Source organism: Megascapheus bottae, chromosome 7 (assembly GCF_031878675.1).
Source record: "Megascapheus bottae isolate mThoBot1 chromosome 7, mThoBot2.hap1, whole genome shotgun sequence".
Classification (NCBI taxonomy): Eukaryota; Metazoa; Chordata; class Mammalia; order Rodentia; family Geomyidae; genus Megascapheus; species Megascapheus bottae.
In genome coordinates this window covers 51,258,266-51,374,541 of record NC_143515.1, presented here as the reverse complement: position 1 = coordinate 51,374,541, position 116,276 = coordinate 51,258,266, and the positions used below count along the sequence as shown (strand labels likewise).

At 41.3% G+C, this 116,276-nt stretch overlaps 2 protein-coding genes across 5 annotated transcripts in view; both read left to right on the top strand.

Moving 5' to 3' along the window:
• The first annotated feature begins 32,232 nt into the window (after positions 1-32,232).
• Ppp1r21 (protein phosphatase 1 regulatory subunit 21) lies at positions 32,233-95,438 on the top strand. 3 transcript variants are annotated; one of them, XM_090336977.1, is made up of 22 exons: positions 32,233-32,330; positions 45,149-45,217; positions 50,897-51,043; positions 52,808-52,906; positions 53,600-53,764; positions 53,945-54,003; positions 56,548-56,642; positions 60,219-60,271; positions 61,201-61,350; positions 63,256-63,357; positions 63,447-63,535; positions 66,335-66,471; positions 68,458-68,550; positions 70,002-70,129; positions 73,348-73,500; positions 76,017-76,109; positions 78,672-78,917; positions 83,915-83,947; positions 85,350-85,466; positions 91,304-91,402; positions 92,395-92,523; positions 94,740-95,438. In XM_090336977.1, the coding sequence occupies exons 1-22, from the start codon at positions 32,274-32,276 to the stop codon at positions 94,767-94,769; spliced, it is 2,343 nt and encodes a 780-aa protein (XP_090193103.1). In that variant the 5' UTR covers positions 32,233-32,273; the 3' UTR covers positions 94,770-95,438. The 3 variants fall into 3 exon arrangements, with proteins under 3 accessions (XP_090193103.1, XP_090193101.1, XP_090193102.1); XM_090336975.1 differs by having other exon boundaries at positions 32,239-32,330; positions 92,395-92,532; XM_090336976.1 differs by lacking the exons at positions 91,304-91,402; positions 92,395-92,523; positions 94,740-95,438 and adding an exon at positions 88,216-88,325 and having other exon boundaries at positions 32,239-32,330.
• An 8,721-nt stretch (positions 95,439-104,159) lies between these two features.
• Positions 104,160-116,276, top strand: part of Ston1 (stonin 1) — a 43,859-nt gene continuing 31,742 nt past the window's right edge. The window contains exon 1 of one of the 2 annotated variants that reach the window (XM_090336970.1): positions 104,160-104,232. The gene's annotated coding sequence lies outside the window, so the exon portion shown is untranslated. Of the gene's footprint in view, positions 104,233-106,019; positions 106,474-116,276 lie in introns of those variants that run through there. The other variant, XM_090336972.1, reaches the window with a different exon arrangement.

Genomic DNA, 116,276 nt, shown 5'->3' with positions numbered 1-116,276 from the left:
CTTTAGTGCCAGGGCTGGCTTTGAACCATGATCCTCAGATCAGCCTGCTGAGTAGCTAGAATTACAGGCACGAGTCACCGCATCTGGCGGAAAGTTAAACTTTTACTGATGGCGGAAAGTTAAACTTTTACTGAGTGTTTTCCCCTTAAGGTGACTATCCTTAAGCTATGAGTCCTGAATCTGTGCCTTAACAAGCAAGTTTTACTGCCTCTAGGGACAAAAAAATTGAGGCACAGAGCATGTTTGGTTAGTCAAGGCATGTTCATGAAGCTCTTAACTAGATGTGTCCACCATGGTGTCAGGTCTTGGCCATTTGTCAGTGAACAGATGAAAGTGTCGGCCCTCATGGCACTTACTTTCTAATGAGAAGATAACAGTAAGAGCCAGAAATGATATTAGAAGTGACAGATGCTAGGCAGGGAAGTAAGGTTTTAAAGAGAAAGTATAATTGAGACCATAGTTGTTACTTTAGAAAGCTGGGTATAGAAATGTACCTGGGGTAGTCTTCCCAAATGGAGACCAGGGAAGACAAGAGGAGGAACAGTGGCTAACACAAGTGAGCGCTGGTGAACAGGACAGGTTGTGTTAAGGAGAGACTTGACAAGAAATCTGTAGCATATAGGTTCAAGAACCGTATTGTGTCATGCAAGGGACTTAGGCACTATGGGAAGACGGAAAGCAGGATTGGACAGGAATGAAACCAAATTAAATTTCAAAGGATCACTGAGATTTGGAGATTGCTAACAGCAATTTGTATGTGTGCCCCCCTCCCCCCTTTTTTCTTTTACAAAAAAATATTCTCTCCATTTCCTGGAGTTCACATCAATAAATAAATCTTATATGATCAGTCCTACTTTTTTTTTAGATGAGGTGATATGTTGCCCATTAGGGCCTCAAACTTCAAGGGGAAGTGTCCCCTTCCTGCTTGGTAATGAGAGTTCATGCCTGCAATCTACTTAAGAGGCTAAGACCCAAAGAGTCAAGGTTCAGAGGCAACCTGGGAAGAAAGGTCTGCAAGACCCCATTATGAACCAACTGGCAAAAGGCAGAACTGGAAACATTGCTAAAGATGTAGACTACCAGCGGAGGCCCTAAGTTCAAAACCACACTGTTGCCAAAAAAATAAAAAAACTCCTCCTATCTCAGCCTATGTACTAAATGCTGAAAGCAGATCCGTTGTTTTGTTTTTTGATTTTTGAGTATTGTTATAAAGATGATGTACAGAGAGGTTACAGTTTCAATAGTCATTGGGGACAATGTCATGCCTTCCCGCACTTTCAGTTTTTTGCTTCCATCTCCATCCACAGGTTGTATATTTCATCTTCAACATAGTGTTAGGTGAATACCATTGCTGCATTTGTAAATACGGGTTCTTAGTCAAATACTTTTTTTTGGGGGGGGGGGGGGCCTTGAACTTGGCCTGGGCACTGTCTGTGAGCTCTTCAGCTCAAGACTACTGCCCTACCCTTGAGCCAAACCCCACTTCCTGTTTTCTAGAGGTTAATTGGAGATAAGAGTCTCAGGTCCTTTTGTGCCTGGGCTGGCTGTGAACCTGGATCCTCAGATCTCAGCCTCCTGAGTAGCTATGATTACAGGTGTGAGCCACCACACCTGGCTAGTCAAATACTTTTGACAGAATAATATATGCTAGACATCTGACAAGGTTACCTTTGAAAATACTTCCAAGAAGAAGACAAAAGGAGGAGGAGGAGGAGGAAGAGAAGGAGGAGAAGGAGAAGGAGAAGGAGGAGAAGGAGGAGAAGCCGATTAAAGAAGAAAATATATCCTGAGCATGTATTACTTTTTTTTTCTTTTTTTCTTTTTCTTTTTTTTTTTTTTTTTGGTCATGGGGCTTGAACTCTGGGCCTGGGTGTTGTCCCTGAGCTCTTCAGCTCAAGGTTACCACCCTACCCCTATGCCACAATGCTACTTCTTGTTTTCTAGAGATTAATTGAGATAAGAGTCTCAGGTCCAGAGGCCGGGAGTTTGGCCTAGTGGTTAAAGTGCTTGCCTAGCATGCACGAAGACCCGGGTTCGATTCCTCGGTACCACATATGTAGAAAAAAAGCTGGAAGTGGTGCTGAGGCTCAAGTGGTAGAGCTCTAGCCTTGAGAAAGTCCAAGGACAGTGCTCAGGCCCTGAGCTCAAGCCCAGGACTGGCAAAAAAAAAAAAAAAAAAAAGAGTCTCAGGTCCCTTTGTGTCCAAGCTAGCTTTGAACCTTGATCCTCAGATCTCAGCCTCCTGAGTAATTAGGATTACAGGAGTGAGCCACCGACCCGGCTTGGCATGACTTTTTTTTTTAACAAGTTGTTTTAAGAGTGAGTGCTTAACTATTCTCATTTAGAGAATGATCAATTTCTTTAAGTAATCATTCTCATGATTATGCTCAGAGTACTGAATTTCTAATAGGTAAAATAAATAAGAAATGGAATCTTAATCAAGTTATAGTATTTACAATTTTATAACACCGGGCCTTGGTTTATTTAAGGCTTCATTTAAAGTTGGGGGTTTAGGCCGGGAGTTTGGCCTAGTGGTAGAGTGCCTGCCTAGCATGCATGAAGGCCTGAGTTCAATTTCTTGGTACCACATAGAAAAAGCCAGAAGTGGTGCTGTGGCTCAAGGTAGAGCTCTAGCCTTGAGAAAGTCCAAGGACAGTGCTCAGGCCCTGAGCTCAAGCCCAGGACTGGCAAAAAAAAAAAAGTTGAGGATTTAGTGTAGTGGTAGAGGGTTTGCCTAACTATGCATGAACTCCCCATTACCCCCAACTAGGGGGAAAAGTAATTGAAAAGAAATCCCATTCACTATATAATTCTTAAAGAAAATCATATATTATTTTACTTTTTCTTGAATGAAAGTGTATGATAATTCAGATTTATTTGATTCTGTATAAATACTCTTTCCCCAAGAAGTGTATGGTTGGCTTTGATTCACTTTAATAATGCTGGTGATTATTCAAAGGAGAAATGACAAGTTCAACTACTTGGAGCTAGCTTTTGGGGAGATGCAGTGTGTTTCAGCTGATACCCTGCAGGTCCTTATGGGTAGAAGTAAAAGCAGGATCATATATAATTTACTAGTTCTCTCTTGAATTGCTTTCTAGTAGAACTACAGAAAGAAATTTACTCTCATGTTTCCCATGGGGGCTTGCCTTTGTTATAGTTCTACTACAAGCTTTATATGGAATTGGAGCTTTTGAAACAGTATTAATTGGAAGCAATTATCCAATTATACCAGCTGTGACTGAGCTGTATACTGAATATTTACCAAGAAAAGAAAGCATTTAACAGATGATTTAATCAAGCAGCCGGCCACAATGAGTGCAAGCTACACTGCAATTGTGTAGTGGATGTCTTCTATGGCTGGTATATTCCAGAGTCCACAAAAAGTCAGCCTGGGCTCAGTCTTTCACAGCAGTACACATGTGTGATGTCAATTTCAAAAATAATCAAAGAGCTTCTGTTTATTTTCAAAAAGGTGTGAGATTTCTCCAACTACTTGATTTTTAAAAGTAGCTATGCTTTCAAGTATAATCGTTCTTTTTTCTTTTTCTTTTTTCTTCTCTTTTGATGCCTCCTGTAGGTGCCCAGAGTCTTATTATAAGGCTCTCCTTGAAATGGAAATGCTTTGGAACCACGTTAGGTACTTTTCAGATAAGCAGCAAGAAGAACCTGCCTTGTGTGAAATTCCACTCTGCAAGCAATGGTGAGATAATGAGCTGTGAGACAGTCATTTTCTGCTTGTGATCTGTTCTATTCAGCCTGTCAAATGCTGACCAGTGTCCTAGGGGGGTGGGGGAGAAGCTTTGCCTGAGCTAGCACTGACTAAATGAATCTGAGGATAATCCATATGCTGTCAAGGAACACTTATGGACAGAAATCTACTACAACACCAGCAATAATACTAGCTTTACAAGAAATCAGGAGAATGTTCATTACAATGTGTTGACTCTGTATTAGACAAGCAACACAAAGGAATCAAAACACACGCTGCTACCAATTCTTGAGTCATCTTATTGTTGCTATCTTGACAGAGATGCCATTCCTTCATGTGCTATGATGTCACCTTTGTCCAATCATAACCTTCCTTATGAGAGTAGAGGATAACTCTGGGAACGATCAGTGGCAGCAGCCAGCAATGCAGCAGTCACTAGGCAACAAGAAATAGGCTCCAGTGGAAGAGAATTTTAAAACATTTAACCCACACGCTGTGATGTCTGGGTTTCTTGTTGCTGAACAGGTGTTAATCTCTGGACAAAAGTCTCCTAGGAATAATGAACTTCCTTCTGGAATAGAAGGCATTCAAAAGTTTCACAGCCCCCTTTCCCACAAAGGTCACAGTGTGACATGAGGATCTCTGTATTTTAGAATTGTTACTCAATTACTCTCCATCAGCTAAGCCATCACACGAGTGTGCATTCTTCACAAGGTCAGGGGGCGAGGTGGACTGAAGTTGTTGAATTCACCAGGCCCTCTGGCAGAGTCTACAGAAGGTGTCTTTAACTCATTGCCCCACTGGAACACACATTTGTAATTTGTCTGCTTAGAACAGGTACTTACTCTTTTGTACAAAGGTGCTCATGAGAGTGTGTGAGGTAGCTGTCAGGGATGACATGTCATTAATTGATTGAGAATGGGTTCTCCTAAGCATATGACTCAGGCTAGCCACAAACTGAAATCCTCCTGGGCTTAGCCTGAGTAGCTAACATCTTGGGCATGTGCCATCATACCTGGTGTGGTTCTTCATTTTTCACTCAATAGCATTTTTTTCTGCAAGATTACTGAGGGGTTTACCACAGGGTTTTATGCCCCCAGCTGTAGACTGGTGTTTTCCACTAGAATTCAGAATCCCCTCATCAAGAGGGTTTGGGATAGGATTTCTTTTAGCCTTTCTCTCATGGAACTAAACATTGTTTTGTGTGTTGTTGTTATGAATTCAAAAGACCTGATAGGCTTATACTACTTTCTGTCCCTTAATAAGTTACCCAGAGTAATGATTCTCCTCAAGAGAAACCTTTGTTTTTATCCAGTTCATAAGCCAATTAGCAACACTGTACAGTGAATTCCTAGTGGATAGTGGTCACCATGTGTGCCTGGCATAAAATGAGCACACTCATCTCTTGCATGAATTAATCAATTTTCAAATTAATAAATGGTATTCACTTGAAGGAGATCCAAGAGAAAGTTATACAACATGTTACAGTTGTCAGAAACCTTAAGATTATCTAGCGTAATGTTCATTTTGCAGTTGAAGAAACTCAAATCCAAAGAACTAGATTTATCCATCTAGTGAAATGGGTAACCAAGTTTCCCAATAAATCAGGCAATGTGGAGACTAATTTAGACTGTAAGCAGCTAGAGATCGAAGGTCATTTCCATGAGCTGTGCTATATATGCCTTATCTAGTATTTAATTTCAATTAGTGTGAAAAATGGAACTAATTCAGATCCACTGCAGAAATAAGATCTATGCTGCTGGGTGTGGTAGTGGCTCACACCTGTAACTCTAGCTACTCCAGAGGCTGAGATCTGAGGATCTCTGAAGCCAGCCAGGCAGACAAATCTAGATCCTATCTCCAATTAACCACTGAAAAGTTGTAAGTGGAGGTGTCGATCCAATGGTAAATCACTAGCTATGAGCAGAAAAAGCCAAGCAAATGTTCTGAGGCCTGAAGTTCAAGCACCTATACTAGAACAAAAAATAAAATAAAAAAGTTTAAAGCAAATAAAAAAATATATCCTTGTTAAATAAATGTTTGAAAAGGTAAAAAAAGATACAATGTCACATTTTCTTTTCTTTTTTTTCTTTATGGGTCATGGGGCTTGAACTGGTCCCTGAGCTCTTCAGCTCAAGGCTACCACCCTACCCTTGAGCCAAGCCCCGCTTCCCATTTTCTAGAGGTTAATTGGAGATGAGAGTCTCAGGTCCTTTTGTGCCTGGGCTGGCTTTGAACTTTGATCCTCAGATCTCAGCCTCCTGTGTAGCTAGGATTTCAGGCATGAGCCATTGCACCCAGCCACTGTCACATTTTCTGATCACAGTAAAATAACACAAGAAAATGCAGCATTCACTGGAAATATGTAGCTCATTGATAGAGGGCTTGCCTAGGGATGGGTTAAATCTCCATCTCCACAAAAACAAAACAACAGCAATAACAACAACAACAAAAAAATACCCAGCGAACAACTTTCGCATTCATCAAATTAAAGTACTTGGAAAATTCATACGAATTCATCAAAGAGGAAATTAAAATTCAGATTATAGACAATGTAGACAGGAATGAAGACTCAGGAAAATTCACCAAGTTGAATACTTTTACCACTGACCAGAGAAACGTAATTGATGAAGAAGGTAGAACCACAAAATGAAATGAAATAGAAAGTAGGAACAGAAGGATAAAGGAAGGACTTAATTTAGTTTTCTTAAATAGGCTTAATAAATAGCACAGTAAGTTACTAGATAAAGGAGAAGGAGAAATGTGTCACAAGTATCTTTGTGAAATAAGAGAGAAGCCAGAAGCTAAAAAGGTATAATGTCTGGCATACAAGTGTTCTTATGAGGACACAGATGATTTTATGCTATAAAACTGAACATTGAGACAAAATGAGTAATGTAATAAAAAAAAGTGAACATACAAATAGCCCCCTAGTCATGCCCCTGCTTATCTCCTTCCCTAGCAAAACAGCACTCCAAATTATTCCAGTTCCAGGGACAAAGAGTTTCTTTCATGTTTCAATGTTTTTTTTTTAAAGACAGGGAGAAAGGAGAGGAGAGTTTATTGAGGAGGAGAAGCCATAAAACCCCTGCTACAATAAGTTAAAAAAAATCCTAAACACTTCCAGGACAATCTTTTTTCATAAAACAAAACAAAACAAAAATAACTGACAACCATTTGTGGGGCTTTGACTTGGCACTGGCTGGGGATAGCAGGTGCACACACTGCTGCAGTGTTCTGGGGGGATGTCTGTCAGTTCGTTGTCCACATTTAACGGTGAAATTCCATCTTAAGGAATCTGTCCCCCAAAAGCAATAGGATAAGTGTGAAAAAGGGTACAATATTGATAAATTATATTGATTATAATGAAGTATCATGAAATTCACAGTAGACATTTATAGTAAAGTATTAAGATATAGAAAAATATTGACATCTTCAAAGTTCATGATCTATGAAACAAAAGATTGTAGAACAACACTGCAGCATTGATGTGTTTATTTTGTATCATTTTAACAAATACAATTATATATGTGATTATTTACAGAATAACAGGGTCAGGAGTTTAGCTTAGTGGTAGAGTGCTTGCTTAGCATGCCTGAAGACCCGGGTTCGATTCGTTGGTGCCACATACATAGAAAAAAAAAAGCCAGAAATGGTACTGTGGCCCAAGCAGTAACACTCTAGCCTTGAGAAAGCCCAAGGACAGCGCCCAGGCAAAAAAAAAAAAGAATAACAAATAAGTTGTTGGAACATTAACATTTCAGGTGTGAGATTAATCAAGAAGGTACTTTATGTAAGTTTTATTGTTTGGATTTTTATCCTGAGTATGAGGTAAACCTAAGACTATTTTGTAAATACACATGTAGGCAGAAGAATAGGCAGGGAGATAGAAAAATAAGTAAATGAGTATTTAGCTCAATAAGTAGGGCTATTAAAGTTTTTCCTATTCTTACCCTTTGATATTACATATAATTTTAGATTTTATTCATTTCCTCATATCACACCAATATCATTTACTTTCTCTTCCTTTTTTTCTTTTCTTTCTTTCTTTTTTCTGCTGTTGCAGCTTGAATTCAGAGCTTCCAATATTAGGGAGGTTCTCTGCCACTTGAGCTATTCTTGAAGTTTTGGGGGGTTTAGGTTATTTTTTTTAGACAGGTTCTTGTTGGCTTTGTTTTTTTTGTTTTTTTGTTTTTTTTTCCTGCCAGTCCTGGGGCTTGACCTCAGGGCCTAAGTACTGTGGTCATTCCATACTACAACACACTATACTACTGAAAAGGACTCATTAACCCATGTTTGTTGTTTACTTGCTCCATGTCAACACACTTGTAAACAGAAGGAAATATTACCAAAACAACATGGAGCCAGGTACAGGTGGCTCACACCTGAAATGCTAGCTAGTAAGGAAGCTGAGGAGTGAGAATCACAGTTTGAAGCCAGCACGGGCAGACCAATTTGTGAGACTATTATTTTCAGTTAATCAGCAGTCTCTGAATCATCAGCCAGATTCTTTTTTCTGTTTCTATGAAAACATGGTCAAAGAACAAGAAATGTTGTTGATGTTATTATCATTATTGTTGTACATCCTTGGTACATACATTCATAGTTGTACATTTTTTGTGCATTACATACACTAATCACATTCTTAATATAAACTATTACAAGAGCAATTGCTAGGTTAAGGAATCTGAATATTTTATTTAAAAAAAAACAAACAAACTTGGAAGTTGTCAGATTGCCCTCTGGAGGGATTTTGAGAGTAAAGAAAAAAAAATTCAAGTGTAGAGTTATTTTTATTATCTTCGAATATCTCTGGATTTTTCCCAGTCCCAAGAGTTTCTCTTGGCTTTAGTTCAAGGAGAATTTCTGCAATGTTTAAAATGAAAACATATTTCAATCTCAGGAACTTTTTCTAGGGCACAGTTGACTGGAAGAAATGGAAGGGATGCAGAGCACACAGTCTAGAAGCAGCTGTGAGTGATTCTTCAGCCCAGAAGAGCTTGGCTCAGAACAGAACAGATTCTTCTTTGAGCATCATGGAGAATCACCAGCCAGAATATATGTGGTCCATAAACATCTTCTAGGTATGATGCTATGCTGGCCTGGGGAACACATTGCCCAGCACATCCCACTGCACTGATTACTTCAGAGTGGTGACCTATCTCTACCACCATGCCCAGACTATTGGCCCTCCAAAGAAGGGAACTTGTTGGCTTTATCTTACATCCCTGGCACACAGCACAAGAAATACTGTAGGTGAAATAAATGTTGTTTGTTGGGTTTGGGGTTTTTTTGGTCAGTCGTGGGGCTTGAACTCTGGGCCTGGGCATTGTCTCTGAGTTCTTCAGCTCAACGCTACTGCCCTATCCCTTAAGCCACAGCCCCACTTCCCATTTTCTAGTGATTAATTGGAGATGAGAGTCTCCCATCCTGGACTGACTTTGAACCTCGATCCTCAGATCTCAGCCTCTTGAGTAGCTAGAATTATAGGCATGAGCCACCACACCTGGCTGAAACACATGTTTTGAAATGGAACAGATCTTCCCTAGGAGAACTCCAGAAAAGTTGGCACTAACTTCAAAATTAGTTTGTATGCACTGGAATGACTAATGAGAAACAAATGAGAAACAAAACCACCACCATCTTGGTTTCTTACCCTACAGATGCAGGTGGTATTTTGGGGTATTGAGCCCCTATCCTTCTCCATTTGTCTCCAGTTTTGTTCGCTCCCAGGATTTAGTCAGAACAGACCATCGTGAGTTGGCTTCCCTCTGCTCCCTTTCATGGAGTAGTGGCCAAAAGTAAAGCCCACAGACCCTGAGCCAAGCACCCTTGAAGAGTGTCTCTACCTCCCTTTAGACAACATGTTGAATCTGCATGTGGGGCTTCAGTAGATCCCAAACATTGCAGGTGGGTGGAACACTGAGGTAGAAGTCCACACTGACCCAGTGTCTCTTCATCCCTGCTTCTTCACTACACCCTGACTGAAGACAGCAGTGCATCTCGCTAAAACATTATTACACTTCCAGACTTGCTTTGAGGATAGGGCTAAAGACAGAGAGTGTTCTGGGGTGGGTTTTTAGGAATGTTTATTTCTAAAGGAGGTTTATTCATCTAAAGATAGATTTCTCTACCAGATGGATTCGCTCTTCTGCCTCCTTCCATTTTTCTTTTTCCTATCTAGAGTACTTCTTGTAGTCATAAACTTAGAGCATAGACATCAATGCTAGCAATGATAAAATAGAAAAGATAGGCTACTTGGGCAAACCCTTTAGAGACTGCCTATTCCAAATTTGTATTGTTTGTAAGAAAACAAATGCTTACTTTGCTTAAGTTATTGTTGCTTGAGGCCCAAAGTAGTGGCCCAAAGTAATTACAATGTTTTTCTTTTCTTTTGCCAACTGTCCTTTGGCTTTTCTCAAGGGTAGCACACTACCACTTGAGCCACAGCACTCCTTCTGGCTTTTTCTATGTGGTACTGAGGGATCAAAACCAGGTCCTCATGTATGCTAGGCAAGCACTCTACCACTAGGCCAAATTCCTGGCTCATTACAATGGTTTTCTATGGGATAAAAGGCATAGTACTCTGGGTTTTCAGGCACCAGGGGAAGGTTGTATTTTTGGTTATTGTTTGATGCCACACAGAATGAATGAAAGCACTACATGTATTTAATAGACAAGGGCCTAATATGTCCTGTCCCAGATGTTCATGAAGATTTGGGATAATGACAGTGAACTGTTCCTTGACAAATTTAGCTTTGATGAAAAACTGAAAATCCTGTACTCTGGGACTTTATTAGGATTTGTTCATCATTCACCTTGTTTCATTACTACTGGCAACACTAGCTATATACAGTGTAACACAATGCCTCAGCCCAGGTGTATAGCTGTCCTTTCCATGGTGAATGCATGACTTGTACAGTATTTGACTGGTTCCTGGTGTTTCCTGACATAGTTGGGCCCAAGCATTTCTATAGTGAAATACATTTTACTTATTTCTCCCTTGCATCTTTCCAGGAAAGACACATAGGTGATTCTGATTCAAGAAAGTATATATAGGTAAGAATGTAAATGTCAACTCTGAGTCCTATATAGTTCCTCCATAAATTTCGAGGGAGAGGACATTGGTCTTAATAGTGTTGATGATCCTGATACAGATGAATACACAGTCAGCCCTTTGTCTATTTTATGGCCTTTTTGCTGGGAGGCAGAAAGGACTGACAGTAGATCTAACTTTGAAGCAAAGAAGGCATGTTTTACACTGATATGTGGCAAGGCTACATTTTGGCATATACACACAGCAGGTACCTCATCTACAATAGCATTTGAGAGCTGATTCTCTGTGAAAGACTTAAGCACCAGATTCTACCATTAACACATCCTGCACAGCACAGCACAGCTCCACTCCAGGACACGGGCAGGCTAGAACTTTGTGGATATGAGACTTCTGAAAGGGAAGGAGAAGGTGGAAAAAGAGCAGAGGAGAAACTAAGCTGGCCATCTGGGGTGAGGGAAGTTGTGCCATGGGAAACAGCGTGTCTAAGGCCATGGGAAGACCTTCAGCCTGCAATGCCAACCTCGCCTTTCACCTTGGTCAGCCTGCCAGAGGGACAGAATCAACTACATCTCGCTCTCCTTAATTGGAGCAGATAATTGGTTAGTTGGCTGTGTGCACAGGAAATGTGTTCAGATGGACTTGGCACCATGGGATAGGAAGAACAAGGACCACCTGACCTCATCTTGTGCCAATGAAGGGGACACAAAGCTGCTGTGTCTCCCCTGGAGCCTGGCTGGGGCAGCACAGGGGGAGAGGGAGCCATGTGCAAGCCCACAGGCAGGAACTTCAGCCACAGAACTGGTAAGACAGTTGAGCAGGTGATGGCTAGAATCTCCTGGGGCCAGGCCTTGGGAAGAATTGCTTCCTTATTTTAGACACTGACTTTACCTCTCCATGTCTGTTTCTTCACCTGTAGAATAATTGAGGATAACACCATTGCTTGAAGGTCTATGTCTTCTTACCATTGATCTGTATAGGGATCAGATATGAATGGTGAGCCATCTTGGCAGGCTGAGGAAGGTTTCCCCTTCTCTGGTTGGGAAATATGGCCAGCCAATCCTCTGGCTCAGCCCTTTGCCCCAGCTTATTGCCCAACTTGTTTCAGAGATGCTCTGGAAGGGACTGTTACCATAGCAACAGACACCAACTTATGCAGAGGTGTCACTCTCTGAACAAAACATTCACCTGATATCCAACCCCATGACTGTTGGAAGCACTTTTAAAGCTCCTTTTTTGGAACCACAGTCCTTTGAAAACTGTGTTGTTCACTGTGCTCTGATCCAGGAAGGAAATAAGGGTCAGTTAGCACACGTGCACAAGAGCACACACGATGGGGATAGTAGAACATGATGGAGATGCAGCTGTGATCTGGTCCTCCACTCCTTTGATTTTCTTAGTTGATCTCTAGTTGTTAGTCATTGACCTAGATTGTGTCTGTATTCTTCAAGTTATCCTTTTGGTCCAGATTCATTTAAACCTCATAAAATGATTGTTCACTGGTTACAACTGTAACCAGTGTAATCTCCAACTGTAATCCGCAATCCTGTCTCATGATACCCTTCCCTAACAAAGAAAAATAGAGATAGATAGGGGACTAACTATCCATAATTTTGAACCTCTAACATGGGTGCATTCACAGGACTCAGGATTGGTTTTTGTCTTAAAGCTATGTTGTATGGTGGTTTGGGCCTGAGCACTGTCCTTAGGCTTTCTCAGGGCTAGAGCTCTACCACTTGAGCCACATCACTACTTCCAGCTTTTTATATGCGTGTGGTACTGAGGAATAGAACGTGGGTCTTTGTGTGTGCTGGGAGCTCTGGCGTGGTTCCTATATTAAAATTCTATTTTTATGTGATATTGGATTTGTTCTCATTCCCAAACAGGCAGAAAAAGTCATAGAAACTAGAGAAAAATGGCAAATCAAGGAATCTCATCTCCCACTCAAACAGGCAACAGAGCAGGCAATGAAAAATCTAGAGGATACTTAGATGAATAAAATCTATACATCCTGGGGTGGGGGAAGAAAAACCCAGAGTACAGTCCACAAAATGCTCTTTAAATGCTACTGGTAAACATGATGAATGAAAAGATTGAGAGCCCAACAGAGCTATATTGAATGTGATGAGGCTAATCAAAGATTGATAGAGGAATTCATGGAATCCACAAACAGAAAGCTGAATGAATTCCAATGGAAAAAGAGTCCAATGAAAGTATAGCCACACAGCTAAAGGAGGTAAAAGAGTCCATATATGATCTAAAACAAGAGGGCAAAGCCATCAAAAATGACCAATGAGAAGGAACAGAGATTTAAAAAAAAGTTGAAAGTATAAGGGAGCTAAAAAAAAAAAAGAATGGAAGAAAGACAACCTCTTCAACAAATGATGCTGGCAGAATTGTTTAAGTACCTGTAGAAAACCAAAATTAGATCCTTACATGTCACTCTGCACCAGAATCAATTCCAAATGACATAAAAGCAGATACCCTGAAAATATTACAGGAAGAAATAGGAAAAACACTAGGGCTCCTTGGTACAGGCCAAAACTTTCTTAATAAAGACCCAGAAACACAACAAATCAAAGGAAGATTGGAAGATTGGACAAATGGGACTGCATTAAACTGCAGAGCTTCTACATAGCAAAGGACATAACTAACAAGATAAATAGAAAGCCCACAGAATAGGAAAAGATCTTTACTAACCATAAAATAGGCAAGGGCCTCATGTCTAAAATACATTTGGAATTCAAAAGATTAAATCTCCCCCAAAACAAACCCTCAAAGAAACAACCATTCCATTAAAAGGTGGGGTAAAAACTTAAAGAGAGGGCCGGGAGTTTGGCCTAGTGGTAGAGTGCTTGCCTAGCATGCACGAAGACCTGGGTTCAATTCCTTGGTACCATATACATAGAAAAAATGCCAGAAGTGGTACTGTGACTCAAGTGGTAGAGCTCTAGCTTTGAGAAAACCCAAGGACAAAACCCAGGCCCTGAGCCCAAGCCCAGGTCTGGCAAAAAAAATGTAGAGACTTCTCTGCAGAGGAAATAAGAATAGCCAATACACACATGAAGAAATGTTCAACATCTCTGGCCATAAAAGAAATGTAAATCAAAACAAATTTGAGGGCTGAGAGTGTGGCCCCAGGTTTGATTCCTTGGTACCACATACACAGAAAAAACTGGAAGTGGCACTGTGGTTCAAGTGGCAAAGTGCTAGCCTTGAGCAAAAAGTGTCCAAGGACAGTGCCCAGGCTCTCAGTTCAAGCCCCAGGACTAGGGGAAAAAACAAAAACAAAACAAAAAAACAACTTAGAGATTCCACCTCACCCCCAATTAGATTGGCCATTATCAAGAAATCTAATAACAACAGATACTGATGGGGATGTGGCTAGAAGGGAACACTACTACACTGTTAGTGGGAATGTAAACTTGTTCAACCACTCTGGAAAGCAGTAACGGAGGTTCCTCAAATGACTAAACATAGAGCTCCCCTATGACCCAGCAATCCCACTTATGGGCATTTACCGAAATGTCCAGAAACAAGGACATACTAAACTTACCAGCACAACCATGTTCATTGCAGCACTGTTTATCATAACTAAGATATGGAACCAACCCAGATGCCCCTCAGTACATGAATGGATCAAGAAGATGTGGTATTTATAGACAATGGAATTCTGTGCTGCCATCAGAAAGAATGCTATCACCACATTTGTTAGAAAATGGAAAGACTGGCTACTTGAAGTAGCCAGGCTAAAAGAAACGTGGTGAGGGGGGAGCGGGAGGGTGTTTGGCCTAATGGTAGAATGCTTACCTGGCATTCAAACTAGGTTTGATTTTTCAGAACCACATACATAGAAAAAGCCGGAAGTGGTATTGTGGCTCAAGTGGTATAGCTCTAGCCTTGAGAAAGCTCAAGAACAGGGCTCAGGCTCTGAGTTCAAGCCCCAGGACTGGCCAAAAAAAAAAAAAAAAAAAAGGAAAAGAAAAAGAAACATAGACCCCATAGTTTCCCTCATTTATAATAATCAGTATGCATCTAGGATTTTCCTAGCAGAGGATCACAATAGTTTCATAGCTATATACATATGGCTATATAGGATGATGCTAAGTGAAACAAACTCCAGGATATGGAACCAAGAGGTGTTTCTTTGTAGTGGTTATTTTTTAATGTACTATTTTAATGTACTTTTTCTTTCATTTTTTTCCCCTTATGGTTTATCCCCTGTTGTCATTGTATCTGATTTTGGTACCTGGTAATATATATACATATATATATATATATATATTTTTTTTTTTCCTTGTGGGTCATGGGGCTTGAACTTGGTCTGGGCGTTGTCCTTGAGCTCTTCAGCTCAAGGCTACTACCCTACCCTTGAGCCAAGCCCTATTTCCCGTTTTCTAGAGGTTAACTGGAGATAAGAGTCCCATGTCCCATGTCCTTTTGTGCCCCAGCTGGCTTTGAACCTTGATCCTCAGTCTTCTGAGTAGCTAGGATTAAAGGCAAGAGCCACCACACCTGGCTTGTTTATTTGAATTAGAAAGAGAAGGGGAAGAAGATGATGAGACAGAGGACAAAGGTCACAAGACACTATGTTGGAAATGAACTTTACAACTTGTGGGGGGAGGGAAAGTGGGAGATGAACATGGTAGGAAACAATGTTTGAGAAGAAATGTACTCACTACCTTATGTATATAACTGTAACATCAACAACAATACAATTAGGGAAAAAAAACCAAAAGAGCGCCCATGTGATGAGATAGCCGGTCCTTTTGGAAGATGAATTCTTATTCTCTCCTGGTTTAGAAATTTTTCAGGATGGTTGTTTCCTTATTTAGGATAGAGTCTTTATGGGAATTTATATAAGAGTTTTCCCTTTCCTGGTGGCTCACGCTTCTATAATCCTAGTTACACAGGAAGCTGAGATCTGAGGATCCTGGTTCAAAGCCGGTCCAGGCAGGAAAGTCCTTGAGACTTTAATCTCCAATTGATCACCAGGAAAAAAAAAAAAGATGGAACTGAAGCTGTGGTTCAAGTGTAGAAAACTAGTCATGAATAAGAAAAGCTCAGGTGCCAAGGTCAAGCCCCAGGAATGGCACATACACAGATACACACACACACACACACACACACACACACACACACACACACAGAAGCCTGGGAATTTTGGATCCTCCTACATCAAGCCTCTTGAGTACTAGGATTACAGTTTTGCCTTACCACATCTGGCTAGAGCATGGTTTTAGATTCCCACCTGACCTTCAAGGTGCTTTAACCCCAGCTCACATGGGGTTGAACACATATGTACTGCTTGCAAGATTCTCTCTGCATGAAAAGACTAAGAGAGTAAAGGGACTAAGCTTATATGATCCTGGCTTGACTCTATTTCCTTGATTATTAACAGAGTAATTGAGGCATTTTATAAACTGTTCTTCAAGGACAGTTTAGGGAAATTATCTAAGCTTACAGAGTACATGTGTGTAACTGACATTATTATTATTATTTTATTATGTTGCTTTTAGCTCAAGATTCATTTTTCATAACCTAGCAGTTATGCAAAGGTCATTTTCTTTGAGCAAAATCTTTTGGCTTAGAGCTGTCTAGTAATATTGCCATTCATTATATTTCAATGTATAAATGCATTTATATATCTCATTAAACTTGTTCATCATGCATAGCTTTATGTAAATTACAGATGCTGTAATCTCAAAAGCTAAATTGAATAGATTGGCAAAATTTATTTTGCAAATAAACTGTAAAAAAAAAACCCATCAACTTTCTCCTAAGATAAAAATGAATTGGGGAGTTGCCTGTCATTGTTATGACTAGCTTGATTCTGATTTATTAATCAGTAATTCCAGGATTACTGATTTCTTGCTGGGCTTCAATGAGAATATGAGATTTTGATAGCTAATGTAAAAGTAGTTATGAAGAAATTTATATCCTCCAATGCAAATATTCTTATGAAGACACATATACTTCTGACCCTTAGAGTCCATCTGTGGTCGAAAGTGCAGGATACCGTCTTGGGGTCCCGAGCCTATAAATAGACTTGTCCTTTTTGCTTTTGGAGTGGGAGTCATCTGAATATAGTCATATTCTCCAGGGCCCCAGAGTCTAGCATCGCAGATCCTCAACTCCCTCTGGGGAAACAAAACTTAGAGGTACGAAAAATTACCCAGGACTACATTTGAGGAAGTCATAACTGTCTTCCATGGTATGGCTGGACTTTGGACTGACTGTGTGATCTAGCTGGAAAATTCTATAGTGCTCTGGCTAAACGACAGTGGAAGAGATCACTGTCTTGGTGCTGGAAGATAAGAGAAGATATTCACGAATGGGAAGCACTTCAAAGAGCATAAAACGTCAACGCCACTCAGGAGACAAGGACCATAAGGATGATGCCAGAGGTTTTATGGACCTGGAAAACTATGTTTTAGGGAGACCCTGCACAGCTTAGATGAGATACATGTGAACTCCATATGTGCTGTGCGAGTCACCAAGTACCAAGTCCTTCTCCTCTCACTGTGCACACCTCCCCTGAGGGCCCTCCAGGCTTCTTGGAAGTTTTCAATGTTACAGACAACTCTAGTCGGGAGAGTTTCTAACCGCAAGCAGGAGAGAAAGTCCAGTTTGCTGCTGTGCCATCTACTCCGGTATCTGACTCCTTGCTCTCTTGTTCTGATCTAATGTTTCAGCAACTTGGAAATGAGAGCCTGGTCTAAGGATGGGTTCTGTTCTGTCATTTGTAGGATAAAATGAACCAAACCATGGCTAACCAATGTGGGAGCTATTTCTCCACAAAGTTAAAATATGTACTCAGCAAGAAACACCCTCTGACCTGGACAGAGTGAAGAAAGTTTGCATATAGACACAAATGCAAACATTTCCTAGGCTAACAGATCCTTCTCAGCTGCCCTACAGGGCATCTCCATTGAAGCTTTCTTGAGTATCTTGATTTGTCATCTAAAGAGACTTTAGATTGGAAGACTAGCAGAGTAGTAGTTTTGTTTTGGTTAGTTTTTTTTGGCTACACTGGGGTTTGAATTCAGAGCCTCAGTAGCTAGCCAAGTGTTCTACTACTTGAGCCATAACCTCCATAGCTTTTGGTTTTCTGATAGGGTCTTCTGCTTTTGCCTAGGGCCAGCCCTCTTGTACACCCAGCCCTGAAGGAGGGTTTTTAAGAGTTAGGCTAACAGGGTTGTTTTTTTTTTTTAAATATTATTATTTGTGGCAGTGTTTGTTTTTGCTTTTTTTTTTATCTTTTGTGGGGGACAAAGCACAGAAAGGGAAGGAGGATGCACAAATGTAATCACAGGGATCAGCATACATTAGGTAGAAAGTGATCTCTGAAACTTGTGGGCAGAGGTGGGAAGGGGCGATCAAGAGAAGAGCTGACATTGTCCAAAGAAATGTACTCACTACCTGTCTAATGAAATGGTAACTCCTCTGTACAACACCTTAATAATAACAGATTAATGTAATTTTGAAGGCTTACATCTTGTTAGCTTCTCGGTGAACTAATTAAGCCTGTGTGGAAATGGTCCTTGTGTTCCAAATGTACCTGTAAAGGGCAGCCCTGGTCCCGGTACCAAGGCCTTCAGCCTCACCACCATGTCTGCTTGAGATTGTGGCTTTCCAGCCTTACCTTCACTGATTCCTAATCTTCAGTTATTTTTAATACTGTGACTCTAATTGCACACTTTCCCACAATCCCTTTAGTGGTTCTCCATAGCTGCAGTCTGAGTCCTGCCTCTTTTCTGTGGGGGCCCCAGCTCAGCCCTGTCGCTTCTGCCTGTCATTGGTTTGCTGGTCACACACCCCATTGGTTTTTTCCCCCTGTATATAAAATGAGTACTTACCAGTATCACATGCTGTGCCCCATGCCAGACTGCCTGAAAAGTATCACTTCTCAATCAGCTTGCCATAGCTACACTTTCTTGGTCTGTCTCCCCACTACACTCAGCCTTATTACAGCAGGTATTTATATTATTAAGATGCTCAGTCACCCTCCACTAGAATCCCCCTCTCTGAGGGCAGGAATTTCACAGTTTTTACGGCCCAGCAGGATGCCTGGCATGCCCCTGACACCCCAGCCCCCCTGTATCTGTGAAGAGGCACATGAATGCATCCATGAATGATAATTAGGATTTACTTCTCATGCCTTTTCTCACCTGGACCCTTACTTAGCCCTGCTGGGATAACGGGTGAGATGAGGAGGGGCTGGCTTAGTGGAGGTGGCAGTGGCATCGAGTGTGGAAAACAAAAGGGGGTCTTGCATGCCAGGGCTCTGAGCAAATAGATTACTGTTCATTTCTGTCACATGCCTCCCACTCTCTCCTTAGTCACACTCATTGTACTTCCTAAATGTGCATGCCACAGAATTCCAGAGTCAGCTTTCACATGAGAAAAAAGGCCACTGGTTAGACACGAGGGCCTTCCAGAAGGTTCCTTTTTCTCAGATCCTTTCTTCATCCTGATGCCAGCTTCCTCAGGGTCGTCTTGCACAACCCCTGTGGTAATGAAGGCTGTGAGGCGGTTTTTCAGTTGCTCATGGGGTGTTAGGGAAATGGTTTCTGTAACTGCTGGGGAGTCAGGAGTATAAGGTGATGTCTTGTTGTCCGGACCTTGAAGAAAGGCTCATGGGTCCAAGGTGGATTCTGAGAAGAGGCCCTCAGCTGGGGTGTAAGGCTGGGGAGGGTTTGGCCGTGCTGGCCGCATCATGTGAGCATCGTGTGGCCTTTACAGGACAGGCCACACTGAGGAGCTTTGGGGGCATGGGGAACAGCATGCAGGATGGCTGAAGAAGCAGGAAAGGGCCTTCCTGGAATGTAACCATGACAGTTATGAAGCAGGAACGGTAGCCAGTAGCCGCTGGGAACCCAGCACGTGGCCAGAGGAACTGGAGAGGCAGCAGGGGGGCTTACAGAGCACAGGCAGGGTCAGGGAACCCCTTTCTTCTTTGGGGGATCATCTCACTCCTGAGGCCAGCTCCACCCTGTGCTCCCTCCCCCCACTCCCTAACCCACGCAGGACAAAGAAGGAACTTCGCCCGGCTTTCCTACCCAGCCATCAAGTGAGGAAAAAGGGTCCACACCCTAACCCAGCCTCCAGGGAGTACAGAATGTCCCAACACATCCTGGAGAAAGATTTAGTCATCTTCCAGTTACCCATTTACCTTACCTGTTCTGTTCAAACAGGCTGTTTCCTCCAAAAGACTCAGTATTAATGGAATGAGGTCACCAGAGACGTGCCTAAACAATGGCAACCACTGGCCAAGGCGTGCCAAAAGTAACCAATTACTCTTACAGGATAACTCTGATTTTTCTCCTTCCTGGGGCCGCCTAGAAGCATGGTCGGGGAGGGCGCGCCCCCTGGTGGTCGAAGGAGGTCATGCCTGACAGAGAGAAAAGCTGGCAAGTAACTGGGTGCACAATTCTGAGTGGGCGGTTTAAGTGGGGTGCATTTATTTGAGGTTATTTGTCAGTAAGTATCTGGTGATTTAAGTATGATATAAAAGTGACTGTTGTGCTCTATTTATAATGATAGGCTTGAGGTGTGTGAATTTCTAATATGACGTTAAGCCAAGGGCAGGAAAAAAATAAAATGAGAGAGCGGGTCTGATAGAAGGAGCACAAATCTAAGTTTCCATTTCATCTCTACTTTGTGTATTGTAGTGTTGTGTGTGTGTGTGTACTGAAGACAGTAAATTTGTATTAGGAAAAATTTCAAATGTACACAAAAGCAGAGCCAGAACTGTACGGCCCAGGAACCATCCAGGTTCCAAATATCAAGATTCTGTTTGAACTGCTTCCCTGCATTTTGAAATTGTATCATTGAGCATCATGTTGCTTTGCAGTAAATAGCGGATTATACACCTCTGAAAACATCAGGCATTTTCATATTAAGTTAAGTAAGCCAGACTCAAAGGAACATAGGCTCAGTGGTTTCCCTCATTTGTCATAATCAGTAGAAACCTTGGGCTCTCCTAGCAGAGATTTACAATAGAACAAAATCAAGATACATAAGGCCATATAGAATGACACTAAATGAAAGGACCTCCAGGATATAGAAACAAAAGCCATACAATGAGTGATTGTTGTCCTTAATGTACTATGTTATCTCTCATCTCTTTTGCTGTCCCTTGGTTATCTCATATTGTTACAGTATTTCACCTTGTTATCTGATATATTGGATATATGTGTATTTGGTTATTCGAAATCCAATAGGGAAGGGAGGAAAACAAGACGAGGGGCAGGGATGGGGGGAGGGAAATGGGGACATAAGGAAGGGTATCAAAGTATATGAGGTAATGCACCTTCTATCTGGTGAATATAATGTAACCCTTCTATCAATTACAATAAAAATATATGGAAAAAGAATAAACAGATTGACAATAATTCAAAAATAGTCCCTTACATTTAGGGCAATTGTTTTTATTTTCCACCAAAGTACTATAAAAAAATCAGTAGGAGAAAGAATAATGTTTTAAATGGTGCTGGTTCAGCTAGTATTCCCATGCAAAGAGAGAAGCTGGACCTTTTTCAAGCATTTCCTATGATCACAATGAAAAGATTCCTAATTCTCTGGAGTCATCTAAATGCCTATCTGGTTTACCTTTAGACTTTGCTTAAAAAGATTTACAGTTGTTTGTGAAGCTCAGAAGTCCACACATTGTGTTTGGCTGTCTTTATCTCTCTCTCTCCCTTGCAATGCACTTATCTTTACAATGAAATGCACAACATATTGCTGGTTCAACGTTGACAAATTAATACACCTCTAACCCAAACCCTTACAAAGAAAGTAACTTTTCAGCTCACTTCCGGAAAACTTCCTCACACTCTTGCTTGACTTTTACACTCAAGGTTGGTGATCTACCACTTGAACCACACCTTCACTTCTGCTTTTCTTTGTGCTGGTAAATTAGAGGTAAGAATCTCACTCATTTTTCTGCCTATGCTGGCTTTGAACCATGACTCTCAGATCTCCACCTCTTGAGTAGCTAGGATTACAGGCATGAGCCACAGGCAACTTAATTTCTAATTTCTTTTATCATGGATGAGTTTTGCCTGTTTTAGAGTTCCAAATAAAATGGAAAATTGTGGCGTGAGCATTTTTGTATGTGGTTTTTTTATGCTCAGCATGATGTTCTTGAATTTGGCCATGTTGTTTTTCCTTTTTTTAAAAAAAAAATTTATTGCTGAGTCGGATCTGCCGTCTGCATATTTCACAGTTAGCTTGTGCATACTCCTGCGCCGGCCATCTGGATTGTTTCCAGTTGGGTCTATTATGAATAAATCTGCTCTGGGTATTTTTTAATAAAACTTTTTTTGGTGGACATATGGTTTCATTTCTCTTGCTTACCCTTTCTCAGGAGAATAAGCGGGCACAGTGTGTATATGTTCATTTTACTCTGTAAGGAAACCTTAAGTCTCTTCTCATCCAAAGCAAGCTTTGCCCTCCCACTTTTGCAGCTGTGCAATCATTTGATGTTCTGATTCCCCTGTCCATATCTTGTAGTGTCACTTATCTCTCTAATCCCTGAGTTTTCTCTACATTGGAACATGGATCTAAAGCCTGCATGAGACCCAGGTGAAGCACTTTGGCAGAACTGATTGAAAGGGTGGGTGTCATTCCTCCTGTACCTCACTGGAAAGCATTTCAGTGGCACAGTTGCTGTTGATTCCTCTGTGCCCCTTACTCAATGGTCTCAGCTGATGTGGCCTTGAATCAATTTTTCTGCGAGGAATTACGAAACAGTGGTCTTAAAAGCAAACAAACCCCAGACTCTAACATCCCTCCCGACTCTGTTCAGAACACAATTTCTCATTGCTACATAGGAAATGCTGGAAGATAGTTGTCTTTAATTGCTAGTAAACATTTCTTGTTTTCTTTTCCTTTTGCCAGTCCTGGGGCTTGAACTCAGGGCCTGAGCACTGTCCTTGGGCTTTCTTCTGGGTAGCGCTCTACCACTTGCGCCACAGCACCACTTCCAGCTTTTCTCTGTATGTAGTACTGAGGAATTGAGTCATGTATGCTAGGCAAGCACTGTACCACTAAGCCAAACTCTCAGCCTGCTAGTAAACATTTTAAAGTAGGCTCATTGATTGTTTGAACATTTCTAAAAATTGAAGAGAAGAAAAGCTCTCACAATAACATATTATTCAAAATGTCAATAGAAGGCCTTCTTCATCTTGCCTTAAGATATCAAAACTGAACAACTCACCCAGCAATTCCTGCTACGCAAGAGGCCGAGGCAGGAAGATCCAAGTTCTAAGGCAACCCTGGACTACATAGTTATGCTTTAATCTCAAGATGGTTAAAAAAAAAGAGCTAGGGATATTAGCCTACTGGTAGAGTACTTTTCCAGCAACTCCCTGTGTATAATCCCTAGTACCACAGTATCTATTTCTAAGGAAACCACCATTAAGGAAAAACTGATTGTTTATACTCTCAAATTACTCAAATTTACATGTACCATACATACAGTAGTTCCAAATTGAAACTGCACAAATTAGGCTACCTTACTGTCACAAAATTATATTGGATACATTAATACATTTCACTGAAAGCCAGATCTTATTCCATGCTCTTTAGCTTGAATAGTAGGAATGCTCAATGCATTTTTCCCACACTATCCAGAAGACATGTCACCTTCAACAAATCTGAAAGTTTTACTACGTGTATTGGATGCCTTTTGGCCTGGAAAAAATTACCATAACTCTTACCTTGCTTTTTTTTTTTGCTGTGGGGGGGGACCATTTGCTTTTGGGGAGACAGATTTTCACAAAATTAAGGACAGGAACACATTCAGCAGGTCATATAGTGATTTAAACCCAGCTTCATAGTGTGGGACTGAGAGTGTCTTTCCATCAGCTGAGCTGGGTAATGCCTTCGCAGGAATCTAACATTAAAAGAAAAATAAGCAGAAAAAAATACCAAAGAAAATAAGGGCTGGCAGTGGGCTATCGTGATTGTTAGGAAAATGGAGAAAAAGGGAGAAAAGAGGCCAGACTCGATCACTTGAACACTTGCTGCTTTGGGGGAAATAAAGATAAATTAGATCCAGACTCTATGAGGCCAGAAGGGGTCCAGAGGATGTGATTTCTGAGACGTGCTCTGCATAGCTGTTTATGATCTTCGTTGGGCAATATACAAAGAACATCTTAAAGTTGTTGGCAACACTCAAGCTTACCTTCCCTATACACGTGGCAACTCTTATCACTGGCTATGTGGTATGTGGGGGAAGGAGGAGAAAATTGGTAGCATTTTCCTATTCCCTTGGTGCAAATGTCCCCACCATAGCCCAGTTCAAACTATGTTTATGATGTGATAAATGTAAAATTACAAAAAACTGCACAATGCATCATTATATAGTATCTCCACCATACTGATGTCACAAACATAAATAACTAAACATAACATAAATAAATAATGGTTAAATATAAAAAAGTGATACATTTTGAGTATTTCTTAGCTTTTCAATAAAAACTAATTGTGCATTTATGGAATTCAATTTAAATTATATATTTTTAAAATGTAATATATATATAATATATTATATATAATCTATCTATATCTATCTATCTATCTATATATATATGGTGGTGCAGGAGATTGAACTCAGGGCCTCCTACATGCTAGGAGATGCTCTATCACTCTAGTTCCTTTTTGACTTGATTATTTTTGAGGTAGGCTCTCACTTTATTATGTCTTGGGGACAGTCCTTGTGTTTTTCTGTATCACTGGGGATGCATCCAGTCATTATGGTTCCTCTGTAGCTTGGGTGACAGGCAAATGCCACCTCTTCAGCCATTGGTTGAAACAGAGTCTCAAGAACTATTTGTCCACAATTTGCCTCTAAACAGAAATCCCATGATCTCTGTCTCTCAAGTAGCTAGGATTGCAGGCTTGAGCCACCACACCCAGCTTATACCATTTAAGTTTTAGTGATAGCTATATTTAACCAGTGGCTTACACAATCCTTGAAAATTTAAATTCGCTCTCACAAGCCAATATGAGCCTGCTCCAGTGCACCACTGCTCACACTCATTACCATACTGTAGTATACCCTTGGAATGCACACATGTGACTGGAAATTTGCACTGATGTGGCTGACATCACACTATGATGCTATGAGCCACAAGTGTGTAATGGCCTGAGGACACAAGAAAAGACAGGAGCATTATGTGTTATTTCCTCATCTCAATTAAAGTTATTTCCTCTTACTAGTGTAAAAAAGTACCCCAAACTTACTGATTTAAAACAACACCAATTGATTATTTTACAGCTCTGACGACAGTAATTAAACAGGATTCTTATTGGGTTGGGTTGCAATTAATATGTCAGTAGCACTGTGCTCTTTCTGGAGACTGCAGGGAGGATCCTTTTCCTTCATCTACCAGCTTCTTGAGGCTACCCACATTCCTTGGCCTGTGGCATCCTTTCTCCACCTCCAGAGTTAGCAATATTGGAGAGCCCTTTTCACACTGCCCTCTCCGATTCTTCCTTTAGACAATGGATTAGCAATGTTGATTCCATTTGTAACTTTCATTTCCCTTTGCCAAGTAACCTGATAACACCGACAGGCTCTAGAGACTAGGAGGTGGACTTTGGGGAGACATACCTCTGGCTCTGTTCAATGTGCCCTGGGAAAGCTTCTGGAGGAGGTGTGTGCTTAGAGCCTTGAAGGCACAATGAGGAGAGTGAAAGCATGTATTACTTGGCTAGGAAAAGGCCCTAGGCTAGGAGAGCGTGGCCAAAGACTACCAGCAACGAGCAACAGCATCCAGGAATAGCTGGCTAGGGTTGGGGTTGAACTCTGTTAAGCCATCCTGAGCAAGTAAGAACAGTGTTTCTAAATTGCCTATCTATTTTTCTTTTCGAGGCAAATATAACCTCCTAAATCCACCTACAAGTTTTCCTAAACTTGTTTCTAAAGAATGGAGAATTTGAGCTGGATGGCAATGGCTCATGCTTACAATCCTAGCTATGTAGAAGAATGAGATCAGAAGACCATGGTGCAAAACTGCCCTGATAGGAAAGTCCATGAGACTTTGATCTCCACTTAATTCAAAATAAAATGGAGCTGTGGTTCAAATGGTAAAGTGCCAGCCTTGAGTAAAAAAGCTAAGGGATGGTGCCCAAGCCTTGAGTTCAAGCCCCAGCATAAATACAATTTAAGTAATTAAGAGAATCTATTTTTCTAAGAACACAGAATTGGAGAAACAAATTAAGGGCAGAGAGGAAGTGAAGGCTGATGGATTGTTCTAATAATGCTTTCCTCCCTCCATGTGGTCCTTTGAGTTGTTGTGCCTTTTGCTGAGGTATTATCTATTGTCCATCTCCTGAATTAGGGCTGGCTGTGTGATTTCTTGATCATTTGGAAAAGGCATTAGTGATGCTGAACCCTAAGGCTTTGCCATCATTTCATTTCTGGAATCCCACCAACTCTTACGTGAAGTAGGAAGACTGTAGGAACCAGATTGTGTATAGGATTTTTCAAACTATGGCAAGTGAAATAAGAAGACTGGATCTAAGTAACATTACATCGTTCACATAGCCATCTTGGTGCCTTGTCGCATGGAGGGGGCTTTCCACCCAGCTCCAAAAGGCCATTCATGGAATTACAGATGTTCTGCTGCTTAGCCCAGGGAGCTTTTGCTACATATAATACTTGTCCTTGACTATCTGCCTATATGGACTCTTTCCCTATATGAAAACCGTCGCTGGTCCCTGAGCTACTTCCCTAGCTGGAAAGTTCTGCTTGTACCCGAATATTTCCCTTACAAGGTCCGCTACTGTTGGAATTGGGTTTCTACCCCCAACATGTGGGTTTTGTTTTTAAAAGCTTTGTGCTAGCTCAATTCTGAGCTGCAGTTCTTGGAGATCAGCGTCCACCTGCAGTCACCAGCTTTTCAATAATGACTCCCAATTCAACCTTTCAAAGAGAGGCTTCTCTGTTTCTCAAGACTGAATTCTCATACAAGGAATTTGGATTCCATTCTATGTGCTGTGGGGAATCAAGAGGGTTTAGAGAGAAATTGTAATATAAAGAACCACTCTGGTGTGGTGTGGAGAAAAGATAGTAGTAGTTGGACCAGAAGGGAAGCTGGGGGAGGAGAGATTGATAATCTCATATGGACAGATTTGGGTTCTCTAAGGGATGGGGTGAGAAGGAAGAGGAAAAAAAACCCGAAACAGAAACCAATCTTCTTCTTCCTTGAAATTCAAGGCTATGGAATTCATGTGGCAAATCAATTATTTTTTTTCCCCATTTCTGTGCCTTGTACATGTTTTTCTCTGAAGGATCTGACAGGCGAAAGACCCCATGGGGCTCACCGAAGGATTATTTCCCTTGTAGTCTCCAGAAGGGAGCCAAGGCCTTGGGAGAGAGAAAAGGTAGAGGCCTGAGGAGAGAGCACAGAGGAAAGAGATGAAAGAAAGACCAGAGGGAGACTCCCAACGGGAACCCCTTTACAATGACCTCCACATGGGTAGAAATTAAAGGGTAAGGAGGGTATATGATATAGTTAGACTTCTGGTGGCTGAGAATACTCACAGCCCTCGGCAGGCTGCAGGCACACTCAGGAATTCACCTGGACATGGCTTGTTTCCCAGGCATCACTGAGAAGTAAGGATTGGGTGAAATGCAGGTCTGCTAAGGATATTGCTGTTTAGTTGTGGGCATAAAGGCAAATACAACACATAGAAAAAGCCAGAAGTGGTTCTGTGGCTCAAGTGGCAAAGTGCTAGAAAAGCCCTAGGACAGTGCTCGGGCCCTGAGTTCAAGCCCCAGGACTGGCAAAAAAGAAAAAAAAAGGCTAAATATAACAGACAACTAACAATTTAAGGGCATGAGTGTTAATCACGGTCTGGATTTTTTTTTAAATGCTAAAGGACATCAGGAAAAGTCTTCCCAGAGAATGGGGGGAAGGTGAGCTTTGGGGAGAGTTTGTAGAGGTGGTGGAGAATTGTCAGACATACTTCAGCACATCTACCCCTAACTTAGGACTCCTCACTTCTGAACTTTACAGTTAAATAGCAAAGAGTGTTTCTGCACAGGACCACTTAATGTGACTTGGAGAAATGCAGTCTGCAGTAGAGGTGGAGGATGTGGCTTCTTGTTTTGATTTAGCCAGTATCTGCCATGTGACTTTGGACCCTAGTGCTAGTTCTCATCTGTCTCCTGTCTGTTGAAACGGAGATAGGCAAAGCATTGGGGGACAGCCAGAGGAAGAAGTTGCCAAACGTCAAGTATAGAATTGCTATTTTTTAGAAGGCCTCCTCAAAGTTGCAAATCATCAGGTTCTCTACAGACCTCATGGAGCACTCAAACCTGAATGTTGCTGCTCAAGAGAAAATCATGGGAAAAAACAGTTCTTTTCTGCCCTGCCCTCTTTCCCCTTCTTTTCATTTCATGGAAAAATGCTACACAGCTTCTTACTGGATTAAAAATTAAAATAAATGGCCTGGTGTTGTAAAGCTCTAGCCTAGCATGCTTAAGGCCCTATGTTTGATCCGCAGCACAAAGGAACAAACACAAAATGCACAAGAACAGAGATATAATGAGACCCATCAGGTCCCTTCATTCATCTTTTTCTGCTATGGTCTGAATGTGCCCAGAAGTTTACATGTTGGAGATTTAATCTCCAAATTTATATGTTAATGATTTTTAGAGGTGAAGGTTGGGGGAGGCAATTGGGAACAAATGAAGTTAAGAGGATGAGGTTCTGTGATGTCATTAGTGGCTTTGTATGAGGGATTAAGAGGCACAAGCTAGCATGGTGATCATATATGCCTTCTGTACCATTCGATAGGTGCTTGGCCCTTATCAGCTAGCTATTTAGCAGATATCAGCCTGGCTCTAAGACTTCCCACACCCCAGAACATGCAGTCTTTATAAATGACCCACTCATTGCATTCCGTTGTACTAACAGAAAGCAAAGACATTTACCAGTATCTACTCACAACTGAAAACTCTTTCCCATTATCTCCAATCAAGTATGGTGACAGGCTAGCCATAGGGATTGTGAAAGTGGGCCTGAAGATCTTGATCTACTTATTTTAGGTCAGTGGTCTTAGAGTATCACTGTGGTAAGTGCTGCACACATCAACCTGCCCCGAAGTAGAAGGGATAATTCTCATTTTGTGGAGAATGCATAGAGACAGCTTTGAAGTTGGAAAGAAGTCCTTGATTTTCAGATGTGTGCAAACATGGGAAAGACATCACTCAAAGTATCTCCAATACTGTCAGTAATCAGATGGCCTTTGTCTTCTGTATGGCCAAGGGAAGTTCTGCATGGTTTTGATAGTTCTCATTACCATAGATAGCTTGTATTAGGATAACATTGTTGCAACCACTGTATTGGCAATAACATTATTTCTGAGGAAAATACAAAGTTAGTGTGTGCGTATATGTGTATCTGTGCTGGTACAGATTCTTGAACCCAGGGCCTTAGTGCTGTCCCTCAGTTTTTTTCACTCAATTCAGTCTATCACTTAAGCCACATCTCTACTTCCAGCTTGATAATTGGAACAAAAACCTGGAAGTAGAAGCATGTCTTTGAAATTTGATTTGATCCTCAGATCTCAGCCACCTGAGTAGCTAGGATTACAGGAATGGGCCTCTGGTAACCGACTAAGAGTCACTGGTCACAGCCACCTGACCAATATATACTGGTCTAATCTATGCTCTGTGGACAGATTAGACATGAGTATATATTAGTTTATAGCTTGAACGAGAAGCTATAAACCTATGCCTGAACAAAGCTTATGCTACACTGATATTCTCTTTTTCTTTTGTTTTCCTTCTTTCTTTTTCTTATTTGACAGTGTTGGGGTTTGAACTCAGGAACTTAAAGTTGTCAGGAAGGCACTCTGCCTCTTGAACAATACCCTCAGCTCTTTTGTTCTTTATTTATTTGGTAGTAATGGTTCATGCTTGCTGGGGAAGTCATAACTTAGTCTAACCTTCAGCCCTTTTTGCTCTAACCTTTTTCAGAGAGGGTCTTGCATTTTTTGTCCAAGAAACCTGGATAGAAATCCTCCTACTTATGCTTCCACATAGCTGGGGTTGCAGGCACGAACCACCATGACTAATTTATTGGTTGAGGTGTGTTTTGATAACATTTTTGCCTCTACCTCCCAAATGCTAGGATTATAGATGTGTATACCCCTGTCCCTAGTGTACATCTTTTCAAGGGAGTATGTGGTACCAGTCTTTTTTTCAATGTATTTGCCAGAAGAGATTAATCTTTTCAATGGAAAATAAATCTCTAAATTCAGTAAAAGGAACTTAACATAGGCTCCCTGGTTAAAGTTGAACATTCTTTCTTTGGAATGTTATTTTTGGAATGACATTAAAAATAATTTTTAAAATTCCATTCTTTAACAAACAAACAAACTATTCTGAAATTTGGGTTAGCAGAACTTGGCAATTAGCAAATTGATATTTTTTAGTTCATAATTCTCTGATAGATTTTAATGACCTCAATGAATACAGTGTGTTCTTCACTATACAGTTCTTGGCTTACTCATAGGAAAACTGAAAGCCAGAATAACACAAATAGGTTATTTTTTTTATCATGGAAAATGTTACTCATTCTAGTTACCAATATAACATCCCTTCACTTAATCCCTAAATAATGTGAATGCTTTGTCATATTTACCTAAAAATGAAGAAAATAAATACATTTGTTTCTTCCTGCTCTTTTCTCAATAAGGACAACCACTATCCAGTTGAAGTATAGCCTTTTTAGTTTCTGTATGTGGACAATAAGAATGTTACTTTTTGGAGGGGGGGGTGTCGGTCATGGGACTTAAATTCTGGGCCTGGGGGTTGTCCCTGAGCTTTTCAGCTCAAGCCTACTGCTCTACCCTTTGAGCCACAGCACCACTTCCGGTTTTCTGGTGATTAATTGGAGATAAAGAGTCTCACAGACTTTTTTAGTGTCAGGGTTGGCTTTGAACTCCAATCCTCAGATCTCTGCCTCCTGAGTAGCTAGTGTGAACCCCTGCAACCCTTTTTCTTTCTTTTTAAAAAATTAGTCATGGGGCTTGAACTCTGTCTAGGTTCTATCCCTGAGCTTCTTTGTGCTCAAGGAAAATGCTTTGCCACTTAAGCACAGCCCCGCTTCCAGCATTTTCTGAGTAGTTTATTGGAGATAAACAGTTTAATTGACGTTCCTGCCTAGGCTGGCTTCCATTCACCACCCTCAGATATCAGCCTCCAGAGCAGCTGGGATTTCAGGCATGAGCCTCGAGTACCTGGCTAAGAATGTTCCTTTTTAACCTTTGAAACTTGTCTGTGTTATAACACTCGGCAGTTTGAGTTTTACATTTAACCTAATGTTCCTCTATGTTGGTATTTAAAAATACGTGCAGTCATATACTGACCTAGGATCATTAGTTTTAACTGCGATATCATAATTTAGGGTGAACGCATCCTCTCTCAACAATCATTTCGATGCCGTGAAATGCAATGTCTGTAATAATAATACAGTGTATATATATATATATATATAAATGGATGAATGGAAGCAGCTTTTAATTGAAGCAAAAGCATCATAAAGCATCTCAGGCCGAGCAGTTTTTGCTTCAGTTCTCCTGAAAATGTGTTTTCAACTGTTGTTCATGTCCACCATAGCTATATGCCTGGCAAGAACGATGAACCGAGATGTCCACAAGCCTTTTGCTCAAATCAACTGAAGAAGGCTGTGACCTGAGGGTGCGGGGGGTAGGGGGCGGGGGGAGGGGGGACGGGGGCTGTGCCCGGGGTGGGGGGGGGAGGGGGGACGGGGGCTGCGCCCGGGGTGGGGGGGCGCGGGGTGTGGACTCCTGATGGACACAAAGAGCTCTCAACGTCAGAGCCCTAAAGACGGGGAAGGTCCGCGAGTCTGCAGGGCAGAGCCCACGCCGCACGTGCCTACCCGGGGCCGAGAACCACCCGGCGGCAGGCGGAGGCCTCCCCGCTCGGGAAAGCCAAGCGGTTGCCATGACAACCACCGGGTCAGGTTGGCCAGGATTCCGGAGACGCTTCTTGGAATGTCTCTTCTTCCGGTCCTCGATGCTTCGCCACCGAGGTCTCTCTCCTCGGGCTCCGCCCACTCCGTAGGCCCTCCCCATTCTCGGTCTCAACTGACCGCCCCTTTCTCCGTTCCAGGTCGCCATCTTGACGCATGGTCCAAGATGGCGTCCCTAGGTTCCCAGAAGCAGAGCCCAGACGCGCTTGAGGCTGCGCGCGTGCGCGGGTTTGGGCGGGCGGGGGAGGGGGAAAGGGCGCGACGTGACGTCATGACGTTTCCCCGCCCTCCCGTCTTGCCCCGCCCCTCCGAGGCCCATTCCACCTTCCTCCCACCCCGGGAACCCGGAAGTGGAGGAGGAGGCGCGGCGGCGGTGGCCAGGCTGCAGACGCTGGCCGAGCCAAACCCGGGAGCGCGTCGGGGGTTGGGGGCGGGGGGCGGGGCTGAGCGGCCTGGGCAGCCGGGCCTGGACGGGGCGGGGGAGGCCATGGCCTCGGCAGAGTTGCAGGGGAAGTACCAGAAGCTGGCTCAGGAGTACTCAAAGGTATCCACCGTGGGCGGGGACGGAGGGGGACCCTGGCCCTGCGGCCTCGGGTTGCCTTGGCAGCGGACTCGTCGGGTCGTGGGGGAACTCCTGGGGGAGCATGCGAGCGCGCCCCTCCTCTCCCCTACTCCTCCTCCGTCCACCATTTCCATGCCTCCACCTGCAGCTCCCCGGAGATGGGGTAGGGCGGTGTCTGGTCCGCGTGCATTTCTGCAGTTGGGGAGCTGGAGTTTGAGCCTCCCTCTCATTGGACTGGCGGGCTGGGGCTTGGACTGGGATGCTGCGTGAATCCAGGCTTTTGCCTAGGGTGCTGGCCAGGAGGGGCAGGGAGAGAGGTGGGGCCCCCGCTAACCCTCCAGGTTTCCCCAGGTTGACCAGCTCAGGAGGTGAGGAAGGTCCGCCTGGCTCCCTCCTGCGGGGATGGTTAGAGGAGAGTTATCTACTCCCACCCAGATCCTTTTTGGAGAGTCAGTGGTGTCTTTCCTGTAAACTGCCCCAGTAGGGATGGGTGGTTACGAATGTATTATTCCAGGATTCGGGCGATTTGGCAAGATATTGTCTGGAATGATTTTTGACAGCATGAATGCTGGGGCTAGGTCCTTTTCCCCCTGTGGTCCTTCCTTCACGTGCAATAGGGCCGAGCATCCAGGAGGTGCTTCATACATGCTGTATTAAACAAAATAGGGACCTGCTCTTTTGTCGTTGTGTTCACATTGGCGTTGTGTTCACAGCACCAGCCTTTCTTGCACATGGGTGGTGCAGTTTCTAGGTTGGGTGTTTCTGCCTTATGTTTATTCTGATGAAGTTATTAAAGTCGACTGTGACATCTTTGGAAGTTGATTCACCAGTCTAAGCTTAGTTTTCAATGAGCTTTACAATTTAAAGAGTTTGAAGCACTCCCCCCCCCTTAAGATTTCATTCAACAAGGTGAAATGATTTTCTTTTAATTAAAAAAAAACTATTCTTTTTTTTTTTGTGTGTTCTGGAAACCAAACCCAGGACATAATGGTGCTTTATTACTAAATGCAGCCCACATGCAAAAAAAATGTGTGTTTTTTTTTTTAAATAAAGCGTGCGAGCAAAGATACACTCGTGTCTTCCACCATCCACTAGAGATAAGACACTTATTCCAGTGGTGGTACCGTGGGCAAAACTGTTGCACTTTCATTTGAGATAATCTTAAAATCCTGTGGCATAATGTCAGTGGGAGCAAATTTTCACCCTTTGTATAGGCGAACTTCTTTATTTGAAAAAGTCAGAAGTTTAGAGCAAGTCCATATGATAAAGTAGGGGGAGGTGCTGGATGGCAGTGTTCAAATTTGTTTCTGCTATCTTTGATTGAAAGTGTTTTATGCATATAAAGTAACAAAAGTGGTGGGGTGCCAGTGGCTTCATGTCTGTAAGCTACTAGTTACTCTGGAAGGCTGACATCTGAGGATTGTGGTTTGAAGCCAGCCTGGGCAGATAAATCTGGAAGACTTATCTCTAGTTAATTAGCAACAGGCCAAAAGTGGAACTGTGACTCTTGTAAAGCACCAGCCTTGAGTAGAGGAAAAAAAAAAAAGCACAAGGCCCTGAGTTCAAATTCAGTATCAGCATTCAAAAAAACCAAACAACAACATCAACAACAACAACAACAAAATAAAGTGATGGGACTGTTACTCTTCTCTGGTGAGTAGGTGACCTCATGAGGCAATTTCAAATGAAAAAAGGGGTTCCGTAATGTTCAAAGCATTGGTTGTCCTGCTGAAATAATGGTATAGTCCCACAAAGTAATAAACTTTGAAAGATTTTGTTCTATTGGATATATAAGCGTCTTCAAGAGACACTTGATATGTGCTCCCTGTGAGCTGTCTGCCAGGGTCCCAGGCAGTGTTCCCACTGCAGAAGTCCAACATGAAGTTATGCTGCAGGATGACAGGTGTAGTTCAAGGGAAGCAAGAAGAGAGGTCATCTGGCAAGGGTAGATGTTAGTTAGGTTAGGGAACAGAAAAGTGGGAAAGGAAGAGGAGAGTTTGGTAGTTTTCTAGGCAAGGGGAGCAGCCTATGTTTGCCTGCATGAAAGCTACTTAAGAAACATACATGGCAGGGGTGGTGAAATGGGCTTGGAGAGGTCATTTGAATGAGAACAGGAAGGGTTGTGGATGTCAAATAAGGGTGAAATTTTCCCTGTGTAGTCCAGTCTGGCCTGAGACATGGTGATCTACCTCTGCCTCCAGAGTGATGGAGTTCCAGTGGCCCCAAGTTTACCTTTTCAGTATTAGAAAATGATCAAAAGGTTTTCATTGGGGGAGTGACATTACTTTTGGAATGGAAATTGTAACTATGTGGAAGACAGAGTGAAATAGACAGGAGGAAAGAAAGCCAGACAGTAGCATGCTGGAATGGTTTGAGGGAGAATAATACGGGATAAAAGAAGTTAGTGAATTTAGGATGAGGAGGAGTGGCTAGGTTTAGAAATTATGATCAACAATACTTTTTGGCTTCCCTCTCTCTGTTTTTCCCTTCTCTTTTGTATGCCTCCTTTATTTATTTTTTTATTGTCTGGATAATGTACAGAGGGGTTACAGTTACATTGTCAGGTAGTAGATGCCTTACTTCTCGTACATTGATACCCCTTGTCATGTTTCCCTCCCTCCACTTGTGCTTCCTTTATGTATAGCACTTAACTTAGGAAGATTCAAAGAATGTATGAAGTTCTCCTCAGGTTTCATTTATTATGGTCTTGGTGAGTGAGGGAAGACTGCGTTATCCATGAGTTTTCTGAGGTCACTGACTGTTAAAGGCTGAAGGAAGGAAATTTCTTTTGGAGAAGGGATCTATTCATGGTTAGATGTGGTCGTAGAATTTAGGGTTGATTTGATTACCATGTTAGTTTTAAATGATGCTAGGGGTAATTGCTGAACATTTCTAATGGAGATGAATTGTCTAAAAGTGAGGGCAGAGGCTGACACTTTCAGGTAATGCTCTGAAACATGAACTTTGACAGTTAGGGTAGAGATGCGGAAACACCCATGAGAAAGATGTGCCTGGAGGAAGAGCTATTAAAGGACTGTGGTAGTGGGTCTCACAAACTTAGAGTCATCTCTTCAGTCCAGCCGGCTGTTCCTCGTTCTTTTTTTTTTTTTTTCCAGTCCTGGGCTTGAGCTCAGGGCCTGAGCCCTGTCCTTGGACTTTCTCAAGGCTAGAGCTCTACCACTTGAGCCTCAGCACCATTTCTGGCTTTTTTTTCTATGTATGTGGTACCGAGGAATCGAACCCAGGTCTTCATGCATGCTAGGCAAACACTCTACCATTTGGCCAAACTCCCCGCCCCCTATTCCTTGTTCTTTTAATTGCAATGTGGAAGAAATATCAGAACTCAGAAAACAGAGATTTTATGTGAGCCGAGTTTATGTGGGAGGCTGAGATTGGGAGGATGGTGGTTCTAGGCTACCCTAGGCAGAAACATCAAGAGAGATTCCATCTCCATGGGAGAAGCTGGGTTTGTGGCATATGCATGTCAGCCTCACCTCAGTGATACCTGCGAGAAGCCTCAAAGAAGGGGCCTGTGTAGGAAGAGAAGTCCTGTCTCAAAAAAGGGCTGGAGACATGGCTTAGCAGTGAAGTCCTATCTAAAAAGTGCAGACAGAACTGTTCAAATCTCAGTCAGTTAAAAAAAAAAGTCATGTGTGTACTCCCTATTCATCTTAGTGCTCAGCAATTTCTAGACAAGATCTATGTCCTTTTCCCTTTTTATTACCTCCCCTGGGGCAGAAATTGTGGCTGATACTGAAATCTAGTTACATTTTTTTTTTTTTGCCTTATTTAGAATGCAAAGAAAAAAAGTTTCCTGTCTGTAGAAGGAAGCCTACATATCAGGAGAAAAGCCGGCTTGGTCCTAAACCCAAGGAATTTGCAGAACTTTCTCATCCTTCTTTAGTACAAATCTCAGCTTGTACTCCAGGAAAGGATCCTTCCTTCCTAACGAATTGTAGTCATAATCTTTCCTACTGAGCAGTGTATGAAAACCAAAACACTGTGATCTGAGGAGCTTCCATAACAGAGACTAAGCAGTTGTTAGATAAAGACCAAACTATGGAGGCCAAAGCAGATGAGAGTCATGAGTTGCTAAAACACAGTGTTATGGAAAGATTAGTAAAAATGGAGAATAAGAGGACCAGGATTTTGGCCTAGTGGTAGAGTGCTTGCTGGCATACATGCAGCCCAGGGTTTGATTCCTCAGTACCACATATACAGAAAAAGCTGGAAGTGGTGCTGTGGCTCAGGGGGTAGAGGGCTACTCTTGAGAAAGCTCAAGGACAGTGCTCAGGCCCTGAGTTCAAGCCCTAAGACTGGGTGTGGGGGGGAGGGGAGTGGAGAATAAGATGTTAGTGGTTAGGCAACTAAATCATTTGTTTTTTGGAGGCGGGGAGGTTGGTCATGGGCCTTGAACCCTGGGACTGGGCAGTCCCTAAGCTCTTCAGCACAAGGCTTACCACCCTACCCCTTGAGCCACAATCCCACTTCCCGTTTTCTGGTGGTTAATTGGAGATAAGAGACTCTGGGACTTTAGTGCCCGGGCTGGCTTTGAATCATGACTCTCAGATCTCAGCCTCCTGAGTAGTTAGGATTACAGGCGTGAGCCACTGTGCCTGGCTAGTAGAAGGTTTTTTTTTTTTTTTTTTTTTTTTTTTTTTTTTTTAAATATCAGGTTCAAGGGCTGAGTGCCAATGGCTCAGGCCTGGGATCCTAGCTACTCAGAAGGTCTGAGGATCATAGTTTGAAGGCAGTCTGGGCAGGAAAGTTCCTGAGACTCTTAGCTCCAATTAACCACCAGAAAACCAGAAGTGGAGCTGTGGGCTCAGGTAATAGAATGTCAGCTGTGGGAGGAAAGCTGAGAGATAGCATTCAGGCCCTGAATTCAAGTCCCACGGCTGGAGAATTCCTCCATCCCAGACAAATCAGATTCAGTAGTCTGGAAAGGAAGAAGATGTGTAGAGGCTGGTTTTAAAAGTCAATGGATAGAGATGCAAGGCATCACTCCAACACCTGAGGGAAACCTAACCAGGGCCTTAGTTACTTCATTATAGTTTAATACTTGCTGTTTCTTCCTTCGTTCACTTTACTGTCAATGATCTGTAAGTACTCAGTTCTGGCTCATTTGATTTTAGCTTGCCTTCTTTGTAGAAATGCTCTTCTCTGGCACCATGTGTGTAAGCATAGTTCAAGGTCTTCCTGGTGTTTGTGTTATCTTGGGTCAGTGCTTCTCAAAGTGTGGGCCCCAGCCCCCATAATCAACCATGTCTGAGAATGAGTTAGACTTGTAGACTCCTAAGTCCACACTCAACCTGGACCTTACAGAAAATTAGTAGCAGGGCCCAGCTGTTGTAACAAATTGTTCTGTGTGCTGTCTTAGGATGCTTTGTGTTGCTACAACAAAATTCCCAAGAGCACTAACTTAGAAGAAGAAAAGATCTTTAGTTTTGCAGGCTATATGCATAGTGTAACCTTAGTGAAGCCCGACTCAATGTGCCTTAATTACTCATGGTCTATGAGTGGCAATGGTGGGGACGCAGCAGGAGCAAGCACTTGATCACATATGGAGCTAGGAGTAGAGGACAGGCAGTCATGTGGTATCACAGCACAGGGCCTCAGTGGCTTAAGGACTTCCAATAAAGAATTACGTTCCCCTCCCCGACCCCCCCCCCCCCAGTTGTCTGTTCTGGTTTGAACTTAGAGCCTTGCTTTTGCTAGAAGGCACTCTGCCACTGAGTCAGTACCCCCAGTTCGTGTGTGTGTGCTTTATTTGTGTCTGCTTTCTATTGTGGTGTGTACCTGGATTGAGATCTTCCTGTTTTTCCTTCCCGCCATAGCTGGGATGGCAGTTGCATGCCACCATACCCACCTTCTTCCACTGAGATGGAGTTTCTCTTGACTTTTCTGCCTGGACTGGTCTGGAACCATGCTCTTTTCAATCTCAGCCTAGGATTACTGGTAGGAACCACTACACCCTGTAGAGTCCTTCCTCCTAAAGGTACATAGTACCTCCAGTATGACCATGTAGGGACCAAGATTTTACATTGGGAGACACTTAACATCTAAATCATAGCATGTGCCAAAGTTGAGTAGTATCAACGAAGCAGCTTTTGCTCAGGTATGGACAGTCTCTTTAAAGTTCTAGGAGGCTGTGAAATACATTGGGGAAGCCAAATACCTATTTTTCTCTAACAGTTTACTTTGCAATGTGTGCTTCTTTTTAGTTATGATGATGATTGCCTTCGGGAACTCTTTCTTAGACTTACACTCTTAGTATAGAGCTACTTCTATAGGGAAAGGGTCAGTTGTGTTCCCTTGTGTTTGCTCTTCAAATAGTGAGTGGACTGTGGTTTGTCAGTCACTCAGGAGTGGGCTGGATAAAAATAGAATACCAGCTTTTTTTTTTTTTTTTTTTAAACCTGGTATTCTCTATGTAGGATTCACTATGCAAGTTGGATCGGCAAATATAGCTTTAGGTTCAGTGTTGTCTGATGGAACTTTCTGTAAGTATGAAAAATATTCTTTCTCTGGGCTGTCCAGCAAGGCAACCATGTTTTGTAATTAAACACTGAAAAGGAAGTTAATGTGGCTGTGGAACTGGATTTTAGATTTTATTTACAGTTAAATAATTTAAATAGACACAGTTGGCTATTGTCTCCCCTGTTGGATAGTGCTTGCTTAGACTCTAGATCAGTGAGTGCATCACAGATGTTAATGTCTGCATGACTCATGGGAAGATCTTGTTACACTGCAGATTCTGGTTTAGTAGGTCTGGAGTGGAGTCTGTGATCGTGCTCCCAACTGCTGCTTTTGAAGCACTCTGAAGACCACCCTTTGAGTAGCAAGGCCCTGGGGAGACAGGAGAGAGGCTGTTCATCTTCTGCAGTCCAACTGACTTGCACACAGGTCCCTGAGAGTTAGGGATTGGAGATTTGTCCTAGTAAGTTTCCCTACATGGCAACAGGAATAGGAGAAAGGGTTCCATTTGAGAGAAATCTGAGAGGAAGTTCTTCCTGCAACAGTTACAAAATGACCCGTCACTAGTACACAGTGAGTAATCTAGCGGGTAACTTAAATTAATGTAAATAACCTGCCTATCGGGAAAGCAGTGGGCATGATTCCCTAACCCCTTCTCTGCAGTAGGCAGAGTGCACAGGTGATACTCTTAGCACCTTTGACTACTTCAAATAATGGAACTGAGGGAATTTGAGGAACCATCCAGGGCACACTGAAGTAGTTTGAGTCTGCAGATAGCTTCAGTATTCCGAAGCTTTAAATTGGGTTTGGTGAATTGGTTGTTACACACATGTCTTTGTTGTGAAGAAAAGTTGCACGCATAAAGGCTTTTTTAAAAGAGTTGTAAAACATGTTATAGTGTCAACATGTTCTGCATGAAAACAGCCATGTAAGAATGGTTCTGGGCTGGGAGTTTGGCCTAGTGGTAGAGTGCTTGTCTAGCATGCACAAAGACCTGGGTTCGATTCCTTGGTACCACATACATAGAAAAAAGCCGGAAGTGGTGCTGAGGCTCAAGAGGTAGAGCTTTAGCTTTGAGAAAGTCCAAGGACAGTGCTCAGGCCCTGAGCTCAAGCCCAGGGCTGGCAAAAAAAAAAGAATGATGCTGACATAGAAGGTGGTTGAAGGTTAGCTGAGAAATTGCATAATTTCTCTTTTTCCACAAAGTCTTTTAACAGTTTGTGATTAAAGGTCATAAATCTCCAGATCTTGGGCCAATTATCCTGTCAGAGTTTGTCCAAGCAGCATGTGAGACTCTGTGTCTACAGACGTGGCTGTGTGAGTGGCTGGCTGAGGCTGGTTCATTCCAGAACCACACAGAGCAGGTGGCGCCTGGGTTATTGGAGCGTTAGACTCAGAGCTTTTGAGAATTGTTTTTCTAGTTGAATCACTTGGAGAACAGTCTTAGAAAAAGACTGGGAAATGATAACAGTGTCTTGCAGTTGTATAATGCATTATGTTTAAAACTCCTCATATATAGTACTTAAATGGATTGTATAGATAAAACTGTATTGCACTCTTTCTGTATCCACAGCATTGATTTTTCATCATAAGCAGGAAATTAAGGAAATAGCATTTTCTATAACATGAACAACAGTTTAAGATGGCAGCTAGGAGATGAGTGTAGTAATCATACACAAATTAGTAAATGTGAAATTTACAGCTTTTGAGATTGAGCAGGTTAGTGAGAGTTGGCTTGCTTCCAGTAAGTGCCAGAGGAAATGAGAAGCCAAACACAGGTGGGCATGGTTAAGAAAAGTTATTGAGGAAGAACAGGTAGAATTTGGTTGACAGAAGGGCTGTGCTTTCAAAGTAAAGGTGAAGCTAGCCTGAAGATTATAAGACAACAACAACAAGAAATGAGGTTTAAAACAAAAGACCATCAGAGTTGGAATTCCGCAGTCCCTCTACCCAGTGGAGCAGAGTGAGAGGCTGTGAGCAGCAGCTGTGCAGCTTTCAGGAGGGTATTGCTGTCTAGTCCAGACCTCAGATTAGATACTCACGTCAGTATGCCTGAGAGTGTCCTAGCACTGGTGCCTACCTGGAGATCTTTAACTGGATCTGCCTTGGCCCACCTGTTACATGCTGGAGAGAGGAAGGAGGTTGTTAGAGCAGCACACTGAACACCGAGGTGGCTGTACTTGACTGGCCTCTGGGTCAGTGCTGCAGCAGGAATGTTGGTGGTGCTGCCCAGGCCACTGGGAGGTGGCAGGTGCCACAGAGGGCGGTTCAGGGTGCTGTCCTTTCTTAAAATAAGTAACGGAAACACAGATAGGCATTCCTACAAGAGCAGTGGTATCTGCTAAATAGTTTGAAGTCATATTTGACTTGTTAAACAAACAATATAAATTTTTATAATCATTATAAACAGTTATTTCTTATCAGATATAAACAATTCTTTTGAAAGTTTCTTTCCCTTCCCACTCCCTCTTTTCCTCCCTCCTCCCTCCTCCCTCCTCCCCCTCTCCCTCTCCCTGTCTCTGTCTCTCTCTGTCTCTCTCTGTCTCTGTCTCTGTCTCTCTCTGTCTCTCTCTCTCTCTCTCTCTCTCTCTCTCTCTCTCTCTCTCGTGCCAGTATACTCGAGCCTGAACTCCAGCCTTGCGCTCTTGCCTGGCTCTCTGTACTGCCAAGGCTAGTGCCCTATCATTGGAGCCACAACCACTTACCCCTTTTGCTTTTTAACAAAATGGTCTAGTCATTTGGTTTTATATATCCTTAAATGCCTTTTAAAATGCAAAGTGAGTTTTTTTTTAATTACTGTGGTCTGAGGTCTGTTCTTACAGGAACTAATCAGTTTAGTAGCTGGACATACCAAACATACTAGATCAGGTAGGACAGGGGTGTGAAATGACACTGCTCTCCTTTGGCTATGTGAGCTTGAAAATACTACTTCTGCCTTTGAGGTAACATTATCCATGAGTTCATAGATATTGCTTAAAAAGTAGAATAGTACATGGTGTATATTGTACCGGTACTTTTTTGAACTGCAGAGCAGAGGTCAGCAATCTTTCTCTGTAAAGAGCCAAATAGTAAGCAGTTCAGCCTTGAGGATGTGTGGTTTCTGTCTTGGCCACTCCCTTCTTCTGTTGTACAATAACAGAGATGTTAGAGTAGGGCAGTGGTCCAGCAAACTTCAAAATGGATTGCAGGCCAACTGGCTCTCAGACTCTATAGTTTGCCAACACCTTTTCTAGAGAATTTGGTGTCTGTGCTTTTTTTAAAAGCAGGAAATGCTTCCATTTCTCATTATCTTTTTTTATTTTTATTTTGTACATCGTGGGGCTTGAACTCTGGGCCTGAGCACTTTCCTTGAGCTCTTCAGCTCAAGGCTGGTGCACTGTCACTTGAGCCACAGCGCCACTTCCAGTTTTCTGGCAGTTAATTGGAGATGTGAGTCTCACAGACTGCATGCCCAGGCTGGTATTGAACTGCAATCCTCAGATCTCAACCTCCTAAATAGCTAGGATTATAGGTGTGAGCCACCAGCACCTGGCTCTCATTATCTTTTTTTTTTTTTTGATTGGGCATGGGGCTTGAACTCTGGGCCTTGGTATTGTCCCTGAGCTATTCAGCTCAAGGCTACTGCCTTACCCCTGGAGCCACAGCACCACTTCTGGTTTTCTGGCAGTTAATTGGAGATAAGAGTCTCACCGACTTTGGTGCCTGGGGCTGGCTTTGAACCTCGATCCTTAGATCTCAGCCTCCTGAGTAGCTAGGATTACAGGTGTGAGCCATCTCATTATCTTTCAATGTCTTATTTTCTACTTGAAATGATAAGCTCTTTAAAAACAAGCACCACATCTTTATTCCCGTATCATTTATAACAAGACTTCAAACCAGGCAAACTGTAATAAAATATGTACCTCATGTTGTTGTGAGGCTATTCCATTTGTGGAACACCATGTAGTTTAGTAAATGCTCTGATGTAGGTCTCTTATCTGGTTCTCAAAACAGGCTCAGAAGAAGGAAGGTCCATGTATTCACCAGTACTGTTGATCAGGTAGCTGAGCAGGAAAGGGTCAGTGAATTTCTCAAGTTTATATTGTGTACAGCAAAGCAAAGATTTGGATCTGGTTTCTGTTGTAGCAATGATCTGTGATCTTTAACTTTCCCAAAGTAGAAGATATTCATCTTTCATTCTTATAATCATAAATTTTATTTTGTGTTTACCGCTCAACTGTACTTGGGATAGAGTCAGTTCTCTGTTCTCTGAAGCCTAATCTGAGCTATGCAGAATTACAAAGAGATTTTTTTTCCCCCCTTTAGACAATGCCTCACTGTGTAGCCCAGACTCTGGACTATGTAGCTATGTAGTTCAAGGTGGCCAGACGTGGCCTCACACTTGAAATCCTTCTGCATCATTTCTTGTTTTTTTTTTGTTGTTGTTGTTTGTTTTTTGTTTTTTTTTTGCCAGTCCTGGGCTTTAGCTCAGGGCCTGAGCACTGTCCTTGGACTTTCTCAAGGTTAGAGCTCTACCACTTGAGCCTCAGCACCACTTCCAGCTTTTTTCTATATATGTGGTACCGAGGAATCGAACCTGGATCTTCGTGCATGCTAGGCAAGCACTCTACCACTAGGCCAAACTCCCGGCCCCATGCATCATTTCTTAAACACTGGAATTACAGCCATGTGTGACCTACACTGGACAAAACTGATTTTTTTTATTTGTTAAAGCTAGGTAGGTAAAATTGTCCCATTCTTTCATTTTTCCAGAGAAGAAAAATCTGGTCATTTTTGGTGTTCACTAAACCCTCGGATTATTAGCTGCGTGAGCTTATATGTGTGCTTTGCTGGGAATATTTTCTGTTTACTGTAGAAGTAGTTTTTATCTTCCAAAACTGCCAGGGGTGGTTATACAGATGTAGATATAAGTACTTTATTTAGAATAACATTTTACATCAGCTTATAATACTTAATGATGGAAAGAAGCTCAAGGTTTCCTTCTAAGGCTTTCCCCATCTCACCAGCCCACTGCTTTTCTCTCTAGCATGGCTTGTGATATAGTAGTCAGTGTTGTCTAGCTGGCATAGTAATAATGAAGTCAAAAGTTCAGAATATGAATTCAGCATTTCCACCTCCCTTTTCTGTGCCTGTATCCTCATTTCTAAAATAGAGGTAATTAGAACATGGTACCGAGGTAGGACAGTGAAGATTAGACAAAGTAACACCTGAAAAGTACTTGGGATGATGTAATGATCAGTGTATAGTGGTAATTCAAGTGTAAGTGGATATTAAAATTATTTTGCAAATTGAACTTGCTTTTTAATTGCTGCATACATTGCTGCTGTTGCTGGCTGATAATAATTGCCTACCATTCCTAAGGCCACTGTCTGTGATAACATTTTCATGACTAATATTAGCTACAGTGTCCCACTGGGTTTGTTGATGCCCTACATTTAGATTTTCTGTGTAATTATTATCCCATGGTAGTCTTATTTGTATGATTTTACAAATGGATAATATGCCAGAATTTCAAGGAAAATGGTCTATTAACTATTTTGTTACTTATTGTACTGCTTATTATTTAGGGATATGACTTAGTTTCATATGAGGAATGATGCATAGAAGTTGGAGACACGTTTTTTTCTTTCTTTTTCATTTTCTTTTTTTTGTGGGTCATGGGACTTGAACTCTGGGCCTGGGCATTGTTCCTGAGCTCTTCAGCTCAAGGTTACTATCCTACCACTGGAGCCACAGTCCCACTTCCCATTTTCTAGTGGTTAATTGGAGATAAGAGTCTCATTATCTTTGGTACTCAGGCTGGCTTTGAACCTCTATCCTCAGATCTCAGCCTCCTGAGTAGCTAGGATTACAGACATAAGCCACTGTGCCTGACCAATGGTTTTTCTTTTCTTTTATTATTTATTTTTTAAAATTATTTTTTGGAACTGAGCCTCCCTTTGTAGCCCCAAACTAGCCTTCTACTTTCTGTGTAGCTCAGGCTGGCCTTGAACTCAGTCTCACTGCTTTGGCATCTTGAGTACTGGAATTATAGATGTGTGCCACCATGTCTGGTTATCCCAGTTTTGCCATTGGTGAGTTTCATGTTGGGGAACTCAGCCTGTGTGTCTTTACTTATAAAATGGTGAACTATAATAACTATTTCCCTCTTTGGGACAAATATTTTGTTTATATCTATGTGTTTATATTATATGCACAAATGCATATGAGAAAATATCTAGTTACCTAAATATAGTGATTCCTCTAAAGTAATTTGTAAGTGATATTCTGGTTACAGTGGATTGTTTTATATTAAAAATAATTATTGTTCTCCATGTTTTCAGCTTCGGGCTCAGAATCAAGTCCTAAAAAAAGGTGTTGTGGATGAACAGGCAAATTCTGCTGCTTTAAAGGTATGCAATCTGGTCTTTGTGTCATGAAGGTTGTTTAGCCATGTTTGCCATGTTTGCTCAAAGCAGAGAAGTCAGCTGGGTTTCAGGGTGAAAGTCCCACTTCTTGATTCACCAGAACTAGGGGATGCTATTACTGCATCCTTTGTTGTTAACTATTTTATTACCTTAGTTATGAACATTCCTTAACTAAAAGCTACTAAAAACTATTATTTGACTTGAATGCATTTCTTCTGTACCTCAAAGCCTTTATGTAGCTCAGTGCATCTGAATGAATGGAGCTTTGTATCTGTGGTCATCTCTAGACAGCAGTTGAGAAAGCTAGAGTACATTCATATTTGTGTCCTTGGCTCTCAGCAAATGGGTCCTAATAAATTGGAATATGGAAATCACCTCGTCCATTAATCTTGCCTTTAGTTGTGCTATTTAGTAGTAATAACTCTTTCAGTTAGAGCACTGAGGCATTAATAAATATTGCTTAGTGATACCTGTTTTTTTTTTTGGCCAGTCCTGGGGATTGAACTCAGGGCCTGGACAACTGTCCCTGAGCTTTTTTTGCTCAGGGCTAGCACTCTACCACTTGAGCCACAGCATCACTTCCAGCTTTTTCTGTTTATGTAGTACTGAGAAATCCAACCCAGGTCTTCACGCATGCTAGGCAAGCGCTCTACCACTAAGCCACATTCTTAGTGATACCTTTTCTTTGTGTGTGTGTTCTGACTCTGGAGCTTGAAGTTGGGGTCTGGATATTGTCCCCAAGCTCTTTTGCTCTAAGCTAGTGCTCTACCACTTAAGCCATAGCTTCTCTTCTGGCTTTTTGTGGTTATTTGGAGGTGAGAGTGGATAGGACTATTCTTGCCTGAGTTGGTTTCCAATGGCAATTCTCAGATCTCAGCCTCCAGAGTAGCTAGGATTACAGACATGAGCCATCAGCATCCAACTACTTAGTTATGCTTTTAAGTAGATAAATTAAATCCAGGATATAGATTTCTTTTTGGCCAAGTATCAGTAAAATGTACTGTTTCCCTCTCTCCATTTGTTCTCTATTTCTCTTCTTGTTAGACATATGGGATTAAGATTTTTTTTTTCTCTAGTGTCTTTCTGGAGAAGCTCTTCAACCACTGGTGTATCCCGGTGGCACACTCCGGTAGCTCTGACCCTGATACATGTCCTTTTACTTGCTGTGTGCCAGGCTTTTTCACAGTAGCTCCGGAGGTGATAACATTATCATTCCCTTTGCAGAATTGTGAGAGGAATTAGGATAGAATTCTTCTGAAGTGACTGATTAGCTGGTAGAGTTGGAGTTTCAGTCAACTGGTGATAAATTATGACAATGAAAAGAAATTTCTTTTTTTTTATTAATTCTTTACAGTAGTCATTATAATTATAGTACCACTGACAATTCTTTCAGTGAGGGTATTATGTTACTATAGAAGTAACTTTCTGGGAAGTAACTCTTCAGTGATTTCACTTTCTTTAATTTGAAGTGTGTGATTGGACCAAAGTTTACATTTGAATTTAAAGTGAACCATAAGAACTTAATAAACAAACAACAGAGAAAAAAATATGCCTACTTAACAGGAGTACATTTTTCTGTTCTTTATCCCTGTTATCACCATTCAGATAATGTCAATGTAATGACACTAGCTGTGGATTTAGGTTGTTTTGTCATAACTAAAACATTGGTTTATTAAACATTTCATCTCTTAGCTTTTTAGCTTAGTTTTTTTTTTTACTTTATTGTTTTGTCTTTTTTTTTTTTTTTTTAGCCAGTCCTAGGCTTGAACCCAGGGCCTGAGCATTGTCCTTGGGCCACAGCATCACTTCCAGCTCTTTTCTATGTATGTGGTACCAAGGAATCGAACCCGGGTCTTCGTGCATGCTTGGCAAGCACTCTACCACTAGGCCACACTCCCGGCCCCTGTTTTGTCTTTTTCAGTACTGAGGATTGAACCCAGGGTCTCATACTTGCTAAGCAAGTGCATTACCACTGAACTTTATCACATTTCTAGTTCACCCTGTCTCTGTCTCTCTCTCTCTCTCTCTGTCTCTGTCTTTGTCTCTGTCTCTCTCTCTAGAGAGAGAGTAGTGAAATTTGAACTCTGGGCCTGGGTTCTGTCCCTGAGCTCTTCAGCTCAAATCTAGTACTCTCTACCCCTTGAGACAAAGTACCACTTCTGGCTTTTTCTATATATGTGGTACCAGGGGCTTTGTGCTTGCTAGGCAAGCACTCTACCACTAGTCCACACTCCTGACCTAAAAGTAGTTCTTAAACATATAGAAGTCGGCTGGGAGTTTGACCTAGTGGTAGAGTGCTTACCTAGCACGCATGAAGGCCTGGGTTTGATTCTTAAGTACCACATACATAGAAATAAAAAGTCGGAAATGGTGCTGTGGCTCAAGTGGTAAAGCTCTAGCCTTGAGAAAACCCAAGGAGAGTGCTCAGGCCCTGAGTTCAAGCCCCAGGACTGGCAAAAAAAAAATGCAAGCATATAGTAGTATATGGCCATCTTATCTCCTTGTCAGTGAAAACAGAGTCATCAGGATGTCACAGAAAAATAGAATAGTATTTTCTAAGTATTTATCTTTTGTTTTATTATTTATCTTTTAAAAATGTTATGAAACTCAGTATTTCTCTTTTAACTTTTCCATTTCTTAACCCATTGTGGTATTAACAGTACAAAATATCAGAAAGTATTCAGATTCTACATTTTTAAAAAATTCATCCAGGCCGGGAGTTTGGCCTAGGCAAGCACTCTTCCACTAGTCCACACTCCTGACCTAAAAGTATTCTTAAACATATAGAAGTTGGCTGGGAGTTTGGCCTAGTGGTAGAGTGCTTGCCTACCATGCATGAAGACTAGGGTTTGATTCCTTGGTACCACATACATAGAAAAAAGCTGGAAGTGGTGCTGAGACTCAAGTGATAGAGCTCTAGCCTTAAGAAAGTCCAAGGACAGTGTTCGGGCCCTCAGCTTAGCCTGAGACTGGCAAAAAAATAAATAAATAAATAATTATCGTCTAGTTTTAAAGTGAATTGGTGAATAAGAGCATCTGATTTTTTTTCTTTTTTTCAGCCAGCCCTGGGGTTTGTACTCAGGGCTTGAGCACTGTCCTTGGGCTTTTTTTCTCAAGGCTTGAGCTCTACCACTTGAGCCACAGCACCATTTTTGGCTTTTTTCTTTTTTCCTGTGTATGTAGTACTGAGGAATTGAATCTGGGTCTTTCCTCATGCTAGGCAAGCATTTTTACCAGTAGGCCAAATGCCCAGCCTGAAAATATTTTTTGTGTTAGGATGATATTGGTTTTTATCTTTGACATATCAGAATAGTTAAAGTGAAGATAAACATTGAAAAGACTTCATTTTGAGCTGGGGATCTAGCTCAGTGATAGAATACTAGTCTAATATGCATGAAGTCCTTAGTTTGGTTAGGTTTCGCAGGGGCTGGGCAGTGGGGAGATTTTTTTTTTTCCTTTTTTTTTTTCTATTTTTTTTATTGTAATTAGTAAAAGGGTTACATGATATTTGCCAGATAGAAGGTGCATTAATTCACATACATTGATACCCTTTCACATGTCTTGGTACCCATTTCCCTCCCCCCCCCACATCCCCTACCCGTCTTGGTTTTCCCCCCTTCCCTATCAAATTTCAAATATCCAAATACAAATAAATTCAATATATCAGATAACAAAGTGAGATACTATACCAATATGAGATAACCAAGGGACAGCAAAGGAGATGAGAGACAAATAGTACATTAAGGACAACAATCATTCACTATATGGCTTTTGTTTCAATATCCTGGAGGTCCTTTCAATTAGCTTCACATTATATGGCCTTATGTATCCAGATTTTGCTCTATTGCAGATCTCTGCTAGTAGAGCCCAAGGTTTCTACTGATTATGACGAATGAGGGAAACCATTGAGCCTAAGTTCCTTTGAGTCTGGCTTACTTCACTTAATATGATTTTTTCTGTCTTTCCATTTCCTAACAAATGGGGCGATGTCATTCTTTCTGACAGCAGCATAGAATTCCATTGTATACAAATACCACAACTTGTTGATCCACTCATCAACTGAGGGACCTCTAGGTTGGTTCCATATCTTTGCTATGGTGAATAGTGCTGCAATGAACATTGTTGTGCTAGTGGATTTAGTATGTCCTTGTTTCTGGGTGGTTGGGTAAATGCCAGGTAGTGGAATTGCTGGGTCATAGGGGAGTTCTATGTTTAGCCTTTTGAGGCACTGCCACACTGCTTTCCATAGTGGTTGAAAGAGTTTGCACTCCAGTGGGGAGATTTTGTTGAGGCTATTTTTTTTGCCCCTGTCAGGGCTTGAACTCAAAACCTGAGCACTATCCTTGAGCTTTCTCAAGGCTGGAGCTCTGCCACTTGAGACATAGTACCATTTCTGGCCTTTTCTATGTATGTGATGCCGAGGAATCGAACCCAGGTCTTCGTGCATGGTAGGCAAGCATTCTTATCAGTAGGCCAAACTCCTGGCCAGCTATTTTTCTTTTCTTTTTTTTTTTTTTTTTTTAAAGAGGGATAGCAAGATGCTCCACTGCAGATGAATGGATACAAAAAATGTGGTACATATATACAATGGAATTCTACATAACCACCAGACAAGATAAAGTGGGAAGTGGATGAAACTAGAGCAAATCATGTTGAGTGAGATAAGCCAAGATCAAAGGAACAAAAGGCACATGGTCTCCTTGATATATGGATATTAGATCCAAACAGTACAAAATCGATGATTCAATATTCGGGTACTCAAGGTCATTGACATGATATTGGAGATATAAATATAACTACATAGACATAAAAATCTGTGATGGGATACATACTCTATAGACAAAATGTTATATAGATTGATATGTATCTATCACATACAAACTCCCAGCTTAATTTTAATTATGTTCTTAAATTTATGTGCCAGTGATTGCATATAGAGATTCCCTTCTTGAATACTTGTTAAACTTGACATTTGAAATATGTTGTTAAAAAAATCAGTGTTAAAATCTTTTAATAAAAAAAAGAGCAAATCTTTGCTAGTAGTAAAACAAGTTAAAATGAAGGGGCAAGCAATGCTCCCCTCTGGCACACAGAGAATGGGAGCTAGGAGCTCCTTAACTGATTTAAGCTCTGAGAGGATTTACAGAAAAAAAAAAGGAAATACAAACTTATTTTTGTTTGTCACATTAGTGAGTCTGGGGCTTTCTTAAAACATTTAGATTTATAAATTTGTAGCTCCAGACTTTGTCTCTGCTCTTTTCTATTTAGTTTTAAATTTACTTAGTTTGGCCCATAGATGATTTTTGTCATGAAAACAAAGTTAAAAAAAAAAAAGTAAGGGGGCCGGGAGTTTGGCCTAGTGGTTAAAGTGCTTGCCTAGCATGCATGAAGACCTGGGTTCAATTCCTCGGTACCACATACATAGAAAAAAGCCGGCAGTGGTGCTGAGGCTCAAGTGGTAGAGCTCTAGCCTTGAGAAAGTCCAAGGACAGTGCTCAGGCCCTGAGCTCCAGCCCAGGACTGGCAAAAAAAAAAAAAGTAAAAACTGAAATGCTTAAACACTCAACTTGAATTCCCTGAAGCAAGAGGTCTTGATTATATTTTGGTGAAATGAACATCTTGGTTTTAATTAATTCTGAATCTCAAACACTCACTTGAATACAGGAACAACTAAAAATGAGGGATCAGTCACTGAGGAAATTGCAACAGGAAATGGACAGTTTGACATTTAGAAATCTTCAGCTTGCCAAGAGGGTAGAACTACTGCAAGATGAGCTAGCGCTGAGTGAACCTCGGGGCAAGAAAAACAAGGTAGGTAGGTCCCATAATGGGAAGCTGGTATGATTGGGCAGGCAATGAAGGCACTGGTTTAAACTGAAGGCCTAGCTGGACATAGGGTCTAGAAAACAGGCATCTGATATAAATATGTGGTAAGTAAACATTAGGGACACTTTTATACAGAAGGCTGTTGTAAAGAATTTATTAGCAGCAAACACATAGGTCATTTAGTAGTTGGCTATATCAGTTTCTCCATCAACAAAGTAGACTTTCAGGGTTGTGAGGATTAAATGGACTAAACCATATGAAAGTGCTAGGATGTGTTTATCACATAGTATGTTAACACTTTTCCCATACTCATTTCCCTGCACAGAAGGATCCTGTGGGGAGCCAGTATTCAAGGAAAGGAGAACAGAGAGGGTATAGTATTAGAGCTGTACAGGAATTTATCACAATACATATGTATGCCCCAAGAATTCTGAAATCTTTGGGGAGGAAATGGCCATCTAGACTCCACTCAGGCACACCAGACTGAAACTGTCCCCTTGGTGTAACCGAGATGTGTGTGGAGCACTTGTGCATTAGTTTTAATTAAAGCTTCCAAATTTGGAACCACTAAGGGCCCGAGTATGATATTCAGTGGCATCTGTTGTGTTCCAGACCTGACAGATATTTAATAGTTTTTGGTTTTTATAGAGCTTTTCCGCTTTTCCATTTTGTATAGGGCTTTTTAATTGCAGATTTGATATTGGATCAGAGTAGGTGACTTCATTTTAAATGATGAGTGATGATACAAAGAAGGCAGAAGGTGGTGACGAATGTCTAAACACATTCTCATTGTTAGATTTTCTCTTTAATACTTGCATATTACATGAAAAAGTTGTTCATGATTAGATTTGAAATAGTGCTGTTGTTCTCAGTAGATGTTAATACTAGTAAAAAAAAACTAAGGGAGAGGATTTTCATTATCTTGAGGTTTTTTTTTTTTTTTTTTTTTTTTTTCTTTGCCAGTCCTAGGCTTGGGCTCAGGGCTTGAGCACTGCCCTTGGACTTTCTCAAGGCTAGCACTCTACCACTTGAGCCTCAGCACCACTTCTGGCTTTTTGCTATGTATATGGGGTACTGAGGAATTGAACCCGGGTCTTCGTGCATGCTAGGCAAGCACTATACCACTAGGCCAAACTCCCAGCCCCATCTTGAGTTTTTTTCCTAATGTTTTTAGTATAGTTTTTTTTTTTTACAAACTTACATTTAAAAAAATTAGAAATTGATGTGAGTTTCTTAATAAACTTACCTTTGAATACTGTTACATAACTTATAATATTTCTTTTTTTTCCTTTTTTTATTGTAATTAGTAAAAGGGTTACATGATATTTGTTACATAACTTATAATATTTCTTAAAGGAGTTTTATAAGTCATACTTGTAGAATTGTTAAAACTTTTTCTAAACCTAAAGATCACATTAAAATGATGTTTATGAATGTATTTATGTCCCTAGCCTTCTGGGTCTCTTCTGTCTCCCAATAGAACTACCTCTGAATTTCTCTGAAATGAATAATGATCTTATATATTCTTTTCTCTCTCTTTTAAGTTTTCTTGCCCTTCGTACTATCTGCAGTTACAGTTGTGTCCCATAGGAAAAGTTAAATGATGGACCGTGTACCTTTTGCAGGATTGTTTGAGAATGGTGAACACATAGAAGAGACAAGCTACTAAGGTGATAGAGAATCTGTGTACCTTAGGATGTATCTCTAAAGGATGAAAGTTATGTGGACATAACTTGTTCTTTCCATCAGAAAAGTGGAGAATCTTCTCAGTTGAGTCAAGAGCAGAAGAGTGTCTTTGATGAAGATCTACAAAAGAAGATAGAAGAGAATGAACGGTTGCATATACAGGTGACAAAAATCTATTTTCTATGTGATGTAAAAGTGGATCATATGATGAGAAGTAGAAAAAAAAGTAGTTTAAATAGTATTTTTTTTCTCTGTATAGGTTTTTCACGTCTCCCACAGTCTTTCAAGCACAAATGTTAATATCATTTTCTTTCCCTCTTCTTTACGTTTCTTTTCTTCTTTCTCTCTACCTTCCTTTCCTCTCATTTTTCTTTTCCCTTTTAGCCTAGATTGGTCCTGATGATGTTCTTCCTGATATCTGCCACTGGAGAAATTGGAATTATAAGCATGAGCCATCATGTCCAGCCTGTAATTCTTAGACTCAGACTCTCATTAAGAGATGGAACTTTCCCTCTTAGCAGCAGCACCTCAATTGGATTCTGTATGTTTCAAAAAAATTGAAGTAGGAACTCGTGCAATTAAAGGAAAAGAGGTGCAGTTTTAGAATAGGCTTCCTGGGTTTCAGTCTCATCTTTACTGTGAGACCTAAGTTATAACCTTTCAGGCTTCAGTTTCTGCATGTGCAAAGGAGGGATAGCAATAGTATATCCTCTGATAAACTAATACCTATGGGTCTGCACAGAACACACAGAGCCATATAGATATTACTCAGTGAATAGTCACTGGTGTAGGCTTTCTTATTTATATGTATTGCTTCATGAGAAGAGGAAAAAAAAAATGGTCTTTCCTTTTCAGTTTTTTGAAGCTGATGAGCAACACAAGCATGTGGAAGCAGAGCTGAGGAGTCGCCTGTCTGCTCTGGAGACAGAAGCAGCCCAGCACCAAGCTGTGGTTGATGGCCTAACAAGGAAGTATATGGAAACCATTGAGAAACTGCAGAATGACAAGGCAAAGCTAGAAGTAAGCCCCACTGCTTGTGAGAGCATGGTAAAAATTAGCTCAGGCCTTTAAAAGTTGTCCATGTGTTCTGTGAAGCATAGACTTAGTTGTTTCAGGTAGCTTGTGGTCTGCATGTTTCTCAAGTATGCTTCTACTTGTAGCTTAAACTGTCTGCTTTTCTTTTTTTATTCTAAAATTTAGGTAAAATCTCAAACTCTAGAAAAGGAAGCCAAGGAGTGCCGACTTCGAACAGAGGAATGGTATGTGGAAACAAATTCCAAGGGCCCTGAAGTGAGAACCTGAGTTTTTTTTTTTTTTAGAACAACAATCGTTAATTATATGGCTTATGTTTACATCATATTTTAAATGACAAGTTTAACAACAGTTGTTCAAGGAGGGAATCTCTAATTACATTCTCTGGGACTTAGTATTTAGAACTTAATCAAAATTAGGCTAACGGTTTGTATGTCATAGAAACCTATCAATTTATGAAATAAAATATGATTATAGAGTCATAGGTTTTTTTGTCTATATAGTTATGTTTGTATTTCCATTACCATGTCCATAGCTTTGGGTATGCAGTTATTGAGTCCTCGCTCTTGTACACTTTGGATTTAGAGAACCTGAGTTTTTATTTTCAGCTGCTCCTCTGCGTCACATTTGAATGAGGAGATGGGGATAGGGAATCAACAGGGTCTTCCCGTATCCTCTGGGACTTTAGCGGGTGTGTGTGTGTGTGTAATATATCCTGAATGGGGACTTGAACTGAGGGTGCTTGCTGTCACCGGCCTTTTCTTTTTTTTCCTCACAGTACCACTTGAACCACACTTTTCAACTTCCTGCTGGCTAATTGCAGACTCTCTTACATTTGTCTGCTTAGACTGGCTTTGAACTATGATCCTTAGATCACAGCCTCAAGTAGCTAGTATCGTCAGGAGCCACCTGGCACTTGGCTTGGCCTCAATATTCTTTTTTTATAATTTTTAAAAAATTTTATTTTTATTTTATTGTTGGGGTGATGTACAGAGGGGTTGCAGTTACATTCATTGGCTTCAGTATTTTTTTTTTTTTTTTTTTGCCAGTCCTGGGCTTGAGCTCAGGGCCTGAGCACTGTCCTTGGACTTTCTCAAGGACAGAGCTCTACCACTTGAGCCTCAGCACCACTTCCGGAATCGAACCTGGGTTTTCATGCATGCTAGGCAAGCACTCTACCACTAGGCCAAACTGCTGGCCCCCAGGCTTCAGTATTCTTGAATGGCTTATGCATTCCTTGCAGCTGGCAGGTGTTTTGAGCATGATAGGCAGGCATGTCCTGGGGCTCTCATACTGAAGACTGGGTACTCTCTGTTCCAGACTCCCCCAAGGAGAAGTCTGGAATGTGGACAGTAATTTTTGTGCCGGCATTTTTCTGGTATATTTTGAATAAAATAGATGTTTTATAATTTAGAGATGTCTAAATTTTAAAATAGTTGCCTAATAAGGCACATTAAAGTGATACATTTGTGGTACATAACATATTTTTTATTAAAGAATTTATTAACATTGATTTTTACATCATATTTCAAATGACATGTTTAACAAACAAGTGTTTAAGAAGGGAATCTCTATATACAATCACTGGCACTTAGTTTTTAGAACATAATAAAAATTAGGCTAAGGGTTTGTATATCATAGATTCATATTAATTTATGAAATAAAATATTATATCTATAGAGTCATAGGGTTTTTTTTTGTTGTTGTTGTTGCCAGTCCTGGGCTTGAGCACTATCCTTGGACTTTCTCAAGGCTAGAAGCTCTACCACTTGAGCTTCAGCACCATTTCCAGCTTTTTTCTATGTATGTGGTACCGAGGAATTGAACCCAGGTCTTCGTGCATGCCAGGCAAGCATTCTACCACTAGGCCAAACTCCCGGCCCCTAGAGTCATAGGTTTTTATGTCTATGTAGTTCTGTTTATATTTCCAATACCATGTCCATAGCATTGGGTATGCAAATATTGAGTCCTCGTTCTTGTACTGTTTGGATCTAATAGTCACATATTAAGGATACCATGCGCCTTCTGTTCCTTTGGTCTTGAATTGTTTCACCCAACATGATTACATAACATATTTTAAGGCCTTCATAATACTTGAGATTTTAATAGAATTGATCAAGTGAATTTACTTCAATTCATTACATTGGTAGAAGTAAATGCATGATTTTGATGCATACTTTGTTCTGATAATTGAACCAGAACAGAAACTGGCAGCTTTTAAATGGTGACAAACCCCCGCAACCCTCTGATGTAATAATTACAGAAAAAGAGTCCTTTTACAGTGATATTTGAATAAGTATTTACTTGTATGATAATAAAATTTGTGCTTGGGGATGGAAATTTAGAATTGTATAACATACTGAGGTGTGATACAGTCCTTCCTTCAGGACCCTTAGGTGTTTAAGAATGCAGATGTAATATTTCTCTTTATCTTTATTTTGGCATGTGAGCTGATCTGGGACTTAAACTCAGGGCTGGATTCTGTCCCTGAGCCTTTTTGCTCAAGGTACTCTCCCATTTGAACTACATTTCCACTTCTTACTTTTTGGTAGTTAATTGTTGAGATGAATTTTACAGACTTTTCTGCTTGGGCTAGCCATGAACCAGGATCCTCAGATCTCAGCCTCCTAAGTAGTTAGGATTATAGTAGTTAGGGTTATAGCTTCTCTTCATCACTTATCAGCTGTCAGCATTGTGTCTCCAGCCATGGAGGTAACCAGTGATGATTCCCTGATTACTTGTAATATGGTTTTGTATCTTTTCTCTTTCAGTCAATTACAGTTAAAGCATCTCCATGAAGATTTGTCAGGTAGATTAGAAGAATCCTTATCAATCATCAATGAAAAAGTTCCTTTTAATGATACAAGTAGGTATTTGATACCATTTTATATTATTTCCAACTCTGAATCTGTTTGTGGTAGGCATATGATCTCTAATTTCCTTGGCAGCAAAACAAAACAAAAGCACGAAATTGACCCAACTGAGGGTTGCTTTCTTTTTGTTTTCTTCGTTAGCTTTGGCCTTCATATTTCATAGGGAGATTTCAAATGGTCATGTAACTACTCCAAAGCTAGTCATCTTGGAAGAAATACAAATGCATTTTTTTGTCTATAATTAGAATTAAGATAAAAATCCTTCACATAAATTAGTTGAATATTTGTGTAAGCAGAGTGGTTCTTGATGGGGGAGAGCCTAGTGACAGGAAGCTGGTAAATTCTGCTTCTTGTTCATCTTGGGAGTGGTCAGGCCAGTTATGTTCTCAGGAGCAACAAAAAAGTCCTTTTCAAAAAAATGAAGACACTTAACCTATGTAATAGCTTCCAGATTTGTAATCTTTAGACAAGAATTCAGACAAAACCTTGAAAGCAAAGAAAATATTTAGTTGTTTAGATTTTGAAACTTCTTTGAATTAATAAACATTTGCTTTTTCTACAACTGCATGATTGAACTTGATTTTTACTTCCCCTAAATTTTTCTTAGGAAAGACCTAAGCAGAAGGAGAAAAAGACCGATGAAACCCCAGGAAAAAAGTAGTTTAATCTAATTCTAAAATCAGTGCACAGGTCATTGTTGTCTCAGAAACCTAAGATCCCCCTTAAAAACAGCACCATTCTCTACCTACTGCATCAATGGAAACCATATTATATACCTTTAATTTCCTGAATTTGAAATCTTAGATTTTCATCTTCCCTTTAATTCTTGTGTCATTCTTCTGGTTCTTTTTTGGTCATGGGGCTTGAACTTGGCCTGAGCACTGTCCTTGAGCCTGTTTGCACTGAAGGCTAGTGGTCCACCACTTAAGCCATAGTTCCACTTCTGCCTTTTTCTGAGTAGTTCATTGGAGATAAGAGTCTCACAGACTTCTCTGCCCTGGCTGGCTTTGAACTGTGATTCTCAGATCTCAACCTCCTGAGTAGCCAGCATTACAGGCATGAGCCAGCAGCACCCAGCTCCTTCAGGTTCTTATAACTCCTTTTAACTCTCTTTTGGAGTTTTCCTTTTCTAGTACTAATTGTCACTTAGTTACAGGTCCTTGTCACATCACATCTCGTGTGTGTTACTACTTTCAGTCCCAAAATATTTACAGATCATTTACCAAGTGCCAACATGGGTTTGTAGCATAAGAACTGAACATTTTATCAGGTAAGGATCTCTACCCTCAAGGAATTCACAGTCTAGTAGAGCTGAGATAGATACAGAAGTGTCTGTGTGGACAGTACAGACTGTCTGGTGTCATAAAGAATCACTTACTCTAATGAGTGACTGAGGAAGCCTTCTCAGAGGAGCATGTTTTGAATCAGGCTGGTGTGCATGAGCAAGTTTTATTGGGCAGAGAGGAGAGAAAAGAGCCAAGGAATTGCATGAAGGGAATTATAGGTGGGATGAAGCTGCTACCATTGGCTTAGGAGCAGAAGTAAAGATTGACAGCTGTCTGGGGTGCATGGGATATGGAGAGCAGTGACAGGTTAGTTCTGCAGAGGGGAGGGGAGGACTGTATCTTAAAGATTGAGGATTTCATTCACAGGGTACTCAGGTTGTCTGAGAGGTTTCTTAGCTAGGGAGATGAGATTTGTGTACTGACAAGGTTTGTCTACCTATAAAACATAGATTGCCTTAAAGTGAGAGGGAAGAGACTGGGGCTTTTGTGATGACAGTTCTGGTGAGCCAACATGGAGGCTGCAGACGTGACTGGCAGGGCGGTGCCGATGGTTTTGTGGAAGGAAAAGAACAGCTTGGTCCTGTCAGGGAGGCAAGGAGGAAGATGGTGGCAATTGACACAAATAAAAGGTATGTTAGAGCCAGGTACTGGTGGCCAGTTGCCACCAGCACTTCTGCCTACTCAAGAGGCTTGAGATCTGAGGATTATGGTTCGAAGCCAGCAGGGGCAGTAAAGTCTGAGACCCTTATCCAGTTAACCACCAGAAAAGCTGTGGCTCTAGTAGTAGAACACACAAACTAAGAGACAACATCTGAACATCCTGAGTTCAACCGCTAGGACCATCACCAGAAAAAGAAAAAAAAAGGTTATGTTAGTTTTTCATCACTATGATAAAAATACTTGAGGTAATCAACTTAAAAGGTTTGGGGGCTAGGAGTTTGGCCTAGTGGTAGAGTGCTTGCCTAGCATGCACTAAGACATGAGTGTGATTCCTCAGTACCACATACACAGAAGAGCTGGAAATTGTGGTGTGGCTCAAGTGGAAGAGCACTAGCTTTGAAGAAAAAGCCCAAGGATAGTGTTCAGGCCCTGAGTTCAAGCCCTGAGACTGGCAAAAAAAAAAGAAGAAAAAAGGAGGTTTGTTTTAGCTCACTTTGTCAGAGGCTCAGTCCATGTGTAAAGGAGGAGGTAGCAAAAGTACATTCTTGATTTGGCCAATCTAACAAGAATAAGAATCTCAAAGTTGTTTTGATTTGCATTTCTTTTATGGCCAGGATTGTTCCTCATGTATCTGTTTGCCATTTTTTCTTCTTCTTCTGAGAAGAGATTTGGAATAGATATCCTAGGAGGTATGATAGGGACATAGAAATGAATCCTGGGTTGTTAAGTAGAGTCAAAGCTCCCCTGAAGAGAGGTGGAATGCTTTATATCAGACCTTGTTCTGGGTTTATGTGAGCAAAAAGCATGGTTGAAATGATAGGCCAGGCTGGGGTGGAGGCAGAGGCAGGGCTCCAGGAGGGCTGATGGAAGTCATGTATTGAAGGATGGGAATTGAGTTAGGCTCACCTAGCCAGGTTATAGCAGTGGCTTTCTAATCAGAGAGCACTGATGAGAACCATACAGGGATGATCACAATGAGGATTTGGCTCAGATTATTCTTCCAGAGCGCCTGGATGGGAGCTGTGAAAGACCTGAAGTAGTGAGGAGAGGTGGTCACTGAGATGAAGGGTGTTCAGGAAGGGTGAGGCCTAGTGTTAGCAAGCCATCAGAGGTTGATGAGAGAGAGACTCAAGCCTGGAGGGGAAGGATTGTGAGAAAGACAGTAAAACTAGGCTAGGACAGTTAGGATAGGATCACTGGTAGCAGCAGACAGTGATAAATTTCCCAACATTGTCATGTTTTGGAAACTGGTATTTTTGGAGTATTATAAACAACTGGATGACAATCACTCAAGGAGAACGACAGATGACAGCAATAACATCATGAACCTTCTGAGTAATCTTGATAAGCCCTGAAAAAGTATTTGAAAGATTTCTTACAACTGGAAGCATGTACATTAGGTTGTCTTTTTAATCCTGAAGTTAAAAAATTATATAAGTATTACTTTATATGTGGAAACACTAATTCCATTTATAGATTCTGTTTACACTGTGACTATGTCATTGGTGTTTTGAATTCTCATGCAAAGCTGGCTTTGCTGCAGAACATGTGTTACTTTGCAGATCAGCTGTTTTTCTGTGCATGTGAAGTGAGAGATTAATGTGCCTCCTTTTTGTTTTGTAGAGTATAATCAGTACAATGCACTCAATGTCCCGCTGCACAATAGACGGCATCAGGTAAAGAAGGAAGTATATGTTCTGGTGTTCAGCCATGTGTGCTCCAGAAATAAGGATTCATGTGCTAATCGATGCCTTCCTTTCTTGTCTGTTTTTTTTTCTGGCTCATTTTTTAAAAAATGGTATAACGTTTCTTTGTACATTCATAAATAATACTGACTTTCATTGTCTCCTTTGTCTGTTAACATTAAAATTAAATTATAGCATGCCTTAATTTTTTGACCCTTGATTTTCTCCCTCCCTTCTTTCCTTCCTCCCTTCCTTCCCTCTCTTTTTTCTTTCTTTCCTCCTCTTTTTCCTCTCTTTCTCCTCTTTCTCTTTTTCTCTGTTTCTCTTTGTTGCACTCTCTCTTTCCTTCCCTCCCTCCCTTCTCCCCCCTCCCCCACCCCATTCTTGTCCATTTTGGGCTTGAACTCTGGGCTTGGGTGCTGTCTCTGAACTCTTCAGCTCAAGGCTAGCAATCTGCCACTTGAGCCACAGCACCACTTCTGGTTTTCTGGTGGTTAATTGGAGATACGAGTCTATGGCTTTTCATGCCTGCATTGGCTTTGAACCATGATCCTCAGATCACAGCCTCCTGAGTAGTCACAGGTGTGAGCCACCAGTACCCAGCTACTTTCTTTCTTTTGGCCTCACTTATATTAATCAAGTATTCTGGAGCCCTGCTCTCTGTTCCTGAGCTGTACTTTTCTTTTACATTAGTAAATCTTCTGTGTTCTAGTTTAGATGGAACACATATATTTTCCAAAGCTAGTGGCCTTTTAATTCATTTAGAAAGGAGAATTAAAAAGTTCAATGAGAGCAAATGAATTTAAACCAGGAAATATTCATACTAGACACCAAATATTTTTCTCTAAAAGCAGACTTAATAAAGTTTTCAAATAATAATTTGATATTGATAGTTGACTTTGTATACTTTTCATTTAAAGCTGAAGATGCGAGATATTGCTGGGCAGGCCCTGGCTTTTGTTCAAGATCTTGTGACAGCTCTTCTGAACTTCCATACCTATACAGAACAGAGAATTCAGATTTTTCCTGTTGATTCTGCCATAGATACTATATCGCCATTGAATCAGAAGGTAAATTTAACCCAGACTATTTCTTCCTGCCTTAAACAAGTAGGGAAAACAAATAGGGAATTATTTATTTTCAAATCACTTCTGTGGAGCACATGGAAAGCCTGTTACTAGTTATGGCTTTGCTCTCGAAACAATGCCGGACAAAAATAGAGTTCCTTAAGAAATTAAATACTAGGGAACCTGCTAAAAGACTTCAGTGTCAGATCCTGGAGCATGGTCTAGGGGTAGAGTGCTTGCCTAGCCTGCATGAAGCCCTGGTCTCGATTCCTTGGTACCACATACAAAGAAAATGCTGGAAGTGGTGCTGTGGCTTAAGTGGTAGAGTGCTAGCCTTGAGAAAAGCCCAAGGATAGTGCCCAGGCCCTGAGTTCAAGACCCAGGACTGACCAAAAAAAAGACTTCAATGTTAGTGAGCTAGTGAGTGGCTAGTGATTGGAATGGGATCGTTAGGGAGGGGAGATAAAAGCCTTTGATGTCAAGAAAAGGATTCTTTGGGAATTTGAGCTGGCCTTCCAGAATGAGAACACTTTGAATAGAAGGAGAGAAGAGAAATAGATGTGAGCAAATTCATACAGCAGGAAGGCATGATGGTGTGAGGAGAGACATGACAAAGGGGTAATGATGAACAACCATTTTTTTATGCTGATACTGGGGCTTGAACTCAGGGTTTGGGGTACTCTCCTTGACCTCTTTTGCTCAAGGTCAGCATTTTACCATTCAAGCCACAGTTCTGCTTCTATTTTTTTTTTTTTTTGTAGTTAGAAAAATCTTACCAACTTTTCTGCCACTTTTCTTCCTGGGCTGGCTTTGAATCACCATCCTCAGACCTTATAGGCATGAGCCTGAGGACAGACCAAGGATAGATCTTCACTGTCCTTTAGGCCTTTGCAGTGTTTTGACCAGGGATGACGTAATGAAAAGTGCCATCTTATTGTTGAAAAGGTTAACTTGGTAGATTTTTTTTCTTTCTTCTTGTTTGTAGTTGCTGCCCTTTCACCATTGGATATCAAAATAATGTGTTATAAGTATAGCTGACATTTGTTCTGCCTTTAGGGATGTGGATTATGAGTGAAATCTCACATCCAGTTGAGATTCCAGAGCAATGTCAACTGAGACCTTGAGGTTTAAACGAGGAGTTCTTAGACTTTCTGATTCCTTTTTCTTTAGTCCACATGCTTTTCTTTGACTTGATAGATTTTTCTCCTCTCTATCCTTTTTTTTTCTCAGCTAATTCTAAAAAAGCTTGTTTTGCAAAATCTCTTCCAATTGAAGAGGTAGAATAAATAATAATGAGTATATTATTTATCACTATGAAATATGTTGCTCCCTAAACATAGTGGCTTAAAAAATCATAATTTGTTACTTCACATAGTTTCTGTTAAAATTCAGGAACAGAGTAACTATAGAATTTTTGGTTTGTAATTTCTCAGAAGGCTTCACTGAAGATGTCACTGGGACTCCATTCATCTTGAACCATGATTCTGCCAATTTCAACCTCCTAAGTGGCTAGAATCCTATAGCTGTGGGCCACCAGCACCAGGCTTTTTAGCTTGTATTTTTTTTAAATATGAAGTATATAGTGTGAAATCAACTTTGTGTGTGTGTGTGTGTGTGTGTGTGTGTGTGTGTGTGTGTGTGTGTGTAAGGACACTAGTCTGCCACTGCTGTCAACCAGTCTATTTCCTCCAATGCCTGGTTGCTCACGGTGTCACTCTTCTGCTTCATTGATTTGGACTGGGGTGAGGAATGGGGATATTACTTGGGACTCATCAGAAGGGAGTATATGGGGAAAAACCAAATTTCACCGAAAACTTTCAAAAGAAATTATTCTTATAACTCCACTTGCAAGTGTGTTGATATATATTTTCCAGTGAATAAATTCACAATTTGTTTTCTCCAATTTAGTTCTCACAATACCTTCATGAAAATGCTTCCTATGTCCGTCCCCTTGAGGAAGGAATGCTGCATTTATTTGAAAGTATTACTGAGGACACTGTGACCGTCCTGGTAATTTTCTTCCTTGTCTATGTCTGGAAGTGGGGAGCTCCTTTGGTCCAGTAGCACTTTTAACTTTGATGTTGTTTTTTCTTTTCCAGGAGACAACTGTGAAAATGAAAACTTTTTCAGAGCATCTAACCTCCTACGTATGTTTCCTTAGGAAGATTCTTCCTTATCAGTTAAAAAGGTATTCCCCTGAAGACCAGGGAGCTTGGGGAACTGTTGGAATCTGACTTGCTCTGCAGTTGATCAAACAGGACCCATGCCTCTTGTGATCTGCCTGACCCACTGTGGCACAGCCCATGAGGACTTGTGTGCACAAGGAAAAGCATGTTGGAGAATGGAGTTGTCTGTCAGCAGTAGTCTTCAGTAGTGCTATTCTATGATGATGTAACAGCCATGTAATGGTGTGAATTGGGATCTTCAGTAATCATTTATGACATAGCTACTGAAATGAATATATATTGTTTTTTTTTTTTTTGTGCCAGTACTAGGCCTTAAACTCAGATCATATCCTTTAGCCTTTTGGCTCTAGGTTGGCACTTTATTACTGGAGCTACAGCTCTGTTTCTGGGTTTTTGATAGTTAACTGGGGATGAGTCTTATAGACTTTTCTACCCTGGCTGGTTTCAAGCCTTCATCTTCACTTCTCAGTCTACTGAGTAGCTGGGATTATAGGTATGAGCCACTGGTGCCTAGCAGTTTAGGTGGCTTTGAAATAGCATGTTCTTATTTTTATTATTGGTGATTTTTAAAAATTATAGAAAATGTATGGCTCTCATTTTGACACTTAGTAACTTTAATATTCTGCCTTAAGTATTTGTAGAAAGGAAACAAAAATAATATATGTCTCTGGAAATTTTTATGATGAAGCTTTGTTATTTTTGATGTAAAATAACTAAGCTTCCTATTTCAACTAAATCTTTAGGTTAAAAAAAGGACAGTAAATTGGAACATAGGTTTAGCTCCTTATAAATATTGAAAATATAAAATTGTAACATTTAAAAATTATGCTTTAAGCAACATCTTATTTTCTATTTACTGCATAGCAAGGTATTTAACCAAATTCTGTAACTTGTGCATATAGAGGACTTTAGGAATAGAAAATTATGACTTTAATAGTGATGATTTTAATTTCATTTAGACCCTTATATGTTATAGCTTAATATTCAGTATTTTTTGAAAATTGTCTAAATTTAACATTAATATTGAATAAACTTTTATGGTTTGGCTTATAGTTAAGAAGATTCTGTTTAAGAAGCCTTACAAGCCAGGCACTGGTGGCTCATGTCTGAAATTCTGGCTTCTCAGGAGGGTAGGACCTGGAGAATTGAGATTTGAAGCCAGCTTGGGAGAAAAGTCCTTGAGACTCCAAAAAACTGGGCTGGAGGTATATCTCAAGTTAGTATAGTGCCAGGATTGTAGGACTGATGAGTGAGTGGAAAGTCCTCAGTTTACATGTTGGTATTAGCAAAGAAAAAGAAAAGTGTATTGCAAACCACGCACGAAGGCACATTCCCCTTATAAAAATACCTTGAGGCTGAGGTAGGGGAAGATCTTGAGTTCAAAGCCAGCCTGGGCTAAAAAAAAGAACAAAAGAAAAAAATGTTATTTGATACAGCTTGGTATGGTTGTACATTAATTAATTAATTAGCCATTCCTGTGGCTTGAACTTCAGGCCTGAGCACTGTCCTTGGTCTTTCTCAAGGCTAACACACACTGCTTGAGACACAGCACCACTTCTAGCTTTTTCTATGTATGTGGAACCAAGGAATTGAACCTGGGTTGTCATGCATGCTAGGCAAGCACTCTATCATTAGGCCAAACTCCTGGCTCTCATTTTATTTTTATATGATTATCCTTTTTTTTTTTTCCTGTGGTTTGAACTCGTGGCCTGGGCTTTGTGCCTGAGCTTCTCTGAGCTCACAGCTAGTGCTCAGTCACTTGAGCCGCAATGCCATTTCCACTTTTTCTGAGTCTCATGGACTCTCCTGCCTGGGCTAGCTTTGACCAGGTCCTCAGATCTCAACTTCCTGAGTAGCTAGGATTATAGGCGTGAGTTGCACCACTGGTATAGGCATAAATCCTTTCTTGATCTAAGGTTTTTGTTGTTGAATGTTTTACAACATATTTTCAGCCCTCTTTCACTAGTTCATGTTTTTAGATAACTTGGGGGCATTAACTTTATCAGTTAAATTGACAAGTTTACTTGTTACTAGTGGCAAGCAGGCTCAGAATTGACTGAACTATCTGCTGTAAGTAATGTAAAAGTGGTAAGAGAGAGGGATGGACATGGTCATAATTAGGATTATTTGTTTTGGTGTTCTTGAAACAGTGTCTTGCTTTGTAGTGCAGGCTGGTCTTAACTCACAATCCTTCTGCTTCTCAGCTGCCAGAGTTTTGGGATTACATGACCAAGGCTGGTACTTTTGTAGTTTTATGTAAATTTTTTTACTTGGTTGTTCTGTATGTGTGTGTGTGTGTGTGTGTGTGTGTGTGTGTACGTACGCGTACACGTGCGAGTGTGTGCGTGTGCGCATGCACCAGTCCTAGGATTTGAACTCAGGCCTTCAAGCTTTTGTGTCAAGTGGTAGTGTTCTACCACTTGAGCCATAGCTGTACTTCTGGCTTTTTGGCAGTTAACTGGAGATGAGAGTCTCACGGACTTTCTTCCCAGGCTGGTTCAAACCATGATCCTCAGATAGCAATCTCCTGAAGCAGCTAGGAATACAGCCATGATCTACTGGCAACTGGTTAGGTGTATGACTTCTGTCTTTTCCTTCATTTAGTCCTCTGTTGCTCCATTAGCATTTGCAGCAAGTAGTTCTGTGTATGCAAAAACAACAACAACAAAAGGAAATAAGATCAAATTTCTTTTTTGGTAAAATCTGTCCTTGGATATAGATGTTTGAGACATTAAATGGCTTCTAATTGCTAACTCAAAGTCATTCAGATACTTACTTTAAAAAAATCTGCCTATTCCTAGTTTAGAAGAAGAATGTGAATCGTCTCTTTGCACATCTGCATTAAGAGCTAGGAATCTAGAGTTGTCCCAGGACATGAAGAAGATGACAGCTGTGTTTGAGAAGCTGCAGACTTATGTGGCTCTTCTTGCCTTGCCAAGTAAGTGCTCATGACTCAGCTTGAAGTATAAGACTCTGGAAGGGGGGCAGGGGTGGGTAGCTTGGTAGAATGAGAAGAGTATAGATGTGGTGGAGTCAGAAGATTGTGAGTTTAAACATTGCCCTTGGGCAAAACGCTACTTTTCTATGCTTCTATGCTGCCATTTATGAAATGGAGTTATTTCTGTGATTGTTAATAATGTAAAATATTTAACATTTATGATGCATTAAATATTATTTCCTTTTGTCTCCTTCTTTCCCCATCTTCCTTTGTGCCAGTCCTGGTGCTTAAAGTTAGGGTCTGGGCACTGTCCCTGAGCTTGCTTTTTTTCTCTATCACTTATCCTTTCTTCATAAGAGTCTCTCAAACTTTTCTGCCCTCACTTGTTTAAACAGAGATTATCAGACTTGATCCTCCTAAATAGCTAGGATTGCAGCATGAGCCTTGAGTGCCTGATGCCTTTGTTTTTTCCCCCTTTTGTTTTGTTGAAGATCTTACCATATAGCCTAGCTGGTCTCAAACTTATCTTCCTGCCTCAGCCTCAGAAACACTGGGATGACAGGCTTGCACCAACATGCATGGCTTCTAGTGTTTTGTTTTGTTTTGCCTTTCCCCGAAGTCCTGGGGACTGAACTCAGGGCCTGAGCACTGTCATTGAGCTTTTTCTAGGCTAGTACTCTTCTATTTGAGCCATAGCACTACTTCCAGCTTTTTCTGCGTATGTGGTACCAAGGAATTGAACTCAGGGCTTCGTGCATGCTAGGCAAGCACTCTACCACTAAGCCACACTCCTGGCTCTTGTTTCTAGTGTTTGAAGCATGATTTGTTCTGATCTCAGGAGGGCTTGTAGTTTTTTTGTTTGCTGCTTCTCAGTGGCATGCTAGCCTGTAGTCTTAATTTCTATCTCTAATGAATGGGTCAGTTTCCCCTGTGCTTTTACCACAGACTCTGTTTATTTTTTTGAGAGCCACAAGCTTTAAGTTCTCCACATAGTATTGCAAGTGAAGTCAGTTCCTGTGCAAAGAGACTCAGAGCTCTTGCTTTGGAGTTGCCTCTCTGGCACTTACTCTCTGAGACATGGGTTTGGTGTTGCTACATTTCTCTCTGAGTGAAGCCTCCTAGTAGGAGCTAAGTGTTTGATGGGAGGAGAGGGGAAACATCATCCAGTCTTCTTGGTCTGCTACTTTCAATACAAAACTCATATTGAGAAGCTGAGGCAAGGGTGTGTAGGGCCCAGATAGTCTAAGCAGCATATGATCAAGGTAGAGCCTCCATCTCTGGTGTGAGGGATAGATGAAAGAAGGGACCTCCTCCTTACCTTTTGGCCTGTGTTACACAGAACTTAGCTGGGAACAAAATGAAAAATGTATCCTAGGGCTGAGAGGTGGAGGGGAATCCTCTGCTTGTCTTGTTGGGAGTGGGATTTCTGTTTCATTGAGCTGGTAGGGGAAGAAAAAAGTCTTGGTTTGTATGCTCCAGACCTGCTGTAACAAGTATTCTGGAATAAATATTTATTTTTTAACTGTATAAGCATTTCTAGAAAGTTCGCATGATTATTTTTCTCTTCTAATGGTCACCATTTGCTGGGGAGCAGCTATGCAGAGCCCTCATACTGTTAGGAAAGACCTAGGGCCTCATGATGTCTGGATAATGGTGCTAGATAGTAGTGCTGTTAGTGTACTCATAGGCTTAGGGAATGAAAAAATGGGAAATTGTTTATCTGATAATGAGTTGATAATTCATGAGGCTTTCATTCTAAAAAGACCTATTCCTGCTTTGCCAAGTTGTTTGGATTCTTCACCAATACAAATGTCTACATTAGATGTGCCTGAGTTTGTTATTATTACATAGGAATGTTTCTGCAAAAGGTGTAAAAACCTTTGTTTCCAACATGCTATAGGTAAACGTTCTTCCCCAAAATAGAGGGAGGAGGAGGGAGGTTCACTTTGCAGGACAGTGCTTAGGTGTGTGACTTTGGTTTCCTAGGTACAGAGCCAGATGGACTCCTTCGGACCAACTATAGTTCTGTCTTAACCAATGTTGGTGCTGCTTTGCATGGATTTCATGATATCATGAAAGGTGAGCCTTGAAAAAAATGTAAATAAACTTGAAACTTCCTCTCTGAGTCCTACATATTAAGTTTTGAACAAATACTGCCAAGGGTTATAGACCCAAAAAAGGCTCAGTAGCATTTGAGTGATGTGGAATTACACAGCCTCTGCCTTCTGCTTTCCTCGTCTGCTTCATTTCTGAAAGTAAACAGAGTGCTGAGGAGAAATCCTCATGCACAGGACCTCAGCCAGAAACTCGGATCGCTGATTATGGGCAGGTATGTAAAGACTCGCCATTCTGAGGCACTTAGCAAAATCCTTTACCCTTGTTAGAGTATTAGCATGAAGGGATCGAAGAAGCCAGGCTAGCTAGCATTCCCAGAATGAATACACTTTTTTCACCATCCTGAGTGATGGAAATCTTTATATTAAACCTCGATCAGTTTGTAATTGCTTTTTTGCTGCTAAGAATACAGTCTTTCAAAGGGATATATATATATATATATATATATATATGTATATACTTTTTTTTTTGTGGGAATGGAGCTTGAATTTGGCCTGGGCACTGTCCCTGAACTCTTCAGCTCAATGCTACCACCCGACCCCTGGGCCTGGGCATTGTTCCTGAGCTCTTCAGCTCAAGGCTACTGCCCTACCCTTGAGCCAAACCCCATTGCCCTGTTTTTTAGAGGTTTATTGGAGATAAGAGTCTCAGGTCCTTTTGTGCCTGGGCTGGCTTTGAACCTTGATCCTCAGATCTCATCCTCCTGAGTAGCTAGGATTACAGGCCTGAGCCACTGCGCCCAGCTCGAGGCATTTCATATACTTCTTTGTTAGAGTGTGATTTGGAGTCCTCACCAAAATAACACATAGCTCTGTATTTCTTCTCTATTCCCCCACCTCTTTGCCTCTCTTTATTTTGGAAATTGTTGGGGTACAGGAAGGAGAATAGTAAGAGCAATTGCTACCAGTATTGGAAATAGTCCAAGTGTCTAGATGATTCTTTGTGATGTTTAATTCACAGTTAGTGACTAATTTCACAGAAAATGCTTCTTTTTTTTTTTAAGTTTAAGATTGTTTTGTATAAAGCATAAGAAGGGTCTGGAACCTGCTTGTAAACTGGCACATACCTATGACGTTGGGATTCAGCCTTCATCTCAGCTTATTGCCTTCTGAGGGCCCTATCACCCAATCCTCAAATGAGAAAGACTCAGACCCACTGGCAGATGGCTGTGGTGAAAGTGCTAGAAGGTTCTCACTTCCTATTATTTCCACCTTGTACTTGGGGCTGTTCTTTGTCATATTTACTTTATAAATTTGTAAGAATAGATATGAGGAATGGCCTGGTCATCTATATGCAACACACACACACACACACACATACTATATGTGTATATATATATATATATATACACACACACATACTATATGTATAGTGTATACAAGTAGTAAGCTTTGATGTCATTGTTTTTTTTATAGATATTTCCAAACATTATAGCCAAAAAGCTACAATAGAGCATGAACTTCCAACAGCAACGCAGAAGCTGATAATAACTAATGACTGTATCTTGTCATCAATCGTGGCATTAACAAATGGAGCAGGAAAGGTATTTATTCTCTGGCTTGTCTTGACTTTAAATTCAGTTCTTAAGTATGTTCCTTTTAAAAAATAGTAAACTTGGTCTGTCTAAGAATTGTGGAGAAAAAGTTTTCCATGTTTGTAAAATAATGTGATCTCTCCTTTCCTCTTCCTTAGGAAGTACGTTTTTAATTGTTTTCATCTTTAGGTAGAATCATCTACTCAGTTTTTCAAACTGGTAGATTTGTGACAGGTGAGCAGATCACTCACTATTATATTTCAGCATAAGATTGGATGATTTGAGGATTCCACATGGTCTCAAGATAGATCCTTGCTTATGTCATGGAAAGTAATGAGAAGATAAGTAATAAAAAGAAGAAAAGCAGTTCAATATAACCTCTTAATATTTTGAGGTGTTTTATCCCCCTCTATTTTCTTTTTCTGGTAACACTTGGAATGATCCTGCCTCTGTGATTTTGTAACTTAATAATCCCCTTTGAGCCAGGCAGAGCGGCTCACACCTATAATCCTAGCTACTCAGGAGGCCGAGAGCTGAGGGTCTGGTTATAATCAGTGCTGGCCCTGAAGTCACTAAAGTCCATGAGACTCTTATCTCCAATTAACCATGAAAAAACCGGAAGTGGCTGTGTGGCTCAAGGAGTAGAGCAGTAGCCTTGAGCTGAAATGCTCACAGACAATGCCCAGCCCTAGAGCTCAAGTCCCAAGACTGACCAAAAAAAAAAATAATAATGATAACAATAATCCCTTTTAAAGTGGTGTCCATATGTATCTTTCATTTATCCTTGAGTACTAGGCAATGACCATATGGGTCGTTAATCACTTTATTATTATAAGCTGATTGAGTGGTTCCTTACCCGTCCTTTGATCCTATGTGTTATTATTCTGCAGAGGTAACACACCCACAGTCACACTTTTATCACCCCCTTAAACTAGTTTCTTTTAGATCTCCTTGGTGTAGAAAAGCCATACCACTATATTTCCAACAATCTTAGCATGTTTATTTCAGTATCTTAATGTAAGGTCTCAAGGAAATACTCATTTCTGTATGTGTATTTGTACATTATTTTTCTATCTGATAGGTTGACCATCATTGTAACATTTTCAAATAATTTAAGCCAATCAAAATGATCATAATTCATGCTAGATCTTCACTGTTCAACTATCACTAGAACTTGGACAGGTCTTAGTGACCCATTTGCTGTAGTGTTAGGCCATAATTAACACATGTTATCTTTAGGTTTTGTGCACTCATCGATCAGTAAGACCACTACCTCCTTTCTACCTTCTTAAAGAACAGTCTACCAAAAGCTTCTTAGGAATAACATTTGTTCACTTAGGAGAATATTGGTATTTTATAGGAGTTGCTATACTTGCTGCCTTTTTGGTATACCTACATACTTGTAGTTTATTTTCACTTTGCTTTCTTTTAAATTTTAGTACATTGCTCTGTGGAAGTATACCTTATATTCACTTTGGAATTTTTATAAATATAGATGCATAGCCAGTTCTGGGGCTTGAACTCAAGGCTTGGGTACTGTCCTTGAGCTTTCTCAAGGTTAGCACTCTACTGCCTGAGCCACAGCACTACTTACGGCTTTTTCTGTGTATGTAGTATCAAGGAATTGAACCCAGGGCTTTGTGCATGCTAGGCAAGCACTCTGCTGCTAGACCACATTCCTGGCTCATATATGTATTTTTGACTAATTAAATATTGAACTGTTAGCAACAGCTTCATACTTAGCTAATATGCTTTGATTAAACTAAATTTGATAGTTTATAATTTAACAGCAAGAAGACATAGCATATACTAGAAAGTTTGGAAAAAGTAAAAATAGTTGAAAGAAGACATAAATCTCATAATGTGGTGCCACGAACTGTATGCAGATAAGGATGATATTCTTGTTATTCACAAGAAAACAATAGCCTAAGATTTTTTTTTGGTGGGGGAGGGGGAGGGGGCTTGAACTCTGAGCCTGAGCACTGTCCCTGAGCTCTTCAGCTCAAGACTGTCACTTTGCCACTTGAGCCACAGTGCCACTTCTGGTTTTCTTGTTAATTGGAGATAAGAGTCCCACAGACTTTAATAGACTTTAGTGCCCGGGCTGGCTTTGAATTGTGATCCTCAGATCTCAGCCTCCTGAATAGCTAGGATTACAGGCATGAGCCACCAGTGCCCAGCTTAGCTTAAGACAGTCCTGGGGCTTGTACTCAGGCCTAGGTAGTGTAACTGAGCTTCTTTTGCTTGCTCAAGGCTAGCACTCTATCACTTGAGCCACAGTTCTACTTCAGGCTTTTTTTTTTTTTTTGAGATAAGAGTCTTACAGAATTTTCTGCCCAGGCTGGCTTTGAACCATGATCCTCAGATCTCAGCCTCCTGAGTGCCTAACACTACAGGAATGAGCCACTGGTGCCTGGCCTTGGTTCACAATTTTTAGAATAGCTCTTTTCTTTGAGCACTATCTAACATAAACTTTTATTTGATGTCATATAAAACATAAATGAAAAATATAATCTGTGATACACACCTGTAATTGTAACACTCAGAATCTTTAATATATAAAAGGCTTACTTTTCTGGCTAGATCATCTAAGCAGATATTTTTATTTACATCACCACTTCATCTAACATTGTAGATTTATAATCATGGTTCAGAAAAATTATAGTTATGGATTTTTACAGCCATGTACATAGATTTAACAGATGCTCAATCTACAAATGACAATCTACTGAAATCTTGGTCTTTTATCTATTATGTTTATATTTAACAAGTTGAGATATAGAGAATTAATTTTGGGTAGAAATGACCAATTCTAGATGTTTATATCATGTCTTCTATTGAAATGTGAAATACTCAACGTTAAATGTAAATGGAATGGCTAAGTACAAACATGGGTATTGGGCATCATTGCAGAAGTTTATCACATAAATAGCTTATGAAAGCTCATGGAAATGCTTCAGAGTAAATCAGAATCCGTCTTGGCTTTCAAGAACAGAACAGTCTAGAAAAGGACAGTTCAGAACTCTGGTCTCCATATTTATGCTGCTGCCCTTAAAAAAATTTTTTGCCATGGTATTATAGGTAAACACATGTTTTTAGGCAGGTATTGAAATTTCACTTTCAGTTTCAGGTTCTAAACAGCTCTGAAAACTTGGGTATATATTTTTTAGATTACCTTTGGAGAACACCCTTTGCTTTTTCTTTTTTTTTTGTCATACTGTGTTTAGATTGCATCTTTCTTCGGCAACAATGTGGATTACTTTATCACTTCCCTGAGCTACGGGCCCAGGGCGGTGAGTGGCTTCATTAGTCCTCTCTCTGCGGAATGCATGCTGCAGTACAAGAAGAAGGCTGCTGCCTATATGAAGGCTTTGAGAAAGGTTTGTGAGCTGCTGTCCCCATTTAACTTAAAGCAATCACAACCAGTTACAGAGGATGGCAGGATTTTCGCCACAGTCCGTGTTGTTTAGATTTGGTCTTTTGGGATTCAGCAGATGGGTAAATAATCTGGAGAAAAGGTGATAGAAGCCCAGACCTTTCATGAGAAGCAGATTCGTGTTCCCAGTGGGGAACCTGTGGTGAAGTAGTCCAGCAGGCAGTAAAAGTGAAGTGTCAGAAATCTTCACTTACAAAAAAAAATATGGAAATCTGTAAATTTTAATAAATGGTCTTTGAAAAAAAATCTGAAGAACTGGATGTCAGTGGCTCACGCCTGTAGTCACGGCTCCTCAGGAGGCTGAGATCTGAGGATCATAGTTGGAAGCCAGTTTGGGCAGGAACACCTGTGACACTCATCTCCATTTAATCACCAGAAAGCTAGAAGTGGAGCTGTGGCTAAAGCAGTAAATAGAGCAGTAGCCTTGAGCAAAAAAAGCAATGGACAGCACCCAGGTCCTGATTTCAAGCCCAGAACTGACACACACTAAAGCCAAAAGATACATCATGACCATCCTAAATCTCACCACTCAAATGTGCTCTTCTTCTTTTTTTTTTTTTTTGCCAGTCCTGGGCTTGAGCTCAGGGCCTGAGCACTGACCTTGGACTTTCTCAAGGCTAGAGCTCTACCACTTGAGCCTCAGCATCACTTCCTGCTTTTTTCTACGTAAGTGGTACCGAGGAATCCTCTAGCACTAGGCCAAACTCCTGGCCCCTCAAATGTGCTATTCTTAACCTTTGTTAGGTAGGTAGGGTTACAGGCATGCTTCACTATGCTCAACTGTCATCATCATAATACTTTTTATAGAATTTGTATAATGTGAATAACTTAATCATTTCATTGTTATATGTCTATTTTCAGTTATATGCAGTGCAGCAATGGGCATTCATTCTTTGTATTGTATGTGTGTGCTAGTCCTAGGCTTTAAACTCAGGACCTGGGCACTGTCCCTGAGATAGTTGCTTAAAGCTATTCCTCTGCCTCTAGAACTGAGAGTCTCATGGACTTTGGTAGAGTCTTTCAGTTTTCCTGCCTGGGCTGGCTTCAAATAGCAATTCTCAGATCTTAGCTTTCTGAGTAGCCAGAGTTACAGATGTGAGCTACTGGTGCCTGGCTACAATGGGTATTCTGAAATTTTTACATTTCTTTTTTTCCCCCTCTTCATCAAAAGCTTTAATTATGAAATATACAAAACATATTATTAAATTAAATTAGAATATATAGTAACCCTGGATTTCAGTTTCTACCTGTGTATCAGTTTGATGTGTAAGCTTCCAGTCACTAAACATTTATAAAGAATGAGTGTTCTTGTATAAGGGTATAACCTATATACAAAATACAGAATTGAAATTGTGTGTGTGTGTGTGTGTGTGTGTGTGTGTGTGTGTGTTTAATTGGACCTGAGTTTCACAGATTTTCCTACCCAGGCTGGCTTCAAACTGCACTCCTTAGACCTCAGCTTTCATAGCTAGAATTGCAGGCACAAGCCACTGGCATTAGCTGGAATTGTTTCCTTTTTTCTTTTTTTGGGGCTGTGTGTATGTGCTGGTATTGGGGCTTGACTTCAAACCTCATGTACTCTTGTTTGTTGGTTTGTTTGATGAAGGCAGTCACTTGAAGTACTTCTGGCTTTATGCTAGTTAATTTGAGATAATAGAGTCTTAGATCTGTGTCTCTGGTCTGGCTTCAAACTTTGATCCTTATATTTCAGCCTCCTAAGTAAGTTTATATAGGCATGAACCAGTGGTCCCCAACCCTCTTTTGTTAACCTGATATACGTTTCATTCTGAGTGTCTTTAGCAATCTGCAGTGCCCTTGTGTATGTAGGACACAGTGTATTCCTTTTGAACAGAGCTCAGAAATGCATAAATTTTCTGAGAGGCTGAGACCTGGAAGATTGTAGTTCCAGGCCAGCCAAGGCATACATAGGAGACTCTACAACTAGCTGTAGATGGTGGTGAATGCTTAGCTGCAATGGGAAGAGAAAAATAGAAGTGTCCTGGGGTCAGGCATGGACCAGGTCTGTGCAACAATGTTTTACAGGCATAGCTCAGTGGTAGATTACCTGCCTAGCAAGCACAAAGCACTGAGTTCAAAACTTGATTACCATCACCACAAAAAGTAAAATGATAAGCTGGTTGTTCTTGCACCGTTTACCAAGCCTCTTGGTTTCTCCTTTGAATAAAAAATGTATTATGTGTTCCACAGTAGATTTGTTTGCCTTTTCTTGTGTCTGAATTTTCTGTTCTGTCCTTCATCTGTACTTCAAAGCAATTCTGTATGGTTTTAGTTTGCTGTGACAAGATGTCCATCATTCTTTTCACCTTAAAGGAGGTGGTCTGTGTTGGTATACAGCTGGATTGATTTTCACATTCTAAATAGAGTAGTCTTGTGTTATTGGGCTTGGAGGAGAGATGACATGGTATTTTTAAAAATTCTTTAACAATGCTTTTTCTGTAGCCGCTTCTGGAGTCTGTGCCTTATGAAGAAGCCCTGGCCAACCGCCGGGTCCTTCTCAGCTCCACAGAAAGTCGAGAAGGCCTTGCACAGCAGGTATGGTGCCTAGAAAGTCATGCAACTTATTAAATAGCAGAAATGTTAAATGCCCGGGAAGGAATGTTTAGGGGTTATAAGCATCTGAGTGACTGAAAAGACCACCTGGATAAATATGTAATATGTAAAATCCATTATTCTATGCAGACTAAAAAGGACCATAGACATAATTTGTTGAAAGATGTGTGTGTTGATGCTCTAAATAAGTCATCTTGATTCAGTTGGTGTTACAGATGGTAGTTGAGTAATAACATATTTTGACCATGATGATTATTTCTGTAGGAACTTTTTTTTTAGTTTAGCATGGATTTATTTTAGTATAACATAAATGGGAGGAAGAAAAGGGGAAATATTTTTTGCTTCCAGTACAGGACATGGGAGTATAAAGGATTCTGGTTATCAGTTTTAAATGCCAGAAATACTAAAGAAGTAAAGAGGAGAAGGATAACAGATTTGTCAAGTTATTTCATTTCATAACGAATGGGAAATTTCCAGTATTTAGTTTGTCAATTCAATTGGAGGGACAGATGGGGGTGGGAGGTATTTTTCCTTCTAGAAATTGATGCAAATTGACACCAGTTTAGGTATTATCAGAGACTTACTTCAACATCAAACTGATGTTTAATTTTCAAAATACTTCTTAAAAAAAACATGGGGATGGAGGTGGGAGGAATGGGGGAGGGAAGGGAGAGAGATATCAGTGGTAGAAATGCTTTGTTGAAGCTGACCTTATTGCCATTGGAAGTACATCACTTATCCCTTTAATATTAATTTACCAAAATGTTGAGATAAAAAATTTAATCCAAAAGGGAATTCCTGAAAAACATTTCTCAGAACCAGTAAGATGTGTACTACCTTAAAAATGAATTTTTTTGGATTTTCTTTTTTAATGTAAGGAAAGTAAGATGCAAGGAAACGAAGTAAATTTTGACTAAATGAGCTATGGCAGACCTGTCTGACCCCAGAGCTAATGCATTCCTGCTGCCACTTACTAGAGGGGAACTGTGTTCTGGACACTGTGGGCCTCCCTGCCTCTCTAAAGGGAAAGGATATTACCCACCTTTCAGTGATGCAAGACTGCTTCCAGCCAGTGGGAGGCACTGTGGTACTGCAAAGAGAATCCAACCTGTGAGCCAGGCAGATGGGGTCCCAACTCCTGGCTCTAGTTCTCTCTAGCTTAGCAGATGGCATAGCTCTTGGATACCATTGCTTTCCTCTGTAGAAAATAAGAATTGTAGGTGTCTTAGGAGTCTTCTTTGGGATAATAGGAGTAAAGTGTCACACACTGCCTGGTACGTGGTAACTCTTCAATCAGGATAGTGGTAAATTATTAGAATCCACTGTACAATGTTGTATACAAATTATGAATGTGTATCTCAATGAATTTTTACAAGTGAATGTATTACTATAACTGGCACTAGATTCAAAAAGGACAGAGCATATAGTATATTTCTTCATGTGACACACCTGAGAAAAAATTAGTGGGAGCTTGGTGCCAGTGGCTCACACCTATAACCCTAGATGCTCAGGAAGCTGAGATCTGAGGACTGAGGTTCATAACCAGCCTAGGATAGGATGAGATTTTAATCTCCAATGAACAAAAAACAGGAAGTAGAGTTATGGCCTAAGTGGTGGAGCACTAACCTTGAATGAAAAAGCTGAAGGAAGGAGAGAGAAATGCAGGGAGGGAACGAGGAAAGGGGAGAGAGAACGAGCAAGTTACAAGGACCCTTGTAACTTTCCCGATACTGTAGTCCTCTCTCCTGTCTCAAATGTAACCTTATTTTGCATTCCAAAACTGTAGATTATTTTATTGCCCAATATTGAACTGTTTCATTTAGCACTCTGAGCCTAAAAGTTCTTTTTGTTCCACAAACATTCCCACCTTGGTGTTTTCTGCCTTTTTTTGAATTTTATTCAACTGAGTGATATAACTTGGTTTTTCTTAGTAATCAGTGAGTACCTTCTCTTTTATGTTTATGGTCTTGTCCTACTGTTTATTTTTCTATTTTGGGTGTTTTTTGTTTATTGTTTGTATATTTATCTCAAGAATGCTTAAGTAATTCTGGGTAATCTTGGTCAATACAGAATTCTTTTTTCTTTTAATTCAATGAGGATTTAATTTAAGAAATAAAGAGTAGGAAGAAATAGGAAAGGGAAAAGGAAGAAATAGGAAAGGGAAAAGGATACCTCTCTGCTTCATAGGCAGGAGATGGGAATGAGGAGAATTCATCTTACGTTACTCTCTGGAGACATGTAGGTAATTCTTCATATGTTCTAGATGTTAATGCATCTGTTGAATACATTAGAGAGTTTTTCCCCTACTATTTACCTTTTTATTTGATGTTTTTTTTGTCATTTGATGACTATAGATTTTTTCTACTTTATTTCTATTTCTTTATGATTATGTCTCTTGTGTCCTGTTTAATAATTGTCTCAGTGCAAGCAAGGAAGGTCAAGCTTTATTGTTTTCACTTCTGTGAAATAGTTATGGTTTACATTCTATAAAATAATTTTGTCTCCATTGTTCTCTAAGATGCAAAAACTTTGTTACTTTCTAAGGTTCAACAGAGTTTGGAAAAGATTTCTAAACTGGAGCAGGAAAAAGAGCATTGGATGTTGGAAGCACAATTAGCCAAAATCAAGCTGGAGAAAGAGAACCAACGGATGGCAGACAAGCTGAAGAATGCAAGCAGTGGGCAGGTTGCTGGGCTGGCCCAGGATGCTGCTTCTGTAGCTCCTGCTACTGCTGGCCAGGAGGAGTTTACAGCTAAGGCTACATCCGAGCCCATGCAGAGCACGAGTCTGGTGAGTGGCTTCAGGCATGTCCTTGTCTGCAGTTTTCTTACTCTAAAGCTGACCTGTAAGGTCTAACCTAGTGTTCAGTGTTCATCATTTTCTTTGACCATTCCGGTTCCTATAATAGACTATCTCAAACTGGGTGCCTTACAACAGCAGACATCTATTTCTCACAGTTCTGAAGGCTGGCATGTGCAGGTCAAGGTGCCTGCACATTTGGTGTTCAGGGAGGACGTGTTTCTTGATTCTTTGATGGCTGCTCCCTGTGTTCTCACATGTAGAGGGGTGAATGAGATCATCAGGTCACCACACAAAGGTCCTTACCCTTTAAGATTATTACCTTGGAGGTTACGTATTTCAGTGGAGGAATTTTGGGAAAACACAGACATTCTAAGGATAGCAACCACCTAAGTCACATGCCAGTTTATTTCTTTTTTATTTATTTTTATTTTTTATTGTAATTAGTAAAAGGGTTACATGATATTTGCGAGATAGAAGGTATATTAATTCACATACATTGATACCCTTTCACATGTCTTGGTACCCATTTCCCTCCCCCCCCACACCCCCCACCCGTCTTGGTTTTCCCCCCTTCCCTATCAAATTTCAAATAGCCAAATACAAATAAATTCAATATATCAGATAACAAAGTGAGATACTGTAACAATATGAGATAACCAAGGGACAGCAAAGGAGATGAGAGACAACATAGTACATTAAGGACAACAATCATTCATTATATGGCTTTTGTTTCAATATCCTGGAGGTCCTTTCAATTAGCTTCATACTATATGGCCTTATGTATCAAGATTTTGCTCTATTGACATGCCAGTTTATAACAAGAATGACTCACATATTCTTTAAAAAAGGCAGGGCATACCATTCAATAGTAACTGCCTTAAAATTTCCTAGTATTTTGTGAAGGGTGAGTTCCTGATAGAGGAAGTCGAATTTAAGATGATTCTGTTTCTCTATGAAAAACACTTGTGATGTGGGTTATGTTTCTAACCAAGGATCAAATATCTACTTATTGAAATAATACTGATTGCTTTTTTTTTTTTTTTTTTTTTTAGCAAAGGGAAGCACTGAGGTTTGAACTTGACCTCACACTTGCTAGGCCACACCTCCAGCTCTTTTTTTTTTTATTGAAAGATTTTGACATTGATTTTTTACATCATATTTCAAATATCAAGTTTAACAAATAAGTATTCAAGAATGGGATCTCTGCATACAATCACTGGCACATAAATTTAAGAACAAAATTAAAATTAAGCTGATGGTTTATATGCCATAGATACATATTGATCTATATAATATAATGCTATGTCCATAGAGTATGTACTCGTATGTCTATGTAGTTATATTTATATATCCAAAATCATGTCAGTGACCCTGAGTTCCAACTCTGGTTTTTTTTGTTGTTGTTTGTTTTTGGTGGGTCATGGGGTTTGAACTGCCAGCCAAGGCATTGTCCCTGAGTTTTTCAACTTAAGGCTACTACCCTAACCCCTGGAGCCACAGCCCCACTTCCTGTTTTCTAGTGATTAATTGGAGATAAGAGTCTCATGGTCTTTTGTGCCTAGGCTGGCTTTAAACCTGGATCCTGAGATCTTACTCTCCTGACTAGCTAGGATTACAGGCGTGCACCACCACGCCAGGTGTCCAGCTCTGTTTTTTGCTGGTTACTTTTAATAAAAGGGTTACATGATATTTGCCAGATAGAAGGTGCATTAATTCACATGCATTCATACATTGATACCCTTTCACATGTCTTGATACCCATTACCCAGTGCCTATGCACTGACCTTGGGCTTTCTCAAGGCTAGTGTTCCACCTCTTGAGCCACAGAACTACTTTTGGCATTTTCTGTGTATGTGGTACTGAGGAATGGAACCCAGGGCTTCATGCATGCTAGGCAAGCACTCTACCACTAGGCCACGCTCCTGGCCCCATTTGCTGGTTACTTTTTTTTTGCCAGTCCTGGGCTTGAACTCAGGGCCTGAGCACTGTCCTTGGACTTTCTCAAGGCTAGAGTTCTACCACTTGAGCCTCAGCACCACTTCCAGCTTTTTTCTATGTATGTGGTACCAAGGAATTGAACCCAGGTCTTTGTGCATGCTAGGCAAGCACTCTACCACTAGGCCAAACTCCCGGCCCCAATTGCTGGTTACTTTTAAGAGAGACTTTTGCTTTCTTCCCAGACTCCCACCCAGGCCTGTACGTGGACCATTTAGCCTATTTTAGGCCTCTAGTCATTGCTGGGATGACAGGAATATACCACCTTGTCCAGTTTAGTAAGTCAGGTCTCAAGGATTTTTCTGCCAGGGCTGAACTGAAGTATGTTCTCCCAATTGTGTTCTCCCCTGTAGCTTAGGATGATAGGAATGTGTCACAGCATTCAGTACGGGGGTCTCATGACCTTTTCTGCCCTGCCTAGCTTCAAATCAGTCCTCCCATTCTTAGCCTTCCAAGTAGCTGGCATCATAGGTTTGATCAGGACCTGGCCACTAACACTTTTTTTTTTGCCAGTCCTGCGACTTGAACTCAGGGCCTGAGCACTGTCCTTGGGCTTTCTTCAGATAGAGCTCTACCACTTGAGCCACAGCCCCACTTCCAGCCTTTTCTATGTATGTGGTACCGAGGAAACAAACCTAGTTCTTCGTGCATGCTAGACAAGCACTCTACCACTAGACCAAACTCCCAGTCCCACTAACACTACTTTTAACTATATATAATGTATCATAGAAAGTTTAAAGCTCTATTGCATACATATCATATAGAAACCCACCAGCTAGTTCTTTTTTTTTTATAAGATAATACATTGGCAAATTAACTTATAGATTGAAATTTCTTGCTTTATTTATTTATTTATTCATTCATTCCAGGCCTGGGGCTTGAACTCAGGGCCTGGGTGAGCCATAGTTCCACTTCCGACTTTTTGTGTGTATGTAGTTAATTGGAGTGGGGATAAGACTCTCACAGACTTTCCTGCCCAGGCTGATTTTTGAACCATGATCCTCAGATCTAGCCTCCTGAGTAGCTAGGATTACAGGCATAAGCCACTGGTGCCTGGCTTTGCCTTATTTTTAATTTCAGGAATTTAGAAGGTAAAGAAACTTCTCTTTTGGCACTTTAGAATTCAAATTATTTTGTAAATAAAATTTTCTAATAATAATATTCCACCTGCTTTAAAAAATTTTATAAAAATCTGGAAAGGAAGAAATTAGGGAAAAGTTTGAAGGAAATTTTTAGGGGCATTTTTCCAAGTGTTTCATAATAAGCTGAAGGAAGCCTGGTGTCACCAAAGCCTCTTTGCTCAGGGCCATCTGTTCTTCCCACTCCTTGCGGCCCTCACTGACGCTTGTGAGGATCAGGTCTGGTCCTTCTTGTATTTAAGTGCTCCTCTTAGTAACATGTCCAGGCTGGCTTTGATTTCTAGGGATGTGTGCCTGCGTCATTGTGTTTTAGCACTGTCAGATCTCAGATGATTCGCCATCTTCCTAGGTGTGATTATGGAGACTATCCCCTCTCTTTTTTTGAGGTAAATAAATGAGCACCTATGGTATACTTTCATATTGTTCAAAGCCAGCCCAAGCAAGAAAGTTCAAGAGACTTTTATCTCCACTTAACTGCCAGAAAACTGGAAGTGGTGCTGTAACTCAAGCCTAGAGCTGAAGAGCTCAGGGACAGTACTCCGGCCCAGAGTTGAAGTCCCACAACAAAGAAAAAAAAAAACAGCTTAAATTAATAGAATTTTAAATATGTTAAGATGTAGGTATGTTATAATACATGTAAAATATGTAGATTATAATAGATCTATGTTATGAATACAAAATACAGAGATTAAAGAAGGAAAAAAATGACATTATCTTGAATAAACTGATCCACTACCATTTTTTTCCTACAAAATTTCACATGGTTGTTAGTTAATGAATTCATAATATTCTATATCTGATGTGTTATTTTATCTATGATTGGACATTGATTATAGTTTTTACTACCTTGAACCCAGGGCCTCATGCATGCTAGGCAAGTACTCCACCATTAAAACACGTTCCTAGCCTAACATTCTTTATGTATTAGTAATTTCCTTGGGATATATTTCTTAGGGTTAGAGTTTCAAGATCAAAGGTATGAATGTTTTCAAATTCCTTGCCTTTTTTTTGTCTAATTGTTAAAAGGGCTACATCTACCTGTGTTATGATATGTTTAAAATTATATAATTTTTTTGTGTGTGTGTGAGTCATAGGGCTTAAACTTGGCCCAGGCACTGTCCCTGAGCTCTTCAGCTCAAGGCTACTGCCCTACCCTTGAGCCAAGCCCTACTTCCTGTTTTTGAAGATTAATTGGAGATAAGAGTCTCAGGTACTTTTGTGCCCCAACTGGCTTTGAACCTTGATCCTCAGATCTCAGCCTCCTGAGTAGCTAGGATTACAGTCGTGAGCCACCGAGCCTGGAAAAATTACATAATTTTGAGGCCTATGGACATGGCTCAAATTGTAGAGCACCTGCCCTGAATTCAAACCCCAATGCGGCCATAAATTTAAATTTGAGATGAATACTTATTAATATAATATTATATCAAAGGTATTTCTTCTTCTTTTGAGCCCTTAACTAGAGTATACATTGTTTGTGTTTTCTGTATAGAATGCTTAAATATCATGGTCTCCATAAAACTGTCCAAAACTTACCTAGTTTCTGCTTTATAATTACTGTGGAAATGATAAGATGGGGTTAAAGGCTGTTCCTGGACATGGTGTTAGCTTTCAGTGAAAATGATGGAGGTTTGGTAATGGTCTTTGGGTTCTGCCTCAGAGCAGAACTAGTGAGTGCAGTTACTTACACACAGGTACAGCTTCTTCTAGAGAAAGATCATATGGGGAGTCCTAGAGCTGTGTTTCCAGTTATTTGAACCACTGTGGGCTTAGAAGAAGTATTATGGGTTTAACTCCTTGTGTCTGAATTTACACATTCTGTTCTAAGAATTTCTCCTCCTTGTTTTCCAGATTGGGGTTTTAACCAGGACGTCTGACAGTGAGGTAATATGCGCTTGGCATCATAAGTTTGCTAGTAAATAGAAGCATTTTTCCTCCTGTGGAAAGCCACACTTCTTTCTTTCTTTCTTTCTTTCTTTCTTTCTTTCTTTCTTTCTTCCTTCCTTCCTTCCTTCCTTCCTTCCTTCCTTCCTTCCTTCCTTCCTTCCTTCCTTTCTTTCTTTCTTTCTTTCTTTCTTTCTTTCTTTCTTTCTTTCTTTCTTTTTTGACAATTTTAGCAAATGAAGATCAAATGTTTTCCCTTACATTAGTGGAGGCTCACTGGAGCCTGCTTCTCTGTCTTGTGAAATGGCATGTTCTGGGAGTTGACAAGGTGTCACCCTCACCAGTCTGGCACACTGTGTAAGGCAGAGGAGCAGGCTCTTCTCCCAGGGTCACCCAGGAAGGCAGGGCTCCTCAAGAGCTCTGAGTAGGAGTGCCATGAGCACGGTGTTTGGAGCCAGTGAACCCAGGGCAGATTTGGCTTTCATCTAGGTTTACATATTTGAATTTTGAAGAATTCTAAGGTAGAACTTGATAAAGAACCATTAACAAAAACTGAAGTCATTTATCTTATTACTCACTTTGGCAAATGATAAAAATAGTAGGCTGGTTTACTTATAGTATAGATAACCTTGAACTTCTTTATGTATTTTTAAAGTAAACTTAGTAGCGTATCATTCTTGCTAAATAACTGAAAGAAATACCAATCTATATCAGGGCAAAAACTGTTTAGCATAGAAATGGTGTATTAGTACATTAGTACATTTTCTTAAGATAATTTAAAAGAAAAAGAATAATGCTCAAAATTTAGGGATTCCAATAAATCCCTTCCTTCCATTTGCCTTCCCTGTTCCAATTAGAAGATGGCATAAGAGTCAGACAGATGGGATTTGACAGGTTTGTGGCCCAGGGAACTCCAGCACCCCCCCTCAGTTCTGTTCTCTTCTGAGAAGTTATGTGAGCATGATTTCTTTCTGAGATGAGCAAATGCAGAATTTAAAAAAAAAAACATTTGGGTTCCCCACTGGTGGCTCACACTTGTTATCCTAGCTACTCTGGAGACTGAAATCCAAGGATTGTGGTTCAAAGTCATCTCGGGCTAGAAAGTCTGTGAAATCCCTATCTCCAGTTAACCACCAAAAAGCTGGAAGTGGAGTGGTAACTTAAGTTTTAAGCAAAAAAGCTCGGGGACAGCACCCCTCCCCCCCACCAAAAATAAAAAGGAAAGGAAAGGAAAGGAAAGGAGTCAGGGCTGTCTCTTTATCTGCCACATCTGACATTTCTTTGGGGGCTGAGCAAACTGATTTCTCATCACTTTTCAAGTGAAAATATGCAAAATATTATCCCCCTCCCCCGAATGTCTTCATTTCCCTGGCATTTGTCTTTTCCTTTGTGTTCTATTTAGGTTCCAGATGTGGAATCTCGTGAAGACTTAATTAAAAATCACTACATGGCAAGGATAGTAGAGCTCACGTCACAGCTACAGCTGGCCGACAGCAAGTCAGTGCATTTCTATGCTGAGGTGAGTGGAGGTCAGGTCAGCTGGTGCTTTCCCTGCCCTTCAGGAAGTGGGCCACTGTCCTGTTGTCCTGTTGTTCACTTGAGAACCTTATGTATTTTTTATTCGTATCTAAAACTTGGTTGCTGTTCACAGCAAGCCATTTATATATTTCCCAGAAATGTCCAGTTCAGTAGCTGCAAGACTTGCATGTCATTTCCAAGTCACTGCAAAATGGTTGGGAGACTTAGGGGAGTCTTTCCTAAGGCCACATACCATGTGCCTGGAGCATTGTTTTCAGAGGTTTCGTGATTTCCAATTAGAGATGAGTAGACAGTTATAGGGAAGAGGATTTTTCATATAAGCAAGGTAAAAGGGGAAAAAATGCCTTTCTAAATAGTCTCTATTTTCTAAATAGCAGGTTTGCAGAAATAAATTCCTATATGTGGGCAAGTAAAATGTGTAACCTTTAAAAGACATCACATCTTTTTGTTATGCTTTTTTTTCTCACCAAATAATTTTTTTATATTTTTATTGTAATTAATAAAAGGGTTACATGATATTTGCCAGATAGAAGGTGCATTAATTCACATACATTGATACCCTTTCACATGTCTTGGTACCCATTACCCTTCCCCCCCACCGCACCCCCGTCTTGGTTTTCCCCCCTTCCCTATCAAATTTCAAATAACCAAATACAAATAAATTCAATATATCAGATAACAAAGTGAGATATTGTGACAATATGAGATACCCAAGGGACAGCAAAGGAGATGAGAGATAACATAGTACATTAAGGACAACCGTCATTCGTTATATGGCTTTTGTTTCAATATCCTGGAGGTCCTTTCATTTAGCTTCATACTATATGGCCTATGTATCAAGGTTTTGCTGTATTGCAGATCTCTGCTAGTAGAGCCCAATCACCAAATAATTTATTATCTTCAGAGAATAATAAAAATACTAAACACAACTAACAAAATAGAAAGGGGAAAATGAAGGAAATGTAAATAGCAAAAAATAAAAAGCATTAGGCCAAGTGCTGTACTAGGGCTCATACTTGAAATCACAGCCATGAGGGCGGGGGTGGGGGGTATAGAAATCTCGAGGATTGCATTTCAAGGCCATTCTGGGCATCAAAGTTAGCAAGACACCATCTTTCTCCTCAGATTGGTAGTTTACACTTGTCATACCAGCTACTGGCTGTCCTAGGAAGGAGGACCAAACCCCACAAGATCCTCCCTGAAGATAGGCTTGAAAAAAGGCTAGAACATGCCTTATGTGGTAGGGTGTCTGCCTAGCAAGCACAACATCCTGCACTGAACCCCCTGTTCCACAAGAAGTAAAATGATGAGTTAGAATGGATTGCAAGGCCTTCAGGGTCACAGATTCAAAACTTTATATTAAATGTTAGTTATAGATGGCAGCCAGAGTTATGACGCTTAAAATTGAAAAAGAAAACAAATGACACCCTTTATTGTAGCCTGACTGTCTGCGATTGTCTCCTATGCTACAGGGGTGGAGAGGGCAACAGGAGCCATTTGCTAGCAGTGCTAAAATGAATGATGCGCCTAGGTCAGGGTGGTTTGTAAGCAACCACTGCATTTGTGCTTGATTCAGAGTGATAGGTCTACACCCACCCAGGTCGGGTGGCACGGCGTGCTATCTATCTCCATGGCTCCCTTCCCTCACTGATTTCCGGGTCAGTGATCCAGTCTTGGATTGGAGAGACTGGCTGATCTCTCTCACGTGGTCAAGCACAATGCTAACCAATGGCGGAGTAGATAGTTGGTTAATAGGAAGTTGTTGATTTGATTGGCTTATGTGCCCCCCAAATTTTCAACAACAATAAAATGAGTAACTGGGGAATTTTCTAGGTTGTCGTGTTTTTAAAGAGACTTGCTTATTTTAGTGAATATCTTCAGTACAACTGTGCCACAGGAATTTTTAAATTGTCTTGGGTTTTTTTCTCATGTGTAAACAGGAAGTGGTCACCTCTTGTAGGACTTTACTGGAATGGACAGGCTAAATGCCTGGTGTCCACTCAGCAATCATATGGGTCTTGCCCTTGCTCTCAGTGCCCCTGCAGAAAGTCTAGGGTCTGTTTCATTGCACACTCTCCTTGAACAAACACTAGTGTGAAATAGAAATTTTTCTTTTTGTCTGCTCTAGCTCTGGATGGTCTGTTTTCCAGAGAAAACAGCTGTGCGGTTTCCTATAACCTGGGGTGGTATTCGAAAGCTTTTATGGATCCTATAAGGTAACTTTTAATGAAGGATTTCAAGCACAAGGATTGTGTTGGGCAGGAAAGTTCATGAGGCTCTTTTCTCCAATTAACCAGCAAAAAGCCAGAAGTGGTAGTAGAGTGTCAACTTTGAGAGAGCATGAACATGCATGTATGTACACACACAACAACAACACAACCTAAAGAAAAGATCTTAGGATTCATGGTCAGAAGTCAGATTTTTTTTTTCTGAGAGGAAAAGGCTCTAGCCTGTACTTTATTATTATATTATTGTCTTTTTGCTTAATGATTTTATTATTTATTTAATTGTTGCTATAAAGGTAATGTACAGAGGGATTATAATTACATCAGTCGGGTAACTAGTACATTTCTTTTTGAACGGTGTCACCTCTTCCCTCCTTTTTCTCCTGACCTCTCCTTCCTACAAGTTATATAGTGCATTTGTAACGTAGTTTCTAGAATCACTGCTGCATTATATTCACCTTTGTCCCACCATTTCTGTGTTCCCCCTTTCCCTCCCCAAAACAGATAAACACATGCAAGACAAGAAGTACAGAAACCAAAAACAGTGACAAAGGAGAGAAAAGAAAACAAGAAGCAAAATGACATAAAATCTCTTATTTCCATGTCCTACAGTTCATTTTGATAAACATCTTTTTATATGATCACATTCCATAGTTGTCCTTTACTATAAATATTCTCCTTTGGTCTCCGTGTGAATGTATCATGTTCAAATATACTTTTTTGTCTTTTTACCATCCAGTGCGTTTACTTGTAGATTTATAGGGACTTTCTGGCTATAGCCATTTCCTTACAGATGGTATATCATTTTTCTGATGGAAATGTAGGATTTCATTGTGTACATGCACCACATTTTCTTGATCCATTCAGCCATTGAGGGGCATCTGGGTTGAAATAAACAATGCTGTAAGGAAAATAGTTTTGATGATAGCTTTAGTGTGTCCTGGTTTGTGGTCAATTGGATAAATGTCCAGAAATAGATTTCTGGGTCATAGGACAGGTCTATGTTTGTTTAGTCTTTTGAGGAACCTCTGTACTGCTTTCCAGAATGGATGAACAAATTTACATTCTCACCAACAATGTAGTAGCAGTCCTTTTTGGCTGTAGCATCTATTACTGTTAGTTTTCTCAGTAATGGCCATTCTAACTGGGGTGAGGTAGAATCTCAATGTTGTTTGGGGTACATTTCTTTTATTGCCAGAGGTATTAAACACTTCTTCATGTGTCTATTGGCCATTTTTACTTCTTTTGATAAGTCTCTCATTAAGTCTTTAGCCCATTTATTAATTGGGTAACTATTTGTTGTTGTTGTTGTTGTTGGTTGTGGAGTTTGAACTCTGGACCTGGGTGCTGTCCCTGAGCTCTTTAGCTCCAGGCTATCACCCTACCCCTGGAGCAACAGCCCGACTATCCCTTTTCTAGTGATTAACTGGAGATAAGAGTCTCACCTTCTTTAGTGGCTGGCTTTGATCTATAATCCTCAGATCTTAGCTTCTTGAGTATCTAGGATTACAGGCCTGAGCCACTGCACCTGGCAAGGGTAGCTATTTTTTTTTGAAAGTTTAATGCTTGGAGGTTTAATTTTTGAGCACTAAGTCGATTTTAGATATGAGGCCCTTGTCTATACATAACTAGTAAAGATCCTCTCCCATTCTGTAGGCTTTCTTTTTATCTTGGTAGTTGTGTCCTTTGCCATGAAGAAACTCTTCAGTTTGATGCAATCCCATTTATCTAGTCTTTTTTTTCATATATTTATTATTGTAATTAATAGAAGGGTTACATGATATTTGCCAGATAGATGGTACATTAATTCCCATACATTGATACCCTTTCTAGTCTTTGATTAGTTGCGATCCTGTATGTTTACTTAGGAAGTTTCCACCCATACCTAGGAGCCCTAGTGTTTCCCCTACCCCTTCTTGCAATATTTTTATGGTCTCTGGCCTTACATTGAGATCTTTGATCCATTTACAGTTGATTTTGGTGCACAGTAATATACAGGGATCTAGCTTCAGTTTTCTATATGTGTATAGTCGAGTCTGCCAGCACCATTTGTCGAAGAGACTGTCTTTTGTCTATCCTGTGTTTTGGGCTCCTTTGTCAAATATTAGATGGCTATAGGTTCATTTCTAGCACTTCTGTTCTTTTGGTCCTTTGTCCAGTCCTTGTTCCAGTACCAAGCTGTTATTACTACAGCTTTGTAACAGAGTTTGAAGTTTGGTATTGATATTCCTCCAGCATTGTCCTTCCTAGCAAGGATTGTTTTTGCTACCCAGGGTCTTCTGTTATTCCATATGACTTTTGGGGTTGCTTCTATATCATTGAAGCATGTTGTTGGGATTTTGATAGGTATTGCATTTAATTTGTAGATAGCTTTGGGCAGCCCTGCTATTTTTACAGTGTTAATCCTTGCATGCCAGGAGCATGGGAGGTTTTTCCATTTCCTTAAAACTGCTTTAATTTCTTATTTTAGGTTTTGGGTTTTTTTTTAAGTTTTCACCACCTCTTTGGTTAAATTAATTTCTAGGTTTTTTTAAAAAGCTATTACAAATGGAGTTGTTTTCCTAATTTCAGCCTTGCTCTTCTCATTGTTGGCATACAGAAAAGCAACTGGATTTTGTGGGTTAACTTTATATCCTGCTACTTTGCCAAAGTTTCAGATCAGCTCAAGTAACATGGGAGAAGAATCTATATGTTGGTTTTTTTTTTTTAATATAGGAGCTGGTCATCTGCATTCTTTCCCAATTTGGATCGCCTTTTTGTTTTTTCTCTTGCCTTGCTCTAGCTAGGAATTCTAGTACTGTATTGAAGAGGAGTAAAGAGAATGGACATCCTGTTCTTGTTCCTGATTTTAGAGGAAATGGTTTAAAGATTTCACCATTAAGTATAATGCTGGTTGTTGGGTTGTATACACAGCCTTTATTATATTGGGGAACTTTCCATGGATTCCTAGCTTCTCCAGAGCTTTTATCATAAAAGGGAGTTGGATTTTGTCAGATGCTTTTTCTGCATTTATTGGGATGGTCATGTGGTTCTTGTCCTTGCTTCTATTAATGTGTTAAATTACATTAATTGACTTCCATATACTGATCCAGCTTTACAACACTGGAATGAATCCAATTTGATCATAGTATATGATTTTGGGGGGTTAGTTGTTGAATTCATTGGCTAGAACTTTATTGAGGTTTGCATCAAAGAGCTGGGTCTATAGTTCTCTTCCTTTGATGAGTCCCTATCTGATTTTGGGATGAGTTTGGTAGTGACACTGATTGCTTTTGAAATGAATGCATCCCTTCCATCTGTCTCAAATACAAATGAATCCTGGGTAAAGGTAGAAAGTTCTTATGGTTTTGTAACCTCTGATCATTAGACTTCAGCTAGGGAAAAATACTGCTGAGTTTGAACTGCTGAACTTTTTTTTTACTTTACTAAAATGATGGTGTAGGCCCACAGCTTTCTCCTATGCAGTACCTACAGGTATTCAAGAAAAATGGATAGCTTTTGGCTCTAGGGATTGAATTCTAGTAACTTTCCCTGAAGAAGAATTGATTTTGGACGGTGCTGCCTTTAGCAGTGGAATGTTTTGTACTTACAGTGCCGAGCACTCTCTAAAAGACTCACCTTGGCTGAGAAATCTAAGGAGGCACTGACAGAGGAGATGAAAGTAGCCAGTCAGAACATCAGCAGACTGCAGGTGAGTTCACAGTATACCCATGCGGGCAATGTTTTCTCAGGGGAAGTTCTTGGGCAGCAAAATCAACCTTTCTTTTCAGAAAAGTAGTTGCACCTACTTTCATTTTCTAAATACTTTATTTCTGTTTCATTTTAAAGCAAAAAACTATTTATATCAGTCAAATGGTGGTTGTCTTGTTTGTTTTCTCTTGTGACCTGATCTTTATTTTTAAATCCTCATGTAGTTAACATTAAAAAAAACTACAGTTACTTAAAATTCTCTCCAATTTTCTTCTTCCTTCTAAATAAATAGTTTGCTGTAGGCTTGTTCTGTACATGTTATTCTGTTCTTTTTCTAATTTCATATAGCTGCAAATTAAAAAAGATGGGGACACAAAAATATTCCTCCATCTCCCCTGCCCTGTTTTAAATTAGCCTTGTTTTTCAGGAAGCTCCTGTTATTGTAAACACTGGTGCCAGGCAGGCATAGGAAAACCCAGTAATACAGTGCTGTCTGGCACCTCCTTGTTTCAGATTGGTTTCTCCAATTAGTTGGGAGTACAAGATTAGATCTGGGAGGCTGAGGGGAATGGAAATGGTGTGGGGAAGAAGAATGTGGCTTCCAGGGCGAGTACGGCCTGGAAGGCTGTAGGCCAAAGAGCTGTGGGACGGTACAAATGCCAAGAGGCCTTGTGCAAGGCGTGGAGAAGCGGAGGTGGTTTGGAAACATCCTTCAGCCTTCTGGTTCTTCTAATGGTTATATGCTCTACACAGATTTTATGCCTTATACTTTTGCATAGAAATTACGAACATATTTTGAAGACGGGAACTTTTCCCCCATTACTTTTAACTTTGCTCCCCACTGGGCTTGTGCACTCCCTGTCAGGTGAGTTCACCATCGTGGCCATCTTGCTACGTTGCTTTTCCAAGTTACTGTGATAAATTGAGAAAGCTTCAGAGGGGTGTGGCTAGCAGGGGTTTGAGTTTCCTCCTCTCTTCTCCTTTGCTCTGCAGGACGAGCTGACAACTACCAAGAGGAGTTATGAGGATCAATTGAGCATGATGAGTGACCACCTATGCAGCATGAATGAGACGCTGTCCAAACAGAGGGAAGAGATTGACACGCTCAAGATGGCCAGTAAGGTGGGTCAGGTGAGATGAGGTCATACTTAGTGCTCACTGTACTCCATGTATGAGGATGTGTTGTTAGGTTAGGAGATTTAAAGTCTTTGTGACTGATTTCTCTTGGTGGCATTTTGTCCTGTCCAGAAGGAGAATTAAGTTTCTTGGGCTGAGTTCTAAGCTGAGGCTTTAGTGCTGTAGTGGAGGCTTTTTTGACATTCACAGAGGGCTTTAGGAGAGGGACTGCTTGCTGTTTATACAAGAGTCTAAACGGGGTAAGAGTGACTTTTAGTGGATTTTCTTGAATGGCCATATAATTTAAGAATGTCTTTCTTGCCTCTTAACTTCAGAGATCTCCTTTCCTTTAATTTCTCAAAGGTTCTACTTGTCCTGGCCAGGGTCCATAGCTGTTGCGTATTAAGTTGGAACAGAAAGCCACAAGCATCATGTCTCTCTCTTTCTGGATGATCATGCATGTATTCTTTTCCTGTGAAAGTAACTTCAGGGGACCAGTGGTTCAGCACTTAGCGCATTTCAGTGACTTAGACAGTACTATACAACCTGCAGCTGGGATTTGCTATTACTGTCTACTGATTCAGCAGGCATTTATTGAGTTCCCACTGCATGTCCTGGAAAAGAAGTGGAGATGAATAAACCAGAGTTCTGTTTTAGCATTAGCAGTGGTCTGCTCGGTTGGAGCCTCCTTAGAAAATTGTTAATGCATTGGAGACTGCATTGCATAATTGTCGTTTGGTGTACTCTTCTGATAATCTTTCACCTCTTGCTACTTAGGAGGGATCACTGACGTTTGTCTGTCTGGGCTGCCTGTGTGAAGACTGTAACAGCTGACTTGGTGAATTAGGGCTCTTCAGTTACTTGGGCTTTAGGAACATTGAGCTTCAGCTCAACTGAAGTAGGGGCTGTTCCTCTTGAAGATTGCCTCATGATGTTCCTGGTAATGGCTGAGTTGAGAAGATAGGAGCTACATCCTAGACGGGATTGATTTACAGCTGCTAAAGAAGTTAGGAGATTTTTCAAATTTTCTCAAAGTTTTTTTTATTTTTATTTTTTATTTTTAATGTAAAGTACTTGAAAGCATTAAGAAAACTCTGAGTAAAGAGACTACTTTTCAGTTTAGACTTTATATGGCTAATCTGGGGCTTGAACTCAAGCCCTGGCATTGTCCTTCAGTTCTTTTGCTCAAGGTTAGAGGCTCTGCCACCTTGAGCCACAGCTCCACTTCCAGTTTTCTGGTAGTTAATTGGAGATGAGTCTCACAGATTCTCCTGCCTGGGCTGGCTTTGAACTGCAATTCTCAGATCTCAGATTCTTGAATAGCTAGGATTATAGGTATGAGCCACCAGTGCCTGGTTTGCTAATCTTTCTTTGACTATTCTTTAATCCCTAGATCCCTTCCTCTACTCCATTTATTAGCAGTCGATACCACATAGTACCATTTTATGGCCAATTGACATTATTTTCACTGGATCCTCAACCAATCTTACTTTTGGTTTTTTATTCTGTAGGCATTACCCACTTGTTCCTGTTCATTTAGGAATTCAGTTAGGAAAAACCGCTCCCAAAAGAAGAAAAGCTATGCAAAACTGGAAATCCTTCTATATTTAAAGAAATTAGAAATGAGTTGAAATATGTTCTCTCTGAACTTGTCGCCAGCCATTTTTAAGCTTCTTTTTGTCAGTTGGGTTATTAGTTAGCCCATATTCAGAATCAATGGAGTAGGTCTGTAGGTCTGCTGAGTCACCCTTGTAATCTTAGCACTAGTGAGTCAGAAGCAGAAAGACTGAGAGTTTGAAAGTTAGCCTGGTCTACATAGCAAGATCTTGTCACACAAAAAACAAATGTCTACACACAAAAAGAGCATAAAATGATTTCTGTTAAGACCTCTAGTGTTTATTTAAACAATGAACATGCTTAGGACAAGATTTTTTTTTATTCAGCTCCATAAACTTCATATTCTGTTGTCTTGGGAACAACATGAGTGTTTGAGGTTTTGATAAATCTCAAACAGGAGCTAGCTGTATTCCTCCCATCGAAGTGGGGAGCTGGGATTGTGATTGTGAGAGAAAGTTAACCATGCGAGGTTATTGACTGCTTTTCCTCTGGAAGCCTGCACACCCCAGACTGCAGTACAGGCTTCAGACAGCCTGGTTAATAAACTATGTGAACTATTTTTCTGGAAGGTTGTGTTCTTATTGTGAATATTTTTCTTTGTACAGGGCAATTCTAAAAAGAACAAGAGTCGATAGTTTACAAATAGCTGGATGGTGACTGTTCCTTCCAGAGCTGCAAGAGCTACGGGGCCCAGACTCTACGTCCAGTGCTGGTAGCCATCGGGAAACCCGAGTGTGCTTGGACCCAGTAAACTAGTCAGTGTTGAGAATGGCCTTGAAACCCTTCGGATGTACCTGCAAGCAGTCAGGCAAATATAGAATTTGATGTTGACAGTGAAATGGAAAACAGTATGTGTAATATGGATATCGTAGGTTTCCTTATGCTGTTTTTACTGTGCACTTTTTAAAATTAGGTTTTAATTTGAGTATGTAAGAACAAGGAATATTTTGTATATTTTCAAACTCAATTATATGGTAATCGATTTGGTATTAATGGAATAGACATATGTTTCTGGATAAAATGCTTAAATTGTCAAACCGTCATTACTTCTTAATATAATTGAAGGCAGTCTCCAGATTCTTTTGAAAGGTTTGTTTCGATCTCTCTTCCCCTTTTTCTTCCCTACCCTCCTTTCTCTCCCCTGCTCCTCACCTTCCTTCTTCTCTCTGTCTCTCAGAGGAAGTGGGCCTTGCAAACATTAGATCCTGTGGGTTTATTATCATTGTCTTCAGCTCTTCAATATTCTCTTTGTGTTCAAATAATAGCTAAAGGCATTCATGTCAATAAATTCATACTTACATCAATTGTTCAGTCTCTTTTTGACAGCTAGAAAGGAAACAAAAACCTATTAAAGTAGGCTTTATACAGTTCACCAAATCTCAGTAGACTTAAGTGTAATTTAATTCCTCAAATTGGAGTCATTGCATAGTTAATCTTTTATTAGGCCTTGAGAGCTGCTTTATCACCACACTGAAGTAAGCACCCTAAGTTCATTCAAGCTCCCTTGGGCTATCAGAAGCATGTCACTTTACTGTTAGCCTTTTTTTTTTTTTTTTTTTTGCCAGTCCTGGGGCTTGAACTTAGGTCTGGGCACTGTCCTTAGGTTTTCTCAACGTTAGCACTCTGCCACTTGAGCCACAGCACCACTTCTGACTTTTTCTGTATATTTAGTACCAAGGAATTGAACCCAGGGATTTGTGCATGCTAGGCAAGCACTCTACCACTAGGTCACACTGTTAGCCTTAAGGGTATCTCTTCCAACACCCCACTCCCAGGGAAGTAGATTGCGCCTTTCTCATTTGCTTGCACAGGCCCCTTTCAATTCTGTGTTCAAATTGCAGATTAGCTGAGGGGTTCTCCAAACCCTTTTCTGCCTATAGCTCTGTGACTATTGGTTCTCTCTAGGCTACCACTACTCAGCCCCAAGATTCTTCTTTGTGGTTTCCCATCAGCAGTGCCCATTGTGCTCAGCAGAGAGGCCAGGCCACCTCAGCCACCTGTCACACAGAGAGGTTGTTGTGCCCTGTCCTCAGGCATTGAAGGTATTTGGACCCTGACATGGAAGGATCTGGGGGTTAAGTACCCTTCTACCTGGGCCCTCACATCTCCCCTTCGGACTTTTTACAGTTCCCAGCCCATTGGCAGATCTCCACCAGCTGAACTGCGCCTACAGTTCTGCAGCCAAACTTGCCTCATTAGCCCTGGGTCTTGGCTTCTAAACTGTGAGGAAACAGCCATGCTGAGTAGTCCCTGCCAGGCTTACGTTGTTCATGACAATCTAATACTGCTCATCCATTTCTAGCCCAAATTTCAGTAATGGCTTCACCACTTCTCCAGCCTTGCTGTTTCAATCCTAAGCACTGCAATCAAAACTCAGCCTGTCAGCAGTGAGTGCCTCTTGGTTGTGGCACTTGTGCATGGTCCATGGGCCCGTCCAGACAAGAAGAGGGGTTCCTGTTCTGCATGAAGCTAATCTGTTACCTGTGTTCTCCATTATTCTACTCCCTGCCCAGGGCTTAGATTTTAACATTCACACTTTCAGTTTCTCAATTTGAACATACCTGTCCTTTAAAAGTTGGGAGTGGAAAGTGGAGCTGTGGCTCAAGTGGTAGAGCACTAGCCTTGAACAAAAGTAACTCAGTGGCCCTGCGTTCAAGCCCCAGGTCTGGCGGGCACACACACACCCCAAAACTACCTTCCAAATAAAAGTTTAGAGTGTTACTTAGAGGCCAAACTCCCTGAGTTTGAATCTCTATACTTAAAAATGAGTTTACTTAGCATTTGTGTGCTTCCATTTCCTTATCTATAAAATTGGGATATTAATTAATAGTACCTCATAGACTTTTACGGGGATTAAATGAATTAATATTGTAACTTTCCCACTTGGTAAATATAAAGATTAATTATCAATAAATATTACTGGTAATATTATTGTTATGGCTGCTTCTGTTCTTTCTCTTTTTTTGGTGTTGGTCCTGGGGTTTGAACTTAGGGCCTAGATACTATCCCTGAGCTTCTTCTGCTCAAAGCTGTATTCTACTACTTGAATCAGAGCTCCATTTTTGCTTTTTTTTTTTTTTAGGGCTGGGGGGGGGCAGTGGTTAGTTTATTGGAGATGAGAGTTGTGGAATTTTCTTTCTTTCTTTCTTTTTTTTTTTTTTGCCAGTCCTGGGCTTGAGCTCAGGGCCTGAGCACTGTCCTTGAACTTTCTCAAGGCTAGAGCTCTACCACTTGAGCCTCAGCACCACTTCCGGCTTTTTTTTCTATGTATGTGGTACTGAGGAATCGAACCCGGGTCTTCATGCATACTAGGCAAGCACTTTAACCACTAGGCCAAACTCCCGGCCCAAAAGTTGTGGAATTTTCTTCCCAGGCTGTCTTTGAACCACAATCCTCAGATCTCAACCTCCTGAGTAAGCTATGCTTACTGGTGTAAGCCACTGGCACCTAGCTCTTCCTTTCCCTTTTTTCCAAATTCTTAACCTTATTCTTCCAGACTGTGGAAGAGCAGTTTATGTTGGACATCTCAGGAACTCTATTATTTCATCCAGCTTTCCCTTTCCACATTTTTTCTGGAAGTGGGGGGACAGTCATGGGTTTGAACTCAGGGCCTGTGCACTGTTCCTGAGGTCTTCAGCACAAGACTAGTGCTCTACCACTTTGAGCCACAGTGCCACTTCCAGTTTTCTGGTGGTTAATTGGAAATATGAGTCTCATGGACTTTCCTGCCCTGTCTGGCTTTGAACTGCAATCCTTAGATCTTAGTTTTCTGACTAGGTAGGCGCCTGGTACCTTTACACATTTCTTTAAAAGCCCTCACCCATTCTTCTAATCAACTTGTAATTAGCTTCTCAAGCTAATTTAAAGTCCCTGGTGCAATGTTTTATTTGACTCTTTATTTTGATGTACATACTCACTGTTATACAAGTCTTGCCAGCTACCAAATGGATTTAATATATGCTATGATGATAACCCTGCTTCTAGTCCTATAAAACTCTTTTGAGTCAGACAGTTCTAAACCACCAACAAAACTCTAAACTAGTAGAGTTACATTCACAATATAAAAGAAAACAATTTCCTAATCTTTCCCCCCATACATCATGCCCACCTGTTTTAGTGTCTATTTCCAAAGAACACCTTATTCTTGTTTGTATTATCTTCTTCCGTGCCTGAATCCCCCCCTCACTCCCACATACACACTTTAAAGTAGTTACATCAATATCTTGACGAGTTGGGGATGGGTATTCAGTATGCACTTTGTCATGAGTATCAAATACTAGTAGTGATAGCTGATGGTGTGTAATATACTATCATTATTTTTCATTCCCTGTACAACTCTTTGTTTTCCCTGAAGTTAATACTCATACTTGACAATTATTGTGGGGTTTTTTTTGTGGTACTTACTACTAATTTATTCTTAAGTTTGCTCCCAGACATATAACTCTCTTTTCAGATTCAGTTAGAAGTCCAGCCAACTTCATCCACAGGAAGCCTCAAGCCAAGTGTACGGTACATACCTGTAGTCTCAGCTCCTTGAGAGGCCAAAGGGGTTAGAGGCTAACCTAGGCAAAACAGTGAGACTCCACTTCACAAACAATAAACGATGAAAGGTGAAGTCTCTGGAATCCTCTAGCCTGCCCCACCATGGGTGTTGACCTCTGGGCACTCAGCATGAGCACCTCGCTTCTCACCCTTCCATGCTCGCCCTGACTTTATGGCATACCTTTCCAGTACCATTCTCAAAAAAGTTCTCTCTCACGTCTAAGTCTGTGGAAAGTGAAAAACAAGGAAATTCTCGGTCTCAAGTAGAAACTTGAGACTCTGATAGTCTCATAAAGAGTGAAGTTGATGTAGAGTGAAAGCTGAAAAGGGGGAGGGGGAAAGACACTTGTCATAAAGTGTGTATTGCTTTCTGGAGAAGCCAAGATTTCTAGACCCTACCAAAATGATGGTTCCTAGCCTTCCAATTATATATTATGTCGAAAATATCATTATTGAAAAAATGGGAGGTTAGAGTCCACATCTCTATAGATTACTCATATATAATTACTTCCAGTTCTTATAATCATTGCTTCATGTTGTTATTTCATGCACGTGTAAGGTGTGTCAAGAGTGTGGAGATAGGCCTCCAGCACAACAATGGTTCGTATATATCATCTCATTTGTCAGCCCTGCCCTCCATTACATTGTCATACAAAATACTAATCTCTTTTTTAGGTGCCCCCGCCACCCCAGGGCTTTACACATGCCAGGCAAGCCCTCTACCACTGAGTCACTCTCCTGGCATCAGTACCAATCATTTTTCAAAGCTGGTAAAACTGGAAAGATGGTAGAAACTTTCACTTAAACATATTTTATAACAACATGACCACTTTCAAGTTCATTATCTATTCAAAAAAAATAAAACCAGCCCTAGCATTAGCAAGTAAAAGTGTGTGAGAAAAAACAAAACCACTTACAAGAGAAATCACTTAAGAAAACTTGCCAAGTGAGTTAGAAGCAAATGCTTCCTCCATTTGACTGAAGGTTTCTTCCTGGTCAAACTCTAGTCAGGAAGATGTACAATTTATGGTTTTATGCAGCACTAACTCTGCAAGTGGCTCCCAGGTCTGAAAAGACTTCAAGCTCCTCCATAACGTTAACATACAATAACAACATAGTTGGCCGCTGATGGGAATGAAAACATCTGAGAGCCACCCTGACAAGGAATAGTTTGTTCCATGTTGGAAGAGGAAGTTTCTGTTCTCGGCTTAGAGCCATGTCCTCAGATACCATAGTGATAAATGGAAAGTCAGTAAGTGGATGCTCTTTGTCTTAAATTTTTAAGCAGTTTAGTAATTAGTTCCAAATTAGGAAGTTAACTGGCAGTCAAAGCACAGAAGTAGGAAAACTCATTATACTCCTTGGAAATTGTAGAAATAACAGGTTAGAGAGCATTGAAGCAAGTTTTGGCAAGAGGAGGATTAGAATGGACTCTATGGGAACATACTCCAGGCTGTTGTCCTGTTTTCAGCTTTGAAAGTTATAACCTTCATCCTTCCTCAATTCAAACTGAGGAATAAAACTGCTTTTACTTGATCAGGGCCTCTAATTCTCCCAGAACTCAGCCCCACAGTTCTAAATACCAGGAAGTCATGGAATGACCCAGTGGGGTGTGGGATATCTTTTAGGCCCAAGAATAGAAACAGTACAATTCAATTAAGAACAAAATGTCAGGAAGTGGCACTGTGGCTCAAGTGGTAGAGCACTAGCTTTGAGCCGCAGAGCTCAGGGACAGCACCCAGGCCCAGAGTTCAAGCCCCATGACCAACTATCCCTCCTACCATCCCTCCTCATCCCTTTCCTTCTTTCTTTTTTCCTTCTTTCTTCCTCACCGCATAGTCCAAGCTGGCCTCCAACTCAAGATCCTCCTTCCTCACTCAGCCTGCAGGTGCTGGGATCACAGACCCTCATAGAGTTATTTTCACATATGTCATACAGATGATCTGAATGAAATAAGAGCCGTGATGGACTTTGTTCCTCAGCACCTGGCAAAAGGCACTGTGTTGTACATAGCAGGTGTTCAATAAATGCTAACTGGATATCTCCTAGGAATCTGGCCTAGGGTTCAACTATAGCCAAGGCTGTGTAGCTCAAGCCATACCCCAAAGTGAATGTCCCATTTTCATGATAAAGAACACAGAATCCTTGGCTATTCTGAACTGATTAAGTGATCAACCACTCCCCACCAAAAGAAAAAAAAAAAACATAGTTGATTTCATTTGTCATTCTCAGTGAAGACGTGGGCTTTCTAATTTTCTCAGAAAATTAGCACCCAAAATGTATTAGAATTTCCTCTTTTAAAATTAAATTGTCAGGGTGATGTATAGAGGGGCTACATTTGTCAGGTAGAGTTTACATTACTTTTTGAACACTGATACCCTTTCCCATGATTTTCTCCCACTTTCCCTCCCCCGACCCTAGAATACCTCTTATAAAAGACTTTTAACAGGAGCATGTCAGATCAGAATGCATGATGCATGCAAAATGCAATTTATACCATTTCATCTTAACTGTTGTTGAAGTCACCCACTGGGGAATACACACACACACACACACGTGTGTGTGTGTGTGTGTGTATACATACATAGATGTATATATGTATATACATATCTGTGTATAGTCTATGTATATTAGAATATATTTTATATATTGTATTACATTTATAGTATATATTTTATATAAAATACAAATTATATATATATGTATATATAAAATTGTGTATGTGCACACCAGTCTTGGGACTTTAAACTCAGGGTCAGGCATTGTCCCTTAGCTTTTTTTTTTTTTTTTGCCAATCCTGGGTCTTGCGCTCAGGGCCTGAGCACTATCCTTGGGTTTTTTTTCTCAAGGCTAGAACCCTACTCCTTGAGCCATAGCAGCACTTTCGGCTTTTTCTATGTATCTGGTACTGATGATTTGAACCCCAGTCTTCATGCATGCTAGGTAAGACTCTTATCACTAGTCCAAACTTCCAGCCTGTCCCTTAGAATTTTTGCCCAAGGCTGGCACCCTACCAGTTGTGACTTTCAGCTTTTTGCAATTAATTGGAGATGAGAGGCTCAGACTTTTCTGCCCCAGTTGGCTTGTAAAGGCAATCCTTAGATGTCAGACTCCTGAGTAGCTAGGATTATAGGTGTGAGCTACTGGTGCTGGTGTTTTTTTAAAGACAATTTTCCAAATAACTCTCACCTATACTTTGTGGTGTTGTGACATAAAGACATTGTGAAGTTTTAGAGAAGAATGTTTAGAATGTTTTCATCCATCATTTAGGACCATGCCTGTCTCTCATTTTGAAGTGATTGTAATTGACCCTGACAGCTTTAGATGACTTGAATTTTGAGGAATTTCAAGTTAGTCTCAGGTCCTATCCGTATACACTCTGTGGACCTCTTCTTGTTAAGCTGTCAGGAAAGCAAACCTTGTTAATGATAAGGAGAATGATATTGTTGAGAGTCTGCTTTTTGTAGAACAGAACAGGAAATGAAGTAAAATGAGGACACAGCTGGCCATGAATGGCTGTGGCAGCTTAGCCAGGGAGGCCAGGCACAGCTGTTTACCACCAGGTTTTGATTACAGGACGTTGCCGGGAAGAATCCTACCAAAGTGGGTGCTGGAGTTTCAAGAAATAAACATTTGCAGAACTGGTGATCACTGGGACAAGTCTGAGTCATGGTCACTCTTTTACAAAAGCTAACATACTTGTCAATCAAGGGTAGTTACTTCTTTAGAAAATGATGGGCTTGTGTGCTTTACAAAGTGTCAGAAGTTCCCAGAAGAGATTTCTTTCACCAGGTGGGCTTACCCACTAATCAAAGCCCATACTGCTTATTTCAAAGATGACAGAATTTGAAAGGTGCACTCTTTAAGGTGCAGTGATAATGACTGTTTTACAAATGTCTGTTTTTCCCATAGGCACAAACTTCGGGCTGTCAGGGTGGCACTGTTGAGGTGGGCTGGTCTTGAAAAGCAGGCAGTGAAGGGTGGTGGCTCACAGGGTACAAGATTCAATTTGGGGGGTGGGGAGGGGAGAGGAGTATGTCTGGATCTTCTTGGTCTCCACTTTCCCTAGCTACTTACAGAAGACGGATGCATCTGAAAAGTTAGATCCAGCCTTTCTTTTGCCGTCTACTTTGAACACAAGGCCTGACACTTGCTAGGCAGGCACTATACCACTTGTGCCACGTCTCCAGCCTTGATTTTTTTTTTTTGCCGGTTATTGAGGAGATGGGAGTCTAGCAAATGTCTCAGTCTTGTCAAGAGTAGCTTCCAGACTTCGCAGGCACTCTTGTGTCTCTGGGCATGTCAATTTCCTTCCTCTCTGCCTGGGTGGGGAAAAGAACACTTGAAGCTCTTGCAGTTTCCAGGCTCTCCAAGGGAAAAACAAGGGAACACACCTTATGTTGGGAGCCAGAGTGGAATCAAACTGTACCTTGACTTGCATCAGATGATGGCTATATTGTCTTATTGCTTTCTGGCCCTATTCTATGTAAATGACCTGAGAATTACCATATGAATGTAACACCTGGAGGTTCCCTGGGAGAGGAGGAGGGAAGAAGGGGGAGGGGAAAATAAACGCGGCAGTCTCGGCAGTCTTTGCCTGGACTGCGGACATCCCGGACCCGGTGTGTCTGTCTCTCTTCTTTTTCTTCCTAGTCCTTGTCCCCTATTTCAGGAACCCCAATCTGCGAACCCTGGTTTGCTGCCGGTTGGCCCCGGCAACCTTAAGTATCTGAAGAGTTACAAATACGGGTGCAAATACGGGGGCATGTTTCCTCCACATCCCCCCCACCCCAGTGCTCGTGACATGCCTACCTAACCCCACACTCAGCTGCCACACTGGGCCCCCTCCGCGTGCCAGGCTCAGGGAATACAAGAGTGAGTGAGTTCTCACTTGTGTCAACCATTTCTTTTGCTTCAAATCTTGAAAGCTGGGGCTCCCCTCCCCTGAACCTTCCAGGATTGCCAGCTCCCCACAACCCCCTCCAGACCTGGACTGCGCTCTTCTCTAGGCCAACTCACTCCAAGTCTCTCCGCCTGAGATTACGCAGTCCTTCCAGGGGAAGGGTGCGGGGACCTCCCCGGCAACCCCACCTGGGGAAGGGTCTCGTCCGGGGTGACCTGCCGGCCTGTCGGGGTGTAGGGGTTCCCTGCTATCCGCCTCCCCCTCCTCCCTGGGTAAACGTCCCCTCTGGCCCCGTCCACACCGCTTGGCCCTCGTCGTCCCGTCCCGGAAGGCAGATTCCTAGGCCCCACCCGTCCGCCCGGCGCGCCCCGCGGCAGGGGTGGGAACACGGTGGTCTCGGGGGGGGGGGCCGGGGACCAGGGGGTGGACGATGAGCGCGGGAAGCAACGGGGCGTGGCACGCAGGAGAGAGTTCGGGGGACCCAGGGCGGGAGGGAGGCGGGGAGCTCGGGCTGGCGGAGACGCGGGGCGGGGGCCGTCCCGCCGCGCCCCTTCTCCCCGCCCCTCCCGCCCTGCCCTCCCCTCTCCCCGCCCCCTTCCCCTCCTCCCGGAGTGGACGGTGGCGGCCGGAGTCGGAGCCCAGCCTCGCTGCCCGTGAGTGACCGGTCCCCCTCCCCTCCCCAGCAGGGCTCCCCGGGAGGCTTGGGGTGTCCCCCCTCCAGGGTGGGGCCATACCCCCCAGTTTGCTGGGACTTTAGGGGCGGGGCAGAGGGCGCAGACCCCAGGACTCCAGCCTCTCCTAGGCGCGCTGTTGTGCTGGATTAGGGTCTCCCCAACTCTCGCCAGAGGCGCCCCAGGACTCCGGAGGAAGTGTGTGTGTGGGGGTCCCCTCGTCACCCCTGCCCTCAGGGCTGCGGCTGCGCCCCGGGTCCTGACTGTAAAGAATAAAGATCTGGGCTCTGTTCTGGGAGGTGGGGGGAGGCTGGGCCCTCGACGTGCACCCCACGACCCCACCCAGGCCCGCACCAGCCCCGGTCCTGCATCCAAGCCCCGGGTATGTGTGTGTGTGTGTGTGTCCGGATCCTCAATTTCTTTCTGGACTCTCCCTATTCTTCTGACTGCTCTCCCCACCCGGCTCCCCCAGAGGTTGCTGCGTGTTCCCCAAGTGTGTCTCCAGCCCTGTGCCCCCCTCCTGCCCTCCAATTCTTAACAGCCACGCTAAGGGACACAGCGGCAGACAAGCGGTGACACTTGGCCAAATATTTCCCGCAGAAATGACCTGCGCTGGGGCTGGGGTTTGTGGATGCTCCGGCAGAGTCCTTAGGAGTGGGCTGTTTCCTTTGGCTGGGCATCTTTTCAGTTCTTTTCTTCTCTATTCTCTTTTTCTTTCTTTCCTTTGCTCATTCTTTCCCTCTTGACCTAGGCTTTCTTCTTAAAAAACGATACCAGGAGGAGTTTTTGTTTTGTTTTAATTCTGATAAGAACAGTTTGGGTTTTTAAAGTAAAGAGAATTAGAATGCTTGCTAGAAAATACTGTACACAACTTGGCTTTTGAAAAGTAAAGACTTCAGTTCACCCATAACTGTTTTGGTGGGATAAAGAAACGGAGCATAGCTCCTTTCTGGATTATTGCAAATGGGCCTTTAACAGTCCCCTTCAAGGCGCACTAATGGGCCATCAGTGGTTGGCTTTGTTTGTTTTGGTATTTCTAGCCTTGCCTGCCCTGCCCTGCCTTGCCCTGCCCTGAGTGCAGGTCTTCTTTTCCCGGTCTGCTCCCAGTTCATCTTACTCCCTACCTTCATCTCACTTTCTCATGCATTAACCAGAGTTGTGCAAACCAGGCAATGGAAGAAGCTAAAATGAGCAGGACTGTGAGGAACAAACAGCCTCACATATTTTAATATGTGGCTGTGGTTTTGATTGAAGTCTTCATTGGGTGGATGAAATGTGTAGTTCATGTGTGTGGTTTTAATGTCAGGTTTTATTATGGTTGAACCAATGTTTCCATGACAGGCCTTGGTTCTCTGGTGCTTTAGAGAGAGCCTGATAATTTTTGCCTGAGACTGGACAGATCAAGTCTGGAATCTGGAGGATTATTTTAGGGATTGATCTAGGTTGCTGTTGAGAACTCAAGAGTCAGAGTCACAGGGAGAGGCCAGAGAGCGGGGTTTATTTCCACATGACCTAGAAGGAAGGCTTTGCTGTTGTGAGCTGTGTAGGCAGGATCGCAGGAATGTTGAACTTGTGATTGTAGCAGGACATAGTTCTTAAGAACTTTAACCAATCCCCAGCACGGCACAGGCAGTCCAGAAGGCTAAGATGCACACATAGTAGTAAGTAAAGCAGAGTGTGCAGCCCATTCAAACTGGCCAAAGAGTTGAAGTGAATTTGGCTGGAAGAGCTTATTTTATTTTAAGGATATAGTTCACTTGTGTTTGACAGCTCTGCAATAATATGAAGGTTTTACTGTGGTTTCAAAGCATCACTGGTAAGAAAATGGTATGAACTCCATTCAAAAGGAAAACCCTCTAGTTTTGAACTTGGTTAGTCTTGTTACTTAGAAAAACAATGTGCTCCGATAAGACTCTTCAGTCTCTTCCTCTTCCAGAGAATTTTTAATGGTGTATGTAGTACCCTGGAACTCAGCTTTACCACTGTTTGGAGAACAGCTGCCTTTCTGGGTTGTTTAGCTTTGGCACCCTTTAGGGGAGGAATCTTGTTACAATGGATGGCCTCAATATCATGAGGGTTTGCTCAGGAGCCTCAGGATAGGCCGATTGGCATGCTGGGAGCCATCGTGAATGCCACAAGGGGTCCATGGCCTGAGGAACAAGTAGTCTGCATGGTAGGGTGGAGGTTCCATCTCTAAAGTCACCTGTCATCTGGCTGTGTGAGGTGAGTTGGAAATTCATAGTCATGAATTTACAGAGGGGAGGGGGGTAAAAGTGAAGTAACTCCAAGGAGCACCGTGTTGTATAAGAATAATGAATTGCTATACGCTCCATGGTTTCCCTCATTTGTAGTAATTAGTACACATCTAGGACTCTCCTAGCAGAGGACCACAGTAGCTCAAAAGCGATGTACATAAAGTCATATAGGATGAGAATACATGAAATGAAATCTAGGACATGGAAATGAGATTTATCTTTGTGATTATTGTTCTCAATGTACTATGTACAGTTATTTCTTTTCTCTTTTTTTCCCTGTATGGTTAATCTCATGGGGTTACTGTATCTTTGTTACCTGGTATATTGTATATACATTTATTTGTTTATTTGAAATATGGAAGGGAAGGGGGAAAGTAAGATGATTGGGAGGGAATGGAGGGAGGGAAAGGGATATCCATGTTCAAGAAGTAGAGCATCAGCTATGTAATGAGTGTAACTGTTACCCTTCTATACATTACTCAGATAATAAAATAATAATAAAAGAATATGGAATTGCTTAGTATTTAGAAAGCAGGTATCAATTAGAAAGCATACAAATTATTGGATTTCTATACATCGAGGTAGATGATGGGATTATATATACTTTTGGTTTTCTTTGTATTTGCTTGTATTCCTAATTTTGCAATAGTAATAGCTAACACTGACTGATGTGTGGTATTTCATTTAAAATTCTTTGAGGTAAATAACTATTATTATTTTTGCTATGGTGATTCAGAAACTAGGATTCAAGGAGTAACTCGCCCAAGGCCCCACAGGTACTATTAGACTTAAATTCTTTTTTTTTTGGTGGATCATGGGGCTTGAAGTCTGGGCCTGGGTGCTGTCCCTGAGCTCTTCAGCTCAAGGCTACCGCCCTACCCTTGAGCTAAGCCCCACTTCCCATTTTCTAGAGGTTAATTGGAGATAAGAGTCTTAGGTCTTTTTGTGCCTGGGCTGGCTTTGAACCTTGATCCTCAGATCTCAGCCTCCTGACTAGCTAGGATTACAGACATGAGCCACCTTATCCAGCCTAGACTCAAATTCTTGAATCAGGGCAGTGGCTACAATGTGTAGATCCATTGTAAAACACTGTGTAATCCATGTATAGATGTGCATCTACACAATGTATACATATCAACCACTGCTGATGGCTGCCCTGCATGTACTTTATTTTTATTATCGAAAAGGAAAAAGTAGATAGAAAAGGAAAGGAAAAATATTTATGCTTTAAGAAGAACTATTATTTTGCTAAGTATCCTCAAGCATGCCTGTAATCATAGCACTAGTGAGGATCAAGTTCTCATCTAGCTTGGGCTAGATGGTGAGACCTTGTTTCAAAACAAGCAAAACACTAATATTGTGATTAACTCTAAAATGCCTCTACCTCCTATCTCTCTGGTCCCCTACTATCGGTTCTCTTTGGAAGTCTGCAAGAATTGTTCTAGACTTTGAAGAGCTCATGTTTCTTTGAAAGCCAGCTTTGATCAGGAGAAGTATTTATCCATGGAAGCTCACTAGCCAGACTGGAGTTCCAGGAACCCCGGGGGATTCTGGAGCAGTCTCAGTACAAGGCAAGATTCAAAAAGCAGATCAGGCCAATTATTCCATGGGCTATCAGGTGCTGAGTGTGCTCGGTAGAAAGACAGGAAAGGTAGAAAGAGCAGAAAGTGGCCAGGCTCCCTTTAACTATATGCTAATAGAATGTCAGGATTGGTCAAGGATTTACCATGGAGTTAGAGAAAAGGTTTCTTAATAGTATTATCATGAAAGCAAATTAATAAACTTTTTTGGCTCTTTGGGTGAGCTCATGTATTGGAAAAGTTGGCTGATGTTCAAGAGGAGATGGCGATATTCAGAATGACCCTGGGGATACACTGGGAAGAATTCTATACCCTGTATGCCATGTTTCCCATAGACATCCAGGCCCTCTCAGTCACCTTATCTATTTTGCACCTGGCATCTACCAAACACCAGTTTTCCTTAAATACCTCAAGGAGGAGGCTTTTATGCTTCCCTTCCTCAAGGAAGAGACTTGGAAAGTTGATATTTCTAAATGATAGCCAGCAACTTCCTTGCTGAAAGAAATAAATGATAAGATCAAGGACAAAGATATCTTCCCAAATTCTACACGAACTCCAGTGATCACGATCTTGTGCTTATTTAACCCTATCAAAACCTTTCTGGTTTGAGTGCTAAGAATATTCTTATCTCATGTCCTATGGATGTTTCAATCTATATTAACTGGTGTGTTGTCCTTTTCTCATTTAGCCAAATGGAAGCTCAGAGCCAACTTAAGAACCTACTTTGAGCATAGGTTTAGGGGTTGTGACCTTTATTCTCTCGTGTATCTATTCATTTATCCACTTATTTATTTTCCAGTACTTGGAATAGTACCAACAACCCTGCACGTGCTGGGCAGGCAGCCTACACTTGAGTCATGCCCCTGTTTGTGTTGTTTGTGTTTGAGTAGAATCCCAATAACTTACCAAGATGGGCCTCAAACTCAAAATTTTGTCCCTACCTCCCAAGTAGCTGGAATTATAGGGGAGCCTTGCCACAATTGTTTGTGAACTTTTCTTTTGACTTTTTTTATATGATGACTTATTTTCACTGTGTCTTACGTGCTCCTCAGGAGTTGGTTTCTGTGGCAATTCTGTGGCCCTCAGACTGTTAGTACACCCTGGAAAAATTTCACGTTTGTTCTGCTGCTGATTTTCTCAGGGTCCAGTTCAAACTAGCCTTTTAGTCTCTGCATGTGCTGCAAAACTGGCTTTCCAGTCTTTTTTTTGTAGGTCTCTCCTTGCCTTCTCTCTGCCCAGGCAAATGACAAACATTATTGCTTCCTTAGAGTGATTAACAGAGTTCCTCCAGATCTTCATCACCTCTAGCTTTGGGCAGATACCCACAGTGTCACCTGTACCTCACCACAGGCACTGCCTTTAAAAGTGCCATCCCGGGCCGGGAGTTTGGCCTAGTGGTAGTAGTGGTAGAGTGCTTGCCTAGCATGCATGAAGACCCGGGTTCAATTCTTTGGTACCACATACTTAGAAAAAGCTGGAGGTGGTGCTGAGGCTCAAGTGGTAGAGCTCTTGTCTTGAGAAAAATCCAAGGACAGTGCTCAGGCCCAGAGTTCAAGCCCAGGACTGGCAAAAAAAAAAAAAAAAAGGCCATTCTGGCCTCTGCAGAATTTTTCCCTGGGGCCCTCTGGCTGACTGCCTCTCCCTACTCTCACGTACTGGGCTTCCCTGTTCTAGATGTTACCTGCCAGGTTTCTAGTCTGTGCTCGTTTGAGTTGTGTTTAAGTGTTTTGAAGTGGTTGAATTAATTAGGAAGGTAATTGTGAACTACTTTGTTTGGAAATGGGCTCCCTCTATGTAGCTCAGGCTGGCAATGAACTTTCAGCCATCCTTCCCTGGCCTCCGTAGTGCTGAGGTTTCAGATATGTGCTACTGTGCTCAGCCACAAGGGCTAATTCTTGTGTCAACCCAACCCGCTATAGTAGCTGTGTTTTTAATGGAGATTTAAGCATATTATTAAATCTAGATCGTTAACTTCAGCTGCTAGCCACTACCTGATAAATCCCCCGCTTTTACAGTTATGTATGTTAACATACATGAATTGTATAAGGAAGTTCTATTGTAACATTTTTATACAAGATGCCTTGTCACTCTTCCTTACCAACTCCCCCATTCTAAGACACTGCCAATAGGTTTCATTGTTTCCTTTTCCTACATACAAATAAACTAACTATTCATCCTCTTTTTTCCTCTTCATTAGCCCTCTTCCTCTCACTGGTATATACCCTCCTAACAAAGCTCATTTTGCTTTCCTTTTTTTTTTTCTTTTCTAATTGTGCCAAGGGGTTTTACAATGGTATTCCAGATGTTCTGCTCCCTGGTGCGTGCAGAGGTGACCCTCTGTGGGCTGGGCACACATGCTCACTGTGTCTCTCACTGCAGGGAGGGTGACGGGGTGACGGGGGTGGGGAGGCGTCGGTTCTTTCCTTGGGGTTGACACCATTTCTGGTAATGTTGATCAATATCTGCAGAGCAATCCATAAAGATAACTTTCTCATTCTAAAAACCCTCTTCTTCTTCCTCTTCCTCTTCTTTTCTTCTTATTTGCCAGTCCTGGGGCTTGAGCTCAGGGCTTGAGCACTGTCCTTGGGCTTCCTTAAGGCTAGAACTCTACCACTTAAACCACAGCACCCCTTCTGGCTTCTTCTATGCGTGTGGTACTGAGGAATCGAACCTGAGCCTTCGTGCATGCTAGGCAAACACTCTACCACTAGGCCAAACTCCCAGCCCCACAAACCCTGTTCTTAATCTGAAGGGAACAAATCAAGCAATAGTCCCAGGCTTTTGCTGGTTGTCACATCAGCTAGTAGTGGAAAATAATGGAAAATAAATAGACGTTGGAGTCAAGCAGACCAGGATTTTTTTTTTTTTTTTTTTTGTCTTGTCAGTTGTAGGGCTTGGACTCAGGGTTTGTGTGCTGTACCTGAGCTTTTATGCCCAAGGCTCAAGCCACAGATCCACTTCAGTGTTCTGGGGGTTAATTGGAGATGAGTCCCATGGACTTTCCTGCCCCAGTTGGCTTTGAACCATGATCCTCAGATGTCAGCCTCCAGAGTAGCTAGGATTCTAAGAGTGAGCCATTAGCACCTGGCTCACACCAGGGTTTTAATGCGACCTCTGCCACTAGCTGGGTCTATGGCCTTGGACAAGTTATTTAACATCCCCCAGACAGTTTTCTTCTCTTTATTACAAAATCTACTTCAGTAGGTTGTTTTGAACCTAAGTGAGAAGACAGGAATTAGTACAGGCCAAGCGCTTAGCATATGTTAATGTTCAAAAGCTTTATTCTCCTTCCTTTACTTTCCCTCCCCTGTTTTGATTATTTCAAGGTTCTTCAGAGCCTCTGGCTGGGAAGAGGCCATGGTTTTACCTCGTACTGGCTTCCTCCATCTTGTAGGTTATCAGGTTAGATTTCTCTTGGATAAGTTGTCTTAGGCTTTTGTCTAGCCATTAGCTCATCCCGCTGGGTCTTTTCACAGAATAACTGTTGTTACTTAATGACCTTGTTCCTCTCGACTGAAACATAGCTTTTTGCTCTGTTTTGTTGGTGGATATATTCTGTGTTGTATATGTGTATACGGGTACTGGGGCTTGAACTCAGGACTTGTGTGTTCTCTGTTAGCTCAAGGCTGCTGCTCTACCCCTTACACCGCAGCTCCACTTATGGCTGAAGATAACAGTCTCGTGCACTTTCTTGCTGGGGCTGTTTTCCAACACAGATCATCAGATCTCAGCTTCTTGAGAGAACTGAGATTACAGGCGTGAGCCACATTATTCAGTTCAGTACAGGGGAGGTGACTATAGGTATGTGCAGAAAATAGGATATCAATCCATTTTGTGGTCACAATCATTAACATCAGGTTTAGCTTATACACATAGTGATAATGAACTCTCTTATCGTCAGGGAACAGAAAAACATTTAACTGTAACAAATAATCGTCTCAAGCGTTTAGGGTCTAATTTAAACAAACTTAGGGTAATAACTTACACATTTGTCTTGCCTCGTCTATTTGACCTTTCCAGGGTCGGGTTCTCAGCCCTCTGGGTGTTGAGGAGGTAGCATTCCAGCCTCTTAATCCTTTTCCGCTCTCACAGCTTGGCCCCAGATTTCCCTACAAAATCAATTTCATAAGTGTTCAGTTTCAGAGGAAGTGTATTAAACAAAAATATCAGCTAGGTGGGCCGGGAGTGTGACCTAGTGGTAGAGTGCCTGCCTTGTATGCACAAAGGCCTGGGTTCGATTCCTCAGTACCACATACACAGAAAATGCTGGCAGTGGTTCTGTGGCTTAATTGGTAGAGTGCTAGCTTTGAGAAAGCTCAAGGACAGTGCCAAGGCCCTGAATTCAAGCTCCAGAACTGGCAAAAAAAAATTAACTGGAGCCACTTTGAGGCTTCAGTTGTCTCAGGAAGGATCATGAATGAAATCCCTGAGCCATTGAAGGTTAGGTGAGTCATAGAATTGAAGAAGATTGAGCCCTAGCAAAAGGAAGAACTGAAAGTTTCCTTGAGAACTTTACAAGATCGAAAATGAATGACAATACTCATTCATCTGAATCCTGCAGCATCTGTATTTGATGCTGAATTTTCTAGGAGTCTTATCAGATATAATAGTGAGGAGAGCCGTGACTGTTTTTCAGTAGAGAAAAGGCACATCACAAAAAACAAGATTTGATTGGAATTATGGATATTCCTCTATATAAACATGTGTGCTCAGAGCACAAAAATAGCGTTTCCATTGCAGAGCTAAGCCAAGATGTTCATGGAAACAGTATTCGAAATACTAATTCAAAACAGTCATGACCCAGAAATTCAGAGACAGGCCTGACATGTGGCTCTGTTCATCCTTTTGAACGTTGTTTTCCTAGCCCACGGTAACTCATATTCAGGGCTAATTTGAAGAGGTTTTAAAGGTGGTAATCAATGCTCTGACCTTGTTTTCCTTGGCTCTGCCTTGCATCAATGCATCACAGAGAAATATTTTAATCTCACATCGTCACCCCTCCCTTAGTGTAGCTCCAGGCCTGTTCCTCGTTTGTGGCTTCATGTAGAGCCTCATAAATTCTGCGACAATCCCAGTGCCTCTGCTAGTTATGGCCCTCACAGAACATGTCCAGTCAGGACTATTCTCAGTAGCTGTGGTGAAGTGCTTCTGATTATTCAGGGTGCTTCAAAAAAGTGATCAGGCTTTGCTGGGAATTGGAGAATAATGTGAGGATCCTCCAGTTCCAGCAAGTGTGACTTGCTTAGATCAGCATCTTCTTCCAATGAGCTCAGTGGTAGACTGCTTGCCTAGGATGATCAAGGCCCTGGGTTTGATTCCCAGCATGAAAACATAACAAAGGTAACAAAGCAGATGATTTCCAGCTTCTGGCATCATCCTCTTTTATCAGTCATCTTTGACTGTAAAACTCTTAGTGGAGAATGGCCCTGTACCACAGACGTGATGGGCTTAACCAGCTTCAAACAGCCCCCTGCTCGTCAGGATCTGCCTCCCTCTCCTACATGTTCCTCATGTCCCCAGATGCACCTCCTTAGCTGCTCACACGTATGTGTATCCATGTGTGCCAACCCGGCCTGACTTGGAATGATTATGGCCTGTTTGTCTGTCTGAGCAGATTCTTACCTGGCACTGTGAATTGAGTGCGAATCACTCTGTTGGGGACTGACAGCAGCTCCCCTACTGGGGCTGTCTCCTTTGCTAGTTTCCTACTCTGCCTATGCTTTTCTGTTTCCAGTGTGTTACTCCCCTCCCCTTCCCTCCCCTCCCCTCTCCTGCCCTCTTGTTTTCTGTTTGTCTTGTTTCTGATGTTGCCTTTCTTGGACTTGACTTTTCTATGTATCCTGGATCCTAACCTGCTTTGTCTTCTGCTTCCTTATATCCATTACCTTTTGATATTTATTTGATCATCACATACATGCACTATTGAGCAGCTGTTCCATTTGAGGCAACCCTATTGCACAAGAAGCAGCACTCTTGGGGGCCACTAAGTTACCATGGAGAAGAGTGAAGGCGATATTGGAGTTTTGCACAGCCTTGGAGATGTTGTTGTGTTCATAATCAATTTTGCCTCCATGTTTTGTTTTGCTTTTTTTTAATTTGCTGTCTCCATGTTATTATTATTATTAATATTAATATTAGTTGGTTGTAGGGCTTGAACTCTGGGCCTGGGCACTGTCCCTGAGCTCTTCAGCTCAAGGCTAGCACTCTACTGTGTTGAGCCAAAGCACTACTTCCAGTTTTCTTGTGGTTAATTGGAGATGGGAGTCTCATGGACTTTTGTGCCTGGGCTGGCTTTGAACTATGATCCTCAGATCCCAGCCTCCTGATTAGCTAGAATTATAGGCATGAGCCATCAGTGCCTGCCTTCCTCCTTATTTATTTATTTATTTATTGCCAGTCCTGGGGACTGAACTCAAGGCCCGAGTGCTGTCTTTGGGCTTTCTCAAAGCTAGAGCTCTACTTATTTTTTAAGCTTTAAAAACTATTGAGGGCCAGGAGTTTGGCCTAGTGGTAGAGTGCTTGCCTAGCATGCACGAAGACCCAGGTTCAATTCCCTCAGTACCACATACATAGAAAAAGCTAGAAGTGGTACTGTGGCTCAAGTGGTGGAGCACTAGCCTTAAGAAAGCCTAAGGATGATGCTTAGGCCCTGAGTTCAAGCCCTAGGACTGGCAATCAATTAATCAGTACCACTGATCAAAATGTATTATCATCATTAGTTGATTAGTTGAATTGAAACCCCTTTGCACAACTACATAAAGATTTAGAATAATAATAATGATGATAATCATCATTATCATCATCATCATCAGTGCATGGCTCTAATCTTTTATACTTAGGAGGCTGAAATATCAGTATTCCATTTTTAAGCTAGCCCAGGCAATAAGGTCCATAAGATCCCAATCTCCAATTAGCCAGAGGAAAAAACATCAGAACTGAAGCTGTGGATTAAGTGATAGAGCACCATACTTGAGCAAAAAGGCTAAGTGAGAGTGCAAGGTCCTGAGTTCAAGCCCTAGAATGGCACTAGGGTGCTTGTATGCATGCACACCCCTTCTCCCCATCTCCCCCTAAAGCAGTATAGAGGGACTGGAGCCATCAGGTTCAACTCTGGCTTCTCACTTGACCCTACTAGCCCCTTGCCCACTTTCCCCTGCCATTTTTAGATGATCTATCTCCTATCTGTCCTCTACTCTTTCAGAACGTACTTTGCAAAATTCTAGTTGGTTCCTATTCTTTTTTTCCTTCTTATTGCACTTAGGATAAAGTCAAACTGGTTAACATGATACAGGATGGCTTCCATGCCGGTATTTACTGATCTGTCCTTATCTGCTTCTCATGCCTGACTTGCTCCAACAGTGCCTGTGTACCTGCAGGGTCAGGGTCAGGCTGTCCTCTGCCTCTCTATCTTAGTGTGGGCATTCTGTTCTGCTCAGGTAGTTATTACCAGTCTTTGTGTCAGTTTGTAGACCCATTCTTCCTGAAGATTTGTCTGTGAGTGCCTGCAGGCTCACAGGTGTATTTATGTGTGTGCCTGTGTGTATGTTTAAATTCAGGGCCTGAAAACTATCCTTTAAGGTTTTTACTCAAAGCTATCGCTCCACCACTTGAGCCACAGTTCTACTTGTTTTCTTTGATGGCTCATTGGAGATAAGAATTTCATGGGCTTGCTTGCCTAGGCTGGCTTTGAACTTTAATTCTTAGATCCCAGCCTCCTAAGTAGCTAGGATTACAGGCTTGAGCCACCAGGTCCTGGCTCTGAAGGCCTTTGTAACCCTGTAGGATCAGCAGATTCAACACCCTCCCCGAGCATTGACCACTAGACCTCTTGCCAATCTCGAGTTAGGCATATGTCTGGGTTTGAGCCCCTCTAAAGAGCTTTATCTTTTTAGCAGAGCATTTGAGAACTGGCCCACTAGGTAAAGAACCCTTCCCCCACCCCCACCCCACCCCCCTACCCCTCATCCCTGCCAGGTGGTGGAATGTGAGTGATTTTACATGCAGCATAGTTTGTAGAGCATTCAGTTATCACTGTTGAGTGAATGTGTGCATGCATGTGAGAATTGATTCACATACACTTTGTGCTCACACACATCAAGACCTAACCCCCCTGGGGGAAGCTTACTTTAGATCTTCCTAGGAATATATACAAAGCACAAAATGCCTCTCCAATGGATTTCTGTAGAGTTAG

Bases quoted from the DNA above. Each gene is read 5' to 3' on its own strand.
- Ppp1r21 (XM_090336975.1), top strand. From the start codon at position 32,274: ATGGCCTCGGCAGAGTTGCAGGGGAAGTACCAGAAGCTGGCTCAGGAG. The intron at 32,331-45,148 runs GTATCCACCGTG...CCATGTTTTCAG, and splicing joins TGGCTCAGGAGTACTCAAAG to CTTCGGGCTCAGAATCAAGT. The intron at 76,110-78,671 runs GTATGGTGCCTA...TTACTTTCTAAG, and splicing joins GAGAAGGCCTTGCACAGCAG to GTTCAACAGAGTTTGGAAAA.